This window comes from Vigna umbellata, chromosome 6 (assembly GCF_029865625.1).
Source record: "Vigna umbellata cultivar VRB3 chromosome 6, Vumbellata_1.0, whole genome shotgun sequence".
In the NCBI taxonomy this organism is placed as follows: domain Eukaryota; kingdom Viridiplantae; phylum Streptophyta; class Magnoliopsida; order Fabales; family Fabaceae; genus Vigna; species Vigna umbellata.
This window is the reverse complement of record NC_142170.1, coordinates 13,726,761-13,849,052: the sequence shown is the minus strand read 5'-3', so window position 1 is coordinate 13,849,052 and position 122,292 is coordinate 13,726,761. Positions and strand designations below refer to the sequence as shown.

Genomic DNA, 122,292 nt, shown 5'->3' with positions numbered 1-122,292 from the left:
CAGAATTTGTTTTCTTTTATAGGGTGGTCCAGAGGTTGATAAGGACATACTTGGCCAACGCTATCCTCATGCACAGTTTTGTGTGGTTAATTGAACATTTGGTTCATTGAGTCAGTAACTGACAACATTTAGAAAAAAAAAATGTGCCTTATTTAGAAGAAGATGTGGTTGGTCCCATATCAACATGAGTAAGAGGAAAAGAACAAGTTGCTTATTGAGTTTTCCATAAGTAGTTCGTTTGGCCAGGAACTTCAAAACTTCATATAGTATTCTGACACAATTGTTGAACCAAAAATACAAGTATTATGTCAACTGAATATAATACAGTCAAACATTTTGGTTTCAGACAGACATAACAAAAAAGTAACATAAAGATTTCAACTAGTACATGATGTTCTCGGGCCAAGTTCCTTATGCTCTTGAAGTACACAACTTCTCTTTCACAAACCATAAATAGGTTTGGTATACATGTACATAACGAGTCATGACAGCAATGATAAAAAGAATAAGATAAGGTTGATGTCATATTCTTGAGTATGTTCAATATGTATGATCATTAAAATTAAAATTATTAAAAATTACAATAACTTGGCTTTCTTTAAAAAGTTTGTTTAACAGTGACTAAAGGGTGGTTGATGAGAATAGAGACCCTTGATACTCTTCACAATCCAGCCAAATTTGATGATTCTGATAATATTGTGTTACTATAATTAAATACCTACCAACAAATTATCCAAAAATAAGCATTGACATTGATGCAGTGACTAAAAAGGAATTGCTTGCTTTGTAGCTTTCGACAACAGAAAGTCAAATTGTCTTAGGAAAACTCATCACATCTACCACCCCAACAACACTTCATAAGAAACTAAAAAGAGAAAACCAAAAAAGTGATTGCTTTTGCTTTGAAATTTCAATCAAATGAATAATGATAATTGCAGAGGCAGCACCATGATCTCTATCTTAATTATATATTTTGAAAAGCAAAACACATGCATGCTCAAACTTTAAAATAAACGTAGTGCGCGAGAGAAAAGCACGATAGAAACTTTTCAACTAAAAAGAAATCCCTTACACAATCTTGCTGTTCTATTACTTAATAAATGCAAACCGCCAATGTGACGCCATTAATTAGGTTCTGATGCTTTCATAAAATAACCTGGCAATATCAATGATTCAGACTTACATCTCTAGAAATTTAAATACCCTTTTGAATCTGTTAGTATAGTTTGTATAGTGTCAGAGAATTAAGTATAAGAGCATTGCAGTTTGACATGATCCTTACACATTTTATCCTACATTGTATAGTGTGAATTGTTATCATGTGTCCCAGTGATGCACTTTTTGGACCCACACATTGAAGTAACCACATGTGGTTTTGTACTAAGTATTGGGTCCAAACATCAAATCCAGTGGCTAAGGATGGTGACTGGGAGAGCAGCAATGCCACCACAGAATGTATGTGGCAAGCTCATCTTTTTGAGATACCTTCTCATGATTTTGGAATCCATGTTAATGTTAAAAATTAAATTAAGTCTAAATTCAATACTGAGTAAAAATAAGAAAATGGAGCATTAAATAAAGATGAAGGTTTATAAATTTACTTTCTTTAAGATTTTGAGTTGAGAGTGATATCAATCTCTTGTGTAGTTAGACTCTGTTTCTCTAATAGATTTACTTTTTTAAAGTTTTGAGTCGTGAGGAATATCAATCTTAAAGTTATGTCTTTTTAATAAACTTAATGTTTTAAGGTTTCAGATTGAAAATAATATTTTATGGGATTAAACTTAAACTTACGTAATTAAACTCAGGTCCTATTTGGTTTATCTCCTACATATCAAGTGGCTAAGAATCCACCACATAATGTATGTGGCAAGCTCATCCTTTTTGAGATAGCTTCCCATGATTTTGGGATGTGCATGGCTTCCTCACCTTCTATCTCAAACCATTTTTGTCTTTGCCAACACTTAATGCAACACTATTCCTATGGATTCCATGACGTCTCTGCATATTCTGCTTATGTGTCATTCTCATCCTTTTCTGCCCTCATTTTTTTCATCCCTTCAGATAAGTACGAGTCTTCACATTACCTTTGTCTATTCAACATAGATAACATTTTCATATTTTTATTAACCTAACCTAAACATCGGATAAGTATATATACCATGATGTTGTGTAAACTTATAAAAAAAGTTACACATGCCCAGTTAAGTAATTAATTGCAGATGTGAAAATAACTAATTTGGTTTATCTCTACATAAACATTCTAAAGAGAAATTAAATGTTGGAGAGTTTTCTTATTTTATTTTTTTGTAATTTAGAATTTGGTATCCTTGGTTTTGAATTTTCAAACAAGTGTTTAGGTACAACTTCTATTGGAAGACCATAGAGTAGATAATGGAACAGAGGTAAGTAAGTTGAAGTTTGATAAAATCCAAATAAAAGAAATAATGGGCCATAGGTAATGGCCCACGGGGACCATATGCTTCCACTGTAATCTTTTTATGAGTGCTTAAATGCAACAAAAACAATGTGTAAATGTAAATATGAGTGAAAAATATTAAAAGGAAAGTTTAATTTAAAAAAAATAGAAAAGGATGTTAGTCTTGAAATTTAAAATTATAGACTTGGATTATTATAAAAACTCTTTTTAGTTTACTCGGGCCTTCTTTAAAATACATTTAATTTCATTTAAATATTTTCGGTCCAATTTACACTAACCGAGTCATGATTATCATGTAATAACTTTAATATTTTCTTTTGAAATTATTATAATTTAAATTTTCCACTTGGGAAGGAAATAATTTTAAAATCATTTTACTTTTAAGTAATCGCATATTTTTGTTCCAATATGTATTTTATGAGTTTTTAAACTAAAATTAATATTTTCTCCAATCAATTATTCGACTAAAGAATGATAATATATTATTATTTTAAACAATATTTAAAATTTTCAACTTGTACATATTTTATTTTAATAATGAAATAAATTTCAATTAATTTTAAATTTTAAATCAAATACTTGAATTTCTATATTAATAATAAAATAGTAACTTTTGGAATAACTGTTTTAACACGTGACATGAATTAATTAATACCTATGAAATGTGCATAATAATCTGCCAGTTATTCTAAATGCACGGAGTTTAATGGCGATTGAGCATCATAAATTATAAATTAATTTCACGTTTATATTGAATTATTGCATTTTCTTAAAATTAGTTTTATATTTGAATATATTTTCATCATCCAAATTTCTGTTACAATTGAAAATTAGCATCTTAATTAGTTATATTTTTTCTCAATTTATTAAGATAAAAAATAGAATATAAAGGGCAGGATATATTATTATTATTTAGGGCTAGGACATAACATAGGGGTTTGTACTTTCTTTCTTTATTCCTTTTTTATAATCTTGTATTGAGATGCAGGAAAGACTGGACCGATTACATTGGGGATTTAAAAGAAAAATAAAATAGAAACAAATTAATGTGTTAACCATCAAATAAATATTTTTTGTTTAGACTTCCAAATTCTCGTGGAAAATAATATTATTACCTATTAATGTTATGCGAAAGTAGTTGCTTAAATATAATAAATTTTACATATTTTATTTTTAGTATAATAAAAAATGGTAGTTTATATTCAATTGTTTTAATAATTATACAAATAATTGAATACGAATTTGATTTTTTTTATTATCACATATATTTATTTAAAAATATTAAAAAATAATATTAATATGTATATTTTTGTAAATTTAAAGTTTTTATAATTCTCCTGAAATTAACTATATATTAATATTAATTTTTATTTTAATAATTATTAAAAATCAAACACTTATTCAATTACTTAAATATTAAAAAAGTTTAAACAAAATTAAAATTTTTATAGTAAAACTGTAATTTTTTATATTATTAAAAACAAAACAAATCAATATTTATTGTGCTAAATTAACTATTTAATTTATTATCATATAATATAAAAGATTATATAAAATAAATTGATATTCTTTTAATTATTGTTATACAGTTGGAAATGATTGAAAATGTTATATAAGATTTATTTAAAGCGGTAAGATTAACAGGGCATTGGAATTAATTATAAAATAAGTGAATGCAATTAAATTAGACACAGTGAGCACATGTGGTTTTGGATGTAGGCAATCGGTGATTGGTCATAGTGTACTATATAATTGACTTATTGTTGGACAAAAGATTGTGGTGAGTTTATAAATGTGATGAATAGAGGCATTACATTAATGTAGGGTTTGTGGTTGAAATAGAATATATTAGCTGGCTTTGTGTTAGCTTCCAATAAATGGTATTGTTGGTCATAAAAAGTAAGGGCAAAAGGCCAAATTTGGGTCCATGTGTCCTTAGAAGTCAAATAAATAGATCACAGCTATCACCAACTACTCCATAGTAAGTGATTAGGGTATCTTCGTCTCAAAGACTTCACTTCCATACCCACTGTCTCACTCCTACCCTAACAACCCCACATTATTGCCTCTCAAATGTGTTTGTGCTTAATTCTCATTTAAACAGTTATGAATTGAACGGTTAATATACTTACAATCTCACTTAAACCGGTCGATGGGTTTAGTTAACAAGAATCATTACATTAATATTAAATCAGAATCATCACCGTTTTAATCATAATTAAGTTCGTATTAATTAAAAATTGAGTATAAAATCTATAAATATAATTTTGATATTCAAATAATTAGTCACATTTATTAGATATTTATTGTTAACTTGTCAGATAAATATAAACTTTAATATTAAAGTATATTTAGTAAGTAACGCTTCATTTCAACCAAACAATACCAAAATACCAAAAATAGACTCCCGTTCAATCAAACAATAACAAAAATAGATTAAAAAGTAAAACTTTTAACCTAAATTTAAAAATTGAAAATTTTAAAAAAATAGACTTAATCTCAATTTCATAAACTCATCTTGACACTTAACTAATAAATCACTTTTGAAATAAAAATATTCAATAAAAGAAATTTACAGATATAAATTTTATTTTACAAATAATTTTATTCATTTACAATTTTCTAACACCGGTAGAGATTCAATACTAAAAGTTTATGTTTCTGTTTAGCAATTAAAGAAAATAAAATAAGAAGCTCGTTGGTTAAAATATTTGAAAATTTGAAGTTAATATACAAATATCTGATAAAAATTATCGACACTCGCCTTTTAACGCTTCAATCCTTTTATCACTTTCTTTAGTAGTTAAAAAACTTATATTCAGATTATCAATAAATTTATACTCTTAAAATAAAAAATGTAAACAACAGGTAACTATTTCTCCACTAACTTTCCTTTTTTCCGTTTGCTATTTTTCATGAAATGTCTAATTGTTACATATTTCGTTTTGTTAACCCAAGTAGATATAGACCATGTTCTTGAAAAGTGATTATAATGATTGTATATGCTAAAAAATTTGAAAATTTAGTATGTAAAATAACATCGTTACTTAAAAAACCCAAATAAAAAAATTATCCATTTAATATACACATTTTATACTTTTATTTATTTTTAATTATATTTTTAAATTAAAAATATATATATAAGGGTTTGCTAACGCGCATACGCTGTGTTTTTAGTTGGTACATTTTAATAATGTGTATCGGATTTTAGTAGACAAAAGTACCCATATATATCATGGATTTTAAGTTTTAAGGTTAAAGGTATTTTGATAATTTTCATCCTCAAAACTAAAAAAACAAACTCCAAAACCCTTATTCACCTCTCTCATCTCTCTTCAACCCTTACTCTTTTTTCTCTCTCACTTCAACCTTTTCTCTGTCATCCCTGTAGTCCCAATTGAAAAAATCAGAAACACTTGCTATTAAACAATTTGTCTTTATAGAGACACAGGCAAAGGTTCATTATCATCTCTAAAAAAACCCTCCATGCCAATTACCATTTCCTTCGGATGTCATTATACTTGTGAAAATTATATTAAATTATATACGATACAGATTATAAAATGAAAACTCATTATAAAATCATTTTTTGTAAGAAATTGTTTAACAATAAGTGTTTTTGATTTTTTCCATGCCAATTACCAATTCCTTTTATGTCATCATGCTTGTGAAAATTAGACAAAATTAGATAAGACAAAAATTATAAAATAAAAACTTATTATAAAATTATTTTTTTCAGATCAATTACTAATTCTTTTATGTTTGTGAAAATTAGATAAGACAAAAATTATAAAATGAAAACTTATTATAAAATCATTTTTTGTAAGATTGTTTAACTGCTAGTGTTTCTGATTTTTTTCCAGTTGGGACTACATAGGGATGACATGGAAAAATGTTGGAGTAAGAGAAATGAAAGAGAAAGGGTGAAGAAGAATGAGGGAGATGAGCAAGGGTTTGAAGTTTTTCTTTTTTAGTTTTGATAATGAAAATTATTAAAATACCCTTAACCTTAAAACTCAAAATCCATGATATATATAAATGGTATTTTTGTCTACTAAAACCCGGTACACATTACTAAAATGTACCAACTGAAAAACAGACATACTCGTTAGCGAACCCGTATATATATATATATATATATAAATAAATAAATAAACAACACAACATACACTCACATATTCAAACACCGTAATATTTTACATTCCACCAACTAATTGTTATTTATATAACTAGCACTATTAATTTTATTTTCTAAAATAATACGGAGGGAGACGGTGACTTTTTGCCCGAGTAATAATAAAAATGATATCTTAAATATTGCTTGCAAAAAAATAACAAAAAGCAATTACTTAAATGTAAAAATAATAGCTCTACTTTGACTTCAAAACAAGTTTAAAAAAAAAGAAAAATTCATCCTATTTACTTATGGCTGTTTAAAAAAATTGTATATAAAAATGCAGATAAAAATTATGATTTTTCAATCAACCAAAAAATTCATTAAGATTATATGATTTTAAGTATTTCATATGTTTTAATGAATTGAATCTTGGCACTTTTTCTGAAATATTGTTAGTTTAATTAGATATAATTATTTTGATAATGTTTATTTTTTATTAAATCCAGTAAGTTTTTTTTTTATTTATAAAATAAACTATTTAGAAATTCAACGAAACACACACCTTATGTTATTAATTTTGATGCTTGGAACTTTTGTGTTTCACTTTCACATATATTTGCCTTCACCACAAAGGCAGTGTCCTCCTACACAATACATATTTTAAGTGCTTTTTGATTAATTAGTGTGTTTCTCTATTATTTTATTCTCAAAATGTTGTTAAAATCAATTATTATATATTCAATATGTGTGTTTAAATAAAAAGAAAAAAATATTTAAATTATATTTTATTTTAATTTCTAAACTATGTAAAACTATCGAATAAGATAAAGATACTTCAGATTCAAACAAAACTTAGCCAAATTTCTTTTGGGAAAATTTATATATTGAGTTATAAATTACACACATATAGTGAATTTTGTGTTATTTTTGTTCTTCATTTCCAATGTTTTTTGAAAAAAAAAAACTAATTTGAAAATAAAAACAAAATAAAAGTACATTTATTAACCTAAGATAAAGAAAACAAACCTAACACGTGCAAATTATTAGTGCGGTGAACATAAGAGGGCGGAGAAATAATTAGCAAGTGCCGTTAAAAAAGTAATAATTAAAAAGTTTGTAAATAATTTTAAGCTCATCTAACCCCATTATTAAAAAGTATGTCTACCTCAATATTTGTTTGTGATGATTACATTTCAATTATATTTACTTATTTTAAAAAATAGTTGTTATTAAACGATTAAAATAACTAATTAATAATCCTTGGAAACAAAAATCACTAGCATTTCGGGGAGAAACATGAAAGAACAATTGGATAAAAGGGAAAACTAAAGACATATCAAAATAGATAATTGTAATTTGGAGAAAAATAATATTTTTAAATAAATAATTTTGTATAGTTGACATTAAAATACAATCCCAAAAAATTCACGAGGAAGGTCGGCATTAAAAATTAACGCTGATTTTTTATATAAAATCTCATTAAAACACAGTGATATAGAAAGACATATATAAATTTTGTCTAAATTAAATTAAAATAAAGTAGTGGCGTCACGAGAATCGGAGGCGCGTGGGAAAGAAGCAAGTAGAACAAAAAACATACGACAGAAAATATGAACCGACCAGAATGGGATTGGCTGGGGAATCTTTCACCTTGTCGCAAAAAAGAAAGTGGTAACTAAAATCTGGTTTTGGGGCAACTTGCTTCTTACTACCCCAAACACGCCTTTAATTTCAATTCCCATATCTTCGATAAATATTCCACTACATCGAATAAATTACAGAGATTATTATTATTATTAAGGGGGCGGAAAAGGCAAGAAAAAATAAAAGGTAGAACAAAAAAAAAGGGATTGGTTCAAGCTTAGGTCCGAGTCAGGTGTGCGTAAGGACGAGTGGTGGGTCCCAAAGCTCACTCAAGTGGGTCCCACTCTCTCTCCAAATCCAACCAGTTCACTGCTCAACTCAACCCTTTAAAAGCAGAACCTCCATTTCGTACCAAAAAACATCTTCAAATTAAAGTCACAGAGAAGATTGTAATGTAACTAATATTTTATGCAAAGTTGCAGCCTCAGTTATTTTAATTATTTTATTCTGATCATCATTTTTCAAAAAGGAAAGTGAGGAATAACAATAATAAGGGAGAGAGAGAGAGAAAGGAAGGGAACCAAAGCCACCAAAGCCACTTCCTAGTTACTTCCCTCTGTGGGCTTAGAATAGAATAACCAGTAGCATCAAGGTGAATCATGGTGATGTGCTTCAAGCTCGTAATGTGGAGCGTGGTGCTGCTTCTTGTTTGTTCTCTCATTGGTTCTGCTGAGGCCTCAGTGTCGTATGACTCAAAGGCTATCACCATTAATGGCCAGAGAAGGATCCTCATTTCTGGATCCATTCATTACCCAAGGAGCACCCCTGAGGTATTGTTACTCTCAAATGTGCTTCAGGGTCCTCATATTTTCTTCTTTTCCTCAAATGGGTGGCTTAAAGTTTCTCCCTTTTTGCGTTTTTAACTTGTGGGGTTCCTTTGTTTTCAGATGTGGCCAGATCTTATTCAGAGGGCCAAGGAGGGAGGGTTGGATGTGATTCAGACTTATGTTTTCTGGAATGGGCACGAGCCTTCACCTGGCAAGGTAACTCAAAGTACTAAATAGTGGCTTCTAGTTTTTCTTTCTTGCATTGCTTGGATACTAAACGGTTAGTATGTGAATTATGGAATAATCAATGCTGTTGCTTTCTTGATTGCTGCAGTATTATTTTGAGGGGAACTATGACCTGGTGAAGTTCATAAAGCTGGTGCAGCAAGCGGGCCTTTATGTTCATCTCAGGATTGGTCCTTATGTCTGTGCTGAGTGGAACTTTGGGTAGTGAACGTGTTCGTTGCAGAAACTTTGGTGCCTCTCAAATTAGAAATGTCTTAACAGGTTTCTTTTGATTGGTTTTCAGGGGTTTCCCTGTTTGGCTAAAGTACATTCCAGGAATCAGCTTCAGAACAGACAATGAACCTTTTAAGGTTAGATTAGAACCTTCCTTCATCCTTAAGAATTGGTAAATCTTCTCAATTTTTTCTTTTTCACTGTGAGTACCTTCTAATTACTTTTTGTTTTTGGCGCTGCTATACTAAAGAATCAAATGCAAAAATTTACCACGAAGATTGTTGATTTGATGAAAGCGGAGAGGTTATACGAGTTTCAGGGAGGTCCTATAATTATGTCACAGGTAGAAAAAAATATGCTGGTAGTGATCTACTCTATCGAATCCCTTGCTTTAAATTGTATTGTATATGTTATATGTTATATTTTATTTAGTGATTAGTTTTTCATTCCTTGACTAGAGTGGAAATGTGTACTAAGACTGTTATCTTTGTACAGATTGAAAATGAATATGGACCTGTAGAGTATGAAATTGGTGCTGCGGGTAAATCTTATACTAATTGGGCAGCAGAGATGGCCATGGGACTTGGTACTGGGGTTCCATGGATCATGTGCAAGCAGGATGATACTCCTGATCCTCTTGTAAGTTTAGCTGAAATGTATTTTGTGAGAAAATGTTTTTATCTTGTGTAGACTCGTTTCTCTACTGTCCATAACTCTCTTTCCTGGGAGGGAATACTAGACAGGGTCATATTTGAAACTTCAATTTTTCTGTTCTTGGTGTTTTCCTTTATGCCTCCAAGTATTCAACTTCTAATCTCAAATAAAAATGTTTCCCAGATTAACACTTGCAATGGCTTCTACTGTGATTATTTCTCTCCAAATAAGGCTTACAAGCCAAAGATGTGGACAGAAGCTTGGACTGGCTGGTATTTGGTGCCTTGTTTCTAATTTTTTTAGTTTCCATGAGAATAAGAAACATTCTAGCTAGATACATTGCATGATTATTCAATCCCTCTATTCCTCTTTTATGCTTGCAGGTTTACAGAGTTTGGAGGTCCAGTTCCTCATCGACCTGCTGAAGACTTAGCATTTTCAGTTGCAAGGTTTCTACAGAAAGGAGGATCATTTGTAAACTATTACATGGTAACTTCATTATTTATTGATTCTGATGTGTTTGCTCACCCCTTTTAAATGTTCATCTAAGTGCTTTTATTTTGTTCCTTTCAGTATCATGGGGGAACAAACTTCGGTCGAACTGCTGGTGGTCCCTTTATTGCAACAAGCTATGATTATGATGCACCACTTGATGAATATGGTAAGCGCAGAGGATTCAAAATACCTGATATGACCAATAAGTACTGATATTATAATATATTTTTTCCGCTTTTTATGTAGGACCTACAGGGAATAAATATCAAAATATAATTTAGAAACCTCCTTTGTTCCTTAATTTTGTGAGGCATAACAAATTAGAACATGGCTGCTGTTCCTTTAATGTTATCCAAATATCCAAAGCAATTGTCTGTATTGTTAGTCCTGTGAATAATGAATGTGATTGGTACAATTTATTGTATTGGTTCTTGTTAATGTGTTGCTATGAAAATGAAAATCTGATACATGTAATTGACAGTTGAGCCTGTACTACATCTGTGGGTTGGTCCTTTTCCTTAGAGATGTACTGTACTTGAAGAGCTTCAAATATTTGACAGTATATGTTTATTCTCATTTTTGTGTTTTCCCCTGTGCAGGATTGCTCAGGCAACCAAAGTGGGGTCATCTGAAGGATTTACACAGAGCAATAAAAATGTGTGAACCAGCCTTAGTATCAGGAGATCCTACTGTAACAAATATTGGAAACTATCAAGAGGTATAGCTTGATTCTGCGATGTGAGAAGAGAGTTATCAATCCTGTATAAAATGCTTTATAGCATGACTGAATTTCTATATTTCATCCTTAATGTCCAGGCTCATGTGTTTAAAGCAAAGACAGGAGCTTGTGCTGCATTCCTTGCAAACTATAACCCAAAATCTTATGCAACAGTTGCCTTTGGAAGTATGCATTACAACTTGCCTCCTTGGTCTATAAGCATTCTTCCTGACTGCAAGCACACTATTTATAACACTGCAAGGGTGAGAAAAAGGAAAAATATTTACTTCAGTAGATTAACTATGATATCTGCAATTTGCAATGAAGATTGGGGTACATAAGATTTTGGCCAAGCACATGTAGCTGAGAGGATTTAGTAACCTTTTGTATTCTGTTATTGTTTTACCTGAAAATATGCTTTTTAGTTTTCAGAAAACTAACATATGTGAAAGGAAAAGAAAAAAAATGAGATTTTTCTAAATTTTTAAGTGGTAAATTTCAGCCAAAATAAAAATTCAAAAATATTTGTACAGGTTGGTTCTCAGAGTGCCCAGATGAAGATGACTGGTGTTCCTAATCATGGCGGACTCTCTTGGCTATCGTTCAATGAAGAAACTACTACTACTGAGGATAGTTCCTTCACCATGACTGGCCTGTTAGAGCAGTTAAATACAACAAGAGATTTATCTGACTACTTGTGGTACTCTACAGAGTGAGTGATACAAGTCTGCATTCTGCTTCAATTTTTCTTAATCTTTGGTTAGAGCACAATTGATAAATCTTATTATCTATTTTGTTTTTCCGCATCTTATTCTTGCCTTGCTTCTGTTTTTCTAGTGTTGTGCTTGATTCCAGAGAAGGGTTTCTGACAAACGGAAAGGATCCTATTCTTACTGTGTTTTCTGCTGGCCATGCTTTGCATGTTTTTATAAATGGTCAACTATCAGGTGAGGAGCATAATGTGATGGCCTAAAAATTTCAGCATTACTTAATTCACACAAACAAGAATTGTTTCAGCTATCTGCCTTATCTTTTCTAAGTATCTTCCAAGAGGAAAAAGTGGCAACTCTTTAAAAATAGTTACTGTATGCTTTTGAGGGTTCAATAAATTAGAACATTGCATGGAAACAGTGCTAGAATCTTGGTTTCGTTGAGTAATTTACCCCGTGCTTGGAATGAAGAGGCATAGATCTAGTTCTCTTAGGACCTTTCTTTTTCAGAACAGTTTAATTACACCATTTTACATTGGAAGTTAATAGTTGTCCAGTATTGACCCTATTTTCCTTTTGATCAGGAACTTCATATGGAAGCTTAGAATTCCCTAAACTGACATTTAGTCAAGGAGTGAAGCTCAGAGCCGGTGTTAACAAGATCTCTCTTCTAAGTGTTGCAGTTGGACTCCCGGTTCGCTCTCCTCTCTCTCTCTCTCTCTCTCTCTCACACACACACACACAAAATAGATATTGTCAGATGCACCCTTGCAAGTCACACTAAGCAGATTTTTCAGTATCATCAACTGTGGATTATGATCATGACTATATTTGACATGCAGAATGTTGGACCTCATTTTGAAACATGGAATGCCGGTGTTCTTGGCCCAATATCATTAAGTGGTCTCAATGAAGGGAGAAGGGACTTGTCTTGGCAGAAATGGTCTTACAAGGTTCTTTCTCAAACAGTCACCACACTTTTATCTTGATTTTGCTTGAAGTTGATGTAACTGTGTATATTGTTTAGGTTGGTCTTAAAGGTGAAACCTTGAGTCTCCATTCTCTCAGTGGAAGTTCCTCAGTGGAGTGGATTGAGGGATCTTTATTTTCTAGAAGTCAGCCTTTGACTTGGTACAAAGTGAGTAATATATGACGAGACATCTGTAACCTTTGGGCTGCACTTGCACTTATTAGAATATCTTGAAAACATCTCATTACACTACTATCATATCTATGATTCTATAAGAATATTTTAGAGTATATCAACAAAATTTCAACAAACTTGTTGGGAGGCTGGTCTTTAAGGAACAATCTTTTTGAATATTGTTACAGACAACTTTCGATGCACCGGCTGGCACTGCACCATTGGCTTTAGACATGGGGAGCATGGGAAAGGGTCAAGTGTGGTTAAATGGACAGAATCTTGGCCGCTATTGGCCTGCTTATAAGGCTTCTGGTACCTGTGATTATTGTGACTATGCTGGAACTTACAATGAGAATAAATGCAGAAGCAACTGTGGCGAGGCCTCTCAAAGATGGTCAGTGAGAAATATATATAACATGCTCTCAAGTTCTGTGTAATGCTGATGACAAACTAATCACTGGTGGGTAATTGCAGGTATCATGTTCCTCAGTCATGGCTAAAGCCCACAGGAAATTTATTGGTTGTGTTTGAAGAGCTAGGTGGAGATCCCAATGGAATCTTTTTGGTTAGAAGGGATATAGATAGTGTGTGTGCTGATATTTATGAGTGGCAGCCTAACCTTATAAGCTATCAGATGCAAGTTGCTGGCAAACCACCTGTGAGACCAAAAGTTCATTTATCATGTAGCCCTGGACAGAAAATCTCATCCATCAAATTTGCCAGCTTTGGTACTCCACTGGGTTCTTGTGGAAACTTCCATGAAGGAAGCTGTCATGCTCACAAGTCTTATGATGCATTTCAAAGGGTATTGCCTTCTGCTTTCTCTCTTTTGGAATGTTAGTCAAATAATCCATTTATGATCTTGGTGTTATTGTTACTTGGTTGGTTCATTTAAAGGATAACTGTGTTGTTGCAGAATTGTGTTGGACAAAACTGGTGTGCAGTAACGGTGTCTCCTGAAAATTTTGGAGGAGATCCATGTCCAAATGTCATGAAGAAACTCTCAGTGGAAGCTATTTGTTCCTGATCATTTTTAACCTCATATAAAAGGATCAAGATTAAACTCTTCAGATTGATTTTTTCCCACTATTCTATACAGGTTTTTTGGGTCAACCAAAGTCTACACTTCTGAATTGTGATCACAACAAGCATTATTAATTTGGCTTTACCAAGGTGAAGTTGCAGAAAACACAACACACCATGTGGTTGAAAGCCTGCAAATATTGCTGAGATGATTATGGACATGTGTATATATACTTGTATGTTATACAGAGGTGAAAGGTGAAGATTTTCTTTCTACACGATGACACGAAACTGATTGATTCCATGTGCTAGTGTTTTAGACTTTTAGTGTGGAAGCCTCTTGCTTCCTGTAATATTATTTGTCCTCTGTAATCTGCATCCGTTTAGTTTCTTTTTCCTGTAAGAAACTTTCTAAACACATCAAATTCAGTCATTTTGATTTCCTCGTTACTTGTCTTGTGTGGCTTTTGGTTTCTTATCCTTGTTCTGAGTTCTGATGGGCCTCATGAGACCATATTGATTCTATCAAGGGAAATCATACATTTGGGAATAATTTCATCGGATAGAAAAAAGAAAATAGAGTATTATATAAAGGTGAAAGATTCATTAATTTATAATATTGGATAGAGAGTGGTATTAATCTTTTTGAGTTCATATCTCAAAATATGAATGAACTATTAATGTTGATAAAACATTATTTATATTAATATATATAAAAGTGACACTAATATATATAAATGTATCTGTTAAATTAATCAAACTCATGTTATCTGAACTTATTATTGATTGTCAAATGTCTAATGTGCTTATCTGAACTTATTATTGAATGCAAAGTGGCAAAGGAGAAGTTTGAAATATTGTTGCTTTCTATTGAATGATTCTGTTCTGTTACAAATGCACGCATGGAACACGGACTTTTTTTTTCTTTGGGGGACCATGTTATTTGAATTCAAGTCAACTAAAGTTTTTTTTTTTTTTTACAAAATTAAGTTTTTAATTCATAACATGATTATACATTTAAATTTTGAATTCAAAGTTTCTAATTAGATTAGAAAATTCTATCATAAATTGATTTAGGTGCTTTTATAGTAACACATTGTAACACTTACAATCACTAAATGAGAGGAGAAAATAATTATGATAACTGACTAATATGCATAATTGTTGACTAAGTATACCGAAATTAAATAAGAAATTAAATCAGTAATAAATAATTATATTCAACATCTTGTTTCCTTAAATAATTCCTATAGTCAAGATGCTCTGTCTTGTTTCCAATCTTAAGTTGCCACCTGCGTCACAAACAAAATCTGCAAACTCAAAATTAACATTCCAATATTCTATGCCTAACTTCAGGACAATTATATTTATAATATTTATGAACAATGCCATTTTCTTAGTAAGAAGTTTCAACCTTTGATTTTTCATCCATTATATTATTAGCAATGCTTTATAATATCAGTTTTGGATGTACTTTTCTACTTAAAAGAACTTCAGTGCATGACTGTTTTATCAGGTAATTTATACAAAACACCAAATAACTATTACCCAGAAAAATATCAACGACAGAAATGCTATTGCCTAGAAGAAAGTCTTCCAAAATATATTATAATCTTATCTAAATTTGCTTTTATTTCTTTATAAACACAACATAATTTCTGACAGTTTTCTGATTTTCTTTTGCTTCTAATTTCTATGCAAATCACTGTCTCTTTTAAGAGTAAATTACAGTCTTGGATTTCAATTAATTAGACATGATTATGCATAATAATCACTTAAAATTTAGTGCAAAGTAGATCTATTAAACTCAAACAACATATCATTTATTTAAATGTAACTGAATTAAAATATGTTAAACAAAGTATAAAAAGGAATTTCACCAAAAAAGGAAGAGAGAAGAGTTTTTCAAAGAGAAGAGTAAAGAGAAGATTGAAATAGGCAGAAACAGAGGCAACAACAAGAACAGAACAGTAAACAGAATATTATCTCTTTTTTCATACACTTTGTTTTCTCACTCTTCTCTCTCTCTCTCTCTGCATTTTCATGGAGCCTCCACCTTCGTATTCGTATTCTCCATTCTCATTCTCTGTTGAGTGCCACCCACAAATACAAATGCACGATCCTATTCTTTTCTTCCTCTTCTTCGCGTCCCTCTCTTCCTTTCTCTTTCTCTCTTTCTCTCTCTTCAAACGTTTCTCCAAAAAGCCACACCACACTGCTCAAGTTCCAACCTTGTTGCCACCCCAACATGCCCCCAAGAAGAAGAAAAAGAAGCCTAAGAAGAAGAGAACCGATTCCCAAACCCAAGTTGAAGAGAATCCCGATTCGAATTCGGACTCGGGGCTCCGACTTGAATCCGCGTCCTACTACCCGTTCACGTCTTCCAGCAGCTTTATGCAGAGGAAGATCAAACAGCAGTACGATGAACTCGTCAAATGCAACCACTTAAAGAAACTGACACTGCCGCAGGTTTTTCTGTCTAAATTTTCATCTTTTGTTTAGTTCGTATACGTTTTGTTTTTCTTCAATTTCTTACATTTTTTTAATTGATAGAAATCTGTTGTCTTTAAATAAAGGGGTTGCTGGTAACCTTATAACCTTAGCCAACAGCTTAGTGTTTTTTGTTTATGTCTGAATTTGTTAATTTTGTTTACTTCTTCCTCCTGAACTGCATAATGTCTTGTAGTCTATAAAAATGGAAATGAGGGTTTGCATTTTACATCTGGGAGTGGTATTTATGTGTTATTGAGGGGGGTAATTTCTATAGATTGATGAAATCATGCATTAATATGTTGGTAGTTTTGAAATAATTTGAATGGAACTAGTTAATGTAATTCCAGAGTTTGAACACATCTGGGTGGTTTTGGATGAGCTGTTTTTGGAAATATACAAAAATCTGTTGGGAAACAAGCTTACTATAAACGTAGTGCAATTGAATAGATAACATCCATTCAGTGTATGTACGATAATACTGTCTATCTCTACAACACGACTTTGCCAAAAGATTTTGTGGATGTGAAAAGAGTTTTCTTAAGGCTAAACTCTTATGTTGCAGCAAAGTGCACTTGCTTTGATAATTTCCATTTTGTATTTCACATTCAGAGGTTGCTTTGTTTTAAGGATCATGAATGGTCTTTTCTTTTTTATGATACTTACGAATTTCAACCTATTATTGTTCAGTGCCATTCTTATTCATACATACAAGTGTCAAATTTATTGTTATGTGAATACCTTAAAAGTTTAATTGTTATCCTATGTAATGCAGGTTGTACATTTTGCTAATAGTCTGGTTGATGCTAGAAATGAACTACAACACAAGTATGTAAAAATTTATTATAGAGGAAAGATCTTTTCCCATGTTTTTGCTTGTTTAAAATTAGAAGTAAAGGTTTTAGTTTCTTTTCTCTATTTTCTTATTCTGGGTCTAACACCAAAGCTTTTTATGCTGTATTGTTCTGATTCATTCAAATCCTCTTATTTTAACAGAGCTGATGTGATTCAACGTAAGTTTGTTATAACGAAGGCTTTGCTATGCAAGGCAGACAGATCTTCTTTTGACCGCCTTCATCAACAGGTTGGTTAGATCATAGTATGTTGTTAAGGAAACTTTCATGTCATCAAGCTAAACTTGCAGACACATTTGACAATCTAACTTTTAATATTTCAGATATACAAGCTGGAATTAGAGCAAAAACGTTTAGAAGAGGATGCCTTTGTTTATAACTCACTTCAACAACAGCTTAAACTCTCACCAGCATACCAAAAGGTTTTTTCTTTACTTGAGGCCTTTATACGAGGATTGATGAACATCTTCTCTTTGTATTTATAGCAAAAATTTCTATAGTTACACTGAAACATTACTTGTTCACACGGTTGTTGGATGAAAAATTTCATGTGTTGTGATATGCTAACTACTTAAACCTTTGTATGAAGATGCTTGAACTTGGAGCTTGCATGGAAAAGGAAAAGGCAAGTGGACTTGGAGAGAACAGAGATGATGATTTTTCTGACATTTCTTTTGAAGAATTATTAGCACAGGAGAAGAAAGATTCGTTTTGGTTAGTTTCATTTTGCTCCTTTCTCCCTTGCATTTTTTCTTGGAAGGTTTGACTTCAAGTCACCAATAACCAGTTTTCTTGGTTTGCACAGGCAAAAAAATGGGAAATCAAGAGTATGCTCCAGCTGATAACTATTAGTTTGGCTAACTATAACCTGCTGAGTTAGTTAGTATGTACATCCAATACCTGTAGTAGTGTATTGTCACAGGAATGTTCTTTTTGGTTATTTGCCTGTGGCATTTTTGGTTGTTAATGGAAAATAGATGATACAACTTTTAGTTTGTTTTAGGAATTTATGAATGGAAACCAGTTATATTGAAATTAATGAGATATAAGAAACAATTAAAGAATGGTTGAAACTTACACCATCACCTAGTGTGTTAAGATAAACAACAGTGTTAAAACAAATATGTATTTGGATTATAGATGGTAAAGATAAACTTAACATAATATATTCATCTCATCAACTGGTGAATTGATTTATAACCGGAACAAAGTACATATTCTACAAGTTATACTAATTACGACACAATGAGTGATTTTATAACTAAGGGTGTAATTATAATAATATATCTTATAAACTCAGATTGATTTCTGAAAGGATCAAATTACACTACAAAATATTCAGACTATACCAAAAAATTTATATAGACTGTAAGTTTTAACTATCTAACCATTACAATACAAATTTATAATTATTTATCGTCTTAATCATGTTAGATTTTAACAAATTTAAAGAATTACAAATATATAATTGAGTGATGCTTATTTTAGATATTACTTATAACAACACGCATTGAATAATAATAGAAAAATAGTCAAATACTTCATATTTTAATAAATTTTTAAAAATATATAATAGGTCAATCTTTATCAATAGGGATGAAACATAAAAAATTATAAAATTTTGCATATACAAGTATTTGTTGAGTTTATATCTTTTCTAACACAATTTTTTTTAATTATAAAACTTTAAAACCCAGCTACTAAACATTTTTTAGAGATAAACTACTAAAACCAAAACAATACATTTATCAAATGCTATGTTGTTTCTTCCTACATCTCCCTTTTTTTCTTCCTGCATCCCTCTAATATCCATAAACTCTAAATTACCCTCATTAAAATTATAATAAAAAAAATAAAAAATTCTACACCTCTTTCATGTTCATCATTTTCACCTCCACAGCACTTTATCTCCACTCCTCCAACCTCAATAAATTCCGCTTGTTCCATTCCTTTTTTTAATAAAATCCACCTCACACATTTAGTGATGGAGGCAGCCAATGCTATGGGGAGTCTCCATTATGAATGGCCAATGGTTCCGGATTATAAAACACTTCCGGATTAAAAAAATTATCATAGAAAGCAAAGTTACATATTCACGAATCCGAAGAGTATATTTTTAAATACATTCTAGGATGTGTAATTTAAAAAAAATTCAAAAAATATTTTTAGATCTAGAAATACTTTTCAAATTACATAATTCGAAACATAATTTTTTAATGTATTGTAAAAATCTCTTAAATTGTGCAATGTGAAAGATATTTCTATGATATACATTAAAAAATGGAGGTGCAGAAATAATTTTTACATTTTTATTATAATTTTAATGAGATAGTTTAAGGTGTATAAGTTTTATAGAAGTGCAGGAAGAGAAAAGGAAGGTCCATGAAGAAAGAACCCAGATGCTGAACTTATTTACTGGGCTAAATGCAATACAAACCTAAAGCGGGCCATGTTCAACTTGCTTCCACGGCCACTGCTTCCCGAACCTCAAATGCTTGAAATGACAAAAATAACCTTATCATTTAAAAATTTAACCCTGATTTTTATATCCTCTTCTCCTTCACCTTGTGTGTCAATCAAAACTATAATTTTTATTTTAAAAATTCATAAAAAAGTGAATAGTTAATATTAAAGATCAAATATTAATTACTGAACTAAATGACCAATCTTGATTCAAGAACATGAAATGCAGGAACTGAAACTAAATTTCATCCTAAAAATCATATACTTTCTATTCCAAGCAAAAGATGCAGATCGTGTTTTACGAAATGTCATGAGTTGCATCCAAAAATATGAGATCTGAACTTATCCAGCTCAGTGAGCACCTCCTCCTCTGGTCGATATATGAGATCCATCATCCGCCATATCTGCATCATAAAAAGTTAGGAACAAGACAAGTATTTACAATAGAATGATCAAAACATTTTATACAATTACAGAAAATACTTTCATATCTCCAGCATTTTACAACTTTTTCACATAATAATAAAACCAAGAAATTCATAACAGTCAGAAACTCGTTACTTTATAGAAGTAAAAGAAAGGAGTATAACAAGGTTTGGCCAAATTCAACCCAAATTGTGCCACAGTCTGTGATAGACGAGAAATCATTTTAACCAAAGGATAAAAGAATCTAGTGTTTACCTGTAAGGTGCCACCGCCACCGCTACTTTCACAATCATCAGAGACACTAACAATTGTCCACGGATCACAAGCACTCCAGTGGAAGTCAACAACCTTGTCCCTGAATGCACAAACACACCGTATAGAAGACTTAATAAAATCCATCATTGGTATGCAGGTTGGTACGTGATAAGGGTACATGTATTTACTCCATAACCAGTTATATTACATCACAGCAAATTACAATATTATGCAATGGAAAAGTTCTAGTTGTAACAAAAACACCAACCACTAAAACACAAGGTTGAATTCTTATGAACATAAAGAAATGAATGCACGCAACCACTCCATATCATACCTATGCCCAGCATGTCGAAAGAATAAACCAGAGGGGGCATTTGGTGATTTTGAACCAGAAGAATCTGTTGTTTTACCAACCTAAAAGTAACAAAAACAATCATGCAGTATAAGAAAAAAATCTGACATCAATGAGATAAATCATACAAATACAATTATAAAATTGCTATAAGCTACCCCATCAAACCTCATCCTCATAATTTAGAAAACAAATTGTCATGATTATAGGACCAGCCCTGCTGTAAAATAAAAAATAGATAGGCAAGAAAGATTCTTTCAAATATTTTTGACAAGCAGCCTTTAGATCTCCCCTATTTCCTGGAAGGGCTCAAACAATTCCTTCATAAAATAACAATAAGGTTTCTGAACTCAGGTTTTTCAGTAGCTCTGGCACTCATTTTGAAGTCCATAAGATCCATATTGATTAGTATTCTATATAAAATTCACATTTCATAAAAAGGGGAGGCATGATACACAAAGGTCTGACTTTAAATTTTGAGTTTAAACCTTTTCATAGTCCCAGATGTTTAAAATACCATCTTCAGCAGCACTACCAAATACAGATGACTTGTCAGGACTCCACTGAAACAGAAGAAAAATGTAGGTTAACAAGCACTAGATTAAAATGCCCGTAACTGACTAGCAGATTAAAACTTCAATTAAAATATACAAGGTGGAATCTCCAGCTACCTGTACACAGAGGACTGCTGCATCATGACCTTCAAATTTATAAACAGGCGATCCAACCCCACTACTTTTAAGATTTCGACGATCAAACATATGGACTGTATTATCTGCAGAACTGAATCCAAAAGAAACAAAACTTAGAACAAGGACTCAGAAGGCTAATAAACTGTTTCGGTAGCTAAATAAAAGCACCTAAATTTTAACCTCTAAGTTAAACCTATAAGCATTAAGAACTTAAAAGAATAGCTTCAAATAAAGAAAAATCAGAACTTAATTCACATTAATTCAAATAGTCAGGGTAAGGGGATACCCAGTTAGTATAAAATTTGAGTCATGAGGACTCCAATCAACACAATGAAGATCTCCCTTATGCGCTTTGTCAACCTGCATAAAAAGATAACCATGGGAGAATAGGAGGAAAATGAAAGCATGTTCAAATCTAAATTATAAATGTTTCATGATAGTAATTGAAACAAAAAAAAGCACATATCAAACCCAATAAGATTTATGAGAACCTAAATTTTCAAATATACCGAAACTTCAAATGGTAAGAAAACCTCAAATAAAAACATAAGTCGTAATGATGTCAATTTCATCTTGGAAGAAATATTAATAATAGTAACAAAATAATTCTCTGCATTTGGACCACTAAAGAGTAGGTTCATATTCAAAAGCCACTACTAAACTCTTTATGCAATTCAAATTCAACAAGTCATAGGATGCTTGTGACTATTAAAATGTGAGTTTATATCTAAACTGACTAACATAATAGACTCTTATAACATATTAGAATGTGGCTTCAAGATTAACTTGATCCTATAAATATCACTTGTAAGGTGGGGTTACATTCCGTTTATATACTCTATTTTGGTCATATCACTCGTCTATGTGGGGACTAAATCACCACCACCTCCACCATTAAGATTGCAATTTAGACAAGCCCCAAGTTGTAATTTGGGTGGGCTAGGAGTAACGACAATTAAGGTGACTTTTCTACAATGATGATCCGAAACTAATAATATCTCTCTTAACTTCTTGAAGTATTTCAGCAATTAACACTTGGTTTTTGAAACATGAAGCAAACAGCAATAATGCAGATGAAATGAAGAAACCTTGACAACTGGAGCAGATCCAACTCGTGCATCCCAGAGTATAAGACGAGAATCATCACCTACACTACAGAACTCCTGTGCACTACAATTCATAGTCACAAAAAAGTACAAGATGCATGTCAATATAACAATGAAACAGAAAACGAGAAAATGATATGGAAATCAGCAAGTCAGTCCATTAATATTTGACTTATATTATATCAAAAACAAAGTTTGAAATTGAAATATTACTGATGGATTTTTTATCAACTTACAACTCAAGTCTCCCTTCAGTATAACAAACCGAATTTCATTAAGATAAATTCCATCACAACAAAATAAATTAACAAAAAATTAAAATGACCTAAATTATTATTCATGCAACAATAAGTAACTGGCAAACAAATACACTACAGCAAATACATACCACATGATAAGATATTTTACAAAACTTAAATCATACATAATTCAGATTTAGCTAAACAGAAACTGGCACAAGTATGACAAAAGCAAGAAAAAACTACCTTGATGGGCAAAATTGAACATCTTCAACAGTGTCCGTATGACCCTGGTAGATGCCCCTTGGTCCAATAGTAGGGCTTTCTGTAGCTTTTGCATTGTTTCCCCCACTTTTAGAGCTCTGTTTAATAGTGGGTGCTTCTTCAACAGCTAAAGTTGAAATATGATCATGAACACTCCATAAAACCACACATTTGTCCTTCCCTACCATGGTGAATTCAAACAAAATTAACAAAATCCAATGTCCGTAAGCAGTAAATAATCCAGAAAGGGTAAGGAAAATAGCATTTGCTTTATGCAGGGAGGAAATTAACAGATAAAGTTTATATTTTAGGAGCAACATAAACAACCCGACAAGATTACAGCCAATAATAAACATGTATTTGTGGTTTTATATTTGGTAACTGCAAATTTTAGGATAATTTTTTTTTCTCAGATTCCAAAAACCTAATGCTAGAGAAAGAAATTTACACCAGTGCAAAATAAACATCTTTTATGGTGAGAAGGCAATGAAAAAGACTCCAACCTCCAGAAAGTACAAAGGGTTCAGATGGGCACATAGCCAAAGCAAATTCAGCATTATCCTTATGGCCAGTTAATACCTGAAAAAAGGTATAGCTTATATTTCAGGAGCCTGACTCATGAATAAAGGTGTAGAAGAACCAAATTATTTAAGAGAATGTATGAAAACAAACCAGGTCAGGACGAGAAGTGGCAGCCCCCAGAACAGCATTACGATTAGGCTGAGCTTCAACATCCCATATAAATACCTGTTTTACAATATAGAAAATTATAATTCAGTTATCAAACTTGGACAAGTTCATTAACCACAAAGTTGAGGATAAAATTTAAAGGTATTTTTTTTCAAAATCTTGACATAATGGTATTTTAATTTAACAGAGAAAAGGAAACCTAAAAAAGTCACCGCTTAACCTCAGGACTATCTGTGTGAGTAGCTACAATCTGACTTTTTTGTGGAAATTCCCTGATTCTATTTACCTGAAAAAAATAAGTAAACCAATGTTGAAGTAAGTTATAAATAAACGTCATGGATTATATTAACAGGGTTTAAAATAGTATGCTATAAGTGTTATGTATGGATTCCCAAAAGCTCTCTAAACAAAATCATTTGGGATTTCAATTGTCAAAAATGAAACCTACAGCTGTAATAGTAGTGAAAATGATAAAGAGACTGGGGTTTAGAAGATGATGATTTATGATAAACTATTCCTAATCTAGGAAACTTGTATTTGATTTTTTACGGTATTTACTTATCTGGTTTTGTTCAAGACACCTATGATTTTTCTGTTAATTATGAATGTCATTAAATGTCAATTAATTTTGTAATTTGGGAGAATTCATACGCATATAGCCATACACGATATAATCAATATTAACAAAATTTCTCTACCAAGAAAATGTAAACAAAATTAACAATATAAACATGATAACAATAACATGGTGATCCAAGAAGAATATATGATATAAAAAATATTCAAAAATGCGATTTTGAGGCTGACTGATACCGGTAAGCGCCTCTATTTAGGATTTAAAAAAGCGATTGCAAGTGGCTAAGCCTGAGTGGTAACAAGGCATTTATAAGTGCATAAATACACGTGAAAGACGAAATTAGACCTAAACCAAAAGTATGGCTCCCATAAGCCAGAAACAACGATACCTCGCCAGGATGTAGTATAGTTTTGAACTTCTTGACAAAAGGAGACCGTGATTCTTCGTTAAACTGAAAGATAGAACCAAAAAAAAATGGTACATTAGTAATAAATCAAAACGTAATTATTAATGAATTTAATTCAATATAAATGGAATGACAACAACAACAATAGAGCAGACCTGAGAGATGTGCTCAGCAGCAGCAACCCTGGGTTTAACAACCTCGCAGTTGGCTATAACGAGAGTGTTGGGAACACTTCCGTCTGTCTGGGAAGAACAAAAAAAGAAGCAACAGTACACACAATAGAAAAACGTTGAAATAAAAAATGTAAAAGCAAAGGAAATTGACGAAAGAAAACCTGCTCAGAGAGATAGAGACGGTGACGGTTCTTGTAGGTTGCTTGTTCCAGTTGAGGACCCCATCTGCAATGAAATGTAAGCGCATAATTGATTAAACTTGCTTTGGAAAATGGAAAACCCTAAACACATAGAGAGAGATAGATATATATATATATATATAGAGAGAGAGAGAGAGAGAGAGAACACCTGCAAGAAAGAGAAGGCCATACGAGGTTGTGGTTGGCGAGCCAATCGTAGAGAACGGGAACAAGAGACTTCCACTGCGTGTACCTCTCTTCCACCTTCTCTTTATCCTCCTTCATCTCCGTTTCAATCTCTGCAATGCTTTTCCAGAGAAAACAGAAAGACACAGTTTTGTTTCTTATGCTTTCAAGTTCCCGCCTTTTTTTCCCTCTCTCTCTCTCTTGTATTTACTGAAATTTGTACTTCCATTCACTCATTCGTATACCATTTTTCCAAATTTTTATGCTCCTAGTTTTATTTTATAAATAAATAATATAAATATTTTTCATTATCGAGAAAAATGTGTTTTAATTTTTAGACAGTATTTCAGTTATGACATAATAAATGTGTTTTAATTTTTAAACAATCTCGTAACATTATGAATTTGATTGGCTATTACAATTGTATTCCTTAAAACTAACCCACAATATATTATTGGAAAAATCAAATTATCTTCATATGATTAAAAAAACTAGTTAATTACATTAAATGTCATGTTACTTATATTCTGACAATACCGAGATGTCCTTATCATGAAACAAAAATTAATAACTCATACAAAAAGTAATGGAACTCGTAAAAAAAACATTATAATGGCATGACCAAAAGTAAAATATTATCTGAAATTAGGATAAGATAAGGATTAAATGAACTAATAATAACTAAAATTTATTATGATTAAGAAAAACATATTTTTATATTGTTTATAAATAATAATGGAAAGAGTAATTGTTTTCTTTTACGAGCCAACATTGAAAAAATACAGGTAGGATTAATTTTGTTTACTTAGAGAACATAAATGGATGAAAAAAACAATAATAATATGTAGGTAGAAGAACAATATTATAAAAATGAAGTTTTTGACATTATTTAATCTAAAAAATAATTTCGAGATTTAATATATTTTATTAATATTTTCAAATTTTCTTACATTGAGAGGCAATCAATTAGAGAAAACTTAAGATATTTGTCTCCTAAGTTATGTTTAATGTAATAGATTCAAAAGAAGTTGAAAGTGACAAGAATAAGAGAAGAAGGGTTATTCAATCAAAACTTTTTCCAAATTTAAAGATGCATAAAATAGAAAAGATTGTAAAGAATCGTCCACAAAAGAATTTTTTCAAGAAAAAGGGAAAAATGTTTGACACCGTTAAACAGAAATGAAATCTGTGTGTTGTGTTGTATGGCTGAAACAAGAAGACCCAAATGCATTAGGCAGAGACAGTTTGAAGATAGTTTATAAGAACAAGAAGCCAAATTGTAAATGATTCTGTAAGATGAGAGATTGCCCTTTCTCTTAACTTTTCCCTTCTTCAAATCCAATCCCGATCCATGCAAATGGGTACATCTCTCATGCATTTTCTGAAATATACTTATCAAAAACTTCTTTTTTAATTTATAATTACAACCAAACAGTAACTATTCCTGCAGCTATAAGGGAGAACAATACAATGTTTTCATATGATCTTTTTGCATATTTCTCAGTTTTTTAATCAGTTTGTTATTCTTTAATATCGATTTGATTTTAGTAATCCTGACCATTTGTTCCGTAGCATGTTTTGAAGGGCAAAATTATTAATCTTGAACTGTGTTTATTATCCAGCATCCCAGGACCATTGTTGTTCCACTCAGCTTCTTGACGGAGATGGTACAATGAACGTTGCCGGAATCGAAAACTTCATGAAAGAAGTTAAATTAGGTGAATGTGGGCTTTCCTATGCCGTAGTTTCTATAATGGGTCCTCAAAGTAGTGGTATATTTTCTATTCTTCGTTATCTCAAGCATATATACATTATAATATACGAAGAGGTGATGAATTCCATTCCTAACGAAACCATGTTTACCCATTGTCTTGTTTGGTTTGAACAGGCAAGAGTACACTCTTAAATTCTTTGTTTAATACCAACTTCAGAGAGATGGATGCATTTAAAGGAAGGCATGTTTTTACAACTCCCATCTATCTCTTAGACCTTGCACATTTAGCAAAGTGGTAAACTGAACTTGTTTTCAGGTCTCAAACAACCAAAGGAATTTGGATGGCTAAATGTGTTGGCATAGAGCCTTGTACACTTGTGATGGATTTGGAGGGTACAGATGGAAGAGAGCGTGGAGAGGTGTTTTCTGCACCTTAACTTACTTTGATCATTGTGATCATGGTTCAGAGTCTGTTGCCTTTTGTCATTTGCATTTTTATTTTATATCATTAACTTCACTGCACACATGTCGATGTGTTTGTATCTCCAGTGAAACATAGTACAACGTACCTTTTTTTCATTATAATTTACAGTACTCTTAATTTTATTTTATTTTTTGGCCATGTTAAATGAGAGGATTCAATTAGCTATCAGATTTATTACATTTATGCATGTTAGAAAGTTGACTATTCTAGACCTCTGGGTCTGCATTTCCTTAGAAAAAATTAGGACAAGGAGAGATTATACTTCTGCCTTTGGTTGTTTCTCCATTATGCTGAAATTGTCTTTCCCTCAGGATGACACTGCATTTGAAAAGCAGAGTGCTTTATTTGCTTTGGCTATTTCTGATATAGTGCTAATAAACATGTGAGTTCTTTCTTGTCTCTTCTTCCTTGGACATATTTACTACAGACTTGTACAAGAAAATTTCAAGTCTGTGTAGTTGCTGTCTTCTTTTAGTTTCCTTTAAGTCAAATTTTCTTTCTCTGTGCAACTGATTTTTCCTCCACTTTACTATTTGTGAAGGTGGTGCCATGACATTGGCCGCGAACAAGCTGCAAATAAGCCTCTTTTAAAAACTGTGTTTCAGGTATCATTCAACAGCCAATTAACTGCAGGCAGCATTTGCAATCTTGCGAGTTGTTAATTGTTATTTATCTAATTGGATGCTAGTATTTGCTTTCAGGTCATGATGAGATTGTTTAGTCCACGCAAAACAACATTGCTGTTTGTCATACGTGACAAGACAAAGGTGTCAAAGCAAAAAGCTACACCTTGTTTTTCTAATTCTAAATATTTTCCAGTATTTCATGTTTTTTTATTGTCTGTATATCCTTATTTACTATGTGATTAACCTTTTCCTTTCATAGACACCGCTTGAAAATTTAGAGCCTGTTTTGCGAGAAGATATTCAGAAGGTAAATCAGTCGTGTCACGTTTTTATATGATGTTATTAGAGAGGTATCCAAATTTTTTGTTCACCTTGATTTCTCTACTTTTTACATGGCAGATATGGGACTCTGTTCCTAAACCAGAGGCCCATAAGGAAACCCCATTAAGTGATTTTTTCATTGTAAGATCATCATTCCTTTTTGAATCAGTAAACTTTACTAATAATGTTTGCTTATGCATAGTAGAATTGTATTGGACTTTTATAGTAATTCTTTGCACTTGGATACCAATGACCAGGTTGAAGTTGTTGCTCTTTCTAGTTTCGAAGAAAAGGAAGAACAATTTAAGGAACAGGTGTGAATTGTGCACTAGCTTCCTTCTGATTTCGATGTTGTTGGTATTGAATGAGTAGTTATCAGAATGTGTCTGATGTGGCTCACTGTATATACATAAAATTGTATTAGTTTAGCTTTCATAGAGTAAAACAAAGTTAATCCATTTGCTTATGTTATTATTGATTTATTTAAAATTTAGGTTGCCAGCTTGAGGAAACGATTCCAGCATTCTATCGCTCCAGGTGGCCTTGCAGGGGATCGGCGTGGAGTAGTTCCTGCTTCTGGCTTTTCTTTTAGTGCTCAGGAAATCTGGAAAATCATTAAGGAGAATAAGGATCTCGACCTTCCCGCACACAAGGTAGATAAGCAGAGGTTATGGTGCCACTGTTTTTGTTTTACACGTATGTCGGTTTTATTAATTATATATGATCTAACCACTTGTAGGTCATGGTTGCTACTGTTCGATGTGAAGAAATTGCTAATGAGAAATATGACCTTCTTGTTTCAAATAAGGTATTTACAATTTCTTTTTGTTTAGTTGTCCAACACCTGACAATCTTAAGTACTAATGCCATGGAAATTACTTTATAATTACTGCTCAGGACTGGTGTGAATTGAAAGAGGCTGTGCAATCTGGCCCTATTTCTGGTTTTGGGAAAAATCTCAATTCACTCCTTACCGCTTGTCTTTCAGAGTGAGTATGGGCTAATTGTATGACATTTTTTGTGGCTCGTTTATTGACTTCCATGCAAATGCATTATTATAAGCTTTCTGCTAAATCATGGAGCTCTAAACTATTTCTGTTTGGAAATATTAGAGTCTTTGCTTTGTTGTTTGATTGAATCCTTGGTTTTCTTTATAAGTTGTCCTTTGTGATTGGATTGATTATGAATTCAACTTCTGAAACAACCACTTTCCATACGCAAGAGAAATGCTGCAAACAACAACCCTCTTTCTTACTTTCTTGAAGTGAGAAGCCCTTTCGTACTGGGATACATATTACTACTATTATTATTATTAAGATTAGTAGTATTATTATTACTACTTAGAAGTAGATATTAATTACAAAGAATTAAAGACGGCAATAGATCTTCATTTTAAACAAGAAAAAGAAACTGAGAGAATATGGACTGATGTCATCAGCGAGGAATGATTTTTGTTGCCCAAGGTAGTCGAAGGAGGATGAATATTCACTTCATGGTGTTACTGTTTCTTACCTCACGGTTTTATACTTTCAAGGGCAATTTTATTGCTATGATGTTACACGGTAACTTAAAAAATAAAATGCAGTTCAAGATAAAATCTCAGAAGTTTGTTGTATTTATGCTGCATTGTTACAAAGCTACAAACAAGACTGAAGAGAAGTACAAGAGATAAAGAGATAAAGAGAAAAAGAATGAATATATTATTGGTAAATGAAATGCGAACAGAAAAGAAGAGATTTCTCTTGTTGGCCTTTCCTTTAAAAATGGCTTCCCTTTCTACAACTGAACTACTCTTAAGTCCCCATAGGTATAAGTTTAGGATGAATCTTGTTCAACTATTAAAGTTGAGCCCTACTGCTAGAACCGCCTAACAACTCTATGACTATTTTTTAACTATTTCTTTAGCTTCCAGGGACCTGTCATGCATGTTGAAACATTATATGAAAATGACTTGATTTTTTTGAAGGCAAATTGAGATATTTTCTTTTGCCCTAGATATGATGCTGAAGCCAATTATTTTGACGAAGGTGTCAGAACGGCAAAACAAAAGCAACTCCAAGAAAAACTGTTGCAAGTAATTCTTCTTAAGTTCATTCTTGCACAATCATGGTTTGTTATCATTAATTTCATGTAAACATAAATGAAATGGTGATTAGAGAACGAGAAACCAAAATTAATGATATTGAAATAAGGCTAACTAATTAAGATACTGGACTGTTGGTCGTGTTTATTTTTATTGAATGTTTTCGTAGCGTAGTCATAATTCTTAGATCTAAAATGCTGCTTCGCTTAATGCCTTTTCAATTGGTTAGCTTGTCCAACCAGCATTCCAAAGTGCGCTAGGACATGTAAGGTCCAAAGCTTTTGATAAGTTCAAGGCAGCATTTGACAAGGCTTTGAATGGAGGGGAAGCGTTTTCTTCTGCTGCTAATACATGCGTGGAGTCTTGTATGGCTAAGTTTGATGAAGGATGTGCAGGTATTGAGTCATATATGCCTCAGTATGATGAAGGATGTCAGTGAATTACAATTTGACACCAAAATGTTATTCTTGTAGATGTTGTCATTGAAATAGCTGACTGGGATACATCTAAAGTGAGGGAGAAGCTGCGGCGTGATGTTGATGCACATGTCTCATCTGTCCGTGCATCTAAGATATCAGAACTAGTTTCATCATATGAGGTACATGTCTAACATTGTTCATTCATGCTTTATTTTGAGAGAATTTTAGCTCAATGTTTGTGTTGGGCCAAATAGACCAATGGTTGAAATCTTGTAGGTGGCCATTTTAAATTAGAACTAAAAGAGAGTTTCTACTACAGTTATCGGGGAGAAAAAAGGGCAAAGTGATGGTTTCATACAATGTATTTATCTCATTATGTTGCCAATTAATAATGGCCAGTCAAAGTTTATGTGAAGTTTTTTTCTTAGTGATACTTGGTAGAAGTTTGCTGTGTTTATATACGAGAGTGGCTAACTTCCTAGGAAGTTTGCTGATAGTAGTACGCTTGCAGGAAAAACTGAAGGAAGCATTATCTGCACCTGTTGAAACTCTATTGGATGGAGCTAATAATGATACTTGGTCATCGATAAGGAAACTTCTTAATCGTGAGACTCTATCAGCTGTTTCTGGGTTCTCTGCAGAACTTGACAGATATGATATGGATGAAGAAACAAAAAAGAGCATGATTGTGACTTTAGAGGATTATGCAAAGGGTGTGATAGAAGCCAGGGCTAGGGAAGAGGCTAGCAGAGTTCTAATCCGTATGAAGGACAGGTATGAACCTCATGTTAAGTTGACTTATTAAGTTCTACATTAGAGGCACTTATCATAAATTTCAATGCAGGTTTATGACATTGTTTAGTCATGATTCTGATTCAATGCCTCGTATTTGGACGGGTAAAGAAGATATTCGAGCCATCACAAAGTCTTCCCGCTCTGAAGTATGATATATAATTAAGATTCACATATTGTTAGCCGAGTTTCTACTGCATTTGAGATTGAGATACCCTTTTAACCAAATTTATTCGTTTACAGTGCTTGAAGTTGCTGTCTGTAATGGCTGTACTTCGTTTGGCTGATGCTGATGATATTTATGATATAGAGAAAACATTAACAGTCGCATTGGCAGATTCATCAAGCGATTCTGGTAAAGATAAGAGCATCACGACACTCGATCCACTGGCTTCAAGCACTTGGGAGCAGGTGCAATTTTGTTCTTGCTACATCATATTTGATAAATGATAGATCAGAAATGCAATCTATGAAGATAATAAACAGGTATTTCTCTTCTCCTGATCTGGTATCAGGGTGAGAACAGAACTAGTGGAGCCTGAGTGTATGGAAATAACAGAAAGTGAGAAGGCAAGCTGGTACAAACTGGATCAGAAGTTGATCTGTAATCGAAAGATTGCACGAAACTATTGACCTGAGTCACTCGTCACTTGAGGGATTCTGACAATCCTCTCTATACGACAGTCTATAACACACCACGTACATTACCTTTTCCATCATTTCTTCCAATTTGTTGAGTCTAGCTTGCAAGTTGAACCAAGTTTCTTGCATGTCTTGGTCCTCGCTGCACTGAATCCAATCTTACCTCCATTCTCGTAGATACTGGACACCATTGGCACCTTTTTATCCTATGTGAATGTGTGTCCGCAACTCCTGGACAGAAATCAATACCACTTGGGTATCCGAGGAAGCGGCAAACAAAATACAAGAATAATAGAAATTTACTTAAGATATAGAATAAACAAATACCTAGGTAGTTTGAGAGACCCGACGCCATCCCCACAACAACTTCAAAATCCTGTCTGTTAATCTTCCCCTCTCTATTTATAACCTCCCTATTAATGATTAATGGACTAATTTGTTAGTATTGGTTATCTATTTCGTATTCATTTACAAAGACAATCTCCTCCTCCCAATAATTTCCTTATATTCTTCACTTCCTGCCACTTGAGCTAATTCTCTTCACTTTTGTATTCACATAATCAGCAGGACTTGAGTGTGATTCTGATCCACTTAAAAGTCTTAGAATTAACTCCACAAAACCACTTTGTGAAGTAAAAGTTGTCCTAATCTTATAAGGACTACAACAGTCATATCTCTAGTAAGATAATTTCTGGTATTATCTCTGGATTTGCTCTTAAAGTTTAATATTACATGGTCCTTCATTCCTAACATAAATAAAAATGCATAGAAAATTACTTAGTGCTGTCTTGTGAATTGGTTATTGTGTATTTTAGGCTAAAGAAGTTGGTGTTTAGATATCTTGCACGTTCTAATGATTTGGAAATATTTTCTATCCTTGTGACTGAACATTTGTTGTGATTTAATTTTCTTTGAAGGTTCCAACCTCTAAAACATTGATCACACCTGTCCAGTGCAAATCATTGTGGAAGCAATTCAAGACAGAGACAGAATATACTGTCTCTCAGGCCATTGCTGCACAGGCATAAAATTCTCTCCATTCTTTTTATGATTTTCAAGGTTCTTCTATTCATCGGAAACATATTAAAGAAAAATTATTAGAAATACAAATGCTATGAATTTATTTTCGTTAATATCTATTTTAAAGCAGTAGAATAAGTCAACTAGTTTTCGTGTGTGAAAGAAATGGAGCTAGGCTACACTTTTATGCTGCTTGCAGTTGAGGATAAAGTTGTGTTATGACCTTAAGGTCATGGATTTAAATCCTGAAAACAGTCTATCTGCATGTTGGGATTCCCCGAGTTGCTTATATTTATACCCAAAAGACTGGTCTTTTATGGTCTTGCTTAGTTCCGTGTGTAAAGGTTACATTGTTACTTGCTAACTAGGGGACATAATTGGTTTGATAAACATTATGGATGAATATTATGGGACCATATTGTTTGGTTGACTGATCAAACGTTTTACTAACAAATTGATGATGAAATTTCTTTTTAATTTCAGGAAGCCAACAATCGTAGCAACAATTGGTTACCTCCACCATGGGCAATTGTTGCTCTGCTTATTCTTGGATTTAATGAATTTATGACAATTTTAAGGTGGATTCTAACTTTACCTTTTGATATCTTTCTGACTTCTTCCTTTGAAAGAAAATAAGGCTCCGTTTTTGTTCGCTCTTAATCTCCATCTATCTTCTCTGTTCTAGGATGCTTTTGCATGTACCCTAATTAAACTCACTGAAATAAATATTAGGTTGAGCCCCATAAGGAAGCCAAAAGACCAGTTTACCTCATAACAAACTAACTACAACATCCTTGAAAATTCTCTTACTGCTTTCCAACCTTGTGATCAATCAACAACATATATTGCAATCTGCCAAAGAGCTTTGCCCTCTTTACTTGTCCCAAAACCTCGGGAATGGCATGTGTGGAAGTGCTGCTAACTCGCTAGACACATTTAGCATTCATAAAATACAAAAAAGAGCCCACATTTTTGTTACTTATACTGCCTAGCAGTTGAACAGTACAAAATGAGTTAACGGTTTTGAGAACTTAGTTCAACACCCTTTGTATTTATGAAGCTACCGGTACTCATTAACGATAAATTGTCAAGGGGTGACTGCACCCACACAAAGAGGAAGTGTACCAGAATAACCTCCATAATTTGTGTTTTACATCAACTATTAAATGGGCATTTTCAAGAACATACCTACAGAAATTTCTTAACTTTTATCCAACTGTTTAGTTTAATTGATTTCACCCAAGTTTGCTTTTCTGTATGGCAGAAATCCCTTGTATATAGGTGTCATCTTTGTTGGCTATCTTCTCTTGAAATCCCTATGGGTGCAGCTTGACGTTGCGGGAGAATTTCAAAATGGAGCTGTGAGTACCTCTTGTGATTTGTTGTTCATTCTTAGATTTATGATAGTTGTTTGTTAGATCTTTCTATCCTGTTTATTAAGTTTGGTTATGAGCTGTAACAATTAGTATCTAGTTCAGCCAACGATCCGTTACCTACTATATTGAGTTCAGCTGTCGGAGTAATTTCAGGGAAGGTGTAGTTCATCTTCACGAAAGATTGTAAAAGATTCATTTTACTGGATATAAAATATGATCTTGATTTTTTTCATGTAAGATATGTAACATTTCTGGGCTTCCCCTAACATTAGTTTTAGAGAAGAGGTTAGTCAACTCATTGGACATGCCCGTACATGCTTGATTACTTGCATTTACTTATTAAACCTGGTGTTTGCCATATGATTTAAGTCTCTCGTGTTTCGCACTTTTACCAAACCTGGTGTGATAGATACAGTAGAGCATACCATAGTAGCTTGTGTTTTATAGGATGTGTATTGTATCCTAATGTTTTCTTTTTTTTTCAGCTTCCAGGAATCATCTCCTTGTCTAGCAAGTTTGTTCCAGTTATCATGAACCTTGTGAGAAAACTAGCAGAGGAGGCACAGAATGCTGCAGCCGATGACCATAGTGGAAATTCATCAAAACGCTATGAGAGGCCTGTTCCTTCTGGTAGAGTTACATCATCGAGTTCTTCTTCTCGTCTGACTTCTTTGGGTAATCGAACTGACTCAACCGAGTCTATCAGTCCATTAAAAGAAGAGTAGGTAAAGGTAGTTATCTAACTGAAAAGCAAACTATCCTGTTGAAGGGTGGTAGGGTCTGCAGAGTTTTTCCCTGTTCACAGATTTATGACTTGTGATCATTTTTAAAGACATTAAAAGGTATGATTTTTGTGCAAATGCCGCACATGGGGACTGTTTGTTACGAGGCTCACGTTGAAATACAAGTCTCTTCCAGTTAGGTTCTTTAGTTACTATGGGAAGTTAGGTTGTGAATTTTTTCATACTGGCAGTGCATTCAATCTTGAGTGTAAGAGTTGAATGTGGTCTGAGTGTATCTTTCTGAAAGTTTAATGTTGGAGTCGTGTGTTTATATTAGATTTTTAAGATTTTGACTGATGCAACTGTATGTAAGATCATTTTTCTGCCAAATTGGTTATCATGCAATACGATGTTTAATGTAGTGACTGTTTTCTATCAGCTTGTTTGGGTTCGGCATACTAGACACAGTCTTGTATTGTAAAAAATTTCAGGATTATTTTTTATGCCTGAACAAATAATGACAACAAAATCCTGTGGTTAACAAGTACTTGCGGGCTAAAAGTTAAACTGTAATTTGTAAACATGTCTAGACTATAAACTTAAATAAGGTACAAAATAACTTTTTGAATACTCAAATTGTTCATGTTTATTTCAAGCAAATTGATATTTCAACGATCCATTGGTTACTCGATAGTTATTTGATAGTAAACTAGATATATAACTTGTGAATAGTTGATAGTTTACTAATTTTGCAACCTTCTTTTAGTTTGATATATTTGATCGGATTTGAAAGCATAATTTTGTTATTAGAGTTTGAAAGTAAAGAGTAACTTGATTAATAGTTTGTTTGGAAAAATTTCTTTCACCAAGTTATTTTTGGAAGATAAAAATACGAGAGAGAAAATTAAATTAATTTATACAAATTAAAAGTAAAAATTTATTTAGGAAATAATACAAAAGAGTTAAATTAAATGATATATAAATCAACTTTTATATATACAAACAATTATGGAAACGATTGTCTACACATGTCTAAATAGAAATATTAAAAAAACACTTTTTGACTTACAGCCATGACATAAAAAAAAGTGATTGATAACACTCCATGATTTATCAACTTAGACGAAACTGGATAATACACAATACTAGGAAATGTCATCTGGAATTTTTTAACTCTTAATTGTTAGGTTTAATGGTACTTTTAATTTATTAGTCATGACTAATGTATAATTTTTATTTTCTGATAATTAAAAGTTAGTTTCCCAACTCTTAAATTTTTATTTTATTTTCAAATACTTGAGATTTTACCATATGATTTGAGCTATATGAAATCATTTGAACGAATTGGTGAAATTTTAATATACTTTGGAAACATTTATGATAAGTGAGAATAGGGATTTCAAGGAACAAAAATCTAAAGATTTATGATTTAGATTTTAAGTGGAAGATAAAATGAACATTTGGAGACTATTTTACATAGAGGATATGACTTAATTGTAATAATTAAGGTAATGAAATAAAGTATTTTATTTGAAATCATTGAAAATTCATTCAAAACAATAACATAAAGATATCATGTAAATGTTAATTTTGTTCCCCAAATGTTTGGTTGAGACCACTTTGATCCTTGATGAATAATGGTCTCTGAATTATAGAAAGTGACAGAAAAATTACCCTTGTATGGACAAATAACTTTCCAGCCTCAATTTTCATTTTATATTGAAATAAAAAAAGAAAACATAAACAGGAGAGAAAGTTGTGTTTTACAGATACAAGAAAATAGCAGAGAATGATTTATATTACACCAACTCAGATGCTTCTTCAGAATCAGACAATGGTAACAGGGTGCAGAAGCCAAGCATGTGACCATTTAGGCATACATAATACTCGACACAATCTTCATAGGAACCCAACCTGCAACTAGCACTTTGAGGAATCATATTGGCTTGCAGCATGTTCCACAACTTTGCTTTACAATAAGGACAGACTTCTGTTGGATGGAACTTGGCACTTTTCTTGATAAGCATTTTCTTGACCTTTGAAGCTGAAAATGACTTAAAAACTCCTCGGAAGAACCCTATGTCCCCCTCTTCACCTTGGTCCAGATGCTCGCAAGGATCAGATACATACAAAACATCAGTTCTGCATTGTGGCAAGAGAAAGCTCCTTCCAGATGTTCTAGAAAACCGTGTCTGATAAACAAAATGACCAGGAATGTGAATGTTGGTAAACAAACCACCTTTTTTGCTTCCTGCACAGTAGATAAGCAGCTTCCCTAGGGCTCTCCAGTTCCCATCAACACTGTGACTCCCGCTAGACTGCAGATCAAGCATCATTTTTGGAGCTCTTGTTCGACAAAACTCTTTCCACAGAACTCGTTTGGCAAAATCATCAAACCATTTGCATGCACATGACAGAGCAGCAATTAGCTTTGGATTCCAATTCAAATGATAAAATACTAAGAATATCACATCTTCAGTTAAATGTCCTTTAGTGCATTGACAGCTAGCTGAATGTATGCATCGGTACTGCTTTGCGAGGATCATTCTCTTCACCTGCCAAAACTGGAAGGAAAATCACAAGTTTATGGCAACCCTTTTGTTGGAATACTAACTTTATGCAGATTAATAATTTCAAATTTTCAAAATTACAAATCTGAAGCATATGCCAATGCCATACAAGAATCAATAATTCATCTGTTCAGGTTGATCACTAAAGTACTCAAAGAAAAAGAAAATATAAATACTTCTCCTCCTTCCCTTAATCAGGTATACATGTCACAGACTTCCACGGTACTATTACTTCACCCACTCACTAGTCAACAATTCATAAAACACCATATTCTTCTCCCGATTCCAACCACAATTGGAGCAATATATACACATTATGCTGCATTACCACAAATCATCTCCGGCAACTATGCTTATGAACGCTAGAAAAGGTTCAGTGCATAAACACAATTTTCACTTCAAAACAGTGACATTGCAGTTGTGAATTGTAAAACAGTAGCCCAATCCCAAAAATCTCAGATAGACAAAATTATCGGACACCCCCATAGAGTGCAGGATGCCCCCAATTCGATATTTAATAGAATCCGCAGTCAATATGAGAAATTTACAACGACCCTCGACTCAGGAATCGCCAAAAGAAATGGAGAGTAAATGGATTATTTGATTGGGGCAAGAAATTCGAAACTTTTCGACTGACCTTAGCCTCAGCTTATTTGATCCGTGACCACCAAACCCTAGAGATATCCAACTGCGCATGCAAATGAAAAGCTGAATTGAAGGATTGTGGAAGCAGAAGCACGCAATTGCAACTTGAGCTTGCTTTTGCTTCAATGGAAGGGCAATTTAGTCCATAAAAGCAGAGAATACTTTGAGGTAGTTGTCTGAAAAGAAAAAACGTGGTAGAACTAAGAACACTTTGGTTGGGTTTATTTTATGTGTGTTCTTGACATGTCTTGTTCGACAAATTATACTCTAAGAAATTATTTTAAAATAATTGCTATTTATTATACAATTTCTTAATAATAAATGTTTTATATATAGTGATACAGGAACTATACTTATAAGTTATAAGGTTACCAGTTAATAGTGTTTTTAATCTCTAGAAAATTATCAGATTTTTTGTTTTAATTTATAACCTTTGAAATATTAACTTTAGTTTTTTTTTTGTACTTTTTGAAATATCTAAAGTTGGGTAAATATTTCTGTCTAGAACCTTGATTTTTAATTTCAAAGATTTGAATTATATTGCTATCGTGATATATTTTAATTACAATAGTAAGTAACATAATATATTCAATTTGGTAGACTTTAGCTTAAACATGAAAGCAAAATACATATTTCTTCCAATTTAATATATTCTATTTAAGAGGATACTTTTTTGTGTATTATTATTTTTAATCAATAAACTGACCCATTTATCAGCAAATTTTCAAGGATTTAATAAAAAGATTTAGAAAAATAAAACCTAATACATCTGTTTTGCAGGTTTAACTAATACTAGGCAAAACAAAAAGCACCGTTCAGACCAACATAGGAATTTGTTTGCATCTGTCATCAAGTTCAATATCGTCTATAGACAAAGATAAAAAATAATTTACAAATAATCACCTTTTTCAATATATTTAAATAAATTTGGAATTAAATCTAAGTCCAAACATGTTTGGATAAACCGCCAAAGCCGTAGAACTCATAAATATATTTTAGAAACAAATCATTTAAACTATAAAAAACATATTTTTGAACGAATAAAATCATATTTATAAAGATTAAAAACAGTTTGTTTGAATTCTATTTCTGAAACTGATTTGTATTTGACTCAAGAAAAATGTTGTCATCTTAACAAATTTTATTGATTTTCAATTAAAGAATATACTTAAAATTTCAAATCTATTTGTTATATTATTGATTTTTATTGAAATTTAATAATAGATTGTGTAAAATTATAATCTATTATAAGAAATCATTAATAAGATTATACACACATTTTTATATTAAATATTAAATTAAATTTGAAAAACTCACATATATTAATTTGTAATTTAAATAACCTACATTCAAACATGGTTTATCTTAATAAGAATTGTTGTTTGTTGGATTTATTGTGTTATCAATATTGTACATCAAAATATTTTCACTTTAATTCTCATTTTTAAGATTAAAATATCATTTGTAGTGTTAGTCATTGTGAAATCACAATAATAAGAAATGAAATTTATAATTAGAAATAAAATAATGGTTGAATTAAAGTGTTACTTCTAATGGTTTATATATTTTCTCTTCATTTTGATAGGTATAATTTTTTTTTAATCATGCATGAATAAATAATATTTTAAATTGTATAATTCATAAAAATATTATAAATTGTGCAACTCAAATTCAACAACGTATTTTGAATTATAAAAATGTATTTTAAATTTTGCAATCTAAAAATGTATCACACTATCAACAATGTCAACATGTTTTTTCACATTATTTCCATTAAAATGTCAAAATCTAAAAAAACAACACCACATACATTTTTTAGTATATTTACGAAGTCAATATTTGCTTTTAAATATTAATCAAACAACCAAGATTATTTTTATTATAAATCTCACATTTATTAAAGATAAAAGTTTAAACATAAAAATTTAAAATATATAAGTAAAGGTAAACATTACTTCACAAATTAATTTTCGTGAAATTAAATTAATATTGTTATCAAATCATCATTAATTTAAAGATTGAAGATTGTGCATACATTCTTGAATATAAACATTCTTAATTTAGTTATGTAAGAGCAAAGTATCTATATACAAAATATATGAATTAAAATCATAAAATGAATTATAGTTTTAAATAATAATGTTGGAATGTTATCTTCCTACCCAAATCATTGTAATGTTGGTCACTATGAACCCATCGCAAGAGTAAGAAACCAACATTGACAAAATGATAGGAAATGAAACTTAGAGAATGAAGATTAAAATAATGGATATAAGGTGGGTGTAAAAATTTATAGCGTGTTAAAAGTATCATGGTCTTAAAATGATGACTTTTACGGTTCAATATTTTCTTTCTTCATTTTTTACAAGTATTTTTTTTTTAATTGTACACGAATAAAAAACATTTTGAATGGAATAATTCACAAATGTATGGTAAATTATGAAACTCAAATTCAATAAAGTATTGTGAATTGTATAATTCAGAAGTGTATTTTAAATTGTACAATCTAAAAATATAGTATTCTATCAACAATGTCAAAATGTTTTCCACATTATTATTTAATAATATATATTGTTGATTACATTTATCAAAAATGAAAATTTTCACCACAAAGATTCGTAAACTAAGACCAATCTGCTAAGATATAGAAAAGTACTTAAATTTTAATTATTTCGTGTTATTAGGTTAAGAGTTGTTGTATGGGGACGTATGTAATGTTCTTCTAGAAACAATTTATTAATCTTTATATAACTAACCATACATAATTGTTAAACAAAAAAAATTATAGATCCTTAATTTTTTTTAATACAATTAATTATATTATTTGGTCGAACTTAAGATAACGTATTTGATAATGCATATGACATAGTATGTGTATGTTTTTGTTGTTTGGTCATAGATTACTATATATAGCTGTGTTTCAAGCCTTAGTGGTTTTTATCTTGAATTTGTGGACTTTGTGCAAGGAACGTGAATACCATAAATTTCATTCAGTGTTGCGTTAAGGATTGCGACATGGGAGACTGCAAATAAATAAAAACACCACATTCACAAATCTTTGCAAAGATGTTTAATTTTTCACAGTTATACAATAAAAAAAGTGGCAAGGATATGATGACATATTACCTCTCAAATCAAATCAATTACTAAGTTTTAACCAAAAAGAGTAAAGTGATCAAAATAAAATCTCCTACCTTATTCTTCTTTGCTAAATATGGATGGAAAGTATAATAATAGAAAGATAATCATAAAAAATAAATTTTTGTATTTAAAATAATAATAATAATAAATAGTGTTAAATGAATGTAAAATTTTTATGTGTGTTAAGATATTAAATAAATAACTAAAGTGAGAATATATATAATATAAATTTTTATTTAGTATATATTAGTCAGAAATATCAAGGTGAGTCATCTAATTTAAGTACTTGTTAAATTAAAAATCAATTAATTCAATCTATTTTACTTTTTGTTAAAGGGTACATTTTGTAATTCAGTTTTACCTACTATAAATTGATTTGAATAATTTTTTACACTAAAACAATAAATATTCATCTATTTTATTAAATAGTAGTTGAAATTAAAGTGTTAATGTAATATTCCAAAAATATAGTATAAAACTATATACATGTGTCATTATTTAATAATATGATAGAACAGTTGTTGAAAAATAAAGTTAACCTTAAAGTTATTACAAAATAAGCATAAAATTTAAAATTTATAAAGTTCTTATATTATTACAAAACAAAGTAAATAACTGAACGGTTATTACAATTATAGAATTGTAACCGAACGATCCAATCTAAAACTATAAACAATTAGATGACCAAGCGGTCATAACCTAAGCAGTAGGATCTCTCCCTCCAGCGCATGCTCCAGAGAACCATCTTCACACTCTGCTCACACCCACAGAGTGATCATTGCAATGACACAGACTATCGAACGGACAACATGACAAGACAAGAAATAATGGTAAACTAATGTAATTTAATTGTGCAAACATACATACATTTCATACAAGTACAACCAATGCAATTACAGATAAGCATATACAACTGAACATTATACTTCAAACATAAGCCGAACACCTGACTTAACCATCCAGATTGTATATATATGTAGCTACAGTCGTCCTTGCACTTGTGGTAGTGTAACAGCTGACATCAATCAAGTTATTACCCAAGGTTAATCCTATAATACCTACCTCAGCACCCTGAGGTGGTAGGACCTCCTGCTATCCTCACAAATGAAATATCTCTCTCTATGTGAGAATGATAATCATAGAATTTTAGGATGAACGCCAGCTTAACATATCCGTATTCATACTTTACAATTCAATAACCATCCACGAGACATTCCTCCTTGGAATTCTCTTCCACAATATTTGAAAGCATAAATTTTCACAACTTAACATACACAATCATTCATCAATCATATACTCACTCATAAGACTGAAAACCCTGTGAACTTTTAGAGACCGAATAGTTTCTCACCACTTCAGTACAAGACCGAACGGTAATAAATATCACCCATAAATATGACCGTACGGTCAATTTGAAGAGTAAGGCTCAAACTTGAGCCGAATACAGTTTGAGGGTCAAACACTAGAACAACCGAACACTTAGAGTTTAGACCGAATACTTATAACTTAAAATGAACACTTATTGTAAGACCGAGCGGTCTTTCACTATCCATAGAACAGGACCGAACGATCCATACTAGGTAAGACTGAGGAAATGACCGAACACTATTAACATGTAAGGCCCATCAGAGGCCGAACACAGTTAAGACCGAACACCAATACCATACCGAGTACTAGTGCAAGACTGTTCGGTCATTAACTGAAAACTCCACAGAAGCAGAACTCGGATAAGACCAAACACAAGAGGAAGACCACTCACACCTAATACCGAACGGTCATAAACTGGTAAGACTCTAAAGGGACTGAACCCAGTTTATGACCGAGTACCTGAATATTGCCGAACTGGTAAGGCGCTAGACATTACCAAAACTAAACATTTTCCCCAACTTTTAATCCTCCAAATTGATATCATATAACTATTAAAACTTAACCAAGGACATCTAAACCTTTTCAACATCATTCTAAAAGATCTTACATCAGAATTATACCCCAATTCTACAGAATCATCAACCCAAAGACCAAAAATCCATTTTTCTACTATTGGTACAGTTTTTAGTAACCTGAAGGTTCTAACAAGTCCCAAAACACTTGCTCAGATTCTTCCCATTGACCAATTTCACTATCGACCCCAAACTCTCATTTTTACTTACTCACTTTCCCAAAACCATAACAGACCGAACACTTATGCAGAGACTCCAACCAGTTCACAGGTTCCATCATTCATCAATTCAACACAATTAGATCAAACATTCAATTCACATACATGCAACCATCCAAACAATAATTCCATACATAGAAAATCATAAATAACTTAACTAGCTTCCCTTACCTCTTAGCCGAAACCGAACAGCTCAACAACTTTAGAAATTTTGCTCTCAACACCAAAACATTCTAAGAATACCTATAGAGTACCGATTGGTGATAAGAGACCACCCAAAGAACCAAAATGAAGTTAGAAAGAGGAAAGGAAGACTGCTGAATACATGCAAACAAAGATGTTCTTGCATGTGCCAGAATTTGAAGAAACCAACAGAAATCAAGGAGATCGAAACTTACTAGCTCTAAACACAAAATTAATCAGTGGAAAGGAAAGCTCTAGACCCCAGGATTGCTTAAGTACAGCCATATTGTTGAAAAGATAAACTGAGATGAAGAAATTCTAGAAAAAAGAAAGAGAAAGAAGAGAGTAGGAGTTTTGAAAAAAGATAACATTCAAAAAATGAGACAAAGCTTTTGAATCTTTAATTTATATAATAGTGTTATTTTAATATTAAATTACTCAGTCCTATTATTTATATACACCTGCTTACTCCAAAAATCTGAGTTCTAACAGTTAACTTAACAAATTAACAAATAAATAAATTAAATATTAAAACATTATTCAATCACATATTAATATAAAAAAAAGTCAAACTATCAACTTATATAATTAAAAGTATTAAATAACTATAACAAAAAAGTTATAAAAAATTACTGACGGTGAGTTAATTATCAATCTACCTTTAATTTGACCTGAATTCGTTGACCTACAAATTAAATAAGGTTGCTTCAATTTGACCTGAATTCGTTTAATCTATAGTCGGAATAAGCTTTACCTATTTGAAACCTATTTTTACATCTTTATATACGTAGCGTGCACAACATAAATAATTTGAAAATAGATTTAAAAGTCATGTGGGGTATACAATGGAAACAGTATGTGTATGAATAAATAACTAATTAATTTTTTATTTGATTAGTGATTATCGTATAAATATCTATGGTAAAATATTTTCAAAATGGAAAAGCAAATACAATTTTTCATTTTTCATAATGGAAATTCCCTATTTTTTTTTATACATTTTAAGAAAGTTGTTAAATTTCTAACTTCAATATTATATATATATATATATTATCTCAGAAGTTAAATATAGAAATGTGACAGACATGATAGTTTGCAGAAGGAGTTGGGATAACATACTTAATTTACATTTCTGAGAAGAGGTCGTGAACGGCATAATTCTACTTTGATTCAACTACTTTCCTAGTAATAACTGCTACTTTTTCTTTTTTCGTATTTCAACTTTTCATGTCTACTTGCATGTAGCATGTGCATGTTCATAATTCTCAAGATCAATTTGAACCAATGTATTCAACTCCTATTTCATGACCATGCCTTGTGATAAATGGAACTAATGCACCATGAATCATCAACACTTTTCCATCTTTGTGCTTATGGAATGTTGTAAATCTTCAAGTAATGTCAACATGCAATGTATGTTGTATGGATCAGAAACATCCATCCACACTCCATGTTTTCAGATGAATTCACATTTCTTCTAGATAAAAGTAAACATATACACGGCCATCATTGTTTGCTGCTCCAACTTATATAACTAAAGCAGACATATAACGTGGTAAAGAAGAAACAAAGAAAAGGATTCATAAATATGAAAAATCACTATAAATCTAATAAATAACAAATGTAATAGTATGGTACTAGATTAAATATATTTTTAGTTTCTTAATTTTCAATAAAAATTAAAATTAATTATCCATCCAAATTTTACTAATTTAATCTTTCGATAAATTTAATTATTTAAACCAAATTTTATTGAATTTTGTTGATATTTCAAATGTGCTTTTAGTTACTTTAATGTGAAAATGTGTCAAAGAATACAAAAAGTTAGTTAAAATAACTAAATTCATACAATTTTTAAATTTGAAAAATTAAATTGAATCAAAATTCTAAATAAAGACTATTACTAATTTTCACTAAAAATTAAATGAGGAAAACATATTTATAACCCTATATTATTTAAAGAATTATCCAAATAAATTCTATAAAATTAGCTCATTAAGAAATATTTATATATATAAAAAAAACTCACAAATTTATTATCTTTCTATTTAAGATTCTAGCTTAAAGATTGATAGGTTTTTGAAAGAAGAGATTTAATAATAATGAAACTGAACCAAATCTACACAATTTTTAAATTAAAATCTAAAAGAAATGAATTTATGAATTTATTTCTTATTAAATGTTAAATTTTTGTATTTATACTTAATGTGTAACTTAGATTTAAATTTCTTAAAAAAAATACTTTATATATTTCTTATACGAGTTTATTGATAATTAATTGTATCAACAATATCAACCACATAGCTATAAAGGAATGATTATTGTATATATTTGCATTTATTAATGATGTACATGAGTTGAACAGAGTTTGGCAAGTTGTAGGTGTGTTTTGTAGTGTATAATTTTCCTGTGTTAATTTGTGAATAATTGTTTGGGGGATAAATACTACGTAGGTGTCTGGTTGCATCTAGCAGCTGTAGTGGGTACGATTCTGCAGCACTGAGATTATTGATCTTCTTATTTTCTCTTAAATGTTTTAATAGAAAGTACAGCCAAATCAATCTCCTAATTAATTATTTGAAACGCTGGAAGTAGATAAACTAAAATAATGGGTCATTCATTGTTCCTCTTCGGCTCCTATTGTCTTGATCTATTACCAGTCAACTGATAAACAGAACCAACCACCAATAACACAGGCAATCATCACCATAATAAATTTTTCTCTTCAAAGTATGCGCGGGAGATACATTTTGGAGGAAAACCGGTTTATGTATATATATATATATATATATATATATATATATATATATATATATATATATATATATATATATATATATATGGGTAGAGCAGAGAATCAGTACCATTATATATTAATGACTTTTTTAACAACAGTCATTATTTCACTAGTTCGTGTGTTTAAAATGTACCAATCATATAGATAAACGATTGTAAAAAAAATTATTAAAAAAATATTATTCTTTGCATTTTCTTTCTCATTCTTTAATTGTCGTTTTATGATTTTGGTATATGGTTAACTTTAATTTTTCGTCTTTAAATTCCAAGCTGAATAGGTGAATTATACTCCAATCTCAAATCATTTGTATGTATTTAATAAGTTATTATATTAAAGTCTTAAGTTCGCAAGTGAATACAATTTCTTACTTTCTTGTTTTTATCATTGCATCTATAAATTTTAAAATAAATTTTTAATAAAAATTAATCTAATTATAATTCAAAAGACTAAAAAATTGTTAGATGCATTTTACTTGTAAACATGTCGAATTTGTAATGTTAATGTCTAATAATAGCCTTATGTGTCAGTTTATTGAGAAACTGATCGATTTGCAAAAATTTAGAATAGAAAATGACTGAGCTTCAACGTTCTTTTACGTTGATCATCCGGTCATACCTAAAATATGCTTGTTAATTCTAAATTTACTAAATCAGTAATTTTAACGCCAATGTTTAAATTCAGATTATGATATCTGTGAAATTTCTAAATGATTTTCATGATGGTAATAAAGTAAAATTAAAGAAGCAATGAAAAGAAAAGAAGAGCATGAATGGAGAGAGAGAATTTTCGTATATTTGGTAGAATATTAAATATGGAGCTTTATTGGTGGTGCCGGTGAGTGAGCTGGCTTGTTATAAAAGTGGTGGATAAGTTTGCAGAGGTAGCCAAATCCAACGGTCAGATTCTTCCCAAACCTTCACCTTCGTTTCCTCATTAAATGCCTTATTCAGATGCTGTTTCACCCTTTCTCAACAAGCACGGGAAACTTACATTCATTGCTATTAACTGCTATCTTTCATTGCTACTATTTACTTCTTTCTAAAACAAATTTTCATCACTTTATTATTCTAATGTTTTTCTATTAGTAAAAAATTAAACCCTTCAAAATAAACCGATGATATATAGAAAGTGGTGTTTCTTATATTTAATACATTTTCAATATATTTTTTAGAAGGAGAAAATATTCTGCTTTAATTCATAAAACATTAGTTAACATTCTCTTAAAAATACGTGTGTTTAAAGAACAGATCAGTGGGGACATTTGAGAATATTTATATGGTGCACATGCACACAGAAGAGAAGGCCAACCAGAGCCAGCCACTCAGAGGTTGAAGAAGCTGCTTTTCTCAGACTCCATGGCGTCCATTGGTGCACTCAAATTCTTCCTTTACTTACTTCCATGTCTCCTCAACTATCTACCTCATTCTCAAGGTTTATTCCATCTAATCATATATATATATATATACTCAACAACACCTTCTATATATCTATATTATATATATATATATATATATATATATATATATATATATATATATCTATCTTTGGTGTGCACTTTCTAAATCCTATTCTGACATTCACACAAACCAATCTCAAACACAATGTTCTGTAATATACAGTCAATGATTCGTGTATTTCACTGGGTCAGAATGTGATGTAATAGACAAAATGTTTACTTTCCTAGTACATAAAAAAACAGCTTCTGTTATGTTTTATGATGATAAAACACAACACAATACAATAATACATACAACCTTTTATCTTCACTGTTCTTTTTATGGTCGAGAAATGTTGTTGAAGATGAAAATGTATGGTTGCAGGTAAGCAGAATTGGAATGGTGAGTACCCATTTATCAGGAGAGGAAGTTCATTGGGGCGTTGGGACAATGGTGGTTATGACTATATAATAGTGGGAGGTGGCACTGCAGGGTGTCCATTGGCTGCAACGCTGTCTAAGAAATTCAAAGTTCTGGTGCTTGAAAGAGGAGGAGTCCCTTTCAACAACCCCAATGTGACATTTCTGCGAAACTTTCACATAACTTTGGCAGACACTTCACCAACTTCGGCTTCTCAGTACTTCATTTCAACAGACGGAGTGCTGAATGCAAGAGGAAGGGTTTTGGGAGGTGGCAGTTCCATTAACGCTGGCTTCTACACTCGAGCTAACCCTAGGTAACACCAACCTTCTTCTCTCATCAATTTTCTCCTCTTTAGTATGTTAAATTCCAATGTGAATAATTTTTTAGGGTATAGTTTCTGTAGCGATTTCAAAATTTAAGAGCCTATATAGTTTTCTGATTTGAAAAAAAATTTCTAATTTATCTTAATTAAAATATTTTTCTATATTTTGTAAAATAAGGATAAAATTATATTTTATATTGATTTGATACACATTATAAAGTAAAAAATGATCATAAAAAATTTTGTGTGAAATTTCTCAATTTTATAACCATTTATAATAGAAGTTGTCATTTCAACGTCCCCTTATTTGAGGAAAAATTCAGTCCACTTGGAACGTAATGTAAATGTTATTGCATTTACTCTCGGATTAAAAAAAGTACATTAAAACAATCAAAATTTAATATGGTAGATTAATTATAATTGAGGAAATTAATTTTCGCTTTAAAATATGATACATACTATTGGAATTAACAGATATAAATCCATTATTTTTTAAAGTTTTATCATAGAGTTGATAAAAGTAAATGATTATTCTCTAGATAAATTAATTGAAACAAAAATTAAATTGCCATGCTAACTTACTACTATGATGAGAACAAAATTTACCTGTTGAAAATCATTTTATTGTTACAAATATGGTACATTTACAAGGTGAATATTATACATTCAATATGATAAATTAAAGGTGTATATCAATTTCTTCTTACAAGTCGATATTATTAACCCATGAAGGCCAAAGGCATTCATTTGATCATTGTTAAAAATAAAAATTATAAATTTATGTCATATAATTATATGTAGATTGTATTAATTTTATAAATAAATAAATTATTATAAGACTATTTAAATAAATGGCGTACATTTATCGTTTAATATTAATGGACCTTTTAAATGTGATTAAATGATTAAAGTTTATAATTCTTATTTTTTACTATAAAAAGTTCTTGCTTTAAAAGTACTTAATGTACTCTATTAATATAGATTGGTAATATTTGTACTAATACTTTAATAATCAATAAATGAAATAACATTGATGAGATTTGTCTAACAATCATTATTTTCTGTAATATGTCACAATTTTTTTAGTATTATTACCAGTTGTCTGCTTCCAACCATCAAGTACAGCATTTTAAATCCAATTGTGTGTTTACTTGCAAACATCATTTTATTCAAAACTTCAATAACGTGTGTGCTTTTTTTCTCTTCTTTCATTATCATTATTAGATGTTGTTGTTGATTATTGTTTCCCAAAGAAATTGTGTGTCGGGTTAAACATTATGTACACCCACCCACCAAAAAACAAAGGCACAGAACTATACAGTATTAATTCCAAGTTTCCTATTTAATTGAATAATGGATTAAAGTAAAAGCAAATGTCAATAATTATATGATTTACTCGTTAGTAACATTTGCTTTCACATTAATTATTATTCAAAAACTTACTTTTGAGTTAAATTTAAATTTCTTAATCTAACATAATATAGATATATTTACTTATAGCTTAACCTATTTCTAAAAAAAAAACACTTATTTTAGAAAAACTAGATATATTAATTGGTATTTCTTAAATGGGTTTGAGGCTTATGTGTGATCTAAGCAGAATGACAATGATATAAAAGACTGCGTCTAATTTGACAAAATTCCAACTTGATGAATTAAATGCTTTTGTGTGTACCTTGGTAGCCCTATTTTATGCAATGTAAGTTGTTAGGTGAGAGTGTCAGATTTTAAGAAAAGGAAGGGATGAAAAGAGACCACACACAAAACAGAACATTGAATATATTGTAGGGTAGTTTTTTGTTTTGGTAAAAATCATTATAGGTGCTTGTTCCTTGGAATAGCCATTGAATTCACATGTTGCAAAATGACCATTACACTGATTCATTTAGTTTTTTATTTATTAGTGTTGCTATTTGATGTTTACATGGACCAGTCAATGTTATTCAACATCCTGAGAGATAAACTGACAAATATAGAATATAAATAAGTACATAAATACCATACTGAAAAATATTTTTATATGCTCTCTATAAAATTTTAATGGTAGATTGGGCTTTTCAAATTCAAAAAATTAACCAATTTAATTTTAATTATTTTAACATACTATTCACTTTTTAATATGTAAATCAAAATAATCTTATTAAACTTAATCGTTAAACCCTTTTACTAATATATGACATGAATGGGTGTTATAAAGTTATTTAATTTTAGAAAATTTAAAAATTAAAATTTAACTTTCACAAAGTTGTATATCTGTAAAACCATAAGAGCAAATTTAATTTTAAGCCAAATGTTAATATTGTATTTTTATGATATAGAAATGTTATGTAGCATTACTACTGTTTGTCATAATTTGGAAATATGCATTAGTTTGTTACTATTTATTACCGCTTTGAAAATTCAAAGAATTTTTCTCATTACATAATATGTAGTAAATATTTTAAAATGAATAAAACTTTAATTGCAAGAAAGAATTGGGTAAAAAGTTTTTTAATAAATATTTTATATAATTTATTTATTCCTATTTTATCTTTTCTTTTTTTGTCTATATCCATCTAAATAACATATTTCTTTTTTTTTTGTATTCTTTTTATTTTCCACTGATATATCGTTAATTTACTTATGATCCAAACAAACTAGTTAAAAAAATAAACAATTCTTTTAATAAATATATAAACAATCTTTATATTTATTTTTCAAAAAACTAAAGTAAAAATTGTATTAAATTATTTTCCTTCAGTTGATAATAAGTATTGTTTACAAAGATTAAAAGAATCTAAAAGCCCAATATTTTTTAATAGCTCTAAAATCCTAAAATAATATATACTATAAAATTAAATTATGTTAACAAACCATTAAAAAATGTTTATTAAAAACTAATTTATAAGGAGAAGGACGATGTTAAAAAGATAATAATGGTTTTAAATTATGAAACAATAATTATTAATAAAATAAACTTAAACAACTCTTATTTTCGGAATGAATAAAATATTTAACAAGCAAATTTATATGCAAGACTCTTGTTTCAAATAAGTAAATGTGATCATCCGCTCACTAGATTGACATTGTACAAGGCAATTATAAAAGTGATAATAAAATATTATCGAATACGCTTTTATCAGTTTCTCTATATTGAATAAAATTACGTGAATGTGACTTCTAAGTTAATGAATTTTAAATTTTCAGGACACTTAACTAATAAATAAAACGTGTTTAAAAAAGACTGTCTTAAATTATCCGAAACAAGAAAAGATATGCTACATAGATAGTGTGTAGTATGAAACATGTTTTGTTTCTTTTTTTTCTGCAGATTTATAAGGAAGGTGGGGTGGGATACAAAGCTAGTGAACGAGTCTTATCCTTGGGTGGAGAAGCAGGTTGTTCATCGTCCAAAGTTTTCACATTGGCAGAGAGCAGTCAGGGACGGGCTTCTAGATGCTGGTGTGTCACCTTTTAATGGATTCACCTATGATCATAAGTATGGAACCAAAGTTGGTGGAACCATTTTTGACAGATTTGGCCGCCGCCACACCGCTGCTGAGTTGCTCGCTTCTGGGAATCCTAAGAAACTTACTGTCCTCGTCCATGCCACTGTCCAAAAGATTGTTTTTGATACAACAGGTATGATATGATCAATATGTAAGAAACATTTTTAATGAATATATACTAGCCTAAAATCACCGTCTCATGACTGAAAAATGGTGATGCAGGAAAGAAACCAAAAGCCATTGGGGTTATTTTCAAGGATGAAAATGGAAAGCAGCATCAGGCATTTCTGGGAACTGGGAGGAAGAGTGAAGTGATTGTGTCTAGTGGGGCAATTGGCACTCCTCAATTGCTACTGCTCAGTGGAATTGGCCCCAGAGAAGAGCTTCAGAAATTCAACATCCCTGTAGTGCTTCACAATGAATTTGTCGGTAAAGGCATGGCTGATAACCCCATGAACACAATTTTCGTTCCTTCCAAGAGACCAGTTCAGCAGTCACTCATAGAAACTGTCGGTATAACCAATCTGGGTGTGTACATTGAGACTAGTTGTGGCTTTGGTCAGTCCAAAGACAGCATTCACTGTCACCATGGTATCTTGTCAGCTGAGGTATGCACTTTATTTGCTGCAAAATTACTTCTAATGTTAGAAACTCAGAGCACATTTGGTGTGTTATTGGAACTCATGCAATTACTTTTGAACATGATAAACCAGATTGGGCAGCTGTCGACAATTCCACCAAAGCAAAGATCACGAGAAGCTGTTGAGGCCTTTGTGAAGAGCAAGAAAGACATACCAATCGAAGCATTCAGGGGAGGGTTCATACTGTCAAAAGTTGCGAGTCCTTGGTCAACAGGTGAACTGAAGTTGATAAACACCAACGTGGAGGAGAACCCTGCTGTTACCTTCAACTATTTCAGCCACCCTCATGATCTTAAGCGCTGCGTGGAGGGTATCCGCTTAGCCATAAAGGTTGTTCAGTCACAGCACGTCACAAACTACACTATGTGTGACAGACAAAGCGCAGAGAAAATGTTGAACATCAGTGTGCAGGCAAATATCAACCTCATACCCAAACATCCCAATGACACAAAGTCACTGGAACAGTTTTGTAGAGACTCTGTGATCACTATTTGGCACTACCATGGTGGGTGCCATGTGGGGAAAGTAGTAAACTCTGAGTATAAGGTTCTTGGTGTTGACAGACTCCGTGTGGTAGATGGCTCCACATTTTCTGAGTCCCCAGGAACCAATCCTCAAGCCACTGTCATGATGATGGGCAGGTATGTAACACTACACAGAATAATGTACATTTTTTTAATTAACGTCTCATTATGGAATTTATGGTGTCAATTCACCTTATATATGCTAATAATATGTTCATATTTGCAACAGGTACATGGGACTGAAGATTCTAAGAGACAGGTTGGGGAAATTGGGTGATATTTAAGATGAGTCAGGAGTGTGTAATATGAAATTATCTCACCAAAAAGGTTGTAATTCGAAGACAAAAAGTGCTATTAGTAGTAGTAGTCTTTAGGGCTGGAAATGGATGTATTTTGTTTGTTAATTGTCAGTGAAGAGTGATTATCAAATTATGAAGCTATTTTTCTGAAAAAGAAAAGTTATTGCAAATCCTCAAGGCCGGTTTAAACTTCGAGTCCTTTTTTAAAACATGAAATTGTAAGAACCAATTTTTTGGGTCGTGATGTAGCATGTAAGCATGAAGAAAATTAGACACGGTGTAATGATTTAGATTAGACTGAGGCTATTATCAATTTGAGTATATATATATATATATATATACACACTCTAATTCTACTACCACAATGTAATGATTTATTGAAGAACAAATTTACTTATTTGAAAACAAACAACGAACTTACTGTATATGAGCTATGCATATCAGATGCAGTGAAGAAGAAAGAAGTAAAAATAAATCAAGGTACGATTGCATTATTCTTTGTAATCCACTAAAGTATGTTGACGACATGGGTTGCAAACCTACCTTAAAACTACTTCGAAACACTGAAACATTTTTAACAATAATCTAAACTTGTGCTTAATTACATTAATCTACTAAATCCTAAATTCTAATATGATAGAATTTTGTCTTGAAATTAATACATTTCATAAACTTGGCACCAAACAAGAAATTAGATATTTATATAAACAAATTTTTGTAAGTGAAATTTGAAAAAAAAAATTATTTTTCCATTGCAGTTTTTATACAAATACAAATATTACAACGTAATATAATCAAACATATGAAATACATTAATATTATCTAGCAGGTATGCACTTCCAAATTGATGACACGACCAGTCATGAATGCCAATGTGATAGTTCTCAGAAACCAATTAAGAATTAAGTGGTATGAAATACAACTCTGATTTGTTAGTGTTCTTTAATATCGGAAAGGCATTCAAATATCTTCAACAGTAATTAATTGGGATTGGATTGGACAAGTAGCAAAACTTAAAAAAGAAAGAAGAAATGATCCTATCTATTGTTGGAGACCTGGATTCATCAAATTAGCGTCTGCAGTCTAAAGTCCCACATCAACTATGACAATTGATGAGAATGACATAAATTGTTATAAAAACTTGTCAGACGATATTTGAAACTATCTTTGCGCTTGGGGCAATGACGCAGCTAGTGAGGTTCTAACCGAGGCGCGTCTATTGCTGGTTGAAAACTATTTCCAAACCCCCTCTTGGGCCTGGGTTCATCCTAGGCCTTAGAGAATTTCTGGAAGGGCTCCCTTAGGGGTAAAGCCCTGTATTTGTTAGTGACAAGTATTAGAGTGTTTTATCTCTACACCTTCAACTTTCAAGATCTCAAACTTTATTTTTAACTTTCTGCTATCTCTCTAACTTTTTTAAAACTCTTATTTTTAACTTAAATAAAGATTTTTCACTTTTTTAAAAACAATCTTCACCAACTTAATAATAATTTAAATTTTAAATATTATTTAAAATAATTTTGTATTTTAATAATTATTAAAATATAATTTATATTATAATAATAGTTATATTAAAAACATAAAAATAAAATAATAATAATAAATAATAATAATAAATTTAATTTAATATATTCAAATATATTAAATTATAATAGAATATTAAAATAAATTAAATAATTATTAAATTTTAAATAAACATGAAAATTTTAAAAAACTTATTTATATATTAAAATCTGTAAAATATGTTAATACTTTTGCTTTTCATTTAAAATTTAATAAATATTAAACTTAAATAAAAATTATAATATTACTTGTTATATTTTAATAATTAATAAAATATTATTTATATTTTTAAAATAGTTGAAAATTAAAAAGTAATAACTAAAATAAGAATAAAAATAAAAATAAAAATAATACTTAAAACCATATTTAATATATTTAAATATATTAAATTATATTAAAATATTAAATTAAATTTAATAATTATTAAAATTTTAAAAAAAGAAAATTTGAAAAATTTGTTAATCTCGGATATACATATCCGATGAGTTATGAATCGGATATGCATCCGAGAATGATTTTTAAAATTTTATTTATATATAAATTTTAATAATTATTTAATTTAATTTAATATTTTAATATAATTTAGTATATTTAAATATTTTATTTAATATAATTTTATTTTTATTTAAATTTTAATAATTATTTAATTTAATTTAATATTTTAATATATTTGAATATATTGAATATTTTATTTAATATAATTTTATTTGTTACTATTTTATTTTAATTATTTTATTTTTATATTTTTAATATAACTATTATTATAATTATTATTATAACATAAATTATATTTTAATAATTATTAAAATATAAAATTATATTAAATAATATTTGAATTTTAAATTTAGTTATTACTAAAGTGGTGTAGAGTCTTTTTAACAAAAAAAAGGAAAAAATAAAAATATATTTATTAAAGTTAAAAATAAATTTTTTTATAAAGTTAGAGGTGTAGGATAATGATGACATTTCAGAAGGTTTAAAGTGAAATTTTTAGAAATGCAGATAAGATCTTTGAGGTGTAGGATGAAACACTCAAAGTATTATGTATTTGGTAGGAAAATTTTGTGTAAAGTATTAAGCATATTGGAAAAGGATTTTGTGTAAGATATTGTATACTTTATTTTTATGTATTTTAATAATTGAATTTTGTGTGATGAAGTTGTTTTGTTTAATAACTTTTCTTTACAAGATATATTTTTATATGGAATGTATTTGGAAAATTTAAAATTACTAAATATAAAAATTATAATATTTTTCCCTCATTATAAATTCTTTATAAAATATTCAATATTATTTTGTAGAAAAATGTTTTATAACTCCTTTAAAAAGGTGTTTGATTACTTCATAATAATAGAAACTGACCATCCAAATTCAATACAAGAGTAGAGAGATCTAATTAAAAATTATAAATTTATATTAAATGCATATTAAAACACAAAATGATAATAAATAAAATTGAATATAAAATGATATTAAATAATATTGAATTATATAATGACCAATTTAACATGCTTGACGGAGGTCCACATAGACTGTGGTAATGTATGAACAGATCTAGATCATAATATAATATTGAAATGCTCTCCACTCTTCTATCATGAAGCCATGAGCTAACCACACAGCGAACTATTCTTTCGCCTTTTACTAAAGAATACCGTGTGTTTGTCTCGTCAAATGGCATATTCTGCAATTTAGTTCAGAGTTGGTTTTATTTGAATATTGAATTACTGAGTTTATTGAATAAAAGACATGCACATGCAAATTTACTTATTTGAAAACAAAACAGTGTAGAAGAGGAAGTTCCTTAAAAGGAATTCGAATACTGAAACAAAATTTGTAAGTGAAAATTAATAATTAGCTTCTCTTTTCTAAGGTAGTTTACATACAAATACAACATAATATAATCCAAACATATGAATTACCAAAATACATTAATATTACCTTTGCATATATGTTAATTCCTTGTATTGATGACGAAAGAGGTTCACTGCATTAAAAGAAAATAAACTTAATTTGGACATTAGATCCCTGTTTGACTTTCTCCGCATTTTTGCTAAGATCGAATTCAATCCCTTTTTTGCAAATGAAGCCTTCATTTTCTTGCAAATCATGCAATCCAAACAGAAACTACACTTCCAATTTTATGAACATTTCTCTTGATACAGACACAACATTAATCCAAGATATAAGCTTCTGTAAAAATATAAATACAATCACGGATAGGTTGATTAAGTGTATACATGCCAGTGTGATAACTCTCAGAGACCAATTAAAAACTAACTGGTATGAAAGACATTCAAATATTTTTATAGACAACTCTGTTTTTTAATGTTGATTAATATTTAAAACACATTCAAATATCTTAAGAGTAGTTTATTGGGATTGGACAAGTAGAAAAAAAACTTAAAAATATTAAAAGAAAAGGTAGGAATCATCCTATCCATTGCTGGAGTCACTGGTCAAATCAGCATCTGCAAACTAACGTCTCACATCAACTATGACAATTGATGGAAACGACAGACAGAAGTTGTTATAAAATAACTTGTCAGATGATATTGCAAACTATCTTTACGCTTGGGGGCAATGACGGAGCTAGTGAGATTCTAACCGAGGTGCGTGTATTACTGGTTGAAAACTATTTCCAAAACCCCTCTTTGTCCTGGGTTCATCTTTGGCCTTTGAGAATTTCTGGAAGAGCTCCCTTAGGAGTAAAGCCCTATAATTGTTGGTACAAAGTTGTATACATTTGTAATATTCAAATAAAGTTGAAATAACTATAAATTTTGGCTGTAGAATTTTGTGAGAGATACTCATGAAGTTTGGTTTTGATCATACTAAATGTGAATGGAACTGGCAGTAGAATTTTGTGAGGGTTAAGTCATTCTTATTTTTAATTTTATAACAATAGAAACTGAAAATATATATAAGATATATGTTTCATAACTCTTTGCTACATTGAAATGCATAATGGTTGCTCCAAGAGAATTCTATATTTATTAATAACACAACAAACTCAACAGAAAGAATCTTATATATTTATTAATAACACACCAGAGTTACAGAGGTTAATACATTATATTTATGAAGTTAACCTGTTAATGAGAAGGAAAGAATTTAAAAGATACCAGACAGCCTTTGATACAGTTACAAATTATTATACATATAAAACACGTTTATCTCCATTTGCAGTTGTCACATAATCCATATCATTCTTTCAAATAGTATTTAATTATTTTGTAACAATAGAAACTGAAAAATATTAAACACTTATTTTTTAGAAAATTTAAAATTATAAAATATAAAAATTATGCAAAAGAAATTATAACAGACAGGTTTCACTGGTTGATAAATTTTCTTTATAAGATATTTATTAATATTTTTATTAAAACTGTTTTATAACTCTTTTAAAAGGATGGTTAATTATTTATAATAATAGAAATTGAAAAAATTAATCCAACTCAATAACAGAGTAGAGATCGAATGAAAGTGTTATATTAAATGCACATTAAAATATATAAAACGATATCAAATAAAAATAATTGAATTATATGATGCGGAAGTTAGCATTTCTGACCAAAAGTCCACATCGACTGTGCTAGTGTATGAACAGACGAATGGTCATAATATAATACGAAAATACTCCTCAGTAGCATCTCACGGAGCCATGAGATAAACACATAGCGAACTATTCTTTCGCCTTTTACTAAAGAATACCGTGTGTTTGTCTCGCTAAGTGGCATACGCCTATTTTTGGAAGAGCCCTGAAAAGGGCTCTGCAATTTTAGTTTAAAGATCATTTTTATGGTATAATTTAGATCATAGAATTAAAGATTTTTTTCTCAGTTTCTGTAAGTTTGTATTATCTTTCAAACCTATGATAACAAGTACGATGAGAGGCTCCCTAACCCTGTGTTTAACTATTGACATCCAATCAGGCAGTTTTGTTTCATTGTCAGCATTAAAGTGTAACCTATTCTGCATATATTATTGTTCCAGAGATATTCAGTTTTATACCAAAGACTCGATTAGCATAGTGACTAGAAAGGCTGAAACTAACACTTCAAACTTAAAGAAGTAATTTAAAGTAAGTAAAATAAGTCTACATACATACCACTAGTCACCACTCATGTACATCTGTAACCCATTTGAAATAACAAATAATACAGAATAATATAATCAAACATTGCTCAATATAATACAAATTAGATTGAAAAAATATATATTTATAATTGAAACTGACACTGTAGAACACTCCCAACAGGCATACTCTTAAAAAAAAGTGTATGCCATTTAAAAGTAATAAACACAGTTTTCTTATTTAGAAGACGAAAGAATATTTCGCTGTTAGTCAAGTGACTCCATAAGAAACATTTATGAAAATCCTTTCATTTTATGGTGCAATAAGTTCACTTGCCTATAGAATCCCATTTCGTGTGAGTGCATGAACCGTCCTTGAAGAGAAGGTGTCTGGCAACTCCATGGAACAAAAAGAAGGCTATAAAATGACATTAATCTATTCATCTACTTTAAAACAAAGCTATAAATAAAAGATAGTGATTTTAAAAAAATAACGAGATGAAAATAAAAAATAATATTTTACAAGAGAAAAATATTAATTCCAAATTGTAAAAAAATAAAATAAAATTTCGCTTATGTTTTGTGACAACTAAATACATATTAAACCCACTCCAAAAATGGACGTAAAGATAATTAACTCTATGCATTATGGCAAAATATATTAATATCTAGCCAAAATTTTCTGGATAACTCATTCAGAGTGTCATTGTCCAGTAGTTCATGGAATAACTGATGGCAAGATATAATATCTACCCTCTTAGCTCCCAGATTGCAACAAGAGTAATGAGTGATCATAAACAAATTCTTGACAAAAGCAACTATAGATTATAATTTTCACTCGCCATGTGAAGGGCCAATTCTTCAAGGATCACATAAACTTCATCCAGATTCAGATGGACTGAATTCCCTGACGAAAACATGTAAACTTTCTTTCGCAGCTCAATCCAACTCTGACCAGGTACTTTTTTAAGACCTTTTGTCCTTGCTGACACCCTCACTCTTGCGAAGTCATCCCACCTTCCAGTTGCAGCGTATATATTTGACAGCAGCATGATGCTCCCTGTTATTTTTGACTTCAGGGTTAGAATTTGTGATGCTGTTTCTTCTGCAATGTCCACGTCTCTATACATTCTACATGAGTTTAAAAGAGCTCCCCAAATATACTCATTAGGTTCCATAGGCATATTTCGAACAATATCAGTTGCTTCCTTCAAAAGTCCAGCACGACCAAAGAGGTCAACCATGCATGCATAATGCTCTACATTAGGTTCAATCCTAAACTTTCTGGCCATCTGATAAAAAATGTTACGACCAGCGGCAACAAGTCCAGCATGACTGCAAGCAGATAGAATAGCCACAAAAGTGATGTTGTCTGGCTTCATTCCAGCTCTAATCATCTCATCAAAACTTCTTAAAGCATTCTCACCAAGCCCATGCATTCCATAACCCCCAATTAATGAGTTCCACGAAATTAAATCTCTACCCTTAATACTATCAAACACTAAATGTCCTTCCTTGAAGTTGCCACACTTCATATACATGTTAATCAGACCATTTCCCACCAAAATACTGTCACCCACCAAATTCCTAATGGCATAACCATGGAGCTCCTTGCCAACCTTCAATGCAGCTAACTCTGCACAAACCGATAAAACGCAGGAAATTGTCACACAATTTGCCATTACTTTAGAAAGCTGCATTTGCCTAAAAAGTTCCAGTGACTTCTCACCAAGCCCCTTAGAAGCAAAGCCACTAATCACCGCACTCCAACTTATAACATTAGGCCTCACTGGGGATTGACCATCTGTACATGACTTCTCCATCTGCAAAAATGCTGCATAGGCCTCCTCACACAATCCAGATTCAGCATACGCCGATATCAAAGCATTCCAACTTACTAGGCTCTTGTTCTTTATATCCAAAAACACCCTTTGTGCATCCCCCAAGTTTTGGTGCTTCCCATATGTCCCTATCAGAGCATTTTTCACAAACAAATAATCTTCATATCCACCTTTAACAACAAGCCCATGGATTTCTTTACCCCAGTCAACTTGAAGCATAGTAGCACACACAGACAACATCACGGCCAATGCTTCAGCACTGATTTCAATTGTCCTTGTCCTCATCAACTTAAACAACTCTAGAGTTTCGTCATAAAGCCCACATCTAGCATGACTTGACAAGAGAGAGGTCCATGTCACAGAATTCGGCTGCAAACCTTCCAACTCCATCCTTTTAAAAATAGCAGAAGCACCAAGAGAATCACAGTTGAAAGCATAACCCGAAACCATAGTATTCCACGAGACTAGGCTTCTAACAGACATTCCATCAAACAGTTGGCGAGAATCCTCCATTCGCCCGTGCTTCCCATACATACCCACGAGTTCATTGACGACGTGAAGATGATTCCGAAAACCCAGCTGCAAAGCATGACAATGGACAATCCTGCAGAGATCAGAAACAGCCAGAGACGAGCAGGCCCGTATTATCAAGGGAAGAGTGAAGCCGTCGGGAAAAATTCCAAGGTTTCGCATTTCAAGATAAAGTCGAAGCGCGTGTTGATGGTAGCCATGAGAGACATTGGCTCTGATAATGGAATTCCACAAAAGAAGATGATGGAGTCCCTCAACTGGGATTGCAGCAAACACTTTGCGAGCGTCAGAGAGAAAGCCAAAGCGGGCGTAAACGGCTATGAGGCTGGCGGCCAAGAAGGGTAAACGATGGGCGGCGGTGAGAAGCAATTGGGAGTGAAGCTGGCGAGCTTGATGCAGAGTGAGACAACGCCGGAAAAAGGCATGGAAGGAATCAACAAGTTCATGGCTGTGGGTAACGTAGAAAGGGTGCGTGTGGAGGTGGGAGATTGAAGGAGAGACCACAAAAATGGATTGGAATGGTGACAAGAGAGAATGGAAACACTTGGAAGCTGCATTCCGCATCAAGCTTTTCAACCATCTTAGTTTCCACTGTCAGACACACAACCAGGTTTTTGTACACATGCTTCGGGTTAAATCAAAGAAACAATTTCCCAAAATAACAAAAGCATTTATAAAACTTGTCAACAAGGTGACATGACAAAGCACCTGTTCGACTTACTTTTGGATCGTCCCGCGTAGAGTGAGAAAGAAAAGGTTTTATAATCAGTCACAACCAAAATCACACTCCAGCAGTCACCAAAACTTCTGCACATACAATACTGCAGCTATGCGTTTGTACTATATGGTTCATGGCTGCTCATATGTAATCATTAATGTCCACTTAAAACATCTGAAAAACATTAATGCTCTTAGGCCTGGTTCATCCTAAGCCTTCTAGAATTTCTGGAAGGGTTTTATGTTTTATGATGTATTGTTGAGTTAAATGTGGATAAAGTAGTTCTCAGGATGTTTAATTTTATAACAATAGAAACTGAAAACATATAACAATTATTTGTGGAAATGTATAGCAGGTTTATGTTTGATAAATTTTTTATAAGATAAACTTTTATATTAAATGTCTCATGACTTTTTGAAGATGGTGTTTAATTAATTTAAAACAATAGAAACTGAGAAGTATATAACAATTATTTGAGAGAAAATTTAAAATTACAAAAGATAAAAAATTTTATGCAAAAAAAAGTTAGAACATGTTTCTTTGTTTGATAAGTTTTCTTAATAAAATATTCAATAGTATTTTTATAAAAAATGTTTAATTATTTTATAATAATAGAAACTGAAAACAATTGATCGAAAGTCAATAACAGCGTAGAGATCTAATTAAAATTTTATATTAAAACATAAAATGATAAAAATAAAAAATCAAATAAAATTGAATAGACCAAGTTAAACATGTTTGATTGAAGTCCACATCGACTATGGTAATGTATGAACAGATCTAGGATCATAATATAATATGGGTATGCTCTATATTAACTTTCACGGAGCCATGAGATAAGCACATAGCGAACTATTCTTTCGCCTTTTACTAAAGAATACCGTGTGCTTGTCTCGCAAAGTGGCATACGCCTATTTTTGGAAGAGCCTTTGTTAAAAGGGCTCTGTAACTTTAGTTGGAAATTATTCTTTTCTTAGTTATTGAGCTGTTATTTTTTCGTAGTTATTAAGCTGTTATTTTTTCTTAGTTATTGAGCTGTTTTGAATGTGGCCCTTCTTTAAGGGTCACAATTCAGTTTTTGAAAACAAGCGATTTGTTTATTCTCCCTGAATCATAATACTGTTGCAAGCATAAACACTAAGGGGAATATTTTACTATGCACCTTTTATACGTTTTACAAATTGTTAACTTATTTTCTTCTCAAATTTTGTCATGCATCTGAAATATGTCATTATATTTACATAGATTAATTTATAGTTCTTTTAAATGTACTCGTTATATTGGATTTTTTTAGAGTAATTATCTTCAATTTCATAGTAATTTGTAATGTTTTGAAGGGAATAAATTACTCATCCATTACTGCTCCCCCTTCTGGGAACCGAGGTTGGTATGCCCTTCATTATATTTTGGTTAAAGAATAGAGTTCATACATAGTATTCAACCTCTTCAGTAAAATTCTAATTTACATGTATGCCACTCGCAACCTTTTCCAGAAAATTCTAATTTACACTAACATTACAGAGTCCTTGGTCAAAACTCTTCCCTCTTACGAAAATTCTAATTTACATTAACATTATAGAGTCCCTCTCGTCAATACGCTGTTTATCGTATGAATCACTGTTTGATGTGAATTTTGATCAGGCATGTGAAATTGGACTACTCTGTCATCTATTGCAAAAATTCAACTAATATTGCAGAGCCTTTTATCAGACTCTTCCAAAAATACACGTATGCCATTAAAAGTGATAAATACACGGTATTCTTTAGTAAAAGGCGAAAGAATAGTTCGCTTTGCACTTATCACATGGCTCCATGAATAATATCATAGCAGTCTCTTATTATTGTACTATAATCATCACATTGACTTTTACAATACCACTCGATGTGGGTTTAATAAGAAATGTAAATTTGGCTGTTTTAATACCAGAGTAGTGTTTTTCAATACTATCCATGTTTCATTTAACTAAATTGCTCACAAATTTAGTCACTGAGATTCTCTTTAAGAATATTTTTGGCCGCATCTTCGGATTTAAATTTACTGTCTCACTCATTGAAAGCACCACAGAGAACACTCTTGACAGTAAACTATAATCAAACAGTCCTCAGCACATTGATTAACTGAAAAATCAAAACTGATATTACATAGCCCTCCAAATAAGAGGTTTCTTTCGTAAACAAAATGTTGCTTGTTATGACAATTACCAGATTCCTTTTAGTAAGAGGTGGAAGAATATTTCTCACATTCTCAGTTTATACTTAGCCCAATTAGATTAGTTTGATTTGAGAGAATAGATGAGTATGGAGAACCAAATATTTAAGTTTCTAGGTATGACTGGTTCGTTCTCCAAATTTTTCCTATCACTTTTCTGAGTTCTGACTGAATTTGTTGATTTTTTTTGTGGTATTTAGAATTTCTATTTTTCTATAATGTACTTGTAGATATTATTATGGCAGAGAACACATATTTTGTACATACAGCTGAAAATCCACAGAATGGGCACTACATTGAGCAATAGATGTCCCTGCATAACTTCTTGAAGTATTTTTCACATAATTTAGTATTTTTTGTCAAATTTTACTATAATGATTCCTGTGTTTGAAGCAAAAATGTTTTTGAATTAGACTATGAATTAGAAATGTCTGAAGAAGTTCTATTGCTATTTTTCCAAACAATCCACATCTATATAAGGAATGTGATGGACCTGTGATAATGACAAAACAATCAGAATAATCAACTTCTTCCCAATTCAAATCTTGAGAAATCCTCCCTCTTTGTCCTCAGTTATATCAGCAAATAATTTGAAAACCTTACTATGACAGTCCGTTGTGATCGGTTGTCAGTGCTTTGCTTTAGGAAGAAGTGTGTCCACAGCTTCTTCTTGTACCAAAAGATTTATTATCTTAATCATTTGTGGCCTCTGTACTGTGCAACTGTAAACTCTTCATGCCATCCAAATCTTCGTTTATTTTTGTGAGAATATCATCTGTAGTGAGTTCTGAATCAAAACCAAACCTATTAATGCATGTTCCTATCAGGTGTCTGCACCCCAAATTTACCAAAGATAAATTAGAAATAAGTTGACCACAAAATTTATCAGTAACGGCTCAATATTGTTAATTTAGTAAAGGGTCTGAATGGATTTCAGCCCTTCAAAAAGGGTATGCAGATCCTGCGTACCCTGAAGGCTAAGAACCGTTACTGGTTAAAGGTCTTTCATCTTAGCCATTCTGCAAAATTGATCTGTAGAAAGAAAGTCATAGAGAGGTCATCAAAGTGTATTTCAGTTCCAAATTTTTTTATGTATGAGGATATACACTATTTGTTGTTGTCGTTGATCATGTATCTCTTTCTGTTTGTTAAGCATTAATTCGTGATGCATTGAGTACATTACTTTGATTGTAATAAATCTTCAACTGCAGAATATACATACTCACACAAGCCACACACTCCCATATCAAATAAAAACCTCGTAACTTTCATTCAGACCAACCAAAAGCTAAAAAGAAATCTTAATATAGCTGCAAAAAGATTCAAGTCCATAAGTCTGCATTCAGAACGAAAATCAGTTTGTATGTGTTTGAATAAAGAAGTAATCTGCATTTCAAAACTAAAATCAGTTAGTATGTGTTTCGTGTCTGATTTTTACTTCAGCCACTTAGAAGACTGTAGATTTCAAATTTATGTTCTTTAATTGTTACATCAATAAGCATTTGACTTCAAGTACTTGTTTTAACTCTTAAAGTTTGTGACATCAACTTCCAATGCCATTATAGTCAGTAATGACGAACAAATTTGCATTGTCATTAGAATTTGCTTTGAGAAAGTTTAATGGGAATTTAGTTGAAATTTCTGTCCCCTATACATAAGCAAACCCAATGACTCAAATTCTTGCCCCTTGTGAGCATTACTTATGATGACAGTAGTGCTACCTTGGTTCTCAACCAGGTTGATAACTAGGCTGAAGCAAGGTTCTGTTGCACTCTGAAAGCTCACTGTCTCACCTGGAACAATGGTTACAAGACCAATTACAGGGTCATCTTCTAAAAGACTTTACGGTCTTACAGAACTCTTGTTTCCTCAAACTCACTGCATACCAATGTCAAGGCCTGAACAACTTCACCCATAAAAGGACGCTGAGTGACTTCTGACTGCACGCACATGGATGCAATTGCTGCAACCTTTACAATGGTATCAATGGAAACACTATCCTTCATAATTGGGTCTATGAGCTTCTGCAAACCCTCCTTACTTGTAAGAAGTGGACGAGCCCAAGCAACAAGGTTTTCTTGGCCCGTTGGCTGTGACAAATCCACAGGCTTTCTTCCACTTAGCAGCTCAAGGAGTACAACTCCATAGCTGTAAACATCACTTTTGACAAGAAGATGTCCTGTCATTGCATATTCAGGAGCTACGTAGCTTCAAAACAAGATGCCAACGAGACAAAATCAGTTTTCATCTAGAGGAAGTGAAATGAGTACATTGCAAACACCGTTAATTTGACTATCATGTCCATGACCCATGAAATCATCAATACAAAAAGGTCTAGGAAGAGATTGTTACCCAAATGTACCAATAACATGAGTTGAAATGGGCTTGTTTCCCTCGTTCAATGTTGTTCTAGCCAAGCCAAAATCTGAAACTTTGGGTACAAAATCGTATTCCAATAAGATGTTGCTGGATTTGAAGTCTCTGTGTATGACACATGGATTACAATCTTCATGCAGATAGGCTAATCCTCTAGCTGCACCAAGTGCAATCTTCATCCGGGCATTCCAATCAAGTGGTTCGGTTTCTTTGTCCACACCTAGCCACAAGTTAGAGTATTAAAAATCAGGCTCTTAAAAATTGGCTTTCAAAAGTGTTGATGACTTTCATCATCACATCAGTGACTTAGCCTACCATGTAAGTGGGATTCCACGCTGCCATTAGGGACAAGCTCATAAACTAAGCAGCGAGTCTGTTTCTCTGTGCATATACCTATCAATTTAACTAAATTCCTATGGTGCAAGCAGCTAAGCATCTCTGACTCTGCAAAGAATTCATGGTCACCATGCTGGTCATCCCTTTTGAGAATCTTCACAGCCACCTCTCTGCCATCATTTAAGTCACCCTTATAAACAAGACCGAAGCCACCTTCTCCAAGTATGCTTGAAGAATTGAAGTTATTTGTTGCTTTCTCGATTTCGTTCAAAGAAAATATTTTAGCTGATCCTGCATAGATTATTGTTCCAGAACTGAAGGACATTGATCTAGAACCTGGCATGCTCGCATAAGTCAATGACCTAACACTGGCAGTTCCTGCTTTGAACATATTCATAATGAATTCCACTGTTATCTACTTGAACATGGAGATTCTCAAGTAAATAGCTAAGATGAAGATTTTTCAAGCACAATGTCTGAATAAATCCCAGAATACAAAAAACTAAATTAGCACTGTAACCAGAAAAGCCGAAATTGACACTTCAAACTTCATGAAGTGAGTTGTCCATGAAATTAGGTCTTCAAAAATTACCAAAAGGTAAAGGTAGTCCTCACTTGCTTTTAGAATAAACATTTGATATGAGTTTTGTCTCAAACATAGACACCTACAATATTGGTATTCTCCAGTCATCTCTGGTACCCACAATCAATATTTCCATTTTAAAGATTTCAAATAAAAGGACAGAAGTATTTCTAATTGCATGAAAGAAATCATCACAACGCTTAATTGTTTAAACAACGGATAGAAAACAAAAACTTCCTTGTTACGGTATCTAAAGTGCCATCAAGACTTTGAAGAAATCAGTACTTTAAGTTACCTGATCGTTTTGAAGATGATGACATTTTTGCATCTGGAATATGTCCAGGTTCAAGAGTGCTGGAACCACATTTTAAGAGAAAAAGCCATACAAGTCCAATGAATAGAACGAAGGCGGCCAAAGATGAAAGGATGATCATAATAAGCATTCTTCCACCACTCCCTTCTTTTTGCTTCCTTGAGACATTTACTCCTAAAGGTTTCATTATTGTTACATTGTTGTCGTGACCAGAGTATGGTTCAACATCTATACCGTAAACATTTGAAGGTGGAGATGGTGGAAGACCTGAATATGTTATCAAAAAAGGATAAATGAAATCAAATATACTACATTTATTGACTTCATATAGTACAACACAAAATGGTCTTAAAAAAATTATTAATGTATAACCTGGATAATGAACATAGAGCACTTCATAGGAACCGAAGGTAGAAGAATCACTGAGTATCTCTCTCTGCCAGAATTTCTTATATATTAAAAGAGCTGTTGTATCATCAAATTTCACTCCTTGGGGTACCAAGTTTATGAGAACAGTGGTTTTCTCGACCTGCTGAGTAGTTGCATCGGCTCCCACAATGCGTACTTGATTACGGTTCAAAAAAACACTAGCTGAAATTTCTTTGGCCAGCTTTGAAACAGAAGGAAAAAACTTGTTTATTGCAATGCTGATGCGTAGTTTAACTTGGAGTGGCCAAACACAACCACAAGGTGATCCAGGAAGTGTATATGTCAAGGGCTCGGAGCATGTCAGTGACATACAACCTAAAGACCAATTAGGAAAAAGATCAATACACAGATATCGGATAACTTGGGTGGGATTATTGAAGAGAAGGAATCAATAATACCTTTGTTAGGCGGTGGAGATGGTAGAACCAAAGCATATGCTGCTGGTGGAGTTCTTGTCTTCTTCACTGATGAACCTTGAGGTGAAATTCTGGGTGAAGTATAGGGTACTGATGGTGATGGACAGAGCAAGGCACAAACAATGAGGTGCTAACTCTAGTTAGCAGTCAAGGTAGACAACACATAAGAAACAAAAGTAAGAGAAATGAATGTTTAATACCATTCAAGTGCTGTGATAGAAGTGTTGGTGCTGGTGCAGGAGCTTGTGCGGGTGCATTTACAGGTGAAGAGAATGAATGTTGTGATTTGAAGACAGGAGGATGACCTAGATTTTCAAGAGAAGTTTACAGAAGAAATGTAGTTAATTTTGAGGTGTTCAAGGCAAGAAATGTTGAAACTGTGCATTAACTTTATGTGTCAGATAATTAAACCTTGATGAGTATGGGGGTTGGTTGAAAAGGTTGGTCCAGGAGCTTGGTTGCTGAACTTTCTTCTTGAATGGTGATGCTTATGGTGTGGAATTGGAGAGTCCATAGAACTGTGCGTCCATTTCCTTTTGGGGAATGGTTGGGAAGGTGAAAGAGCAATATTTCCGGGAATTCTTGAAGATGCCTTGGAAGGTGGAAGTGTAGAACTAGCAGGAACTCTAGTAGGTGACTCTGTGGGTGGGAATGCAATGCTTGAAGGGCTTCGGATTCTTGAATGGTGCAAATAGCTTGCTACAGAATTTAAAATCACTTCAGTCTCACAGAGAATCAACATGAAAAACCATAGCAGCGGATACTATGAACATCTAAATAAAGCTTGGAACTAGTTTCCCATCTATTTATTTTCCAGCAAAGGAACAGTTCCTCAAACAAAAAAATACCCTTTAATGTGTAAATGTATAATGAACCACATTTCATGTTCAACAACAATTTATGAACTTTTTTCAAACGGATCAAACATGCAGCAGTATGTATAAAGCAACTGATGAGAACATCTAAATCAAACTCATACCAGCATATTCATGAAGATGGGGTGTACATGTAACAAAATGTAGCTTAATTAGCAGGAAAATGAGCTGCAATTCCATTCTGAAGATCTTTCACCGACAAATTGAAGTGTGTTTGTTTGGAGTTAGCAGCAGCAGCATATACGCTGAAGCACAGTAAGAGAGAAGCTACTACGAAAAAGACTAAAATATAAGCAAACCGACAGTGGTAACCAAATTAATAGGAAATAAGATGGCAAGAGAATGGTTTAGGAAGGAGAAGACAAGCATGCTTCCTGTTTTCATAATTAATGACTGGGAAATGACAGTTTTATTGTTCTTGAGAATAACTGAGCAGCTAAAAAATCACCACAGTAGAATCCCAGCGACTAGATACAGAATAACTTCTCTGTAAGATGGTTGGTGGGGTTGGAGTTCTGTTAGTGTAGTTTCATCGTATTAATATAAATATTTTTACAATATTTTAACACAGTGTCATTTTTTTAGTATATTAACAAATAAATAATGAATTAATAAAAGAATAATATATGTATTGTATAAAAATGTTGTAAAAAAATTTATATAGAAATATTTTTTTTCTTGATTTTAAGAGAGAGAAGAGACAAAGTACTGAATCACATAAACGTTTACTTAGGAGAGACTCTCGAATTAACTATATTAACTGTTTGAATTAGATGTTTATTCTGTGAAAGAATTTGAGATTGGTTAAATATATTATTCATTTTTAAATTATTATACAAGATTGCATTTTACTTTTAATTAAATTATAAAATATTTTATTTTATGAAAATTATATAAAATCTCCTTTCCAATAAACAGTATGTGTAGTGTGTATAAAACATCTTTACGGACAAAAGATAAATTATATTATAATTCACTGTACAAATATTGTGTCTATCTTGAAAAAAATATTTTTATAAATTTTTCTTGTAATGATTTAAGAACGAAAAATATATTTAATTTTTAAATAAAGCATTAACTGACTTTCTTTCTAATTATTTTTCACCCAAAGGAATTTTGCTTTTGGTTTAATTTATATAACTTACATAGCTACTCTGGGGGTTGGAAAGCAAAAAAACCTCATTCATTTCTTTACATAAAAATTATTGTACAAAAAGTTTTTTTTTTCAAAAAAAAATATAGTTTAAAGATCAATGGAAGCAGATTTCTTGATAACTGTCTATTTTGTTTATGAATCGTTTGATTTAAATTTCATTTGTAACACTTCAACTTGTTTTAGATGTTAAAGTCATTTGTTGATGCAATTATAGTGATAACACCAACATCTGTTGGTGGAAGTGAAGAACTTGACTTTTCAAGAATAAAATCTTAAGTAATATATATATATATATATATATATATATATATATATATATATATATATATATATATATATATATATATTAGCTTTCTGGAAGATCTGTTTGACTCAATTTAGTCAAGATTTATGTCTTTAAAATACCCAACAGTTTTATTGCGTGGAGTTATGAGGTTAGACAGGAATTTAATTTAAAATTATTTTAAATTTGTATACTAAAAGTATTATTCATTTGATTTGATAATATTAAAGCTAAGTAGGTGGTGTGATTGCTAATCAAGTTCTCTCGCATTAATGATATTCACAAAATTAAAAGATGTTTCCTATCAATAATACAGTTTTAAAAACTAATATAAAAAACATTTTTCATTAAACGATTTAATAAACTATCTGATTTATTTAGACCTCTTTATAATCAAGTATCCAATTATAAGGTTACATGTTAATAAACAAGAGAACCATGGGTATTTCATATACTTTCAATCTAACTTAATAAAAAATAAGTTGTTAAAATAAAATATTTGAAGGGATTATAGTTAGTGATATCCTATTTAACTTGGAAAGTATTTTTCTAGTTAATAGGGAAAATTGTCTTCTGGTCAATAAAAGAACATATTTTTATAATGCTATAAATAAATATTTGAAATAAATCAAGAAAATGAAATATTTTAAGTATATGGAATTGAATATTCACTTTCTTCACTTCTTAACTTTTTTTTTTTGTTAGTATTTTTCAAATCGATTAGTTGTATCAGTTAAAAACAGTTTAAATCAGTTTGATATTTGATTAAATTATAAATTAATGATGTTATAAAAATCTTAATAATCATATAGTAAATTTCTTCATAAAATTTTGATTAGAATATATTTAATAATAGTTTAATTCTATTAAACATGATTATTAATTTAATTATCCCAGTTCGAACGATTAATTTAATGTAATTTAGGTAATATATACCGATTGATACAAATAATTATAGCAAATAAAACATAATTATTTCTTCTCATCGACAAATACAAAATATTTTAAGGTTGTAAATGATCATTATGTTTTACCAATCAAAAATTTATACAAGAGATGCCAACATTCATAAATGTAAAAACTTCATATTGTTGTAGGAAATTTTAAAAGTTTACTAACATACATTCGATATAAATTTCCATTTTTTTTATTTATTTTATTCTTGTATTCATAAAATTAAATTTCTCATTCCATTAATGAATATCATGTAAGAAAAATAAAAGTACAAATAAAAAAAATAGTTTTCCATGCTTCAATAATCAATTGCCAAGTTACTTTAAAATAATAGAAATATGAAAAACATTATATATATATATATATATATATATATATATATATATATATATATATATATACTGATTTGGTAGTTGCTTTGAAATGCGTTCCAAGATTTAATATCTACCCTTCAGTCACCTTCTACCATCTATCACAACTACCCAAAAATAAAATACTAATAAATGATCACTTGTGTCGGTGAAGTTACCCCAACTTTAAATGCTCTCTTTTACAACATTTTTAATGTTAGAAGACACGTAAAAACGATAATATTTTAATAATTTTTTTTAACAATTTTTTATAATATATCACTGTTTTATTATTGTTTTATATATTTTATAGAATTAATCACAAGTTATTACATAAATAAATGGTTGTTAAAAAATTTTCCAAAAAAAATTGTTAAAAATTTTCTTTTCTAAAAAGAAACTGCGTGTCTAAATTATTTCTTCATGGCTTTCATGTTTAATAGGTTTATGTTTAATACCAATAAATAGTTGCAATAACATGGCATAGGGGGTTTAGGAAAAATAGTCACGTTTGTAGGAAAATAATAAAACTTATCTTTTAATCATATTACTCCTTTGATTGACCTTTATTTTAGGTTAATTATTTTAACATTTTCAAATACTTGATGACCTTTGAGTTAATGTCGGTTATAATCATTTACTAAGTTACTAATAAACTTAGCCGGTTACCAAATATACTTATCAGTATCAATCATACCAAATATATTAATTTTAATGCTAATTAATTTCATAATAAAGTATATTTATTTATAATAATTTTAATTAAATTAATATATTCATTTCAAAACTTATAAATAAATGTTTTGATGTGAAGAGGTACATTATGTGTATTTATTTATATATTAACGGTTAATTATCAAATATTAAATTAATTTTGAGATCGAATCTTATCTTAATCTAGACAAATAATTTAATACAACATTTAACATTTAGATCATAAACAAAACATAATAATTCTAATAAATGACCTCGATCCGATATTCAAATAAATTAGATTAAATATAAAATAAAAACACATAAATATTTACTTAATACAATATATCACTTAACAGAACATATCATACATAAATGGCGAAATTTCAGTAATATAACACGTATAAAAGTGTTAAAAATTAAACAATATAACTTGTTTGGAGTAGGATTAAAAATCTGTATCCGCATTTATGTGTTAATAATTATTTTGGGATTTTATTTGCACAGGTCTAATCCTTAGTTTGAAGATAACATGTGCAAAAGAATAAATAACCTTGTATTATTGACTTTAATTGTGTGAATGATTAAATAAAATACGTGATTTATGATTAGAGATCGATAATTGGTAGTTGCCATTCATATAATTTGGTGCTATGCAAAGTCCCAAGGAGGAAATCAGGGAAATCGTGGCCGTGTGATCATTTCACGAAGACGATAACGCAAAGGTGGCAAGCAGAGAATTAAAGCCATGAAGTCCACTGCATCAGTTTCATATAATGAACATCGTTTTTCGCACGTTGGAAGAGAGTCTAGAATGTATTAGTAACATCTCACATCACATATACCCTAATTCTCAAACCTCCACTTTCACTACGGGCGCGTTGCGTTCACTCCCCTACACCCAACATTTTATTTTCCTTGCAATTAATACTATTTAATTATCAAGGATTAATGTTCTTAAATAATTGCCAAATAATTAAAAAGAAAAAGTAACGAGTATGCATATTAGTGATTTAATTGATTGGGTGGTGGGTGAGTAATATGAAAAAGAAAATAGTTGTCTAAAACATAATCGTAAATGTCATTGAATGTGTCTTTAATTTCTTTGGTCAAATCCCAATTGAAATTTTAATTAGGTGGGAGAAAAACAAGTTGACCTTAAGTACGATGGTGACGCTGACTAATGAAGGAGATTTAGAAATTAAGCGTGAAGAGCATTTTGTTGCTGCATTTGTACGCACGCGCCAAAATTGAGAGAGCTGGATCCAGCTAAAGGGTGTTGTTAGAACGTTACCATCTCTCTCATCTAACCCCACCTTCTCCAACTTCTAATCACTGTTTAATCCTTATTTATCACTAAACAACCTCTTAATAACCCATTAAACATTAAATCCCTCTCTCCCACTCTCACTTCTCATAGTGCAATACCACCACCTTCTCAGACTTCGCGTTTCTCTCTCTAGTCAACAAACCCAAAAGAAAAAGGAAAAAAAAAGCCATCTTTTTTTTCCTCATTCTCTTCTTAAAACATCTTTCTCTTTTCATTTCACCGACAACAACGTTAGTTAAACCAAAAACACTAACACCATCGCCATGACAGACAGGGTGTATCCTTCGGCAAAGCCTGCCGCAGCCGCCGCCAACCCCGCTTTCCCGGCGACCAAGGCACAACTCTACGGCGCCACCCGCCCCACCTACCGCCCGCAGCCTCACCACCGGAGGCGGAGCAAGCGCGGGTGCTGCTGCACCTTCTGCTTCTGGCTGATCCTCACCGTGCTTGTCTTACTCCTCCTGATCGGCATCGCTGGCACCGTGTTCTACCTGCTCTACCGCCCCCACCGCCCTACCTTCACCGTGACGTCGCTGAAACTTTCGTACCTGAACCTCACCTCCTCCTCCACCCTTAACTCCCGGTTCGACGTCACAGTATCCGCCACCAATCCCAACAAGAAGATCCTTTTCGCCTACGACCCCACCTCCATCTCCATCCTCTCCGGCGACGTCGACGTCGGCGATGGCATCGTCCCTGCCTTCCTGCACGGCAAGAAGAACACCACGCTCATCAAAACCTCCATTGTGAGCACCGGCAGCGCGCTCCAGAGCGACGACGCGTCGCGATTGAAGTCCAGCATGAAGAACAAGAACGGGTTGCCACTGGAGGTGAATTTGGAAACGAAAGTGAAGGCCAAAATGGGAAAATTGAAAACCCCAAAGGTCGGAATCAGAGTCTCCTGCGACGGAATCAGAGTGAATCTTCCCTCCGGCAAGAAACCGGCGACGGCGTCCACTTCGAACGCGAAGTGCAACGTGGATGTTAGGTTCAAGATCTGGAAGTGGACGATTTGATCTGCATGTACACAAAACACAACAACAGAGGTGTGTACTGTGTTAATTGTCTTGATCGTTTTTTCTTTCTTTTTCTCTTTGGTTTTAATTTTATTTTGGTATATTTTTGGAAAATTTGTTCATATTCATAAATTACTTGAATGCGTGTAAATGGCAACGGCGTTTCAGTCGGTGACTGACAGTTGTTAGCATGTTGAATGTATACCACTACCACTATTTTTTTGCTACACAGGTTTCCATTTTTCTATCATTTTAACTCGTTCCATATTTATTATTTATTATTTATTATTTATAATACGGAACCGGTTGCAATTATTATTCTTGTATGGGTTTGGCGATGTAAAATATTTGTAGGATAATCGCATTTAATCTGGCTAATCATTAGTGGAAAAGATCAGCATGAGTGTCCACACCTTTTGGTTCTTTTGCTTTTTAAATTTATTTATTTTGAAATTGCATGGCTTGCACCACCGACAGAGACAATAATAATTTTAATTGTGAAGAGTGTGACCTAAAATAAAATGATTCAAAATGAGTAAACTAGGTAGGAAAAACAGGTCTAAGTATTGACAGAAAAGGACTAAATAACCACATTTTTACTAGTTTTTAGTGTAAACTATTTTGATTGGTTGAAATAATTATTTCTTAGAATTTGGAGTGTAGTGTAGCAGAAGAAGCATTAAGGCGTAGTTTGTTTGGTTGTTGTGGTGGTTAGAGGGATGTGTAATGTTCCAATTAAGTTAAGTTGTGATAAAGCTTATCTCTTTCAAAAGCAGCAACCAATGGTGGCAGTGACCACTTCGTTAAATTCTGCAACTTTTTTCTTCTATTTACTATTTGCTCTTCTCTTCAATTATTGTGCTTTGCTTCCTTTTCCTACGTAGGAACCACCTTCGCCTTCAGGTGCCCTTTTCCTGCAAATTTTACAAATGTCATCTAAATAATAGTCACGGAATTCTTTACATATCTTCAAGTAGAAATTAAGGGTTTGATTAAGAAAAATATGAGTGGAAATAAATTAAATATAATAACATGGTGTTTTGAAATACCTAAAAGTCTCTAATTATGATATATCAACTTGAGGTTCGATGTTTTTAAAATTAATTATCTTTATATAGTGACTTTGACAGAATAATTTTAAAATTAATTAATTATATTTTAAATGGTGACTTATTTATAGTCCACAAAAGTTAACTTTGTATGAGAATGGATTTATTTTTAATTTATCAAGATAATACTATTATGGTGGGGTTGAATTTATATTGTGAAAATTAAACCAAACCCTTTTAGTATAACGAGAGCTTGATGAAGATTAAGACCGTGTTCCTATCTATTTATTATGAAATCGCATTGTTTAGTTTAAAAAATGCAAGTAACATAAAATTTAAATCAGAATTGATTTTCTGAGACAAAGACATCTAGTTCTAAATTATGTGAACAAGTGTTTAATTTGTATGTATGAAAAATTATTGATGTTCTAAATTTTTAATTATTATTGGTGGCTTTAAATTCCTGTGAAAAAAAAAAACTCCAGTAAATGAAAAAAACTTTGCATTTTCAGTGATTTTGACATGTAAAACCAATTCCAGTTAAATCTCAAACACAACATTTCATTTCCATGCATTTCTTTGCTTACATGGATAAATATTTAAGCATGAGAACCACATTTAAAAAAATTGTTTGATAATTGTTTTCGCAACGTTATTAATATAATTGAAATTCTCAACTGTAAAACTTTTTGAAATGAAACTTATGAGTTGCTATTGTTGGATAAAAAGAACTATTTTAATGGAATTATTTTTTTACAATTTAATCGAACCCAATTCGATTTACAAAACTCAAGAACCCAATTCCTAGGAGTTTCAAAGAAAAGAAAGAAAGAGTCCATTGAAAGGAAACTGTTATCACTATAGGAACAAAGTAAAAAAGCGTCAAAACAAAAAGTGAAATAAGAAAAAGTAAAGAGAAAAGAAAGCCAACGACAAATTATTGTTGAGAGTTCATATAAGTTGACAGTGAATGTTCATTATTCCTAGTTTGAAACGAAGACTTTGTAATACTATAGAGGAGAAAATATCCTAGTAAAGTTGGAAGGACGAAGGCACCAGTAAAAACTTAATCGGATTAGGATTGACCTTTTCGCAGAGAATTCAAATATTAATATGTTCATTGTGCTCATAAAAAACTTAATTGATTACTATTTAGAGAACCGAAAAAAACCAAACAATCTTGAAGTAAATGAGTTATTGAAGCTCACAAATGGCAGAAACAAGGGCGTAGTGTTAGCCTCATAGGAGTTGTGGATGAGCATTGTGAGTATAGATTAAAAGTAGAAGAATGGATATAAATAGGAGAAGAAAAATTGACAACACCAGAGCGTTTTCTAGTGGAGAGTTTACAATAATAAGATCAAGGGCATAAAAAGAATGCATTTGAAAAATAATTACACATGATCCATTGCCCTCAATCAATAATCCAAGGAATGGTTTCAGTATGATTGTGAAAGCAAGTGCATTCTGAGTAGAAGAGCGACACATCGTGTTTGATAGCATTAAGGAGAGAGATTTAATCTCATGGTTTGGTAAGAAGCCAGACATATTTCGTTTCGGCTGGTCGCAACGATTTTGGTCGGAATGTCAGAAAGCTTAGGATTGAACCGATGTAATCATTACTCGTGCATGGTTGATCTCCTTGGTCGTGCTGGACTTTTGAAAAGGTAACTGATATTGTTGGAAAACATGTCTATTGAACCTAACGAATACGTTTGGTAGCTCTTTGAAACTCGTAGAATGTACAGACAAGAACAATTTCTAACCTAAAGGAAAAAAAACAAAAGAGCTTCATGATGCAGATGGAAGATAGGATGACTCTGGAAGAGTAAGGGTGTCGGCAAGGACAAAAGTTCTTAAAATACCAAGCCACATTTTAGCTGGGAGGTCTGGATGAAGTTTATGCTAAAATTAACTATCATTATCATACAAAAGATTGCTAAATTAACCAAATCGACGAAGTATACAGAACTAAAGGAACCACATACTACAATTGCTGGGCTCAAGGAAATGCCCGTGTCTGTAATCAGGTAAAGGCCAAAAATTGCTCATTCTCTCTATGTACAAGAGGCCAACATCAAAACAGTCTCGAAAAGGTAAAAGGATTTTCCTCTTCCTGAAACATTCGCTTAACAAGTATAATTAAAGAAAGATGATGAAGCACTAAACGACATCTCTGAATCATGCTTCATGAAAGCACCACCTCCAACAAGTCAGAATTCAAACTCTCCTGTCGCCTGCAGATGTATGACAATTCGATAGATTACATTGGAAAAATAGAAAATAACATTACATGTTCTCCTTCAACAGTGACAAACCTTGTTGAAGAGAATGTCCTTATTATTTATGTGCATGATGCCATCCTTTAGTGTGCATTTCCACCTGCTCTTGGTACGTGTCACCTAAATTTTGAGCAAGATAGACCCCATTTTAGAGAATAATTTATCCAACCCTGAACCACACTACCTACAAATCCAGTCCAGAGTGTAGGGAAGTTGTTACCTTATCAAACTGGGCCAAAACAAGATGATGTGTATTTTGGTCATCTCCTTGTTCCATGTCATCCAATTCGTCATCATCTTCTTCATTTAGTGGAGGCTCATCGTCGTCATCATCCTCATCATTTCCCACCTCATTCTGAGCCAAGAGAGCAGGGGTGCTAACTGGCACTTCTAATAATTAATAAAGGAAAAAGAATCAGCAGATGTGACGTATTAAAATATATATAATGATAAGCCATAAAAATTTTCCACATTGTTGACTTACCAGGAGGAGCTGGTGTATTAGAAATATTGTAGTCATCACTGAACACTTCGTAGTTGTACATCTGCCAAAGGATGAAACAAACCAAGATGATGGAACGCGAGACGTGGAGTAGGGAAGTGCCAAATGAAGCATAATGCAATTTAAACACTAAAAAAATAGTAACTGCAGAGTTAGGTAGAATTTTCTAGTCCCCGTTTGCTCTCCTCTGGCTATACATTAGTCCATCCAATTATTTGAGGTTTTCAAGTTCCATAAGTAGCATGAAGTTAGCAACTAAAAATCAATCCCCGTAACTAATAAGCAACTAATTCATGTTCCAAATTACAAACATGTTAGTATATTACAAAATTCATCTTGAATTTAAAATCAACCCCTTCAATATAGTTCCTTGGATTTACTATTCTGTCCAATTTTGAATAAGGAAGATGTAGCTCATTAACAGACACTCATGTAAATGGCAGAACTTGAAACTGTGTTGTTTCGCACTACTCAGTAATTACGGAAATAGTTTTGCACCAATAGAATAATTCAAATAATTAATAAGAGCTCATCAAATATAAATAAAGTGCCTATTGAAACCTTAACATCGAATGTGGTTATTAATTGCAAAAATAAAAAGCCCGGGTATCTATCTACCAAGAACTAAGAGAGATGGTATGTCTTTTTCACAAAATTATAAGGGACAACAAAAGATTAGAACAAGTAAACAAAGTAAATGCAATTCTTGGTGTGGAGGGAAAAAAACAAAAGTGTTTATTTAAATGATATCATGAATGTAGGAATGAGAGGGGACAAATATCACTACTCACATTTGGAGTACCAATCTCATCATCGTAAGGAGCTGGTCCATCAAGTTGAGGAATTCTAGTAGTCAACCTCTCAACATCCGCTTGCATTTTCCCTTTGGAAATAGTCTGATGTGAATTAATGGAGATATCCCCTCCATTTACCTAATTGATAGATATCCAAGAGTTCAGTAACTGAACAATTTTTCCATCAACCAAACAAGTAAATGAAATTAACTGACAGATAATTCACTTCCTTGTGTGTGTTTAAAAACCAACAGAACAATATATATTCAGTACAAGAGTGGAATAGGCAAGAAGCTAGGAATTTTAAATTCTCAATAAAGCTATCTGATGAAAATGTCTATTCTGTGGATCATTGTGACAGTCAACAATTATTACTTTCATATTGAGATTTGAGATGGCAGTAAAACAAGTCTGAAAAATAAAAAATTTGAGGACAATTTTTATGAGACTCTTAAAGTTGGTAAATACTACAATATTATATAGCAGCTCCCAGGTGGACAGATAGTAATAAATTCCACTCGACCTAGAATATCAAACAATTGCACGGAAATCATAACCCACGTTCTTGAAGAGTTGAATAATTTGGTTTCAGAATAAAAAGCCCCAAAAATTATAAAACTGTTGACCAAAATAAGGTATTAAATTTCCAAGAAAAATACTATCTCATGAAGAGTTTTAATGCGAGAGAGAAACTACCTGAATCATTATGCTATCTTTAGAAACTACTACAAAGGAAAATTTCTTTCTACAAGCCAGAGTGATACAGGACGCAAGAAAATCAATTATAACTACAATTGAAGATCCTAACAGAAAAATACTTTATAGACTAGACTGACCATACTCGAGTGCTTGTACAATAGTTCAATGCACAAGAAAGAGGTAGAAGCAGGAACTAAATAGAGAAAAGGGCAACAAAAATAACAATGAGAAAGATTGCTTAAAAATAAACAGCAGGAAAAACCAGCAAGGAGAAACATTATCATTGTGAAAAATCAATCCTTAGGTAGAAATAAACTGAACAAAAAAGGAATGTCATTCTAAGGATTTTATTTTGGGGTAAAACTTTGGGAGTTGGGCTTCATAGTTTTGATGTAATTTGAATCATTATTCATTTGTTTTCATGGAAAGCTGTCAGAAATTTGTTTGACAGATGCAACGTAGGTAGCTAAAGCAAGGGTTGCCCTCTCCATCAGTAATCACTCAGTTGCCAACTATTGGCAACCCCCATTCCGGAAAAGAAGGGGAAAGGAAAGTACCTCAAAACAGGGGTGGCAAGATGTACTTTTACCATCCCCCATGTCCCATCTTGTCTCAACCTGTTAGGTTTCTAGATAGAGGATACCAGGAAAACCACTGCAACCACCTATACTCACTGAATAGATTTTGTATTATTGATTCTAGGCAACAAGTACAGCCGGAATGCATCCAAGGGATAATGTTCCCTTCACACAGGATGCCAATGATCCTGTCAACAATTCTCCAAACTTTCAAAAAACGTCCCTGCATACAAAGACCCCCAAACTATATATAGGAAGTCTCACTCAACCTAACAACTACTTCTCTATATGTTTCCTCCTAACATACAAATTACATATCCTATCACAACCCCTCCCCCTAAAGAAGGGAACAAGAAAGAGAAGTGTGAAAACCAACAAACTAATTATAAAGCAGTATATCCTCGCTCCCATTCAGTAAAAAATATAGTTTACAATGAAACCAAAAGTAATAAAGACAGTAACTTAAACCATTAACATCACTAAACACAGCTTACAAACTGCATACAATATCCTGCTGATATAAATGATGCCAATCGATACAGAAACAAGTACCTCAATTTCAAAAACTCCCAGTGCAGCATCCCCAGCTCCATCTTGTTGAGGTATATATCCACCCGCATTATATTGAGAAGTCAAATCATTGCGCTTACGCTTCCCTGACGACATTGTAAAGAAGTCCTACAATTTTTTAAAGCATGAGTAAAATGACATTCCAGACAAAAATACCTACAACGTGTTTTGCAACAATAGTAACACAAATAGCTGGCTCTATAAAATAACCCGACCATGATGAGGTCTCTTTGAATTTTGACATCAGAGAAAGCATTCTTCTATCAGTCCTAACTGACTTGCTTACCTGTGTCAGAGGTTGATTAGAAGTTCCTCTGTCTGCCTCATCCCGCCCTTCCACATAAGCTACAGTAATACAAACCATTATTACTGCAAAACCATTAGATTAAACACTTTATCCTGAATATAAAAGACACTCACCAACATTGACATCAAGTGAAGGCCTCGGGTTCATCCAAGGAGAAGGAGGTTGCTGTAGAAGTTTACAAAGACAACATTAATGTACACCTTAAAAAAAGTCCATGCCAATGATTTAAACAGAATAGTTAAGCCACTGAATAATAGCTATGGATTAAAAGAATAGCATAAATTGATAATGGCATTTGAGAAACTTAAACAAAGTTATAAATAACACTATAGCAGTGAAGGGCAACCCAGGGCAAATAAAAAGTCAAAATGGTAGTTCATTTTCAAATAATGGCTACAATTGCGTCCAAAAAGAAGCATGGTTTTAAATACCTATTCTTCACTCAACAGAATAACTTTTGGTGTTTTTAAAGGGGCAAAGTTGACATACCCCCCTTACGAATTTAAAAAACTCCTATTTTTATGTTGTTTCCCACATAGTACCACCATATTAAGTTACACTGCATCACACCCACTAGCCACTACTGCGGAGCCTGTTGTAGAGAAGTTAATTATAGTGGCTGTAGCAGCACACATTCTGTGGTGATATCACAATATCTCTGCCAGTATTCTCCTCATGATGGAACGGTGTCATTTGGTATCATTTGATGTTTTACCGGGAGAATATCAGAATTCCACCTCCATTTTCATTTAATCTTATCAGAAACCCAATTTCCACCTACCGTGAGTGTTTAATCTCATTAACTAGAGACATGGCTCATGTAGTCCTTATTAAACTTGGGCAATCATCAGCTTGCAAGTCATTTTCGTTGGGTAAACTTAAGCCCTATGCCAAAATTTTAAGATTGTATTATAACTTATCATTGATTCATCATTAGGACACCCATCATTGATTCAACCCTAAACAACTCTATTGCTCTGTTTGGTAGAAATGAAAGAAGTTGAGAGCGGAAGAGGAAGATGTTGCAAACAAATGAAAAGAAGAGTTGTTTTGTTGGAAAGAAATAGGAGGAAAAAATATTGTTTTGATTCATTATTAATAATTTATTATTATTATTATTATTTAATTGCTCATTATTATTAAAACTATTAAAATCAAATAAAATAAAACAAAAAATAAATAAAAATAGCCCCGTAATTGATTACAAGCCTCCTAGAATTGATTATGGGGATGTTTTCAACTCTAAAAAATGTTAAAAACCCAACATAATTGATTATGTTACACTTATAATAAATTATATTGGACTTTCCTCCCTTTTCTTCTCATTTTTCAGCAGCAAGACAAGCCACCACTCATTGCATCAATTATTGCACTCTCATCTCCTTTCTTCTCAACCAAACCAGTTCCCTCCCTCCTTACTCTTTCCTTACTCCTTCCTTTCTCTCTCTCCCTCTTTCTATCATAACAAGTGAACCTTTAATGCCCACTCCTACACATGACAGGGTGTTATTGGGCTACAGCAGTTGTCTACACTCAAAATGTCCAGTTTTGGGGCGTGATGGGAACTGTTTAGATCCCATATCAACAAGAGAGATATGGCCAATGTAAGACTTAGGTAGTTTCTTAACTTACAAGTCCAGCCAGTTTTGTGGGACAAGCCCATATTATAAGTTCGGAAACTAAAACATCTCTCCAAGATGACGCCCACCTTTCTTCATCAAGATTGTTGACATTACAAAGCATTTTTCAGCTACTTACCTGAAAGGTCGTTTATGTTCCAGTCAACTCCTGTATCATACAACATTGTCTATCCTTTCTTCTTTCACCACTACCAATTTTTGTAATGTATCTTTTATTTAATGTTCATGAGCTCCCTAGTCTTTAGTTCTTCTAAGATCTACCTTCTAATTTTTTATTATTCTAACTGGGCATTGTTGTCTTCCCATTGATCAACAGTAATGATTTCACTCATATGTCCCCCATGAATATTCTTTAATTTTAGTTTTTTATTAAAAGAAAAGGTTAACGCGAGTTTTTGTAGCATAATTTATGTAATATCTATAAACTTCAAAACAGCAGCTATAGCACTTTCAAGGCCAGCCACTTCCCACTGCAATTTATGATTGACTACTATGATTTCCCAAACTTCTACCGTCTATCACCCATACTGTTTGACTAAACCAACCTCTCTCTGTTGGTATTTCTGGTGACACCCGCCACTCATTTCTGTACTCTGAACCGTCTACCCATTTCTGTACTCTGAACCGTCTACCCATTTCTGTACTCTGAATCCTCTACCCATGTTATTTTCTGTGTAACATTCACCCATGTTTCTTATTATGACTTGTATTTGAACTATGATGTATTTTAAACCGTTTTATTTCCTTGACTTCAGTTGTTACTTACTGAGTTTGCTTAAAACATATGATTTCTAATTGTTGATTAAAAATATGCCATAAATTTTGATTAATTTTTAAATACTTAACCATTTATAGGTATATAGTATAATAAATAAATTATTCAATTTGATTATTAGAATGGTGGCCATGCACTAAGATGCTATAGTGTTTTTAGGTGTGTGTCATTGTTTGAGATATATATAACTGGGAGGAAATGAAAAAAATTAATTTGACAATGTATATTGAAAACACTTTTATGATATATCATGAGACCAGCCAGCAAAATGAGCTTTACCATATATGTAGCAGGTCTTCCTCCTTTTACATCAGCATTTCCTCCTGTATCATTTCCAGAAGAGGGGTAGTCACTTGGTCCAGTGGGAATGTTATAGGTTGAGTTATCCCCAGTTCCAGGTAAAGGGGTTTGTATCGGAGTTTGCAAGGGAGTCTGCACGTTAAGAAGTGCATATCAACTATCCAATAATTTTAACTCATAACAGAACATTAAAAGGAGACATCACTACTTGAAGTCATAACTATGGATCAAAACTCACAGGAGGAAAAAGCATTTCAGCAGTAGGAGTCTCATACTCCTCGGTGTACGGCACGTTAAGATCATGAACCGGAGTAACACCGGGAGTTGGCTTAGCTGCAGTTGACCTTTCTATGGGACCCAGCACAGCCCCCGCCTGCATCATCTTTGACTCCCACATCTACACAAATTACAAACAAAAGAAGAAGGATGAACATCTTTAACACCGCCAATAAAAGTAATATTAAAAGAAAAAGACCATAAAAAACAATCGATCCGATCCAAACCCTAAATGAAGGAACCAGTCCAGAAAGAATAAAAAATTCTTCCTGACTAAATCAAAATCAATACACGTTCAAAATAGGTGTATAAACATCAAATAATCAGATTTATTTATTCATATATAGAGATTGAAAGTAAATCGTGGACATATGAAAATAAAAGAGGTGGAGATGATAATTTAATTACAGCTTGAAGCTCCTTGAGAACTTCCTCCCCAGGCCCTCCGTTGTTGACGAACTCGTCACGAACCTTGACCATGACATCCTCAATTACATCGATGTAAACCTGGCTGGTGGCGGAAGCTGCCATGACGAATGTTAGTTTGAGTAGAATCCCAGAGTGTCTCCTATAATTCTCCTTTGAGAAGCGATTTGAAGGAAAGTTCAGTGGAGGAGATGGAGAGGAACCATGGAAAATTGTAGGCTAGGGTTTGTGATGAAGGTGAAGAGTGAGAGCTGAGTGGAATGGCGAGGAGAGAGAAGTGGCGGACGAGAAGGGGAGAATAAAGAGAAGAATATAAATAGGTTCGCATCCGATTTTAAACACCGTGACACGTGTCAGTATTTCCTTCTTCTTTATCTTTCCATTCCATTTCTCAGACCACCTTCTATGTTTCTTAAGACCAACTGCACATACTCACCTTTTAATTTTTAATTCTTACCATTGCTACTATTGCAGATTATTTTTTTAAATATATTTATCTATTATGTTAACCTAATTTAATAAAATTTCTTATCAAATTTGAGAAAGAAAAATAATTCTGTAAAAGAAGTCATTTGTATATGTAACTATAGATTAAAAATATCAAAATATAAAATGTGTACAACACAGTTTTTTATATTAAATTACAGTGATGAATAAAGAAACTAAAGTTGAAAATGTTTATATTTTTATTCATATCTATCTTAAAAATATCTATATCTATATATATATATATATATATATATATATATATATATATATATATATATATATATATATATATATTATTCTAATAGTGTACGTAATTTTTAACGAGAAATATATATTATTCTAATAAATATTGTGGAAAAGAGAATAACATACATATTCTTGTGTTTATATATGAAAAATGATGACTTCTTCCTAAAATAAATATAATTATGAAAAATTCAGAAAATAAATATAATTATGAAAAAATAATTAAATTTTTAATAATAATGCATATAAAGCAAATTATATAAAGCAAATTAAACATAAATTGTATAAAGCAAATTAAACATGTTAAAAAAATACAATATAATTTAAAATAAATTATATATTAAAACAAACATTAAACATTTGAAAGTTAAAATTTTAATATAATTTAACCTTAGTTAAAATTTAGATATTAATAAAATTCTATATATACTCCTGGTCTTATGGTCTGTTTGTTTCAGCAAATTTGACCGTAAATGGAATTTAAGAAGATGGAAATACAGGATTTTTTTTGTTCGCTCGAAAAAAAAATGAAAGTGATGCTGCCGATGAAAAAACGGAATTGTTTACCTCTCTCATCTCGATTTGAAGAGATTTGGTGTAATTTTATTATATTACCCTATGCTTTAATAATAATAATTATTATTATTATTATTAATTATTATTATAATAATAATAAATAGTAATAATAATAATAAATAGTAATAATAATAATACAAATTTTTATGTTAAAAATTAATTTTTATTTTTTTCTTTTCTTATAATAATTTTTAGAATTATATATAATATTAATAATTATAATTTTATATTATTTTTATATTAAAAATATTTTAATAATCTTTATTTTTTATCAATTAAAATCTTCAATTTTTACTAATTATAACATTAATCATTATCATTTTATATTACTTTAATAATTATGGGTATTTTGGTAATCTTTCGTTTCTATCCATTAAACAAAATTTTTTTATTTATCACATCAATCAAATCCTACACTAATTCTCATAAACTTTATTTCTAAATTCACTCTCAATTACCTCCAAATCCACTCAAACAAACAACAAAAAATTCACCCTCAAATCCTCCCAAATCCATCCACTCACTCTCCGCCAAATCCTCTCCTCCAAGTGAACACGCCCTTAGTGTTCCTCTCATGCCATACTAGGTTGTGATTTATTGTATTCATCCTATGGATTTGGGGTTTCAGTTTTGTTGGTATTATTTTGGGGATTGATGTGCTTCTTATCAGTTCCTCCTTGATCAAATTTGTGCAGGGTTATGGTGAATTATGTGATGTTTGCTTCATGAATGTGGTTCATCATCAAATATGTGTTGAAACAATAAAATTTGTTGTTGGTGGTGAAACAATGTATCTCAATCGAGTGCTCTTTTCTTTAATTCTTCATCTTTACATCCAAAACAAACAATGTATGTGAAAACTTTAGCACAAGATTTTGTAAAGCTTTAGGTTTTTGTCACCTTACATTTTCTTATGTGAATTTGAATCTATAACTACATTAACTTTTTATCATGTCTCTAACTTTAAAAGGATCACCAAAATAAAGTATCAGGGGTGACGTTGGGATGAGACACAGTTGGATTCATAAGAAAAAATATTTCTTCAATAAATTTGTACCAGGTAACCTATAATTTCATTATTGTGTTGATAGAAAATTGAAGCTTATAATGTATGATCTGTAACACAATTTGTTACTATTTCAATAACTTCCTATGTTATGTGTCCTTCTGCAGTCATTATAGATTTTTGAAAATACAACTTGTTGATGGATGTGTTTGTTGATCTCTAACAACTTCTGCAAAATATTTCTTTGAAAAAGTTGTATGATATGTGAAACAATTTAGGACTTTTGACGAATAAATTGCACACCATCTTCATACTCCTTCATTTCGCCATTTGCAAATATGACTGTCAAGTATGAATTTGATAGGTTTTATGTGTCGCTAAACATATGCGTGGCAAAATTATCCATGTAGTGATGGGTTTATGCTTGAGTTAACTTAAGTAAAATAAGTGTATCAAAAAATGTGGTGAATGGATGAAAGTTATGTATGTGTAAGTTTTTATAATGCACCAAATAAAGTACTTGATGTGACATGAATAATAATAGTTTGAATAATCATAAAAAATGTACATTTATTACAACAAAAGTACATTGTTATTTATCAAACAAGTATTTTATAATGCTATTTGTTATCCATGTCTTTCGATGTCACAAGTTTTTTGTGTTATTTGTCTTTAAGGTTGTGTTTGTTGTTCTTATTTGTGAGATTCATTGTCTTCATCACTTTCTTCAGTTTCAATCGATTGATTTGGATGTTTTGACGGTTGGTGAGACATTATAAAATGATAAAAATACTGTAATGAAGAACCTACATGGAATGCGGATGGTGGATCACCGTGAAAGTGACAAACATATGTGATGGACTTGCACTGAAGGTTAATGTTGGTGAAAATTTGTCATAAGAGGTAAGAACTTGATGGTAGATGAGTCAGGTGGGACATTTTACTCCCAATGTCCATATCCAAACATTTGATGTAGATATTGAAAGTAATGAAAGGAAGACCTATGAGGGTCATGGTAAGGTTGTGGGTGAGGAGGTTGTTGTGGTGTATTTAGAAAAAAACAATTTACTTTATTTCTTTTAAAATAATAATAGCACGAATTAAGAAAAAAAAATTGTGAACTCATCATCAGACGATTTTTTTTAAAGGTGAAATATACTGAATAATATGACTTATGTACCATTGCATTGCACACATTATATTTATAGTCTCGACACCATAAATTAGGCTTATCAAGTCCAATTTCATCCCTACTAAATGAAGTTGGTCTACTACTTGAATCTATAACGAAATAGATCAATCAATTTTGGATAAACTCAAAAATATTTTTTCGGCCACAGTATAGAAGGACATGTCGATTTCATCAATAATTCTTACATCTTTGTATTGTTCATTGTTTCTTAATGCATATACATCACAGATTATTTAATTAATTGGAATTTTCGTCAATTACAAGATATCATCTGTATAATAAGAATCAAACTCTTCTGGTAATCAACTGCAAAGAGGTGTAATCGATTGCACTTTTGTGTTTCATAAAAAACAATTTCATGGTAAACAATTAGGGAACTTATAATCGATTCCAGTTTTGAGTAACACGAATAGAGTTCACTGGTTGGATGTCTTTTTATCTAAAGAAAACAAATTAAAAATTGTCCTGCATCCTCAATTATATCGTGATAAAATTGTTGAGAGACATGATGACTTTCACTTTTCATATTAAACAAAAGAGTGACATGTACAAACGGCAAGACTTTGTAATTTTTTAAATTTTACCATTTTCATAATATATGTTTCGGATTTGCATAGGAAAAAAAACTAAAAATATGGCATCCATTCACGTGATTCAAAGTGATAGAAAAAGGCGATTGGTTATATATGCAAGGCTATGTGATTATTCACATGCATGCACGGAGAACTCAACGCAACACTTCCTTTTTCTTCAACAGTCACAGGAAAAGCGCTTTCAATCACTCACTTTCTTCTCCATTAATTCCTCCACCACTCCATGCAACAATGCATCATTCATTCATTTCCATTCTCCATGGCAACCAACCAACTCAAAGAACCACCCAAAAGGCTCCAATACCCACTCGACTCTTCCTCCTACAAGCTCCTCAACGAGATCGGCGCCGGCGTCAGTGCCGTCGTCTACAAAGCCATCTGTATCCCCATGAACTCCGCCGCGGTCGCAATCAAATCCATAGACCTCGACCGTTCCCGCCCCGACTTGGACGACGTTCGTCGCGAGGCCAAAACTCTGTCCCTCCTTTCACACCCTAACATCCTCAAAGCACACTGCTCTTTCACCGTCGACCGCCGCCTCTGGGTGGTCATGCCCTTCATGGCCGCAGGATCTCTCCAATCCATCATCTCTCACTCCCACCCCAACGGCTTAACCGAGCCCTGCATCGCGGTGGTTCTTAGAGACACCCTCAATGCCCTCTCCTACCTCCACGGCCAGGGCCACCTCCACCGTGACATAAAAGCCGGGAATATCCTCGTTGACACAAACGGACAGGTAAAGCTCGCGGATTTCGGCGTGTCGGCTTCCATCTACGAGTCCTCCACGTGTTCCTCTCTCAAGTTCACCGATGTTGCAGGCACGCCGTATTGGATGGCTCCGGAGGTGATTCACTCGCATACAGGATACAGTTTCAAGGCTGATATATGGTCCTTTGGGATAACCGCTTTGGAGCTCGCGCATGGAAGGCCTCCTCTCTCCCATCTTCCACCTTCAAAGTCCATGATGCTCAAGATCACCAAGCGGTTTCGGTTCTCCGATTTGGATAAATATAGAAAGGGGAATGGGAATAAGTTCTCCAAGGCGTTCAAGGACATGGTGGCTTCTTGTCTGGACCAAGATCCTTCCAAAAGACCCACTGCTGATAAGTTGCTGAAACACCCCTTCTTTAAAAACTGCAAAGGAACTGATTTTCTGGTCAAGAACGTGCTTTTAGGGTTACCCAGTGTGGAGAAAAGGTACAAGGAGAGCAAGGTTAACGAACATGCAGATGGGGGAGGCCACGATGATGATGATGATGATGATGATGAAGACCCCGCCATGCTGGTGAAGGAGAGAAGGATTAGTGGATGGAACTTCAACCAAGACGGGTTGGAGCTTGATCCTGTGTTTCCAAACGATGATGCGGGGGCTAAAAAGGCTGAGCTTGGAGGGGAAAGTGTTATCAGAAAAATGGAGGAGCTTGTCAATGTTGGTGGAAATGAAGCAGGAAGTGGTGGTGGTGGTGTGAAGAAGAGGGAGAAGATGTTGACGACTTTGAATATTCTGAAAGGGAGCTTGGAACAAGAGCTGTTGGAAGTGAAGTTTCTTGTGAATACAATAAGAGGAGAGGAGGAGAGTGATCGTGATCAAGTGGCTGCTGCTGCTTCTGCTGATCATAGTGAGGAGAAGGAGATTTCTAGGCTCAGGGCTGCACTGGAAAATGAGAGGAAGAAGAACTTGCAGCTGGAGTTGCAGCTCCACAACTGCAAGATTCAACTTTCTTCTCTCAATATTTCCAACTAAAAGCTCTCAAACACTTGCATTCTCCATGCTTATATGTAAACTTATGTTACCTGAAACAGCTTTAAATTTCATTTTTCTTAATCAATCACCTTGTTTCTTACATGAATAAAAAAATATATCAAGTGATAACCATTTTTACTATATTATGTTAAGAAAATAAAAAAAAAATGTATGGTTATATTTTCTGTGGTGTGAAAATATCATCACTCTATACTAATATTTTTGTATTTAAGATTAGACTTCAATATTAAGATAAAAATTATTATTAATAATTGAAAACATGTTATTATGACAAAGTTGTAAACGTAATATCTTAAAATTTAAGTCAAAATAAATCAAAGTCAATGGTTTCAACCCCATCAAATGGATTTCCATAACTACATTAATATATTAAGAAATGAAGTGTAACTAATAAATAGATAGATTTAAAAGCTTATCGAGTAAGTTGAAATTTACAGATCATACTTTACTTATATTCGTTCACTAAAATCTTCCTTAAATTGCTTCAATTAAAATCTTCTTTAAACATACCTGTGATAATATATACTGGGCTTTTCTTTCGTTGTTCAATATTTTTCTTGAGAAAAGGAAAATAATTATTCTCTATTCTTTAATGCCAAAATTACTTTGAACAGAAAAAGGGAAGACTCACTACTTTTATATATTCTGAATTCAAACATCCATTCATTGGAAATCTTCTCTAACTTCACATAAACTCATCACTCAGCTATATTGTTTAAAGAAATAACAGCATGAACTCCGTTTGGTGTTGTTTTGCTCATTACTTCTCCAACTTTGAATGAACCAGACAGTAGTTCAAAACAAGTGAGACATAATTTCATAATAATAAAACTACATGATAAAGAAATATGAGTGGTGATAAAGTGCCACATCGTTTTATCACGAGTCTCCGTTCATCGTCTAACCTTTACACGCCGCCACCAACACCCTTAACCTTAACAACGACAAAAACAACCTTAACTCCCATGAAAACAACGCTAGCAGCAGCAGCCCTAACGCCGCCACGCCGCCCTGGTGTCATGGACCGCTTCCCCTTCCTCCAAATTCAGCAGTACCTTCTCGTAACATTGGTCAGTGTTTCTCCTTGACCGGGGCCACGACCTCACCCACCATTCCCCTTCGGATTTGAATCGGCTCCGGTTCAGAACGACTCCGATTCCTCTCTGATTACGAACCCAAACGACTGCTGACAAATTACAATTAGGGTATGTAATAATTAACATTTAAAGATTAATGATAGAATCACCATGTGTAGCAGGTGGCAGCGGCAACATTCTCTTGGCTGCAAGACACATGTTATGAAGTATAGTTCATTCACATCAAGAAGTGATTATGGTGATTGGAAGGACTTTTGAATGACCCAAGAAAGTTTCTTGTTGAAAGAAAGAAAGAAAAATATACCTGTAAGAGGAAATGGATTAAGAAGAATCTAAAATAAATAACAGTTACACGAATACATAACACCTAGACTTGCATCAACCAAATCATTGGATTCTTGAGACCAAGAAAGAACGCACTGATCATACCCGCAGCCATCAGGGATCTTGATATTGGCTGATGTCATCCAGCGGCGATAGCCACGGAGAGAACGGTACTAAGCTGTCAATGTCCGACACGTTCATATCTTCTTGCAATGCATTGTAATTAAAGCACGAATCTTTTGGCTGTTCTTGTTGTTGAATTTGTGAGGGATCATTTCCAAGATCTTGTGGGTGAAGTTGTGACGGATCTTTTGATTCTTGAAGTGACATTCCTTGATGATAAGGGTCGTGGGAGGAGGAAGGTGGTGGTGGTGGTGGTTGTGGTGTGGCGATGGAATCAAGAGCTTGCGCTCTGAAGAAGGCAAGGTGTTGAAGGAGAAATTGGAGTTCAGATTCTGCAGAAGCGATGACAGATTGCAAGTATAGAATGGTTCTTAAGCAGCCCCCAACAGGGTCTTTGGCTCTCATATCTGACTCAAAGATAATGGCGTCGATGGCTGAGTTTCTGTTAACATGGTCAAGAGGCTTGATCATGCTGGTGATTTTGCCAACTCCGAAAAGCTTGTGAGCATTAAGGAACTGTTTTTGGCGATAATGAGGAAAGAAAGGTGCGAGAATGCAGTTGGGTCCGCACTTCCTGCGTTGGAACTTACAAGCAGCACAAGCCGGTATGGTGCTCCTTGAGGAACTCGTGCCACCTTCCATGGTATCTGCAAATTTTAAGCCGAAATGAGAGCCTTTAATTTCTCACTACTTATTCTTTATATATCTCATTTATCTCAACAGATTCTGTTATGCCAAATGATATTTTTAGATCATCAAGTAATACCAAATCAATCTTCTTTTCATAAGTCTTTTTTTTTTTCGTAATAGTTGTTCGTTACTTACTCATTAGTGATTAGTAATTTAATTATACTCTAATGGTGTGTGGTTTTTTTTATGTGAAATGTTCAAAATTCAGTTTTATACCTTTTAAAAGATTACCTATTTTAAGTCCCTTTATCTTTAAAATCTATTAAATTTGATTAAATAGTATTTTATAAAGGAAAGACAATGTTTAGATAGCATTTGAAAGATTAAAGTAGTGTTTTTTTTTTAAATCAAAGTGAAAAAAATGTAACTTTTCTTTTAAAGAAACTAATATTTTATGTGTTACAATTAGTATGTTGTAAACTACACATACATAAATGTTGTTTAATGTGACTGTCTACATATAAGATTCACTTGAATTTAATATGCTATGGTTTACAAAATTAATTGAATCAAATTGATAGTTGGTTACATTAAAAAAACTGAATTATTTTGAAAATAAAAACTGAAACTGGGCTGTTTTTTAGTTTAATTTCTAAAAAGTGTAATATTCCTAACTAAAATATTTAAATTGGAATGTAGGTTACAAAATTAAAATATATGTTTAAATATATCTATATATATAAGGATAATTTAAATTTTGAGATAATTTGGTTATGGTTCAATTCAGTTTATGTAGATATTAGACAGTTTAATTCAGTTCACCTAAACAAATTATACTGTGTTAGTTTAATTCTTCAACCATTTATGTAATTTACTCATCCCAATAATATCCAGTTCAATTTCCTCCTATTGGTGTTTCAATCCCTTTTTAAATCATGAATAGACAGATATGTTTGTTTTTGTTTCTTATAATAATATTAAAAAAAATGCTCTTTTGAAATAGGTATGAGTTATGATAGATATGATTAAATGAGAGAAAGCTTAAATACAGAATAATAATACATATATTAATTATGTATACAGGTTTGGTTAACCCATTAATATTCTACTTAATATATTTTTGTTTTGGTGTGAAAAAAAATCTCAACAGGTATTTGTGTATAAAAAATTAATGGTTATTTTTACATAAGATTTATAATAAATAAAAAAATAATATTAGAATTAAATTTTACAATAATTAGATTTTTGTAGCTATATAAATTACGTTTTAGATTTATGATGAATATTTTACATAAAGTCAATTTTAACTTTTAATAATGTCTATCATAACAAAATAACTATTGATAGGTTTAGAAAAATATGTTCTAAATGTAATTATTAATTGAATGTGGTAAGTGGGACGAAAATTTATTATTTATTAAATTAAAAAAACTACTAATATTGTTCTAAACTATAAAAAAGAAACAAAGTTGGGTGAGAGAAAGAACAAATAGAAACTAACTTAATGGTTAAAAATATTTTTCTTTTAAAAAAGTGTAAAGAAAATTTTGTTGATGTTATTGTTTAATTTTAATGAAATTTGATGTTAACAATCATAACAACTAGAAATTATAATAGTAAAAACCATTATTCATTTATACCTATATATATATATATATATATATAAGGAATTATTTTTTGTTTGTCTATGTGAAACCTTAATAATTAGTATAAATTAATTCTGACACCTCACCATTAATGCACGCCACATCACTTCTCAGCCATTAAAACCCACTTCCAAATCTAATAAACCCCTCTGCTTTGCACTGAAACCAAGCTACAATCATTCTCTGCAACATTAAAAACGCACCAAGCCACACATGCACGCACGCCACGTGTCGCGGGAGAAGTTTCGGAAATCAGAGTTTGGTGTGCAGGTGTCAACTTGGGACACGTTCGTTCAAACGAGCGTGAGATTTACAAAACCAGATTTTTGAAAACTCTTTCTCTCACCTGCACCACTCATCTCTTTTCTCTGAACTCAAACCCTTCATCTTCTCCAACTTCTCTCTGAAACCAGTCACCTTCTCTCTACTGTAAAACTCACATCTATTCTCCGATCACGTTTGCAGCACCGTAGGAGTGTTCGTCCTGCTGTGATCTTCCTTTTGGACCGAACAAAATTGGAATCTAAGCTGGTGAGTCCCCTTTCCGTAGTTCGTCCTTAGGTTTCTGGAAAAAAATAGGGTTTTTAGTTTCATGCAAGCTTGTATTCTAAGTGTTCTGTATTCTGTGGTTAGATTTTGTTTTGGAAGAGTCAAGAATATAAGAAAAGCTTGTTGAACGAAGCCACTTTTACATCTAGGACAAGTTTGGTTGCCAATCCGGGTAAGGGGAGCTTATATGTTTAATTTATACTTGCATGCTGTATGATCTGATTTGCGTGTATGAAAAGTATGATGTTGAGCTGTTATAAACGAACCCTGTTGCACTGGATGAATATGATTTTTGTTTGGATGTACTGCATGTTGATTTTGAGGTGTATGAAGGATTAATGAGTAGTATATAGCTGGATTTGATAATGTGAATTAATTGTTATACAGTATGAGAATTAATACGGATATGAAATTACAGAGTTTGAATCATATGATTAATGTTAAAAGTTAAGATGTTTGAGAATCTGGATCTGATAAATTCCCTATGAAAATTAACGCTCGTCACCGTACGGTCTTATACCGTTCGGTTTCCCTGAAAAGACTTAGAATTGAATTCCTTCATTTGGGAGGAATTCGGTGTGAGAACGAGCGTCTTCATTTGAGTTACTATGTTTGAGCGTTCGGCTCAACATAGAGTTGTCGTACGCCTTAAATTAAACAATGCTGAAACGAGAACGTTCGGCCTTATGTCGAGCGTTCGTTCTTAATAGCGTTCGGCCTTATGTCGAACGTTCGTTCTTAATAGCGTTCGGCCTTATGTCGAACGTTCGTTCTTAATAGCGTTCGGCCTTATGTCGAACGTTCGTCCTTAGTAACGTTCGGTCTGATACCGAACTTTCGTTTAAATGGCGCACGGTATTCTACCAAGCGTTCGTCCTAAATAGTGCTCGGTCTTATAACGAGCGTACGTCCTGAATCGCGCTAGGTCTCATATCAAGCGCTCGTACTGATTGGATAAATAACTGATAAAATAGCGTTCGTGTAAAGTATTAACTATTCATTTCATTTACGTTCGTTAAATTCCTGGCATTGGTTTTCCTATGCAAATTTCTTCAAAGATAAATTCTAAGTGTTCTTGACCCTCCATTGTGCATTAAATCTGGTACAAGTTTTTATCCCAAATATTTTCTAAGGACCAGTACACTTCAAGTCGAGTCAGTTCATTTAATTTGGTCCAACAGAAATTACGTTCGTTATATATTCTTCCTGAATATCCAATAACTTCATTTGGACGTTCGTCCTAACTCTTCAGTGGACTGAACGTTCGTCATTTTTGACTCTTGAAACTAAAGATGTAAAAGATGATGGAATATGATAAATTAATGTGTGAACACTATGAGAACTGAATCTATGATGTTGGATTTTGAACGAGCGTTCCAGGGAGGAACGTCTCATATATGTTGAATATTGAATTGGTAAAGTATGACTGTGGTTAGCTAATGCTGGCTTGGTCCATCCTGATATTCCGTGATACTCATCTTCACGTAGAAGGGGGTAGTCATGTGTGGGAATGGCAGGAGGTTCTATTCCTTAGGGGTACTTTGGATAGAGCTAACCTCGAGTGGCAGCTGTTGAGTGTATCCCAGTTACTACATCACTCGGGTGCAAGGACGCCTGTAGCTACACGGTTCATACAGTCCGGACGGTCGTCTATTATACTTATAAAGTACTATGAAGAATTATGTTAAATTGTATGTTGTGCGTGTGCATTGAAATGTTGAATGTGTATGTTGGATGTATGAATTAAATATTATAAGCTTACCCTTTCGTTTTCCTTGTGTTGTCAATTGTCCATGTACGTTCGTCCTGTCTTGCAATGATCATCCGTTGTGGATGTGAGCAGATGGTGGTGCATCTCTTGAAGAAATACTGGAAGAAGAAAATTTGGAAGATGCAAATCTGGTTGAGGTGGAAGTCAAGGCCGAGCCTTAGAGCGCTCGTTAGATTTGTGATGTAAATGGTAGAATAGTTGTACGTACGGTTAAATGTTTTGTAAAACCGTTCGTCCTGTTTATCTCTAAATTCTATTTTGAACGTACGTTCTTTTGTACTGATGCCGTTCGGTTTTTATTTAAACGCTGAGTTTAATGCAAAGACTGTTTATGTTGCTGTTAATTGTAATTAATTCTGAATTATGGTAATTACTATATTTTGGGATGTTACCGTCTAAATTTGTTTTCCAAATTTATTCTTTAAATAGTTTTTTTAAAAATTAAAATAGTTATTTTTTCAATTTTATTATTTTTTAAAATTTAATGATTTTTTTTTAATTTTACAGTTTTTATAAACTTAATAACTTTTTAATTATAACTATAAAATAAATAAAATCTACTTATAATACAATTATAAAAATTATTTATATTTAATTTCATAATTATTATAATAATAATTTTATTACTTTTTAAGTTTTCAATAGTTTATTATCATAAAATTATATGAAATTAGCTTTATATAAAAAGTGATTTAATATCTGAAAAAAGGATCAAGTATAATTTTATCAACTTAACTAAATATTTGGTATTTTACTGATAAAAAATAAAACTAAATATTTAGTAAATAAATTTTGTATATACTAGTAGAAATATATATAGAAATTTTATTGCAGTAGATAAAGATTGAATATAGAAATTATATTTTTATTTTATAACGAATATATTAAATTTTACAAAAAAAAAAAGTTATTTGAAACTAATAATAACCTCATAAAAAAATTGAAATTTAATTTCGAAAGTATTATAAAAGTTTGTTGAAAAAGATAAACAATTAAAAGTAACAACTACACATTTAAAGATATAGGAACATATTTTGAGACCATTGAGACAAACTTTTTATTTGCAATGGAGTTAGTCTGCATTTCTAAAATAAAACTATTAAAATAATATAACCAAAGGAGTGGAAGCTTATGTCTAAAAAGTATAAATATTAATTTATAATGTAAGAATGAAAGTGAAAACTGATCAAGTTTTCTTCTTCAATAACTTCTACACTTCAGAAGAGATTATTAATATTTTATCCTGAATTTGCTCTCCACAAACAAAAATCAGGAAACTACATAGATTTCTTCCCCTTCGATTCCTATTTTATTAGAATTATCAATTTAGTCCTAAAATATGTTAATTTGAATTAATTGGACTCCTATTGTTAACAGGATTTGAGGAAACCCCAATATGATTAGAAATTAGGGACAACAAACCCTAATTTCAATGGAACAACAATTTTAATTTCAATGAATCCTAATTCTTGGTTATATTTTACACTCCAAAAATTTCTAATTTTTTAAAATGTTAAATGTTCTTAAATTCCACGCATAGAGCTATGTCAATGCTATGTTTAAAAAATTGGTCACACCAACATCCTATCTCATTAAAAACTTAACTTCGTTAAGCCAATTTAATAACAAAAACTCAATTGACTCAAATTAGCATTTTTTTAAGACTAAATTAAGGATTCTAATAAAACGAGGATCCAACTGGAGAAAACTCACCAAAATATGAACAACTAAAGGGTTTAACCATTGAGACATTGTGAGAATACAACATTGTTTCAAACACATTATTAAATGCCATGGTTTAGTTACTTTAATGTAAAGAGATTTAAAGTATAGTGCTAACATTATTTTGGTTACTCAATCGTAGCTATTACTTAAGAGTCAATGGTTAATTTTTCAATAGTTATATTATCTACCATATTATATGTGCAGTAATTTAGAATCTATTGAAGGTAGGAAATTGTATTGAACTCCAACTTCTTAAATTATTTTCAACGGTCATACATTTTTTTGAGATCTTATTAAAGCTGATGAAGGCTCATCCCATTAGAGCCACATGTGAAGTCTGGCTCACTGTCTGTGTGTACCACAAGTTCAGGATCTGGAGACTCCAGCTCAAGTATTACCTGCACATTATTGGTTGAGGAGAATGTAATCAAATTTGGATGTGATTCTCTCGAGTGAATATAATTTTTTTGAGATAAATCACAATTATAATAGTTGGAAGAACCATGTCCTTAGAGTCTTGTAACATCTCCAATCGAAGATATTTATGAGATGAGAGTTACAATTAGCAAATTTGCATCATATAAAACAAATATAGGTGTTAGAGTCAAATTAAAGCTATTCCGGTAACATACCAAAAAGTTGTCTCCTTGCTTTAGGATTGGAGCAGGAACGTAGAGATTGCATTGTGGTCCTCTCGACTATCAAAGAACCAAAGCAAAAACATCATTGTTGGACAACTTACTTTTCCCTTCTAAAATCTTGTAAAGTTATAGTTTTTTTATCAATTCCGTTTTATTCCAAAACAAAAGTTGTTTTACAAATCCAGGATATCATTTGTAATATGTTTTTTTGTTATACCCCTATTTATATCTATCTACTAAAGCATTAAACTTCAAAAAACTGCTACATATAATAGTGAACTTTTTTTTAATGGATGTGCCCTAGTTTAAAACAACTATAATTTTGGAACGGAAAACATTTTATGTTATGCAACATAATCACAATTATAATTTATTTAAGAGGAATAAAATACTATTTTACTTTACCGGCCAATATCTTCCTATATTGAAGTCATTAACAAACACAATGCCTTTCCCCCAATTGCTGAATGATATAAACGTATCCATGACCTGACTTGATTTATCAATTGAGAAGTGCCCAGAATAAAATGCAGGTTCTTTGGAAGTATTCTCTGCAGGAAAAGAAACACATTGGTCAACACTTGATATCAACGATTTAGAATACCGTAAAAGTGAGCCTTAATAATAGAAAAAGGCATCTCTCCACACAGCCAGAATGTATTTTAGTACATACCATGCTTATAAGTCAACTTTTTTCTGGATGATTTTATTTCACTGAATGCAGAGTAGGAAGCCTGCGTGATAGGATTGTAGGTTGACATTTCATTCAGGTTGTGCAAGGGAATAGGAAACATTTTCCACCCTTTTACTTTTTCCCCGTCCAGATAAACTGAAGACAGAATGCCCTGTAGATGTCGTGTCAAACATCAATCAATTACCATAAAACATTTAGAGCATCAGCTTCAGATGACCTATACCTTTCTATCAAAGATGTAAGCCCCATAATTTACACGACCCATGTTTTCAACCTACAAAATGCAGAAGAAAGTATTCGGCTAAATCCCATAACATATTATAAACTGAAGGAAACCGCTCAGAAGTTGAGGCATCTTGATTTATCATAATCAGGGATAACAAACTAAACAACTAAAGTAAGAAGTTAACCAATAAATAATGTCAAGTTGCAAAAGTCGAATGAAATGTATCAATTCAGCTACTAACTTCTAACATTGACTATTAGGCTAATTCAAATATTAAGAAAAACATAATTACTCAATAAAATATTTAGCTCCCTAAATTTAGAGTAAATATAATTACGGTCCATCGAATTAAAAAAAATAATATCATTTTTTAGATTCTTGCAGTATAAATATGTGATCTGAACCCCTACACACTAAATTTGAACAACTAAAATGATTTTTTTTATAAAAACTTTTTTAAGTCTCAAATTTAATGTTTAAAACAAAAATCATTTTATAAAAATTTGAGAGACTAAAATATACTATTTTTTTTTAATTTAGAGAACCAAAACATTATTCACTCCAAATTTTAGACACTAAAAACATAATTAAACCTTACATTATTCATCAAGTAAATATATTTTGGTTCCTCGAAATAATTGAAATGGTAATTTTTTTAACAAAATAGATTCTATATGTTTTCAGTCTCAACACATAGAACAAAAATGATGTGGTTTTAATTATTCTCTAAGGACTAACTAAAACCAAATGTTCTACTTAACGTGTAAAAAAATTTAAATATTAAAAACAAACATTTTTAACGACTATTTACGCTAACTTCTTTGAGTAGCGTAAAGCAAAAGGTTTAATGGACTTATGGTTCTCTTTAAGTCCTACTGAAACCAAAATTTCAAGTCGTCAATAAATATTTAAATTCTCTGGTATTCTCTTATTATCTCCATAATGGAGGACGAAGACCAAATGAATTCCCACAAAGAAAAATAATCAAAACTGATATTTGCTTAGTCCACGACATAAGCTCAAAAATCGACCAAAATTAAATTCTTTACAAAATGATTTAAGAATAAATAAGAAAGCAGCTACGTACCAGAATAAATAAGTTGATGTTAGAATGGCATTTAACATCAGGGAGACTTAGTTTGTTATTTAACCACCTTTCGATAGTTCCAACATAAGTTGGCCTAGCACTATCTTCAGAAGGGCATGAAATAAATACTTGAGCTCTGTCATGTAACTGCACATTTATCATTTCTTGTATTAGAGAAGCTATATTGATGAGACATCCTGTAAACTTTGTAGCTATGGGTAATAGAAATAAGATGATAGTGTCAGAAGAAAGTAGCTACAAAACAAAATGAGAACTAACGAAGGAATTAAAATAGCACCTTTGGTATGAACAAAATTCTTCCACCTCTCTTCGCTCTGTATTCAGTGATATACAATACAAAACCAAACAACTGAACGCAGAGGTTAATAGAACAGTTTAGGAATTTAGGAATCTTTCACAATTATGAAAAGAAATGACATACCTGGCCCACGTACTCCATTGGCATTGGAGTTTCAGATTCAAACACATTAGTGGAATTGGTGAAATCAAACGTGTCAAGTAAAAAAGCCTTTCTTTGTAAGTGAATTGGTCCATATCTTGCCTTTTCATTATTAGAGGGAACAGATGGAAGAGGTACTGAGCTATATCTGGCTATAACCCTTCGAATAGCTGAAACATATGCAAGCACAAATTTAAAATTTTGCTTGGATGATTATATTGAAAGTAACAAAGTTTAACAAACAATGACAGAACGAGAAGGGGAACGAATTATAGTTTGGATAAACGAGAAGACATTCTTCAATTGAATATATGATATTTTATGCCAGTACGGAAGTAAATTAAAGTTTAAACATTGTAGATTGTAAAGTTCCACATAATTTTGATTCATAATATGAGAAAGGGTGACTGGTGAGAGTATAACTTTCTTGAAACCTGCTTTTGTCCAATGTGTTCTATGCAGAATGTTTTCTTTCTCTACACGAACAGAAACTGTAACAACATCATATTTCTTTTACCTATAAAACAGGAGTAATTTCTAAAAATTCTGAAACCCAAGTTACAAAGGGTGTGATTTTGAAACCTTGACTATGTTCATAACAATATAGTAAACATGAAAAGCATAAAAGATAGAAAGACATAATTAGATATTAAAAGGTAGAATTTGGATGTATTTAGGATAACCAGAGAGAGTTATTTAGGCACACTTTCTATTTGACTCTGAATATTGCTTCCACAGCATGACAAAGTGCTTTAGGCTAAAGATTTGCAAAATAGTAGATATTTTGAAAACTAAAAGTACAACAGAATATTGATAGCTTGAAAATGAGTGAAAATCATTAGATCCATACCATTGAATTTTGAATTGTCAACGTCACCAGATTCCCTAATTGGTGCATCCTGGATATGTGATAGTCAGTCCAGTTTGCAATATGCATATGACAGTTCACAATGGAAGTTGCAACATAAGGGTTAGAAGATTTCTAACGTAATCATAAGAAGTGAGATCAGGTTTGTAGTCAGCCTCATCTACACCAGTATTGGCTCCATTATAAAATCCAAAGTTAGTCCCACCATGTGCCATCTGAAAATTAGAAAACCCAAACCAAGAGGATTCTTCAGAATGATTTTCAAACGGTAGAAAGGAAGAGATTGAGACATACATAGAGGACTGCAGAACCATTTTTTTGCAAAATTTTTTCAAGAGCAGCTGCTGTAAAATCAGCTCCTGTCGTGGCAATCTTCTCTCCCCAGTGTGTAAGCCACCCAGTGTAAAACTCGCTGATATGACAAGCACTTTGAGTATTTAGCATTTGATAAACAAAAATTATATTTCATAGGAGTACACTTACGCTGACAAAGGTGGTGATTTTCCTGGAGCATTGAACTCCTTTTGTAAGTTGAATATAGGCCAAGGATCATCACCAGTACTGAAATCAACAGCTATAAAAGCACACACACTCACATATATATAGATATGCATATATATATATATATATATATATATATATATATATATATATATATATATATATATATATATATATATATATATATATATCAGTCAATAACAAATTAATAAGGATAAGAAAATAAGGTTGGAGTTCACAAACATACAGGCACACAAATCTGTCATGGATGTGGCATGTCACATAATTTGAGACTATTCCTTATTCACATATCTTTACACAGAGAGGGAGGGAGAGAGGACAATGAACACGTTTGTAAAACCTTAAATTAATATTAATAATGACAAATTTTCACCTGAAAAGACAGCATCCCCACGAATAGATCCTTTCTCGAGATTTTCCCTCACGCCTCCATCTGTAGTGTATCTGAAAACAGTGAATATAAGGAAAAGGTTAACAAAAAAGGAGATTGGACTCAAACTACCCATGACATTGACTTGTACCTATGTTGGTTTAAATTTTGGATTTCTAGGGGTATACTTGAACATTATAAGTAGAACTCCAAAAGTTGAAATTCAACTTCACGTTTAACCAATCCTTCTTTGTTGATAAACAAATCAATACTTTTTTCTGAAAAATATACCATTATAGCAAATTATCTTACTTGCCTCGAAACAGTATAGAGACCACTCAAGAATGTGTATAGAAAAGAGAACTTGAGCTGTCACCATATGATTGGTTATACAAAAAACTGTTTACCATCTTTTTTCATTCCCTATACAAATTATATTATGTTTAGACAGGAATTCCTAGGAGACTGTAAACTAAATTTGGTAAAGTTAATTATGAAGATGCAATAAAATTAAAAATTGCATATTTCTGAGATACAATAAGAAGAGCAAGACACCTATGAATTCCATATTGGTGGCTATGTTTGCAAAAGTGAGATTAAGTAAAGAAAACGAAATAATAACTAGGAACATTCATGATGTCTAAAATTACCAATTTAATTTTTTGACTGGAAACTAGTAGTCATGTCCGTTACTAACTAATCTTTTACCCTCAATAGTTAATTCTTCCACTTCATCCTCCTCTTTCAGTACATTATCTCTCCTTTTTCCAATTGGTCCATTTCTGTATCACTATCTTCACATTGAAACTTAGGCAGTTAAATTACTGAGACTGAATGATACACACACAGAAAGAGGAGAACTAAAAGTCATGGTCTAACTCTTAAGATGACCCTAGTCGTACAAACCAACATCTTTTACTATAGCCTCCATATATCATATTGCAGAAAAATACTCCAGCTTAAGAACAATAAAGTGAGGTTTAAAAAACATAACCCTTACAAAATAACATCATGGCCAAGATGATCTCTAGCCAGGATGACCAAGTGATGGAGATATGCTTTGTCATCTCCATAAGAACCAAACTCATTTTCAATCTGTCAAATGATGTCACATAAGTTAATATAATTCTCCTTTCATAAGATAAGTGGTTAACATCCAAATAGAAGAAATGCACAAATCTTGAAAACTATTCAATAGTTGTGACGTTATGTCCAATCTTAATAAATAAAGTTAAGCATTCAGGGATTCACATGAGTAGAGAGGAATACTTGCATATTTAGACATACTACTTTCCACTAAATGTAACCAAACCACATAGCTTAAGTTTTAGAGAGAACAAATAGGAAGAGAAATGGTAAAAATAATAGGACTTTTTTTTTTAATCTTATGACAGTACTGACATTATTGGGTCAGGGTCAGGCTTGTATCAATCAAGTTTTTTGTAAAATCATTATATTAATGACCTAAAATGATTAGTATATGGTTTCAGTAATTTGTCTACAACACATATCATATCAATAATTCAGAATATCTCTTTCCATTCTCCATCATACTCCTATAACTTGAAGAAGCAAATTATGCCATTTTAACACCATAAGCACATAAAGTTTTGTTTTTGAAGTCAACATAAAACTTCAACATATTTTATGTTTTATAAACATCTGGATAATAATGCCAATCAGGTAAATACACTCAATAAACTCTACTCAAAACAACATACCTGAACCATTATTATAGGGCCTCCATTGTCATATAGGAGAGGAACAAACTTTGGAAGCAGATTACCCCACCATCTTTCAACCTTAAATTTCAAACTATAATAAGTCCAAACTTCAATGAAAGTAATGTATAAACTTGGGCAACAACGTACACCAAATGCTTTCATGGACATAGACATCCTTTCCAAAATCACATTACTTAATTCACAATCTAGAGTTGTTTACAAAATGCTACGAGTTCAATGATCATAATGCTTTGTTTATAATACTCCATTTAAACCACTATAAGACATTGTTAAAATGAAGCCACAAAAAAGTTCACCTTTTCCCTTTTAAAAATAACAAATTGATGGTTTAATTGAATATAGCCTGACATCAAAGCACTAAAGGATTTCTCCAACGAGGCTGATTATGTGGTATCAATATGAGAGAGACAGGCAATGTTATAGCCTTGCAACATCTACACTTGTATATTTTTCAATAACTTTCTAAATGATAGCAGCATTCTCCAATTGTCACAGCGGGTTGAGCTCAATTCAAATCTTGAGGTTGCATGTTACCATAATCTTAATTTAATTTTAAGATGATGCAACAGAAGCTAGGCATCCAGACCTAAGAAGCCAGATCTCAGAAGAGGTAACAACAATCTCAACCTCCAGACTCATTTACTGAAACACTCATGGTATCAATCAAGGCGTTACAACCCATTATAGTAGACATGATTGAGATTTTGAGCCCAAGAATCATAAGGATGATGTTGAAATTATCAAGACAACATAACTGTAATTCATGTAACATTGTTTGATTCCCACGTACATAAGAGAATACTACATTCACATTCTTCTTCGAAAGTCAGGATTCTCAAGCAGACAAAACAGAAATTGTAAAGACCAAAAGAACTTACATGTTTAAATGGAGAGGAAAGAACATCGAAACATGCGAGAGAATATCTAATAAAATATGAATAAATTATAAAACACCAAGAGTCATGTTGAGCTTTGTTTCCAAAATTGAAAAACAGAAAGGCATATAAGAGATAGAATTATAGAATAAAAAACATAAAAAATACAACTCCAACCATAAGATTACTGAGTACAAAGAAGTTAGTTGCATGGAAGACCAATGTTACAATAAAATATATAAAGAAAAACATACCAGTTGAAGATAAGTAGGATCAGATGATCTTGGTTTGGGAGTTGGGTTTATGGAATGGAACCAACCTGGGAAACCACCCCAATCCCACTCTGAAACAAATCAACAGTAACTCATCATCTGGAATTCTTGTTCATCATTTTAAACAAATATCAACACCAATGGAGATTCTAGGTGGGGGGATTAAATATACTGTATAAAAGAGGAAATAAGATATCTATAGATAAGATAGCATTCTAGAACAATGTCAAAGTTAGCGCAGAGCATACAGAAGCTAAACATTATTTTCCTTCTCTATATCATCTGTAAAGAATAAGAAATGGAAATAATTGTGACAAAAGATGACAATGGCCAGCCATACAAACTTTGAATTGGCAATAGAGAACACATGTTGCCTTCTCTTGTTGTCATACTACAAAGGAAAAAAAGAAAATTTGCCAATGTGGATTGGGATAATAACTTTGACAGGTCTCTCAGATTTGAAAATGATAACAGTAAATCATTAGAGTTTATAATTGACACATGATCCAGCATATAAGCAGGATGAAGTAAAGCAATCAAATGAATTTCAGATCTGTAATTAAAGACATTTATTAAACAAAAATGTAAGCAACAGAACAAAACCATACATCACAAACTACAACTAGAAAAGGAAGAGCAAAAGGAGGCTTTTAGAGTGGAGAAACTTGGCCATTATAAAAGTTTTAGTAAGTGAATCTAACATAGTTATAATAATATTCCATATAATATTGTATGTGGCATCTGAATAGATTAAATCAGGGAGGAGATCTAAAACTATCATGGAACCTGCATGATATGGGTTTTACAATTCTGCTATTTTGTTGAAAGAGATATAATATAAGTGAGTACAACCCAAAAATTACATTCTTCGCTAAAAGGTATATATGAGAAACGGCATATTATGTTTTGGTAATCTAGACAAACTTGAAGTTCCTAGATAAATTTGGTTAACAGGCATTTAAGTTGTAAGATATTGGTAGGTAGGATTACAGGACTTGTATACACATATTGATCTATTCGTAATCAGATCATATGTACAGGATATGAGGTAATAAAATAAAATCCCTACGTATCTTCTAAATATATCGTATATTATGATTTACATTTAACCTAATTTGATCATATCTTCAAGATTCCCCCTCAAGCTAGAACATATATGAAAAATCTGTCAAACTTGCTGCATATATGATCAATATGAAAACCCCTTGAGAGATTTTGTCAGCATATCTGCTAGCTAGTCAGCGGAGCTGACAAATTCAGTAGTGATTTTTCCTTAGAGAACTTTTTCTCTCACAAGATGACAATAAATCTGCTTTTAGTCTTTTCATGGAAGACTGAATTAGATGCAAAATGAAGAGCGGCTCGCAAACAAGCTCGCAGTCACAAATGTCCCCAAATTGGAGCTGCTGAAAGGAGTTGTTGCAGCTATGTAATTTCCCTTGTAGCTGCTTCCATGGCACAATACTAAATATTGCAACTGCATTATGTTTCTTGCTCCTCCATTGGATTAAATTTACCTCCAAAGATGGCTATTGTTGGTTGTCACTGGGTGTATATAGTGAAGGTTGGACGGATGGTAATATTGATCATTTCAAAACTCTCGGTGGTTGATGGTTATACTCAGATCTTTGGTCTTGAATGAGTTACTGTTTGGCAGCAGGAAGCATTAGCTGTACTATTCATCATGAACAACAGAAACTGGGCGAGAAAAAAAACATGAGGGGATTGAACCCTACCCTAATACCGTGTAGGATTACAAGAATTGTATGTTATGAGCATACACAGAGATCTATTTATAATTATATGTACAAGATAAATTAGGTAACAAAATATAATAAAATATCTGCATATCTACTAAATACATCTCATATCCTCATTTACATTCAACCTAATGAGATCATATCTTTAACAATGAATCATATCTTCAACAATACAATATCCAACCTGCACAAATGTATGGTCCTGGTCGAATCATCACAAGGAGACCGAGTTTGTGACAAAGTTTCAGGAATGCTTCAATGTTGGCAAAACCCTCAAAAACAAACTTTTCAGGAGCTGGCTCGTGCAGATTCCACGGAACATAAGTCTGAATTGTGTTCAAGCCCAATGCCTTGGCTTTTAACAGTCTATCTTCCCAGTACTGCCAATTAGAAAGAAAACAACATCACCATATAAAAGCATTTAACTTGAACAAAACAAAATGTTTATCAGTTATCATGTCTCAGAATAATGAGGCAAATTCATTTATCAATCTCTGTTATTCTTATGATGAAGATAACAAGAGAGCAAGACAGCTCACTCCATGTTCTTGTTCCGCTGATCATAAAATACCAAGATAAAAGAACCAAAACAACTTTAAAGAAGAAGAAGCAATAATATTTCCAATGACTGAAACACAATCATGATGTGCAGTGGGTGTGCAGCCAGGCAGTTGCTGAAAATCCCTCTCCCTCTCTCTAAACTAAGAGATGTCAGCAAGAAATGTACTACCTCCGGATGCACTCGAAAATAATGCAAATCACCACCGATGATCTGAAACGGTTCACCGTCTCTCCAGAACCTATCACTGGCGATCTCAAACTTTCTGTTAACCTGATTACCAACAATCACAGCTAGTAATCAAGGCAGAAAAAATAACAAACAAATTATAGTGCAAGTTATCTTAAAGAATTGAAGACATTCCTTATATAATAAAATTTTCCCTATTTTCAATAAATAAATAAAGAAGACTAAAATTAGAAACTCTTTCACTAACAGGTTACTATCAGCACAGCGCAATATCACCGGCTCTACTAACACATCAATCCTAGTATTTACTATTTGGCAAAGAGCTAGCTCATGCAATTGTGTAAACAGTTGAGAATATTGAGCTGCAAAAAAAAAAAAGTAATATAAGAGAGAGAAGGAGTAAAGAAACTTACTGTATTGCGATGAGAACGGTGAGGAGAATGGAAAGAAGGAAGAGGAGCGAAAACAGGGAGAAAAGCACAAAAAAGTATGAAAGAGACGAAGATGAAGAAAATGGTAGCTCTGGAGCTTCCCTTCTTCGCCATGGCCACCAATTTCGATGCTGCACCGTTACTCTTACTCGATCGAATTCTCATTCACCCACTCGCTTCAAACACACTTCAATATTACTCTCTGTTGTTCAGCGAATCAAGTCAAACATGTTTTCATTTTACGTATAGATTATTTTATCTAATCTTTTTTTTAAATTAAATTAAGAAAAAAAATTTAACACCAATAACATTTTTAATAATAGCAAAGAATGAGGATAAGACGAGTTCACTAAGAAAATTGAATAATTTCATTGACCAACATGTTTGACACTTATCTTATCCCACGTGTCATAAATAAGAGAAGAAAAAGTAAAAAATAAAAATATGAAAACTAAAATATATTTTGATGAAAGCGAAAATCAGTTTTAATAATAAATTTCAAAAACCATTTCGTGTGAAAATAAATCTTTTAAAATTTATATTATAAAAAACGGCGTTGTTTACGTCACCTTTTATGAAATTTATCTAACATTAAGTTTTTTAAAAAGTTACTGAAAAAATATTATTTCCTTGTATCGTGAGAAAAGGCAGTTTAAATTTTTATAAAAAAAAGACACTCGTTTTTAATAACAGATGTATTTTAAACGTAGTTGTCTTTAAGATATATCAATAAAAAAACTCAAAATTAATTCTTTAAAATCAAGTTAATTCGAAATCAAAATATGGACAAAAGTCCAGAGATTTTTTTTTAATTTTTGTTGGGCCAAGGTCCAAGGAGTCCATACATGGGCCTGAACCCATTACCTCGATTCACATCTATGATTTAGTTTGGTAAGATAGAAATAACACAAACAAGTATATAAGAAATAGTAAGAAAAATATTTATTATCTGGTACAATAAAACTTGATTTAAAATAGACTAAATTCTACTAGTACTTTTATTTTATTTTTACCTTTTTAAGTCATCTTTATCCTTTTTCAATTTACTTTCTTTCTTATTTTTCAATCAAATATTTATTATTTTACTCATTCCTATTTACACATTTTTATTTCCATCTATTTTATACCTCACCACTTTCTATAAACAAGCCCTTATTTAAAAAATGAGACTCAAACAACCCTTAATTAACACAACAATCTAACGTATAAATAACAGAGATTTTATAACTATACCAGTCTTTTCAAAGATTTCAAACCATTGATATTTCTAGAGTTTTATATACATATATAATTGATAGTTTTTATCAGGTTTTATATTAAGTAAAAATCATAAAGTTAAAAAATATATAAAAAAGAAATATTTATAAATCTAATTTTTTATTTTAATGTATTCTTCGCTTTAAAAAAATAATATATAATTTAACTAGATAGTAGTGTTGTAAGGAGAAAATTTAAAATAATACATTTTTATATTTATTTGACATATAATACAGTAATAAAATCATCATGAAAGAATGAATTTTTGTTTTTTCTTTTTAAATAATAAAAAGTAAAAAAAATGATATTTGATACATATAATTCTCTTTAAATTCATTTGATACTATCTTTTTTTTTCTTGAAAAATTACAAAAATTCATTTTTTATGATATTTTATTTTTGTTAAGTATGTTAAATGAATGGAAATCATTTTATTATTATTCTAAAAAATAATAAAAATAATATGAAATGAATGTAAAATACTGATGTGTGTGAAAATATTATTATTATTGAATTTGTAAATAAAATAGATAAATGAAGGTTGCATTATTAAAAAGAAAAGTGATGAAGTGGGTCAAAGAGAAAAGGTGAGATGATTTAATGGCAAAGGGTAAGTGTGGGGGAAGCATCTTTACAACGACAAGTCAACTAGGATGATGGCTTCTATATATGCTCGCCATTACAATACACAGACAACAAACAAAAACCCTTTTAAAACCTACCAACCAACCACACATTGCTTATAATTTTTCATATTCCATTTTAGACTGCAGACAAAAAGAAACCCCAATAACACCTAAAACCAATGCAACACAGTAACATATAACAGTACCCACACATACCCATTACTGTTACCTCCTACGTTTCCTTCTCCCTTTCCCTTTACGTTCTTCTTCACCACCTTTTCTGTCTCTCTCCAACAATGAAATCTCACCACTTTCACAATTTTCATAAACATGCAATGCAATTATCCTATTCTTATTTATCCTCCACGTAAACAATTTAAGTCTGAGTTTTTATATATATAATAGTGAATTATAAGAATCATTTATATATTTTATATAGTTTTCTTATAAATTAATATGTATGATTTTTCTGATATTTTTGAAATATTGGGTCATTTACACAAAAAAATATACGTTTAAAGAATAACTTATACCTAATTTCACACTGTTTAAGAATGCCAGTATTAGTTGAACTCACTTAATCTTCTTGATATTATGAAATAAATAATTGTAATTTCTAAATTATAAGCATAGGACACAATGTACAAATCTTATTATAGATATGCTTTTCTAATAATAACTAAATAATATAGATGAAATTTAGAGATGATTTTTTTTTATTTGAGTCTATATGTGTGTTATGAAACAAAATTCAACAATTGTCTTATTTAATGTTATTATTTTAAAAATGCTTTTATGTTTAAATTTGAGCACCGTTCTCGATTATTATCATTTAGGATTACATAGAAATTATGAAATTATAAACATTAAGTTAATTTAACTAATATTAAAATCCTTAATCAGTTTGAAGTTGCTAATAAAATAAAAAGTTATAAATGAATTGTTTTAAAAATATCATCAAAATAATATATATCCATTGATAAAAATAAATGTGTAATGACTGTATAAAAAAAATCCTATAATATATGTTTTTATTATTTAAACTTTTTTCATATAAATTTTTCCTATTTTGATTCATGTTAAAGTTGTGCCTATATATTAAGTAATGCTCTAATGCATGAAATAGTATTTTTCTACCACTGTTGCATGTTTATACAACTGTAACATTTTAAAAAAGCACAATGGTAATTCATTTCACATGTTTTTTATAATGGAAAAGCGTGTAAAATGTGTCAAAGTATTTTTAAAAAAAAAAAACAATACAAAATATTACATATTTAATATACGTCGTTTAATTACCGCATTGTATTCTGTAAGTTCATAATTCATTTTTTCGAAAGTCGAATGTTGAGCTTTGATTAATTGAAAACCGACCGAAAAACTAATCGGAATTCGATTTTTAAATAAGTGAATGTTGATCTGAATTTTTATTTTCTCTTCATTTAAAAAGAAAAAGGCTTTTGAGAGGAAAAAATTATTTGTGAAAAAGAACACTTTAAAATTCTGTTTCCATGAAAAATAAATTGTTATCTGCATGTAAATAAAGGAAAAAAATTAAAGAATTAAAAACAAATTTTAATTTTAATTTTAAAAACTAAACAAATTTAAACTGATAAATCAAACCAACATATATATTCTAAACATCATAGTCACGAATATCGTCCTCATAAAAAAAAAAAGAATCCAATGCTTTTTAAGATCCCAATATTCCACCTTAATATACCCATCCTCTCTATCGTATATCCATGAATGCCACTTTATACTCAACACATGCATACGTCCCTATGACCAAATATCCATCTTGCTTCCATCACAATCTCTCACCATCTGTTCTTCCTTTACTTTTTTTATTATCCTAAATTTTTTCAACTTCCTTTACTACCATCACACATAATTTAGTAGTGTTCGTTTTATACAATTCATAACGACACTAATACCATATTAAAAAATGATTTTTAAACTTAATTCAACTCTATAAAATCGGTTTGTAAGATGAAATTTGTACTTCACTTATATATTATAAATGATCTCTGATCGATGCGGGACTTTCAACATAATGTTATCGAAACAACCATCTAATAAATCTTTCGACAAATTCAAGGCAAACAATATCAATTAAACTTAATCTCAAGTTATAAAAGAAATTAACTTTTATATTTATCTTAAAAAATTATATTTAAATAGCTTAAGAAAACTGGAGTTTTCTTTTCTCCATAGGAGAAAAAATGATGAAAGAAAAAGGCTAATAATGATTAAGATTTGGTAACAGTGAAGATAAAAAGGTTAATATAATTAAGATTTAAGACAAAGTGGTAGGTAGGATACATTGCAAAGATGCATCATGAAAACACTTCATTACTTCATAATTACCAAACCAGATTGCGTAACAGTAATCCATGACGAATAGTTTCTGCTGATTTTATTCGAGTGCATGTTTGAAAAATGGTTTAACTAATTGAAGAAAGTGAAAATTTTCTGATGAAACAGGTTCAAACGTATCAAAGCAACCTTTTTTTTATTCTTAAAACCTCACAGGAGAAGGATGGGCATACACACATTGTGGCCATTAACGTTTATCATTCTTAATGTTTGTCTGGTTTCTTTAGTTCTGTAAAAGCTGCGTGAACAACAACAAAAATAAAAAATAAGAGAGTGTGATAAGGACTGAACGTGTTATTCTTATCACAACAAACATACTTCAGCTTGAATCCAATGCCAAGAAAGCACAAAAGACAAAAAAAATTGTCAGAAAAAATATAAAGCTATATCTAAGTACATGATTAAAAAAAAGTACCACCTCATTCTAAAAGTGGAAATTTTAAAAAGATGAACAGCTCTATCACAAATTCTGTTTACTAATCTCGTGTTTCACTTAATTTTGAAAATTAAGTCTTTGAGGGAGTGGATTTAAGAGGATTTGAAGATAAATTTTTTTGTCGTTTATTTGAGTGAATTTGGAGGTAAACGAGAGTGAATTTAAAAATATTTTTTTTTAATTTGTCACGTCAATATAATTCTATACTTCCAAATTCACTCAAATAAACGAGAAAAAAATTTATTTTCAAATCCTTTCAAATCTCCTCAAATCCACTCAAAAGAAGAGAACCTAAGAAAGAGAAAGAAGATAAAAAATGATTCTATACTCTATGGTAAATTCTCACCTCTAGTATTTAATTAACACACTATAATTTTCATAATCTTTTAGTTATTATTATTCTTTTAGTAAATGATTTATATCTTCTAGTTTCTTTCACTTTTAAATTACCAAACCCTTCATAAAACACATAAAAAACCATTTTGTATTCACTTCACGTATCTAATACACACACTATGTATATTTCTTATTTACTTTTAAATATTTTTATATTTTTTAATTGAAAAATTGTACTCAGTGATAACAGTAATTTTGCTTGTATAATAGCATCATTGACTTAAGAAGCATTGTCGCATAGTTAGCTGCATTTATTGTTTAAAGTTTATATTATAATCAATTTTATAACTCTATTTTATCTATATCTTATTTCATAATAGTTAAAATGAACTAAGCATTTTTCCTACGGTATATCATTATTTGGTTTTATTCCTCATAAAATTTTTCATTTTAAATTATCACTGTAAAATTACTTTCTTTGATTCGTTATTTTACTTCAGTCATTGTAATATTTCATTTGCTGTGTTTGCCCTATATGATATTTAAATAATTTGTTTTCGGTATCCATTATTTTTTTTAAATGACTATTTGAAATGAATAAAAATATTACACACATAAAATGAAATAAATATTACAAAGAATAAAAGATAAAATAAAAAAGTAAATTTTCCGACGCGACCATTTAAAAAAAAAAATATTTTTACAAGGTCCACCCACAGATAGTATCATACATAGAGACAAAAATAAAAATATATTTAGATTCGCCTAGGATTATTTTTGTGTCTAGCTAGTTGTCAGAAACTAACGTTCAAACAATAATTAATAATCGAAAACCGATCTACAAAGAAGATTAATGACATTATAAAAATTAATAAACTGCGTTAAAACTAAATAATATACTAAAGTCATATATATATATCTGTAAAATATAACTACATAAATATTGAGATTCTGGAAGGCCCGTCCCTTTGGGAAGATTAAGAATATATATGATAAACAAAAGCAAAAATAAATGTATATTATATATTGTAATGAAATAAAGAAAAGGAAAATGCAGATATATTTGTAAAACATATGGAGCTAACCTTGCCAAGGGTTTTGGGTTTGGTTATGTTGGGAGTTCATGCAGTTTCCCATGCCAGCAATGTTGAGAATATCAGTGTGAGAGAGGGGTCTAAGACCCAAGAAATCTCTGGTCATGGCCTCATTATAATTTCCTCCTCCTCCGCCGCCGCCGCCACCACCGGCACGGTCATCAGCGGCGGTTGTTTTCGTCACAGCACCATTGAAAGGGTCCTCAAAAGAAGTCCCTTCAAAAGGGGAAGAGAAAGAGTTAATAACATGGTGAAGGAGTGATGAAGAAACACCAACACCAACACCAACACCAGGAACAGCTTTATTCCCGAAAGGTACCAAGCCATGGGGAGTGGTGGTGTTGGAAGTGGGGGTCATCTGGTCGTCACGTGAGGACAAATTCAAAGAGTCAGCAGACACGTGAGCCTGTTGGTGGGTCCTAATCATGGAGCCAGTTTTGCTCATGGTAGCTCCCATTTGGGCTGCTTTCTGCAGCAACGCTGTGGCTGACATGTGAGGAGGGGAAGGTGCTGTTGGGTAGGGAGGGAGAGTGGGACCACCTCCACCACCAGCACCTCTAGGGTTAGGGTTTTCATGGAGACTGCTCACATGATCCTGCTGAGAGAAGAATGAGGAGGAGGAGGAGGAGAGATCAATGGTGGAGGGTGGTTGTCCAAGCCAAGGGGGCATGAAACCTTGTTGCTCTTTCTTCAATGGGAAATTGTTACCATGGATGTCTTCATGATGATGATGATGATGATGAGAGGATGAAGGGATCACTACTCCTGCTGCAGGTGCTTTGTGAGGTGTTGTTGACGTTGTACCTGAGTTGCTGGGAATGCCAATGCCAATGTCCATGCCTGTCACAGATCTTGCACTCTCCTCTGCTAATGCATCACAGAAGGCTCTGTGGGTTATGAAACTGTCCCTCCTGATTCTCATAAACAAATACAAACAAAACCAAACCAAACCCATGTCACATAAGTGCTGTAACAGTCCACAAATTTTCAACCTTTCTCTTTTCCCAATGCCTAAAAGACAGTTATACATTCACACTCCATGTTTGCTAGGCACCTGGCTGCCACATTCAAATATTCCCTCTCTCTCACAAGTATATAGTTATAGTTAGGTATATACCATACACTATATATATATAGTATACACTTTTTGTTTAGTGTGTCATCTTCTTCATGGTAAGAAGGGAGTAGGAACGTGGTTTTAATGTTGTAAAAAGTTGAAGAAATGTGGTGGAATTTTTAGTCAACCTCGGATTCATATAGCATCCTTCATTAATGAATGATGTAAAGTGAACCCGTAATTCATATATATATATATATATATATATATATATAGGTGATGGGTTTAGGTTAGTTACCTTGAGAAGAGAGTTCCGCAGTCACATCTGTACTCTCTTGTGCCACAGGTTTTTGAGTGAGCTTTCCAGTCTGATTGAACAGCATACTTCTTGGAGCACTTGTCGCATTTCCACTTCTTCTCGCCGTGCTTTCTGCAGAAGTGCTTCTTGATGCCAGTTAGGTCCCCCAGGGCCCTTGAAGGGTCGTGGTGGACGCAACTTGCTTCTGGGCAGACATAAACCTTCTTTCTTATCTCCTTGCTCGTTCTCTGCTTCAGCTTCCATGGCAAGTTGTGCCCTCTTCTGTGAAGTTGGAGATTCTGATCTCTTTGAAACCCTTTGTTGCAGATCTCACAGACGAACCTGTTTGTGGCCAAGAGAGTCTTTGGAGACAACGCCACAACTTCAGCCTCCGGGTCTGAATAAACAATTAAGAAAATACAAACACCAATCCAAACAAAAAGGAAAAGGTAAACCCAATTCAGATAAACAAGACAAGAACATACAACAAACAAACCAAAATCAAAACAAACTTTGACAGTTTATAGAGATATATATAAAAATAAAAATAAAAAACCTGGGTTGCCTGGAAGGTTTCTCTTTTTCTTTGTTGGAGCCTGCGTTTGAGTTGGTGGGCTAGCAAAGTATTGCTGCGAGTAATCAGAACCAATTTCGGTTCTATTGCCTGAAGAAGCACTAGCTTCACCGGATGCAGAAGTCAAATTAGACATGGTTTTTGGAACATCAAATCAAATCCTTCATCGTTTTTTCTCATATCTGGACCTTTTTGAATTGTCACGAGCCATAGCTAGATCTGAGTTTTTCTTACGTTACTACTCTTGCTAGCTTCTGGGATCGATCAAATGACAACCGTCACCTAAAACAGAAAAGGAAAAGGCTGGAACTGGACTAACGAGAAACGAACAGAACAAAGAGGCAAAATTGACACACAACTCGGGAATATATATAGTCTTTCAAATCCCCCAACAAAGAAAAAAATAGTATCAGTGAGAAAAAAATGATAATTGAGAGAGTTTCTCTACATCTGCGAAGTGAAGCAAATACTACAAACATAATTCATGGTTTCTGAAACTTGTTTGGCACCAACCCAAGAGACAATTTTTGTTTTTTTCATATATATACCAAAATCCAGTGATGTCCACACTATAATAATATGAACAAAAGAAAATATAGAACAATATCAGAGACACACAGAGAGAAAGAAAGAGAGGAAGATGAGAAGAAGTAGTATCTTCCCTCTATATCTGAGGCAGTGAAAAACAATACCAGAAACCACATACCAAGGAGAACCCTATGGCTAACTCTGACGTTGCGCTTTTCTGTCTTTTCCTCTGTTCTCTTTCTCAACACCAGAAAAATCTTTTCCTTCTTTATTGTTTATAATATATGTTGCCTTTAATCAAGCTCAATTATTTTTGCTAGAAAGCTTTGTTTATACACAGTCCCCTCTCCCTCCCCTTTCCCTTGTATCGTAAAGTAAGCAGAAAAAAGGGGGTGGAAAAGCAAACCACGTAAAAAGAGAGTATCATTTGTATAAGCAGATAGATAAATAGATATAGATAGATAGATAGTTGATAGTTGTATACCACAGGCACTTAGAGAGAGAAGAACAGAGAAAAAGAATGACAGAAAGAGAGAGAAAGAAGTTCCCTTGTGTTACTTAACATCATTGTTAGTGGACCCTCCTTGCTTTCTAAATTTTACAGTGACATACATGATTGATTCATTGATTAAATTCCAACCAGCATGGCTAAAAGCTTCTGAGTTCTGCCCTTAATTCTTTTTCTATTCTTCTCCCACAGTTCATCCCATCATCACTGTAACTATTGCTACCCATCAAAAAATGCTCAAACTTTCCGACATTTTTTGCATGGTTAAGAGACACACACATCTCTTAGGTTATGGATCCATCCACCCACATAGACAAAGATGCCTAACGTACCGAAATCCATAGCGTCCCCCCTTATCTCAATCTCTGCATCTTCTTCATCTGTGTTCCTATGCAATCCTTTGTCGGCCTTGTCATTTTCATTTCCTAATGGTCTTTATCAGAATTAAGATAAACTATTAATGTTGCTACAAATAGTACACATACAACCTCAACTCACAACTCTCCCACCCTCTCGTTTAGTTTAGACAAAATATTTTTTTAACAATTTTTTTACAAGAACTTATGAAAAAGTTGTTAAAAAAAATATTGATATTTTGACAACATTTTTTTATAACATTTTAACATCATCTACGTGTCATTCTGTGATTGGTCCATGTTGATGTTTATGATTATTATTATTGATTGTGGAATAATTTTGGACCTATCATAAAATGACACGATCATGTTAAAATGTTATCAAAAAAATATTGTCAAAAGTATCATTATCCTAACAAAAATTGTTAACTTATGATGGTCTAGGTAACTCTTCCACGATACAAAATTGGAAAAGTTTTTTTGGACTAATAAAATAGTGACACGTAGTCTATTTTTAAAAAAATATTAGAAAAAATTGTTAACATATCATAATCCTACAAAAAATTTTACTCATTCAATTTTCAGACTAACCATGTTTGATTTTCTTCTCCTCTCACTTATACAACATTATGAGTTTCATCATTCTGCTGACGTTGCTTTGCTGATACTCCTCATGCTCAAGTTGACTCCAAAATCGATAATAGAAAACGATTCATCACTCTAAGGGTCTGTTCACTTGAACAGATTGCACTGTGCATGTGGATTGAGAAGGATGGAATTAAGAGTGATTTCATGTTCACTTGAACTGATTTGCAATGAAAAGCACATACTGATTTGCGGGATTGTCATCCACTTTCATCTCTGCATATTAGCAAAGATTTGGAGGGATTTAAACCCTTTTACTATATTACCCTGTACCTTTTAAATAATTTACTGATAATAATAATAACAAATAATAATAATAATAATAATAGTAATAATAAATCAAGATAATAATAATAAAAATGATAAAAAACAATAATAATAATAAATAAATAATTTTAATATTTTACTCTTTATAAACTTTTTTACAATTAAATATAACTTTAACAATTATCATTTTATATTACATTAATAACTAAGGACATTTTAGTAATCTTTAATTTCTACCAATTAAACAAATTTTTTTATCCTTCAGATCAATCAAATCCTACACTAATTTTTTCATAAACTTTAACACTCTCATTTATCCCCAAATCCCCTCTCCCCCAAGTGAACACACCGTAAATGAAACTCCTTGCTTCCTTCAATGTGTTCATTGACTCGGCGACTGAAATTAATTTTGTTGATAGTTTTTTATTACCTATACATTAGAAAAAGAATTTTCAATCATTGAATATTAGACTTTTCAATTTGACGTCCTGTGGTTTACATGAAAAAGAAATTATAGTGAATATGACATGTGTATCACAAATAATCTGTCATTTGGCAAACACTAGAAATATAAAATTCAAAAATTTGCAAATATTCAACTTTGAGAGTCTTGTTGACATATGTTTGGTGATGGTTGGATTCCTGCTATATTATAATATGCATGTTTATAAATATATTACAATTTAATTTATAATAAGAATATATCGTTAAATATTGTTCTTTATACAATAAAAAATATAAATTTAAATTTTATATCGAATAAAAAGTTAAAAAAGTTTAACATCATTCATAAACAAATTATTTTTTGAAGATTTTATATTGAAACAGTCATGTATATGTGTATCTTTGCGATAATTCTCTCTCAAAAACAGTCTTACGGTGTATGTGGGTACAGCAAAAC

The 122,292-nt window shown here is 31.8% G+C and overlaps 14 protein-coding genes and 6 non-coding genes across 21 annotated transcripts; 11 read left to right on the top strand and 9 right to left on the bottom strand.

The window, feature by feature from the left end:
- The first annotated feature begins 8,569 nt into the window (after positions 1-8,569).
- Positions 8,570-14,621, top strand: LOC124843830 (beta-galactosidase 1-like). Its single transcript, XM_047320655.2, has 19 exons — positions 8,570-8,971; positions 9,089-9,184; positions 9,303-9,415; positions 9,498-9,564; positions 9,678-9,770; positions 9,923-10,066; positions 10,265-10,353; positions 10,465-10,570; positions 10,655-10,742; positions 11,176-11,294; positions 11,393-11,557; positions 11,828-12,006; positions 12,132-12,241; positions 12,589-12,698; positions 12,847-12,957; positions 13,032-13,142; positions 13,337-13,542; positions 13,623-13,953; positions 14,065-14,621. Exons 1-19 carry the CDS (start codon positions 8,801-8,803, stop codon positions 14,173-14,175), a joined length of 2,520 nt encoding a protein of 839 aa, XP_047176611.2. The 5' UTR covers positions 8,570-8,800; the 3' UTR covers positions 14,176-14,621.
- A 1,503-nt stretch (positions 14,622-16,124) lies between these two features.
- Positions 16,125-18,579, top strand: LOC124843865 (CA-responsive protein). Its single transcript, XM_047320706.2, has 6 exons — positions 16,125-16,640; positions 17,437-17,489; positions 17,658-17,745; positions 17,839-17,937; positions 18,105-18,229; positions 18,321-18,579. The coding sequence occupies exons 1-6, from the start codon at positions 16,215-16,217 to the stop codon at positions 18,355-18,357; spliced, it is 828 nt and encodes a 275-aa protein (XP_047176662.2). The 5' UTR covers positions 16,125-16,214; the 3' UTR covers positions 18,358-18,579.
- Positions 18,580-20,080: 1,501 nt separating this feature from the next.
- On the bottom strand, positions 20,081-25,697 carry LOC124843833 (WD-40 repeat-containing protein MSI4-like). The gene is made up of 15 exons (XM_047320659.2): positions 25,510-25,697; positions 25,323-25,386; positions 25,144-25,230; positions 24,971-25,033; positions 24,226-24,291; positions 23,988-24,062; positions 23,819-23,894; positions 23,298-23,496; positions 22,795-22,876; positions 21,993-22,066; positions 21,686-21,797; positions 21,503-21,577; positions 20,997-21,076; positions 20,660-20,759; positions 20,081-20,382 (listed from the first exon to the last, which is right to left on the bottom strand). The coding sequence occupies exons 1-15, from the start codon at positions 25,623-25,625 to the stop codon at positions 20,287-20,289; spliced, it is 1,365 nt and encodes a 454-aa protein (XP_047176615.1). The 5' UTR covers positions 25,626-25,697; the 3' UTR covers positions 20,081-20,286.
- Positions 25,698-27,556: 1,859 nt separating this feature from the next.
- On the top strand, positions 27,557-36,157 carry LOC124843826 (protein ROOT HAIR DEFECTIVE 3 homolog 1-like). The gene is made up of 20 exons (XM_047320652.2): positions 27,557-27,659; positions 28,036-28,106; positions 28,266-28,329; positions 28,426-28,491; positions 28,610-28,657; positions 28,750-28,812; positions 28,929-28,985; positions 29,166-29,324; positions 29,411-29,479; positions 29,569-29,660; positions 30,667-30,745; positions 30,984-31,149; positions 31,228-31,352; positions 31,685-31,947; positions 32,018-32,114; positions 32,209-32,376; positions 33,525-33,629; positions 34,111-34,205; positions 34,892-34,988; positions 35,489-36,157. The coding sequence occupies exons 1-20, from the start codon at positions 27,582-27,584 to the stop codon at positions 35,726-35,728; spliced, it is 2,202 nt and encodes a 733-aa protein (XP_047176608.2). The 5' UTR covers positions 27,557-27,581; the 3' UTR covers positions 35,729-36,157.
- A 1,251-nt stretch (positions 36,158-37,408) lies between these two features.
- Positions 37,409-39,156, bottom strand: LOC124843861 (EID1-like F-box protein 2). Its single transcript, XM_047320699.2, has 2 exons — positions 38,933-39,156; positions 37,409-38,289 (listed from the first exon to the last, which is right to left on the bottom strand). The coding sequence occupies exon 2, from the start codon at positions 38,269-38,271 to the stop codon at positions 37,525-37,527; it is 747 nt and encodes a 248-aa protein (XP_047176655.1). The 5' UTR covers positions 38,272-38,289; positions 38,933-39,156; the 3' UTR covers positions 37,409-37,524.
- A 9,335-nt stretch (positions 39,157-48,491) lies between these two features.
- Positions 48,492-54,642, top strand: LOC124843856 (protein HOTHEAD-like). Its single transcript, XM_047320692.2, has 6 exons — positions 48,492-48,650; positions 49,040-49,391; positions 52,711-53,021; positions 53,111-53,496; positions 53,602-54,170; positions 54,283-54,642. The coding sequence occupies exons 1-6, from the start codon at positions 48,575-48,577 to the stop codon at positions 54,335-54,337; spliced, it is 1,749 nt and encodes a 582-aa protein (XP_047176648.2). The 5' UTR covers positions 48,492-48,574; the 3' UTR covers positions 54,338-54,642.
- An 873-nt stretch (positions 54,643-55,515) lies between these two features.
- LOC124848164 (U4 spliceosomal RNA) lies at positions 55,516-55,666 on the top strand. The gene has a single exon (XR_007029672.2). It is a non-coding gene; the product is annotated as a U4 spliceosomal RNA (small nuclear RNA).
- Positions 55,667-57,516: 1,850 nt separating this feature from the next.
- Positions 57,517-57,632, top strand: LOC124843868 (U5 spliceosomal RNA). The gene has a single exon (XR_007029318.2). It is a non-coding gene; the product is annotated as a U5 spliceosomal RNA (small nuclear RNA).
- Positions 57,633-58,479: 847 nt separating this feature from the next.
- On the top strand, positions 58,480-58,624 carry LOC124843867 (U4 spliceosomal RNA). The gene has a single exon (XR_007029317.2). It is a non-coding gene; the product is annotated as a U4 spliceosomal RNA (small nuclear RNA).
- A 951-nt stretch (positions 58,625-59,575) lies between these two features.
- LOC124843869 (U5 spliceosomal RNA) lies at positions 59,576-59,690 on the top strand. Its single transcript, XR_007029319.1, has one exon. It is a non-coding gene; the product is annotated as a U5 spliceosomal RNA (small nuclear RNA).
- Positions 59,691-60,491: 801 nt separating this feature from the next.
- LOC124843843 (Pentatricopeptide repeat (PPR-like) superfamily protein) lies at positions 60,492-63,227 on the bottom strand. Its single transcript, XM_088092506.1, has one exon. The coding sequence runs from the start codon at positions 62,926-62,928 to the stop codon at positions 60,811-60,813; it is 2,118 nt and encodes a 705-aa protein (XP_087948632.1). The 5' UTR covers positions 62,929-63,227; the 3' UTR covers positions 60,492-60,810.
- Positions 63,228-63,909: 682 nt separating this feature from the next.
- LOC124843872 (U5 spliceosomal RNA) lies at positions 63,910-64,026 on the top strand. Its single transcript, XR_007029322.2, has one exon. It is a non-coding gene; the product is annotated as a U5 spliceosomal RNA (small nuclear RNA).
- A 751-nt stretch (positions 64,027-64,777) lies between these two features.
- LOC124843870 (U5 spliceosomal RNA) lies at positions 64,778-64,892 on the bottom strand. The gene has a single exon (XR_007029320.1). It is a non-coding gene; the product is annotated as a U5 spliceosomal RNA (small nuclear RNA).
- A 1,971-nt stretch (positions 64,893-66,863) lies between these two features.
- Positions 66,864-70,979, bottom strand: LOC124843852 (receptor-like serine/threonine-protein kinase ALE2). The gene is made up of 9 exons (XM_088093656.1): positions 70,724-70,979; positions 70,156-70,443; positions 69,945-70,049; positions 69,727-69,834; positions 69,272-69,643; positions 68,882-69,166; positions 67,983-68,381; positions 67,644-67,887; positions 66,864-67,499 (listed from the first exon to the last, which is right to left on the bottom strand). Exons 1-9 carry the CDS (start codon positions 70,797-70,799, stop codon positions 67,142-67,144), a joined length of 2,235 nt encoding a protein of 744 aa, XP_087949782.1. The 5' UTR covers positions 70,800-70,979; the 3' UTR covers positions 66,864-67,141.
- Positions 70,980-75,445: 4,466 nt separating this feature from the next.
- On the top strand, positions 75,446-76,651 carry LOC124843850 (Late embryogenesis abundant (LEA) hydroxyproline-rich glycoprotein family). Its single transcript, XM_047320685.2, has one exon. It carries the CDS (start codon positions 75,649-75,651, stop codon positions 76,399-76,401), a length of 753 nt encoding a protein of 250 aa, XP_047176641.1. The 5' UTR covers positions 75,446-75,648; the 3' UTR covers positions 76,402-76,651.
- A 2,720-nt stretch (positions 76,652-79,371) lies between these two features.
- Positions 79,372-86,889, bottom strand: LOC124843828 (transcription initiation factor IIA large subunit-like). 2 transcript variants are annotated; one of them, XM_047320653.2, is made up of 11 exons: positions 86,582-86,889; positions 86,136-86,294; positions 85,877-86,029; positions 83,296-83,347; positions 83,162-83,220; positions 82,858-82,983; positions 81,026-81,166; positions 80,217-80,277; positions 79,953-80,122; positions 79,769-79,852; positions 79,372-79,687 (listed from the first exon to the last, which is right to left on the bottom strand). In XM_047320653.2, exons 1-11 carry the CDS (start codon positions 86,702-86,704, stop codon positions 79,664-79,666), a joined length of 1,152 nt encoding a protein of 383 aa, XP_047176609.1. In that variant the 5' UTR covers positions 86,705-86,889; the 3' UTR covers positions 79,372-79,663. The 2 variants fall into 2 exon arrangements, with proteins under 2 accessions (XP_047176609.1, XP_047176610.1); XM_047320654.2 differs by having other exon boundaries at positions 79,953-80,119.
- A 4,020-nt stretch (positions 86,890-90,909) lies between these two features.
- Positions 90,910-92,530, top strand: LOC124843824 (Protein kinase superfamily protein). Its single transcript, XM_047320650.2, has one exon. The coding sequence runs from the start codon at positions 90,925-90,927 to the stop codon at positions 92,443-92,445; it is 1,521 nt and encodes a 506-aa protein (XP_047176606.1). The 5' UTR covers positions 90,910-90,924; the 3' UTR covers positions 92,446-92,530.
- A 1,471-nt stretch (positions 92,531-94,001) lies between these two features.
- On the bottom strand, positions 94,002-94,652 carry LOC124843860 (LOB domain-containing protein 22-like). The gene has a single exon (XM_047320698.2). The coding sequence runs from the start codon at positions 94,650-94,652 to the stop codon at positions 94,002-94,004; it is 651 nt and encodes a 216-aa protein (XP_047176654.2).
- Positions 94,653-100,547: 5,895 nt separating this feature from the next.
- On the bottom strand, positions 100,548-111,277 carry BGAL17 (beta-galactosidase 17). The gene is made up of 19 exons (XM_047320668.2): positions 111,013-111,277; positions 110,582-110,683; positions 110,036-110,231; positions 108,074-108,162; positions 106,921-107,001; positions 106,200-106,294; positions 105,203-105,273; positions 104,791-104,881; positions 104,602-104,719; positions 104,427-104,522; positions 104,290-104,338; positions 103,422-103,609; positions 103,278-103,349; positions 102,980-103,126; positions 101,890-101,940; positions 101,646-101,817; positions 101,378-101,523; positions 100,964-101,029; positions 100,548-100,729 (listed from the first exon to the last, which is right to left on the bottom strand). The coding sequence occupies exons 1-19, from the start codon at positions 111,193-111,195 to the stop codon at positions 100,625-100,627; spliced, it is 2,118 nt and encodes a 705-aa protein (XP_047176624.1). The 5' UTR covers positions 111,196-111,277; the 3' UTR covers positions 100,548-100,624.
- A 5,668-nt stretch (positions 111,278-116,945) lies between these two features.
- LOC124843838 (protein indeterminate-domain 11-like) lies at positions 116,946-120,442 on the bottom strand. Its single transcript, XM_047320672.2, has 3 exons — positions 119,070-120,442; positions 118,514-118,910; positions 116,946-118,069 (listed from the first exon to the last, which is right to left on the bottom strand). Exons 1-3 carry the CDS (start codon positions 119,221-119,223, stop codon positions 117,145-117,147), a joined length of 1,476 nt encoding a protein of 491 aa, XP_047176628.2. The 5' UTR covers positions 119,224-120,442; the 3' UTR covers positions 116,946-117,144.
- Between the last annotated feature and the right edge of the window lie 1,850 nt (positions 120,443-122,292).

Excerpts from the sequence above, each read along its gene's own strand:
- LOC124843830 (XM_047320655.2), top strand. The coding sequence starts at position 8,801 with ATGGTGATGTGCTTCAAGCTCGTAATGTGGAGCGTGGTGCTGCTTCTT. Across the intron at positions 10,067-10,264 it reads ATGATACTCCTGATCCTCTT|ATTAACACTTGCAATGGCTT; the intron begins GTAAGTTTAGCT and ends AATGTTTCCCAG. Across the intron at positions 13,954-14,064 it reads CTTATGATGCATTTCAAAGG|AATTGTGTTGGACAAAACTG; the intron begins GTATTGCCTTCT and ends GTGTTGTTGCAG.
- LOC124843865 (XM_047320706.2), top strand. The coding sequence starts at position 16,215 with ATGGAGCCTCCACCTTCGTATTCGTATTCTCCATTCTCATTCTCTGTT. Across the intron at positions 17,746-17,838 it reads TTGACCGCCTTCATCAACAG|ATATACAAGCTGGAATTAGA; the intron begins GTTGGTTAGATC and ends TTAATATTTCAG. Across the intron at positions 18,230-18,320 it reads GAGAAGAAAGATTCGTTTTG|GCAAAAAAATGGGAAATCAA; the intron begins GTTAGTTTCATT and ends TGGTTTGCACAG.
- LOC124843833 (XM_047320659.2), bottom strand. The coding sequence starts at position 25,625 with ATGAAGGAGGATAAAGAGAAGGTGGAAGAGAGGTACACGCAGTGGAAG. Across the intron at positions 22,067-22,794 it reads GATCTGCTCCAGTTGTCAAG|GTTGACAAAGCGCATAAGGG; the intron begins GTTTCTTCATTT and ends CTTTTTATGCAG. Across the intron at positions 20,760-20,996 it reads TTTCGACATGCTGGGCATAG|GGACAAGGTTGTTGACTTCC; the intron begins GTATGATATGGA and ends TTGTGCATTCAG.
- LOC124843826 (XM_047320652.2), top strand. The coding sequence starts at position 27,582 with ATGGCTAAATGTGTTGGCATAGAGCCTTGTACACTTGTGATGGATTTG. Across the intron at positions 29,480-29,568 it reads ACCTTCTTGTTTCAAATAAG|GACTGGTGTGAATTGAAAGA; the intron begins GTATTTACAATT and ends ATTACTGCTCAG. Across the intron at positions 31,150-31,227 it reads GTTTGATGAAGGATGTGCAG|ATGTTGTCATTGAAATAGCT; the intron begins GTATTGAGTCAT and ends TTATTCTTGTAG.
- LOC124843861 (XM_047320699.2), bottom strand. The coding sequence starts at position 38,271 with ATGATCCTCGCAAAGCAGTACCGATGCATACATTCAGCTAGCTGTCAA.
- LOC124843856 (XM_047320692.2), top strand. The coding sequence starts at position 48,575 with ATGGCGTCCATTGGTGCACTCAAATTCTTCCTTTACTTACTTCCATGT. Across the intron at positions 49,392-52,710 it reads TACACTCGAGCTAACCCTAG|ATTTATAAGGAAGGTGGGGT; the intron begins GTAACACCAACC and ends TTTTTTCTGCAG. Across the intron at positions 54,171-54,282 it reads ACTGTCATGATGATGGGCAG|GTACATGGGACTGAAGATTC; the intron begins GTATGTAACACT and ends TATTTGCAACAG.
- LOC124843843 (XM_088092506.1), bottom strand. The coding sequence starts at position 62,928 with ATGCGGAATGCAGCTTCCAAGTGTTTCCATTCTCTCTTGTCACCATTC.
- LOC124843852 (XM_088093656.1), bottom strand. The coding sequence starts at position 70,799 with ATGGAATTGCAGCTCATTTTCCTGCTAATTAAGCTACATTTTGTTACA. Across the intron at positions 69,835-69,944 it reads TCTATCACAGCACTTGAATG|TACCCTATACTTCACCCAGA; the intron begins GTATTAAACATT and ends CATCACCATCAG. Across the intron at positions 68,382-68,881 it reads ATCATCTTCAAAACGATCAG|GAACTGCCAGTGTTAGGTCA; the intron begins GTAACTTAAAGT and ends TGTTCAAAGCAG.
- LOC124843850 (XM_047320685.2), top strand. The coding sequence starts at position 75,649 with ATGACAGACAGGGTGTATCCTTCGGCAAAGCCTGCCGCAGCCGCCGCC.
- LOC124843828 (XM_047320653.2), bottom strand. The coding sequence starts at position 86,704 with ATGGCAGCTTCCGCCACCAGCCAGGTTTACATCGATGTAATTGAGGAT. Across the intron at positions 86,295-86,581 it reads TTCTCAAGGAGCTTCAAGCT|ATGTGGGAGTCAAAGATGAT; the intron begins GTAATTAAATTA and ends TAATTTGTGTAG. Across the intron at positions 83,221-83,295 it reads TTCACTTGATGTCAATGTTG|CTTATGTGGAAGGGCGGGAT; the intron begins GTGAGTGTCTTT and ends GTATTACTGTAG.
- LOC124843824 (XM_047320650.2), top strand. The coding sequence starts at position 90,925 with ATGCAACAATGCATCATTCATTCATTTCCATTCTCCATGGCAACCAAC.
- LOC124843860 (XM_047320698.2), bottom strand. The coding sequence starts at position 94,652 with ATGGAAGGTGGCACGAGTTCCTCAAGGAGCACCATACCGGCTTGTGCT.
- BGAL17 (XM_047320668.2), bottom strand. The coding sequence starts at position 111,195 with ATGAGAATTCGATCGAGTAAGAGTAACGGTGCAGCATCGAAATTGGTG. Across the intron at positions 108,163-110,035 it reads AGGACCATACATTTGTGCAG|AGTGGGATTGGGGTGGTTTC; the intron begins GTTGGATATTGT and ends GATTTGTTTCAG. Across the intron at positions 103,610-104,289 it reads TGACAATTCAAAATTCAATG|CTATTCGAAGGGTTATAGCC; the intron begins GTATGGATCTAA and ends CATATGTTTCAG.
- LOC124843838 (XM_047320672.2), bottom strand. The coding sequence starts at position 119,223 with ATGTCTAATTTGACTTCTGCATCCGGTGAAGCTAGTGCTTCTTCAGGC. Across the intron at positions 118,911-119,069 it reads AAACCTTCCAGGCAACCCAG|ACCCGGAGGCTGAAGTTGTG; the intron begins GTTTTTTATTTT and ends TTGTTTATTCAG. Across the intron at positions 118,070-118,513 it reads TGCGGAACTCTCTTCTCAAG|GAGGGACAGTTTCATAACCC; the intron begins GTAACTAACCTA and ends TATGAGAATCAG.